The 138455-nt window shown below is 36.4% G+C and overlaps 3 protein-coding genes and 1 pseudogene across 6 annotated transcripts; 2 read left to right on the forward strand and 2 right to left on the reverse strand.

Annotated features, from left to right (window-relative positions):
* Positions 1–13902: 13902 nt before the first annotated feature.
* LOC149831589 (F-box protein At3g07870-like) lies at positions 13903–15081 on the forward strand. The gene has a single exon (XM_090013044.1). The coding sequence runs from the start codon at positions 13903–13905 to the stop codon at positions 15079–15081; it is 1179 nt and encodes a 392-aa protein (XP_089869170.1).
* Positions 15082–33271: 18190 nt separating this feature from the next.
* LOC149831590 (putative GTP-binding protein OBGC2) lies at positions 33272–86504 on the reverse strand. Of its 3 annotated transcripts, none has more exons than XM_090014002.1 (10): positions 86338–86504; positions 53339–53814; positions 50896–50990; positions 48624–48707; positions 48020–48097; positions 43310–43510; positions 43118–43225; positions 34610–34684; positions 34262–34464; positions 33272–33581 (listed from the first exon to the last, which is right to left on the reverse strand). In XM_090014002.1, the coding sequence occupies exons 1-10, from the start codon at positions 86487–86489 to the stop codon at positions 33488–33490; spliced, it is 1566 nt and encodes a 521-aa protein (XP_089870128.1). In that variant the 5' UTR covers positions 86490–86504; the 3' UTR covers positions 33272–33487. The 3 variants fall into 3 exon arrangements, with proteins under 3 accessions (XP_089870128.1, XP_089870130.1, XP_089870129.1); XM_090014004.1 differs by having other exon boundaries at positions 53339–53757; positions 86338–86476; XM_090014003.1 differs by lacking the exon at positions 48624–48707.
* Positions 86505–105799: 19295 nt separating this feature from the next.
* On the forward strand, positions 105800–107321 carry LOC149831591 (putative F-box protein At1g32420). Of its 2 annotated transcripts, XM_090014006.1 has the most exons (2): positions 105800–105970; positions 106082–107321. In XM_090014006.1, the coding sequence occupies exons 1-2, from the start codon at positions 105822–105824 to the stop codon at positions 107016–107018; spliced, it is 1086 nt and encodes a 361-aa protein (XP_089870132.1). In that variant the 5' UTR covers positions 105800–105821; the 3' UTR covers positions 107019–107321. The 2 variants fall into 2 exon arrangements, with proteins under 2 accessions (XP_089870132.1, XP_089870131.1); XM_090014005.1 differs by having other exon boundaries at positions 105827–107321.
* A 10190-nt stretch (positions 107322–117511) lies between these two features.
* On the reverse strand, positions 117512–122482 carry LOC149831592 (purple acid phosphatase 10-like; annotated as a pseudogene).
* Between the last annotated feature and the right edge of the window lie 15973 nt (positions 122483–138455).

Genomic DNA, 138455 nt, shown 5'->3' on the forward strand with positions numbered 1-138455 from the left:
TGAGTGATACCCTTACCAAATCACAGAATGCCTATATTATCTATTTACTCTTTTGTACAAAGCTGGTATATACTTAAAAACAAACAAACCACCCAATACAATTTCATATAACAAAACAGTCCAACCATTAGAGACAACGGTGTTCTTCCTTTTTCTTTGCAGCGAATAGCAGAAAAATATGCAAGGATTGGGCTATGATCAGATGAAAATTCTCATATACAAGAGTCATCAGTATAATACCCTTTGATGAATTTGATAAATCTTGTAGCAACCATCCACATTCGAAAGTACATCAGCTGCTTGGTGGCTTCAAGCATCTTTCACACCATGCATAAACGTTCTTATAGAACCTGCTACACTACATTTGAAAAAAATTATCTTAGGACATCAACACTAAATATTTTCAAAATGGTACAGAAACATCACATGCACACCCATACACATACGAACACACTTTTGAAGTCTGTATTAGCTCAAATGAGTTCTATAGTGAGAAGACCAATTTAACCAGTTTTTCTATATATAGTATTTGCCTATTTTTTTCAGCAGCTACAATATATCCTCACATAGCTTTGCAAATTTTATGCTCCATGCTACATGGTCCAATGCAAAAAAAAATATCAATTTTTTAACCATGAAAAGGTGCATGATCAAAATTAACAACAGATCTTTTTTTTTCATAATGGATTTTGCATGCCTTCAAATACCCTAATAGATATCAACCATTATCATCTTTTATTTGCCCGAACAAAGGAATGTTTAACTTGCTAATCTATTTCAGGAAATGTCTAAGTTTAAAGTATGATAAATGAGAAAAACAGTGAATCAAGCTATCTAAAGTCACCTTCATGTCAAGCTAGCATCTTCACATTCTCTGCACTGACCCAGTCACTTTTCTCTATTTCAAAAAAAATTGTGCACATAACATGTACCAACATATGCAAAAAGTAATTACATATTTTGAGCTCCTTAATTAGCTTGCTCTCTTTGAGAAGGGTATCATGTAATCAAATAACCCCTGAAAGCTTACATGATCTAGAGAGGGTCATTCCTATCCCTGAGGAGAACCATGAAAAGAAGATAATCGTGTGGCCCACAAGTACCGTTTAGTTAGCAAGTTCATATATAATTGCCTCAACATCCTCATGCTCAACACAAAGGCCAAGATGTTATGGGGCAAGGTGGGGAGAGGAGCCATTTTTTATGCCCATAGGCAGGGAAACAAGCTATTATATAATCAATAGAAAGAGTAAGGAGGAGATGAACATGGTTCTCAATGGAGGGCATTGGTTATTCAAAAAGTGTTGGAGTCTAGGTTAAGATGTTTGGACCATCATTTGAGCCCATATTGGATGATTTTGGAATCAACCTTGGCTGAAAAATAAGGTGCAATATCTGCTTAGAGCCTATTTTATGACCTAAAAGATCAAATTGAAAATCAAATCACAAAACAAAAAGTTAGCTTTTTATATATACAAAGTTTACGTCAAAAATAAAGCTACAATTGTCTTAAAAATTAACACATTACATAATAGGAACAGCTCTGGTAAGGAGGTTTTGTGATCCTCAAATTTTTAAAAGCTAAAAACAAAGGGTTTTCATGATTTTTTTTTTTAGAAAATTAGATTCAAAACTCAAATCCAAACTTGAGATGTGGGGGTCATTCTTCAAAATCTTGCATCTTTCCTCCTTCGTTGAGCAAGGATCAACCAGACCAGGGACCTTTGATCATCGTTTCTGGGGGCAACGGTGTTGCAGCATACCCTAACAACTGAAATGTTTTGCTTTTGTGAATATGTCACCCTTATTTGAAATGAAACTTGAACCCTTGTTCTTGCATCATCTACTCAAAATTTAGTTGGATGTAAATGAATCTATAAAATTAAGAGGCATATTGATGGGTCGATTGCTAGATATAAGGTCAAACTTGTTGCTAAGGAGTATAATCAACAAGAAGTAATTGATTACTTTGAAACTTTTAGTCCTATAATAAAGCTTACTACTGATAGAACTATTTTATCTATAGCCATGAGTTTTGGGTGGGCATATATCAATTAGATGTAATTAATGTTTTTCTGCATGAGTATTTATAAGAGAAAATTTGCATGGATCAACCATAGGGGTTTGAAAGTAGTCAGTATCCCAACTATGTTTGCAAATTGAATTGATCATTGTATGGATTAAAATAAGCTCCTAAAGCCTGATCTGAATAGTTGTATGACTATCTTTTTTGCTTGAGTTTTGTTAAGTCAAAGGTTGATATGTCCCTATTTATCAAAAGAAGTACAGATCTCTTCTCAACCACCAGATATCCCTTAAGTGCTACCATGATAAGTGAGTTATCTTAGGAGTCAGAACCAAAAACCTTCGCTCATGATACCATGAAAATGAACAGATTTAATGTTGGATCAGATCTTTCACAACCAAAAAACATGAAACAAGCAAGAACACAAGAGCACACACACAATTTTATGTAGTTCTACCGAGGTGTGCCTACATCCACAAAAATATCTCTCTCTATTCAACGTGTCTTTCTTTGAGAGAGGAGAGCTATTATTATATATCACCTTATTTGATTACAAGTGGAATTAGGTTTCTTGAACCTTCCCTAATTTTACTTTCAAGACTACATAACTTTAGGATCCTCTTTTGCATAGGATTCATATTCATAAGTGATGATTAAATTCCTTGGATTTTTTGAATTCTACCTTGAAGTCTTGTGGGTTATCTTCTTGATTATCTTTAACACATAGATATCATACAAATACCTTAGGTTACTACTTTGATCTTTCAGCAAATCATATGGCTAAGGTAGACCTTGGTTAGCTCCATGCATGCCATGACACTTTTTTAAAGCAACTCATCAACTACAATGTGTTTCCTGCAGAATGGCACAAAACTACTCATGTTAATATATAATCAATAAGACATTATCCGGTTGTCTCAAACAGTAACATAGAATCTAGAGTTTGAGAAATTTAGTTTTCAAGAAGATTATGCATACAATATCATGATATTGTGATGGTTTGAGCATGATATAACATCTGATCCACATGTTGGCATAGTTCCAATCAGAAGAGTGTAACAATCCATAGGTAGCAGCCCTCTATAATATTTTTCATAAAAAAACAATCTATTGTGAATCAACTATGTGTTGGTCTTATGTTTCCTACACAATGTGTATATGGTCATGAAATCTAATGTTAATCACTGTCATCTGCCTAAATTACTAGTCTCTGGTCTCTTTTTGTTTTCTATAAATCCTGCCAAAGGAAGAGATGATGAAGGGGTAGGAAGAACAAGCTCACAAAAGGCTCGAATTAAGGCTAAGCAACCAAAAGTCATATGCAATTTAAGACTCAGTGAATAAGCAATCTAAGCTCAAGTTAGGAGTTAAGTGTTGGTGTTCATCAAAATAGAACCAGAATATAAAAGCAACAATACATACCGGTAAACACCATGGATGAAACAATGCGCAGGTGCTCAACATTCTCCTCAGCCTATCGATGCCCATGATGAGCCCAGACCTTTATGTTGATGGTGAGAAGGTCCCTGGACCCAAATGAGAGAAAAAGGATACTCCTTGGTTGTTTTCATTAAGCAATCATACCCCTTCTTATAGACCTCTGAGAGAGGCATATAGTGGAAGGAGTGGGCGGTTACCACAATCAATGGTTATACTACATGGGCAGTTCCAATAACTGCATTGTAACTCCCATGAGTCATACTATCGTATTATGTACCCATGTCAAATCGGGTCGGATTAGGTTGGATCTAATTCATATTCCAACATTCTCTCACTTAACCTATTGACATAGAAAAACACTTCATCAAGGTTTTAATGTTATCTTAATTCATTTTTCATATAGGTTCATATGCTATCCTTTATAACAAGAATGAGTCATACAAATCATGGAGGTGAACACTTCTTTATGAAATGTCATATTTTCATGCACTATAATATAATTTATTTTCAGTGTTTTAGCATGTTAAGATTATCTTTATGAATAAGTTGGTCTCTAACACATTCTATTGGTCCTTTAATATTGTTATTTTGCTATTCTCTCTAACCAAATGAGAGATCTTTTACGCAAAATCAACAATACACAAAGTCATAGATAATCAATTTAGCTTCACAAATATGATCATATATAATCATAATGTATTGTCATACATCAAAAGGAATCAAACAGACTCGTCATCTTTATATGTTAAGAATATAATCCTAGTGCTAGCCATTTGGTAAGGGTAACCACAGTCATTTTCTTTTTACTGATTGTATCAATACATACTAGATGATTCTTAGACATTTTTTTAACAACAAAGTACTTTAACTCTATGTATTGACATAAGGTTGAACTATTGTTTATTCAAGAAAGATACGACAACTTCATTATCACATAAGATCTTTAGTGGTCTCCTAATAAAGTCCACTATACCAAAATCTATAATGAAGCTTTTAATTTATATGGCCTGAGATGAAATCTTGTATAGATCAATAATTTTTGCCCCAATGGCTTTAAGAAATCTCTTTACTATCCTACAGTGAGAGATGACACCTCGAATATTCTTAGTCACTCACGATTGCAAAAGCAAAATGCTAAGATTATTTTAGCACTCTCACTTCTCATAGACATCCTTTTAAGTGCTCACACTTCTCATAGGCAACCTTCAGAGTGGTTATTTTATTCTCCGTATGAATAAGAGATTAATTGTCTTATACAAAATTTATATTAAAAAGGTAAATGTGAGACCCCTTATTATTTATATTTTCTGAGATAAGCATAATTGGGTTATTATTGTTTCACTTTAGTGAAAACGATAATACTAATAGTTGCTTCGTCTCCTCAATTCATAAGGAATTGACTTCAATTGGTGAAATTAGCAGCTCATGTAACCAGAGATAATTCAATACCATACCTTTGGGTACAAAGATGCTTCATGTGCTAGTATACACATCTACTATTAACCATGTGTGAATTTGGAACACAATAACTTATATTTGGGTAGAATCATTGTTTCATAAAGTCACACACAATCATGATACCAAATCTTAACACGGTCCAAAGAATCCTCAATTAACACAACTCAGATCACTTTGACGATTGCATGAGTCAGTTAATCGAGATCTTTTACCACAAACATATCTGTATTATGGAGCATGCCCATGCACACATGATAATGCAAATATATTCATGACGAAATATGCATTATATCATAAAAAATACAGGTTCATGCTTTAAATTATATGCATAAATAATTTTTGATGAAAACACATCATAAATGTCATGAATTTAGTCATAATTCTTGCTTGAATGTTGTGCATAACTTTAAATAATCATCAAATGCATGTAAAAAGTCATGTTTTCATGACAATAAACACTTATAAAGCATGAAAAAATAACAAAACATACTCTTTTGGGTAAAACCCAGGGTCCTCCTGCTGGAACCGATCAACTAAGGGCCTGAACTGGTCCTGGAACTGACGAACCGGTCCAAAACATAAAAAAAAAGGGCCTATAAACCCTTAAAACCAAATGAAAAAATCCTTGTTCTTTCACTAATTCATGAAAACAAGGTCTCCACATTTCGGAACCAGTGAAAAACTAATAGAAACCGGTAAAAATGGCTCTAAACCGATCTTGAAACACCATGTATCGGTTACAAAACCAGTTCAGGTATAAATAGTGCATGGACCCATTTTGGACCTGATCTGATTCAATCTAGATCCATATCCATAATGGATCTGGGTCGGATCCTTCCGATCTAGATCTAGTCTTGTTCCAGACCCATAATGACTAGGTTCTAGGTTGGATCCCATGTTCTAACCCCGATTTGAATCTAGATTCGTAAATAATTTGGGTCAGATCTGGATCCTAGGTTCGATCTATCTGGATCAAACCCAGACCCAGAGCCACAAATGGGTTTGGGTCAGATCAGGATCCTCAAACCATCCAGATCCAGACCCGATCCAAATAGGACCGAGTCAAATCCTAAACCCGGCCCGAACCCAGTCCAACTCGACCCAGACCCAATCCAAACAAGACTAGGTCGGATACAGACCAATTTAATCTCGATCCAGATCCGGATTCGATCCATGAAGGATCCGGGTCAGATCTGGACCCATGTTCGATTTGCCCAGTCCGTACCAGACCCGAAAACCAATTGGGTCTAGGTCTAGTCGGACCGGATCAGACCCAGACTCGAAACCTCAAATGGGTCTGGGTCGGATCCTATCCTTCGGGTATGGGTCCAACCCATAAAGTGGGTCCAAACCCGAACCACTCGCTCCAATAACGGATCTGGTTCTAGATCTGGTCCACCCCAGGATGGGTGGAGACCCGATCTATAATGGATTCGGGTTTGAATCTGGATCGGGTATACCCCGAGAACATATCCAATACCCGCTCCACACGGACCAGGTTTGGATGGGGCCACTCGACGGGTTGGGTTCACGTCCGGACCCGACTCACTCGAAACAGAAAACCCGATAAAAACGAAAGCGTTCGCTTTCTGATTTCTCATAAACTAAAATGCTCAGATGCACAATGCCCCATGTCGACCTACAATCACTGACACCGACGGCCGGTCGAAATGCCACTGGCGACGGCGACCCCCACCCTGGCCAACGGAGACGAAAATGGCCCTCAGCATCTCCACTTGAAACTGCCAGCCCTCGTCCGCCACCGATGAAGACGAAGATGATTGTCGGTCAGCTGATGGCGGCGGTTCCATCGGCGACGGTGACCACCTCCCCCCCCGGCTACAATAACCCTCCGCTAGCAGACGCCGACAAAAGTAAGAAAAAAAAATGGGGTTTTTGTTTGCAGGCAGCCTCCGTCAGCCGTTGGCATCAACGTCGACCACCGCCGTCTGCCAGCTGCTACAGAAATGGGGGGTGCACAGGGAACATCGTTCCCTATTCCTACACCCACCCGAAACTAACCCCACCATCGGCGGTTAGCAGGGGTGGGTCATCGACCTCTCCGGTCAGGGGCCGCTGCCGAGCGGCCGCCTCCAAGAGCTCAGCCGAAGCGTCGGTTCCTGAAAAAACTCATTGTTTCGTCAACCTGCAGTCACAGGCACCGGCGGCCGGCCGAAATGCCGTCGGAGATAGTGACCCTGGCATCAGGACCCGTCTTAGATGAGGCACTGCCGCATCTCCTCGTTCTGGAGACCGCAAAAGTGGTGTGCCTCCACCTGCCTCCTCATGTCGTACGCATAGGAGTGGAACACACAGAGATGTTGGTGGATCTTCGTGGGAGCAAACGACTGGATAGCCTCTGTGGCCAACTCACCCAGAGCTGTGACAGTCGGAGTAGGCTTGCCCGGAACATCACCGGCAGTAACCATCTCGAGCCCAATGATGAAACGTAGACAAAGCCCCTTCTGCAGTGACCACCAGTTGTCGCCGATCCTGTATGCCGCTAGCGACAGCGGCTCAATGCCGGCGACGATCTGCCAAAATGGGAACGTCCCACTGCCGGTGATGTCATGGTCCCACTGTTCCTGCTGGACTGTTGTGTCGTCTGTGCCGGTGGCCGGCCAAACGCCAACAGAAAACAGTCAACAACACAAAGGGTCTCGGCGGGAAAATGAAATTTTGGCGAGTGCCGCAAGAACGCATAACCACACGTGCAACATGATGCATGGGTTATGTGCCCATAACCCATTGCATTGTTAAAAACTAACCCCAGACGTGAAAGCAACAATACATGCTCAACATTCTCCTCAGCTTATCGATGCCCACTATGAGCTTAGGCCTTCGTGTCAGGTGGGAGGAGTAGGAGGTCACCACAATCAGTGGTTACCTTGCCTCCCGTAACTCTCATGAGTCATGTTATCCTATGATGTACCTATGTCAAATTGAGTCACATTAGGTTGCATCGTAATGGCCAAGTATGGTGTAATGAAGCAAGATTCACCATTGGCACATTGCCCAGTATGGTGTAACGATAGCAAGATTTAATGGTGAATTGACATGAGATAGAGTGCTTACAATATGGGCCATAAAAAACACTCACTGGCCTTAATGGAGTTAACGTCCTCATGAGCTTCATATCCATTGCTCAAATGCCAACAGTGAAGGGTTTCTGTTCGGTGTAAGAAGGAAGGGAGAGAGAATTCAAAGGAGAAACTGGGTTATTTTGTTAAAGGTGGTCTTGTGAAATAGTCCCATATTGATAGTGTTTGAGTTTTTTGTGGGCTTTATAAGCCACGTGTGAACTCATACATTTGTTCTTGAGAACAAGAGAGTGGGATGACCACCACACACACGCTTGTCCGCTGTGCCGGGCCGGGTTCGGGTAATTGGCCCTTTAGAGCCATATTTAATTAAGACAAAGTATCTTTTTACCCAAAGTTTCTTTGGATATTTGGATTCTGTAACGGGTTATGGGATATGATAACGGGTCACGACTCCTCGTAGTTCATGCCCGTTATGGCTCTTCGAATTCCGTAACGGATCTCGATCTTTCGAAGTCCATTAACGGATCACGTCTCCTCGTAATCCGTAACGGGTCCTTCCACGCTTTGTAACCGTTCGTGGGTTATAAAAGCGTGGTGAGGGTGGGGTTACGGAGACTATCTGAGAGATCGAAGACGCTCTGGTTTTCTGAAGAGCTCTGCGATTTTTCATCTCTCTGTTGCTCTCTCTATCTCTCTTTCCTGAGTTGTCCCGAAAGGGGTGTTCTGCAACATTTGGTTCATGGAGGTTGTTTTCGAAGGGCGATCCGTCGGAGTGCACCGTTCGGTTCGTCATGACTATTGTATCCTGAGGGAAGGACGCTGGACCCTGATTTGCACTGTATGTGGGGGCGAATCTTCTCTAAGAGGAGTACTTTCGTACGCCTTAGCCTGTTACATAATCTAAACATGTTTTCGTTGTTTTCTTTATGTTCTTTGCATTTGTTTGCTCATATGCTGTCGTCTGGATTTTGGTTGTTTGCGGAAACCGACATGCCTGCTCCCTATTGTTGTTTCGATCGTCTGTTCATCATGCTATTTACACTGTTTTATTTTCTGTTTTCTATCGTGTTTTATTTCTTGTTTTCTATCGTGTTTTATATCATGATGACGATTGTGAAACTGTGTGATCCGAAAAATGATCCAACAGTTTCTACACAATTGAATTTTCCAACCAAACTGTGCAGTCCAAAACGAATGAACCATACCTTCCTTGTTCGTAGCCACCCATTAAAGTGTTGAGAATAGGTCTTTCATACATCTTCTTCAATCCACATGTCCTTCCAAAAGAAAGTGGATGACCCATCGCCTAAGGAGACCCACAGCTTTAACAGATTCTGTTACCAGAACCCACCATCCATTTTGAACCCCCATTCCAATGTGAAGGCCGTCCATGGATGTTGTATATGTGCTTAAGAACAACCACTCACAGTTCAACACCCCACCTCACGGATTCCAAGACCTCCCTCGGTAATGATTTCTCAAGAAACTAAGTGTGGCTTCTCTCTTTGCCATTTACCAGACCAAATGAATATTTGAAAGGCTTTATTTATATGCTTCCTCGTCTTGGATGAGATTTGAAATATTTGCATTAAGTGTCAAAGAAAAACTTGTGAGAACATGTTTCTCGAGATTGCATGACTGAAACCGGCTCATGAATTATTTTTTTATGAAACCTTGTCCTCTACATCCTTCCAACAATGGCCTCTAGTGACCCCATGATGAAGGGGAAGACCCAAATACTTGATGAAAAGTTATTCAATACTACAAGCAAACATGGTTATCGCAAAAATTGCACCACCCGACCTCTTCGTTAAACATGATAGGGCTACATTTGTGTTCATTGATTTGAAGCACCGATAGTTCCAAAAATAATCACAGCAATATCTACAAATTGACACTGTTTAACTCGTTGCCCGACAAAAAATGAAGATATCATCAGCAAAGAGGATATGGGAGAAGTCCGGAAAGCCGGAAAGATCCGTGACAAACAATAGGCCACCTGCAATCGCCAAATCAATCATGTGGGTAAGAGCCTCCATGATAATGACAAAGAGCAAGCGAGATAGAGGGTTGCCTTGGGGCAAAACTCTATACAAGTTAAAGTATGTACCTTGGCATCCATTGTAGCTGATTGAAGTTGACGTGATTTGTAAAAGAGAACGAATCAAACCACACCACTTGTCCTCAAAATTCATGTTCTTCAAGCAAGCAAGAAGAAAGTCTAACCGAACTAAGTCAAATTTATTCTATACAAGACATCCATATTGTACAAATAGACAATTTGTGGACAATGTAGAAATGTCTCTGACATCAAAAAATTAACATTCGAGTAGTTGTTAGTAGTTAGTGATATGACTAATATATATGAATATTGAAAAAATATAAATTATTGAATGAAGATTCATTGTAATTGTGTCTTACTAATAAATGAAAATCATCAATTTGACATGCAACATGCATAAACAGAGATAAAGTAGAAAATTACACAAGAATCACTGCAAGGGTTCTACATATCTTTACAGACACAACAAAAAGAAGAAACCCTTAAATAAAAAATGATTATATATATGATTCAAGAACTTTATAAATATTAAGAAAAATCATATATAATAAAATATTAATAAATATTTAAGTAGGACATTTGCGATTTTGTTGTTTCTCTTTAAGTGGAGTTTAACACATATATTTATGCAAATTTGTGTAGTATATATGAAAAAATAAGATATTGCATTTGAAGTTTCATAATTATATTTATGCAAAATACTAACGTATATGCAAAAATGTTGGATATTTGAGATTTTGGTAATTTCATTTTCACTGAAAATTCTCAAATAAATTTATGCGAGTTTGTGAGCTCTGCATAAAAAAACATGTGATTTTGGATTTAAGTGTGTGTTTGCACTAGCCGATGAGCGATACAATTCTATTGCAATAAAGCATTAATTCATAGTTGCGAAGGGTAAAAGGGTCCTAACGATGTTAGATATTTGTGAGTTTGGACATTGAGAGAATATCATAAATTATAAGCTTTTTAAGAAATAATGTCAAATTATCCATTACAATCATTTTCCATAGAATAATGCACCCAGATGAAAGTTAAAGTTCGCATAGTTTACTAATTAAAAAAAAACTCCATTTTTATCATTATAATGATAGTAGATCCAAATGAGTATTTGTAGATAACGATGGAATTGATAGAGAATTTATGCAAACTAGTGGGGATTGGCTGGACTAGATGGATGCCTAGGATGGATTGAATGGGTAGATCAATGGTTGAAATGAGGTTTATTCTACAAATTCCTAGAGGATTAGAGCTCAGATGACCTTAAATTGAGCTAGGGTTCCTCCGAACTCAATGAAAGAACTCTCCAAGAATGATCTTAATTAGCCAAATGATAGGAACTACAAGAGTCTTCACCTGCTATTTATAGCCTTGGCGAGGCTTATTGCATATGTATTGGATCCTCTCACTCTCACTTGGACCCAATCCATATAAGTTGACCCAAAGTACAAAGAGATCCAAAATACAAGATCCACCTCAAAATACAAGTACCAACCCATGGACCTGATGTAGGACTGGCTTGTAAAGCTGAAAACAGAAATTAAGAAGCTATTTGTGTCTATGTCGCCCAAGAGTGTCTGGATCGTCTGGTAGGGATATTTCGTGGATGCTACCAAGTTGACTGGACATCACGAATTTGAAACCCATGGGTGTATGCTGTGGGCTAAGGGGACTTAGGTTTTTATGCCAATGAACTCGTTGAGTGACGCGGTTTTTCCACAGTTTTTAACAAAATCATGCGTGTCTCGCAGGTGGGGAACGAGAGGGTGATGAATGTATTTTATGTATTATTTAAATAATAGTGATGCTGGCTGTTGGATCTAAATGAAATCCAATGGCCAAAAAAAAGATGTGTTTTCGTTAAACACCTACTGATCAATCATATCTCTCTCTCTCTCTCTCTCTCTCTCTCTCTATATATATATATATATATATATATATATATATATATATATATATATATATATATATATATATATATATATATATATATATATATATGCGAATGTCAAGAGGTTCGCATGCAAAAATTAGAGGAGGTTTACAATAGGTAAAAATGTTCTAAAAAAATAAGTAATCAGAATTTTGGACATGATGAGGATTTATGCAAATTATGAGGCATTTATGACAATGCACCATTTTACATAGTACGGTCATTTTCCAGCAATTTTGTGCCCACATCTGGCATACATGTTCGGGTTGGGTCAAGTACCAGGCAAAACTCGAACCAAAAAATTGCTAAAGAAATATATCAGAAAAATTTAAAAATAAATGTGAAAGTAAATAAAAACAAACATATGACAAAAACAATTGTTTTTTTCTATATAGAAATGCATAATACCATGGTAAGTAGGGGTGTCAACAGGTCGGGTTTACCTGGACCCAACCCGAACCAAACCCTATAAGGTCCAGGTATGGTGATAAATAATAAGACCAGATTAAGACCCGGGTCCGGACTCGAAGGCCCGATTAATACATGGGCCCATGTATAGTTTATGAAATTTTATACCAGACCTGAGTTCTGATTAAGACCCACAAATTTTCAATGTAAAATTTATAAAAAATATGGTTTTACTGGGTATATAGTCCGTTTCTGATTCTTGTAAGATTTTTCTTATAATGGACCTGATTAGATGCGGGTCTGGACCCGATACCATACCCAAAAACCAGGTCTAAGTCTGGTACAATAGTGGTCTGAACCAAACCCGAACCGCTGACACCCCTAATGGTAAGATCATAATTGAAAAGTATTATGTAAAATATCAGGCCATTTTGTCCATCTAAAACGGTTAGGGGTATCAATGGATTGAGTTTGACCCGGAGCCAACCCATAAAAGACCCCATAGGGTTTGGGTTTGGTGATAAAGAAAAAGGTCCAACTAAAATCTGGGTCAGACCAAAGAGTCCGATTAGTATATGACACCTGCAGGTATGGTTTGCAAAATTTCTTACCAGACCCAAGTCTGACTCGAGCTCCAATTAAAACCCGTGGTTTCTTCAATGCAAAAAAGATTAAAAATATTATTTTATCGAGTATGGACCGAGTCTGGTTCACATAATTCTTATAAGACAGGCATGGTTTTCCTTGTAACAAACCTGTTCGGACCCAGTATTAGTACCTCAAAGTCAGGTATGGGTTTGGACCCACCTGGATCAGAACCAGGTTCCAAATGGTTGACACTCCTAAAAACGGCAGAGAATTTTCACGACAGTTTCAACAATATCGTGATAATTTTCACACTGTCTAATAATAAACAATTTAAAATCCTGAAAATTGGGACATTACTCCAAAGTTCCAAACATGTATCGGTAGGAATCTTTTGACAAAATGTTCGATTCAAAACGGCCATATGGCGCGATTTTTTAAAATATCGTACTATATCATTATATCGCGATATTTACCTTTAATGAGAAGCGTTGCAAAAAATGCATGCAGCAAACCGTTTTTAGGAATCAGAATTAATTAATTAAGATCCATTAAATATCACGCATCTTTCTAGGAGAATTAATTGTTGCTTTAGGATGATTGGTTTGCTGCTTTGGGAAAAAGTGTTCCAAAAATGAAGCTTTGGAAAGTGGAACTTAATTAATTTTAATTAGAGTTTTGAACTAAAACCTTTAATGATATTTATTTATTTATTTATTTCAATTTCTCCTTTTATATTTTAAAAAATGACTTAATTAATGTTAGCCAAAATTTTCCCAAAAAAAAAGCAAGAATAATAAAACTCTATAAAATGTCACGAAAAAAAATATGGGCGATATTTTCCCGTTTTAAACATGTCAATGCGGTCGAAAACTGGAAATCTCTCTCTCTCTCTCTCTCTCTCTCTCTCTCTCTCTCTCTCCGTGTGTGTGTGTCGCCAAGAACAATGGGCTGCAGCGACGAATCGGAAGCAAGACCAACCAGAGAGCTTCCCCACGAGATCATCGTGGACATCTTGAGGAGGTTGCCCGCCAAATCACTGATGAGGTTGAGGTGCGTCTGCAAGCAATGGGACGCCCTCAGCCGCGACCCTTCCTTCATCGATTCCCACCTTCAGTTCGCCCTCCTCCGACGGCCCCCTGATCTCATGGTCACCCTTTCCAGCCCCGGGAAGATCGAACTCGACCACATTGACGTGGTTGCCAACGAACTGATCGGAGCCGCCACTGCCAAAACTGTTTGCCCCCCAAACCTCTTGGAAGTCCCGCACCCACTGCAATTGATCGCATCATGCAATGGCATTCTGTGTTTGATTGACGAGTTGAACAATGTGGATTGCGTGTTCTTGTGCAATCCCACAACCGGAGAAATCATGGCTCTGCCTCTGCCTGGGGGTGCCGGAAAGTCCGTGAGTTATGGATTTGGTTTCTGTTGGTCGACTAAAGAGTACAAGGTGTTCCGGATATTCAGACCTGATCCATTGGAATCTAACAACTGTTGTGAGGTTCTTACGGTGGGGATGAATTCATGGAGAGATATTGGGAAATTGCCAGTGGCGGTCCTTTATGGATCTGGAGCTTCGGTAGATGGTGTTATCTACTTTGATGCTATATCCTCTGGGAACGAGGATATCCATTGCATTCTCAAAATTGTTATCGCGAGCGAGGAGATTGGGGTCATACAGTATCCCATTATGAGCCACCTTAATAGCGCGGCATCAGTGGTTGAACTCGAAGGCAGAGTATGCCTGCAATGCCCCACGTATTTCGAGATTGATATCTGGGTTCTGTGTGATGGAAATGAGTGGAAGATCAATCACAGAATTGTTCTGAGGATGGGGGAAGTTATGTTTCTAGCATGTTATTCTGCTGTGAATTTGTTTGTTCTAGAGATCATTGATGGTGAAATTCTGGTTAAGGAACGTAACAGCGGATGGTTGTTCTTCTATAATGAGGTTGAAGAAACATGGCGGATAGTTCGAAGGTTGCGTCCTGGTTGGGGCGGGATTTGTACTCACGTGGGAACTCTTGTTTCTCTGAAATCTTTTGCAGCAATGGACCAAATTCAACATACTCATAAGCATGGTGAGCAGAACTTGGATGGAGGCACTGAAACAGGCCAGTGAGGAGGTTTGTTGCAACTGCCGAAGGAAATCGCAAGCTGAATGCAGAACCATTATATGCATTAGGGTGTAAGATACAGTTATCTGGTCTTTACCTACAGGGTGTTATGATATTGATCTGCACCATGCAGAGTTGTGGTTAATTACATTGGTAACTGACTTTTCGGTTTTTGGTTGTGATCAATTTTGCATGTAAATACGATGGCTATGATGGTTTCTGTTATGGAAATGTACACTGTATTCTCTTATGGAAAGATGGATGTGCGTAAATCTAATATTTTAGAATGAAAAAGATATATGCTTCACTTTGGGTTGTCCAAGCTATAAATTCCTTCTCTTTCTGTCTCTCTTTATTCACGCCATTTGTTTTCAATATGTTGTTCTTCATGGATTTTTGAAGGCCATTAATCTGGTATGTATACAATTACATAATGAATGCTACAAACTGGTAAATAGTATGGAATTTTGTTACCATGCATTTTATGCTCAGCAAGAAGCCAAGGAGCGGTTGAGAATATTTCCAAAGAAGAAGCAATTGCAGCAGATGCAAGGTGAATGTGCATGAATTCAGGCTTTATGATGTGTTTGTTGTTCTGGTGGTTGTTATCCTTACTATTTTCTTATTGATGCAACATAATGAAGTAAAAGGAAAAGTAAATGGTTAAATATACACTTGGAGAGCATATGCCAAAACCTATCAAAGATATGTCATGTGTCTCGATGACACGGCATGAGATGTTGACACGTGACAGATCGAAACTCATGGACGTATGAGAAATTTGAGAAAAGAAATCAAGTGAATAATTTTAGATTGTCTATGAGGTTGAAACGTGAATTTAGTGTTCCTTTTAAGAATTAGTAATTGGTAGAAGTTGTTTCCTGGGATAACTCAAGAGACTTGATCTGATCACTCAGAAAGAACACATCATTGAAAAGTTTTTTTTTTTTTGGTGACTGTCTTGCGTTGTGTACGATCCTATGCCAAAACATTTTGTGGGGCATAAATCATACTGCAGCCTGATTCTTCAGAAGTAAACAATAGAGGCCTCATTCTCAAACATTATTCAAGCAGGTTGACCATGCTAATTTTTATTTTGTTCACAAATCATTCTCGAAGTCTAAGAAATTAAATCCTGCTGTTCAGCATCGTTGAAGTTCCAGTTCGACAGTATTCCCTGGAGAGAACAGTCTGCATCACCATAATGTTAAAAATGTTAATATATATACAACGTATATGTACGTACATATGTATATATATACGAATATATATATATATATATATATATATATATATATATATATATATATATATATATATATATAGTAAAAGTTAGTTTTAGTTTACTTTTTCTTTTCTTTTTAGTTAGAAGTCAACAAGATTTAAGTCAAGAGATGTTCGAGAGAACTCAATGACTATTTGGATCTGGTGGGATCTCTTCCAATGTCTGCTTTTTGAGTCTCTATTCTATATAAATAGGGTTGAACCCCCTCTCATTTGTATGCTTCTTGCGTGTATTAAAATCAATAAAATATTATTTTACAACAGAGATAAGATCAGAGAGTATCGATTTACAGTAGAAATCAGATCAAAGAGTAGCGATTTATAATAGAAATTGAATCAGAGAGTAACGATTTACAGTATAAATCAGATCAGAAAGTAGCGATTTACAACAAAGATCAGATCAGAGAGTAACGAATTTATAATAGAAATCAGATCAGAAAGTATCAATTTACAACAGAGATCAAATCAGAGAGTAACAAATTTATAATAGAAATTAGATCAGAGAGTAACAAATTTATAATAGAAATTAGATCAGAGAGTAACGATTTACAGTGAAAATCAGATCAGAGAGTAGCGATTTACAGTAAAAATCAGATCATAGAGTTCGTTGTCAAAGGGTGATCCAGAATGTAGACACGCGGGAATGTGCAAAGCTATTTATGGAAAGACATTTCTGTCAAACACATACCTTTTAGAGACTTCCATTTTTACAAAAAAGATCACCAAAACATCCATATCCTTTATCGTCGAGTTCATTTCTTGCTGCAAAGCGATTCTATGTACAGCCTATGTCACATGGGTGCGGGTGCGACACGGGTGCAGCGCAATTTCAAAAATTTTGAACACGGAGACTCGGCTATATATATATATAACAATAATTCTAGTAAACAATTTAAATTAAGGTAAACACATATATGGGCCATGGTTAAAGGAAAAAAAACTTGAAACTATGACCTTTTGAAATGGTTCATAATCTGTACTGGTCCAATTTTTGAAATGACCCATTTACTATAGCATTCACATCTTTGTGATCTGTTCAGTTTTGACATTCAATAAACTTTATACGTTAACAGTTGCACAGACTGTGCAACTGCATTGCACAGTCTGGTTATATATATATTTTAAAAAAGATATATAAAAAATAATTTTTTTTTTTGTTTTTTGTCCTAAAAATGAACATTTTTGGACTCGGTCAAAGTTGACTGAGTCCAAAATATGGACGGACTCGGCCTCGACTCGTTGACCGAGTCCGACTCAGCGTTGACCGAGTCCGGGTCGAGTCCGAAGCTGCACCCGTGTCGAGGCGTGTCGACTCGGGTGCGACGCCTCCCTATCCGAGTCCGTGTGACATAGTGTGCAACTGATGTTACGTCCTCTCCAAGCAAACAAGATCATTAGTAATGACAGCCCACTGTACCATTTTTCTTAGACTGAAGCTGATTCTTAGAGACTCTAGCAATGGTGCACTCTTGAAAATACGCTTCACAAACTTCAGCTCAGGCACTATCCCCTTAAAGAAGCTGATGGACTCCAACTCAGGCAATTATAAGAGTCGCGGGAATGTGCAAAGCTATTTACGAGAGGATATTTCCGTCAAATGAATATCTATTTTATGGGAGGATATTTCCGTCAAACGCATATCTACCTTTTTTATATGTTATTTTATTATAAAATCGTCATGGGTAACATTGGCATATGAATTATCGCAGGTCCCAAGATATTCCTTCGTACACACCGGAACACATGAAATTGTCTTCGGTGGAGAACACACAACACCCTCTCCTTTAAATGGTATCAGAGCTTGGTAATCAAACTGAAATTGTTTTTGGTGCATTGGAAAGTGTGTCACTTCAAATTTGAAAGTGTTGAAGCTCTCTTGCAATCCATATTCAAGTGTGAGAAAGATCATGATTGTGTTTCAAGTGATAGATTGGTGGTGCTTGCTTTGTGAATGAGTGTTCGTGTTCTTGATCGGTAATGTTTGTTTAGTGGTGGAGTGCTCGTGATCTCCACCTTTGCTCTTGTTCTTTCTTCTCTTCTTTCTTTAATTTCCTCTATTCTTTTTCTTTTCTTTAAATTTATAAAAAATGGATAGATGAAAATGTCACCATAAAACCCATCAAGCTTCATGATTCAAACTATGTAACATAGGCTTCAATTATGAAACACCTCATTTGGAGAAAAGGTTTATGAGGATTAGTGGATGACACCGGTCTAAAACTCAAACTAATCTTTACTAAAGTGAAATGTGAAAAATAAGTGCCTCTTAGGGAGGATGAGAAAAATAAGATAATGACCACTTATGAGAAGAAATGAATAATGAGGCATGTCAAGATTATGTCTTGGCTCATTAGTAGTGTTGACATTAAGAAGTGTTCTAGTTTTGCTAAGTTCAAACACGCAAACAATGCATGAGACTATCTCAAGAAAATTTATTTTCTTAAAGACATTGCACATACATGCAATTTGCAAGACAATATACGAAATATGACTCAAGGCGACAAGAGTATTATATAATACTATAATGGATTGTTCAAACTATGAGAAAAGTTGACCCTTCTTCAACCAAAGTGGCATTGTCCCGAAGATATACAACTCTATCAAAATCAAATAAACGAAAAGCATTTTTATCAATTCATTAATGGTTTGAGATCGGATTTTGAATCCACCAAATTCGCTCTTCTTCATCAAAGGAAAGTTTTCTCAATAAAAGACACTATAGAATAATTAAGTATGAAAGAGAATAGGCTTAGAAGGCATTAAATGTTTTAGTGTTTTAAAATCTCTATTTTACCCTTATTTGCTAAAATGCATAATTTCCCTTCTTACATGTTAATTATGAACTAACATCCACGTGCCTTTAAATGTTACTTACTAATAACCAAAAAATGGATCAAGGCTTTAACCCAAGTGCATAATAAGATCTAACCCATATTTTCAACCTTGGAATATCCATATTTGGGTCAAATCCATATAAACACATCAAACTAAAATATTTAAAAATATAAAAAATAACCATATTGTACGACAAATTTGAAGTGTTTCCCAAAAAACTCTACAATTTGTCAAAATCCGCTTGATGACCAATTTCATAGGTTCTCAATTTTTTAGGATCTTTTTACTCTTAGCACTCTAGAAACTCCACGATTTTCATGCATTATTTTGCAACACTCTATCGATCTCATTAAATCACACTAAAAATGAAATTCACACGATATTTTTGTAGAAATCATGTATTTCGCACAAATAGTATGAAAAATCATGACACCTGCAAAACATTCTTGTGAATTTCATGAAGAGTTTCACGTTGGTGATTGCGAAAGTTTGTTTGTCGATACAAAATTCACAATCTTTCACATGTTAAGTTCTGTTTTAATATGCAAATTTAGAGTACAAATTTCATTAAGAGTTTCACATTGGTTGTTGCAAAAGTCTACTTTCGATGCAGAATTCATGAGAAGTTTGTAAACTTCACGGACTTTCGCATGCTATTAACTTTAAGTGATGCAAAATTCTATTTTAGCGTGTGAATTTATGCATAGGCATTTATGTTCATTTTTCCTTTTTTTCACGTTTGTATATGGAAAGAGCTCTAACCCTTTTCTCTCTAGAATTCTAACCCTTTCTCTGTACCCTTACGACGTTTTCAATGAAAGTTTTTCGCTACATTTTGATACCTACTGACTTTCTCAGATAGTTTTTTATCTTTATTCTGGTGATTATCGTTGTTTTCAAACTTTTTCCTTTTTTTATAGATATGAGCAGTTAATAGCCTTGTAATATTTTTGTTTGCTTGTTGTTGTGGATGTATTATGTATATTTCTCTATCGTGGATGTTTTATTTATGTAACCCTAAGTTTTATTTAATATTTGATACCAGATTTACCGTTTAGGGTTTACTATGTTTAGGTTTTTTTGCATAAATATATATTTATTATTATTTTTTATAGTTAAACCGAGGTTAAGCATACCCATACATGTTCATTGATCAAATACTTGTGATTTATATAAAAAAATCACACTTCTGTCAATGAGTATCAGTCTGGGGGTTGATCTTTCCAAATCTTGGTCATTCCCCTTCTAACCAGTTTCAGGCTAGGGTTGACCATGCACAAACATTCAATTAGTTAAATGTACACAAGCATTGAATAAAGGTTATAAGGGTTATTATGGGTTATTATGGGTTATTGGTTTTCTGAGTGGTTGTTGTTAACTGAATGATACGTTGTGTGGGTGTAGGCAGTTATGATAGATTCTGAAAAGGTAAGGATATTTTATTATAACACTGATCAACCTATTTGGAGATCTATATTGGTTTCTAAAAAAAACAACTATAAGGAATTTGTAGCATTGATGTCTCGTAAAACCAGATATGGAGAAGATTCAATGATCCTCCAGTATAAGTGTTCGCCAAAATTAGATGGCCAACATATATGGATACATGTCTTGGATGATGATGATGTAAAATCAATGTTATATAGTGATGATGTTTACTTGTTGTTAATAAAGCTTTAGGTGCTAGTAAAGGTAATCGAGAAGCCATTGTTTGCGAAGTTAAACAAAAAGTTATTGGTTGCAAAGTTACACAAGAAGTAATTAGAAGTGATATATAAGTGATTTTTAATGATTTTTTTCTTTATAATTTATATAGTGTTTTTCAATGAACTGTCTTATGTCTGCTGTGTATATCTTAGGTATCTCACGAAAGGTACTATGTAGTCACATCGTATAAGAAAGGTATGTAATCTCAAGTCAGAGGTCCCAATGCCACCCTCATCCATACCTCAAGCAAGGACACAATTGAGGTAGCTGAGGTATAACTATTAACGTCCTGAGTTATGTGTGTATACAACCAATGGTACTTATATGTACATGTTTAGGGGAAGAGCCTGAAATTTAAATTAGGGTGGGCATAAATGCACAATAAAAATAAAAAAATCATGCAAAAAAATACAAAAACCTATAAATTATAATAAAAATAAAAAAACTCATGATTAATGCTAATTGAAAAACATGCAAAAAACACTAAAACCTAAAAAAAATAAATATAGAATGATTATTGCTAATTGAAAATAAAAAAATAGAGAAAAGGATCAAAATCCTAATTAGACATTTATATCATTAGAAATAATACAAATAAAAAACCTAAAACCTAATAAAAATCATAGATCTTTCACCTATGTTAATTGATAAAAAAATATAAATATTTTAACCAAAATCAAACATTTGTTATTTATGGATTAATGCTTCATACTAATTACAAAAATAAAAACACTTAAAAACCCTAAAACTATAATTACATTCATGCTCCTTTTACTTCAAGTCCATTTTTTGAAGAATATATATATATATATATATATATATATATATATATATATAAAAGCAATGTTGCATACCTTTTAGCCATATCCATGTGACAGATAACATAGGCAAACCTCTCGTTCAAATAAGCATGACTTGGTAATCCCAAGGACAATCAACAAAAGACAAAATGTGTGAAATAAAAAAAAGCCATCCAAAGGTAGCCAACTTATGGGCAAATTTGCACCCCAAATCTTATTTTCCAAATGCAAAATTACATGTAGGCCACAAGGAAGCCTAAGTATGTAAAATGTAATGCAATGATTAAATCCTTCACTTTCTTTTAGTTTTGCATAAAATAACTTCTAAAGGACATTTTATATCTCTTAGAAAGTAATAACACATGTTCCATATGCCATCCATCTTCTTGATATTGAAGAAAAACCCTAGACCTAACACACACACATGCGCGCTTTTCAATGGACTAAATCTTTCAAGACAATAAACTATTCTCGAGGTCACTCAAGTAATCCAACAAAGAGCACAAGAAAAAAAAACTTCTTATCTTACTCGTGGATTTTTTGTTAGTATTGATTCTCCACGTATGCCATTTTGCATTCTCTAGAGTCTAGACCTTCAATTTCAAATAAATGACTTCTCATTTATGCATTTTTGATTGCCATATAACAATTTCATTTTGAGAATTTTGCATCTCTTAATTCTTTAGTAAATATTTCATCTTATTAAAGTTATTCTCTTTTCTATTTTCTTTTAAAAAATAAAGAAAGGATGGTATTTATAAGTTTGTTAAAAGCTTTTTTTAAAGTTCTTTATCTTCTACTTGCTGCTTCCACATAATCTTTTGCTTTCTAAAAAATTGATGGGTGCTTTATAAAGTGATTTCGTTCTATAACTCAAAGCAAAACAAATGAAGGATGATAGCTCAATACAGCCTTCAACAGACAACCAACACAATTTTTTCATTAAAGAAACTGATTTTTAGTCAAAATGTAGAATCTAGAACATATTAATCACTAAAACTTGCAATATTTAGAAGGAAATAAAAAATATCAATGAATGATCGAATTCTTTCAGCTTCTTATGAACCATCACAAAAATGTGCATGAGAAAGGATGGGAAGTAAGAAAAAATCAAGAATAAAAATAATATCTACCCATATAGTAGCCAAAAATGGGACCTTGCTCTCAAAACTAATAAAGATTAATATACACAATAATTTGAATGACAGTTCAAATGAATAAAATAAAAATAATTTTCAATGAAAGAGCAGAATTAGCAGTTATTCCCATTCAAAACAGTAAAAAAATGGAAAAGATTACATAATAGCCCCCCGCCCCAAAGCCAAGAACCAAAAGCGCAGCGCAAATGAACATAAAAAAAAACAAGAAGATTTTAATACAGAAAACAACATATCAATACACATAGTTCAATCAAGCAATAGCTAAGGCATGACATACTGAACGTAAGAGACAAAACAAAAACATGAAATCAATATGGATTCTTCATTGAGTAACCAAACAAAGAACACACCATTTATGGCATCAAAACCAAACAAATTCCTTCAATTCTCCCAAGATCTCTAAGATCATCGAATGGAGATGGATGTGCAAAGGAAAGGGCCAGGGTGAGCCATCACCCATCGATCACATTTGGGTTGGGCACCAATGCCCACACTGACTGGTCAAGGTAGAGCACTGCCCACGTTTTCAGCGGGTCAGGGTGGGCACTGCCCACCTTGATCTATACCCTTTTGGGGGGTTCCTGTGGGTCAGGGTGGGCACGTGCCCACCCTCCCCTTAATGTGGCTCCACCCCTTAAGTGTTGATATTCAATTTCAATTGGTGATAAAAATAAGGTGATAAAAATGAAGAAGGTATGCAACAACCAAAATATATCCAAAGATTAGGTTAACAACAACCTCAAAGTGAGCTAATGACTCAAACTTCTTCACCAATGGCCCCCCCTCACCCTCTTTCAATGCTTTCAAGATGGGAGATAATATTTTGACCGCAATCTCGTCAACCTTTTTTGAAGCTTCATTCACATCTTTGGGCCATTCTGAAACTATTAGTTGTTTTGTTGGAAGTATTAGCAACTACTAGGTTGGGCGGAGATTTCTACGGTCCAGTTTGGCGAGGGTGTCTTTTTTATGCATTACATTTGACGCCGAGATTTTTTGTCACGAAGCCGGCTCCCTCTCTACCTAGAGGGCAAGCTTATTACATATTTCTTGATAGAAGCTATAACCCATTGCGTAAGGATCATCAAGTATTTTATGTTGTGTTTGAAGTATTTTTACTCTTTGGCAATGCTATTAGAGGTTGTGTTTTTTCTCTTCTTTGGTGTCATACTGCAATACTCAAAATAAGAAAATTCCTACAATAACAGAAATGCGTAATAATCTACTAAAAATGCATGACAAACAATATTCAAACTTCTAATAATGTATCCAAAAAAATCGAAAATATTTTTTTAGCAACAAACGGATGGTGTTTTCAAGTATAACTAAATCAAGGTTAGAGGCATACCAATGATTAAGGAAACAAAGTAACAAACGAACAATTACATGCAAATGTGAGAAACAAATGCAAACAACAAATTACAATAAATAATATACATGCAAAGTAACTAACTCGTGCCAATGTTTAAAAAAAAATTGATTCACCTGTGGAAAATGACTTACCGAAAGTTAAAAAAGAAACTGATTCACTCGTGAAAAATGAACTTACCAGAAAAACTTCAATAATTGGTTGAAGTAATCGCCAATGATGTGCCACTGATGTGTGTTTTGCCAGAAATATTATTCAAAAATAGTCGTTGGAGATTTTGTCGGAGAGGAAGAGGTTTGGGGTCCACAAGAACCCTAGGTTATGTGAAAATTGCCCTGGGTTGCGCAAAAAAGGTTTTAAGAAATGAAACATTGCATTTAATGCTTACAAAATTCTCACGCTGAAATGGAATTTTGCATCACTTAATGCGAAGCTTCACGATATTCACAAACCTTTCAGGAATTCTGAAATCATTTTAGAAATTTTGCAACCACCAATGTGAACTCTTGATGAAATTCACATTCTAATCGCCTATATATACACACACGTAAATTTGCATGCTAAAATAGAATCTCACATTGCTCAAAGTCAACATTATGCAAAAGTTTGTGCATTTTGTAAAGTTCTCATGAATTATGTATCGAAAGTAGACTTTTACAACAACCAACAGAAATTCTTGATGAAATTCACATTCTAATCGCCTATATATACACACGTAAATTCGCACGCCAAAATGGAATCTCACATTGCTTAAAGTCGACATTATGCAAAAGTTTTGAAAATTTTGCAAACTTCTCATGAATTATGCATCAAAAGTAGACTTTCACAACAACCAACATAAACTCTTGATGAAATTCACATTCTAATTGCCTATATATTAGTAAATTAGTATGCTAAAATAAAACTTTCCAAGCAAAAGTCCGTGAATTCCGTAAAAAAAGAATTTCACATCAAGAGGTATACTTTGACAATCACCAACATGAAACTCTTAACAAAATTCACATGTAAGAGATTTTCGCAAGAAGTGTCACGATTTTTGTACTATTTGTGCAAAATACGTAATTTTTGCCGAAATATCATGCAAATTTCATTTTTAGTGAGATTTAGTAAGGTTGGGAGAACGTTGCAACGTAACACATAAAAATTGAAAAGTTTCGCTAGTGTTAAGGGTAAAAAGGTCTTAAAAAATTGAGAACCTACAAAATTGATCATTGAATAGATTTTGGCAAATTGTAGGGTGTTTTGAGAAACACATAAAATGTGTCATACACTACAATCATTTTTTCATTAAAAAATAACTCAAGTTAACTAGTTGAGAAATGTACAAGCATTTTTCACATTTTATAATATTTAACTCAAGTTAGCTAGATGAGGGTAGAGTTAGATTAAAGTTTTTATTTGACCATTGTCAGCAAAACATAAGACTATTAAAATTTTCAAAAAGGGTGGTACTTGACATGGAATTTTAGGTAAAAGGCGAGACCGTATTGGAAAATAAAACAAAAAGACACAACACAATTTTTTTATTTCTTTATTCAATAAAAAATATTTTTTAGTATTCTACTATGTAAAATATTTTTATTAAAATATTATTAAAAAGTTATGATAAACAACATTAATAAAATCCACCTTTTTCTCGTTCTATCTCAAAGTATCCATGCACTCTAAACTCCACTTTCCTTTTCACTTCTCATAATCAAGCCCATGTTTTTTTCAAGCTTCACAACAACTCCTTCAAATAATATGAAATTAGATTATATCCCCTCATTAGTTCCACAAATTCCATGATTTCTTCCCCTTCAAGTATTATAATAATTTTGAAAATATTAAATTAATGTTTGTATGTATCAGAAACCATGTCAGCATGCCCGATTGGTGTGTCACTATGACATGGCAATTGAGACTGAATCTTGCTCGTAGTTGAGCACATATAATCCAACAAGAATCGACATTCATGTTACTGGACTAGGGATGTCAACAGGTCGAATTAGGATAGAATCTAGGCATGACCGAATCTGACTTAATCGGATCTATCCTAATCAGATTTGGAGTTGGATGGAAAAAGATAGAACCAAATTCAGATCTGACTAGTCCAAAACCTGATATTTACACTTAATCAGATTCGAATCTTAGTTAGATTTAAATTCAAATTTCAATAAAAAAGTAATACTGAATGCAAATCCAAATTTTAATCAAATCCAGATTTGGCAACCGAATCCTACTAATTGGATTGAGATTTAAGTCAGATATCAGGTTACATCCAACCCGTTGACATCCCTATACTGAACCCACCCGGATTCTGAACACTTAATCTAGGTCAAACCAGGACAGAAATCCAATATGTTTAATCATAAGTCCAAAAAAAAAAGAATATACGAGTTACAACAGATAGTTCGAGGGCCTTGTTTTTCAAAGTCAAAAGGTTAGTCACAAGTTCCAAAACCTACACATGCACCTAATTGGCGTAAACAAATTCATTCCCATGATTTTGTTCCCTTCTTCTTGAAGCCTCCATTTAGTAGTTAAACTCAATGTTGTAAAACTAAAATCAGCTTTACCAGCGACCCCTGTGTGGCAAGCAGGTAGTTGTGAGAGTGTTGAGATGAAGGCACCAGATCAAATCCCGTTGGCGTATGAGTGTGTGTAATTTTCAAAACTGGATATGCAGAAGATTCAATGATCCTCCAATATAAGTGTTCACCAAAATTAGATGGCCAACATATATGGATACATGTCTTGGATGATGATGATGTAAAATCAATGTTATATAGTGATGATGTTTACTTGTTGTTAATAAAGCTATAGGTGTTAGTAAAAGTAATCGAGAAGCCATTGTTTGCGAAGTTAAACAAAAAGTTATTGGTTGCAAAGTTACATAAGAAGTGATGTATAAGTGATTTTTAATGAATTGTTTCTTTATAATTTATATAGTGTTTTTCAATGAACTATGTCTGTTGTGTATATCTTAGGTATCTCGCGAAAGGTACTATATAGTCACATAGTAGAAGAAAGGTCTATAATCTTAAGTCAAGGGCCCCAATGCCACCCTCATCCACACCTCAAGCAAGGATGCAATTGAGGTAGCTGAGGTATAATTATTAACGTCCTGAGTTATGTGTGTATACAACCAATAGTACTTACATGTCCGTGTTTAGGGGAAGAGCCTGAAATTTAAATTAGGGTGGGCATAAATGCACAATAAAAATAAAAAAATCATGCAAAAAAACATCAAACCCCTTAAATTATAATAAAAATAAAAAAACTCATGATTAATGCTAATTAAAAAATATGCAAAAAACACTAAAACCTAAACAAAACAAATATAGAATGATTATTATTGCTAATTAGAAATTTATATAATTTGAAATAATACAAATAAAAAACCTAAAACCTAAAACCTAAAACCTAATAAAATCATAGATCTTTCACCAATGTTAATTGATAAAAAATACAAATATTTTAACCAAAATCAAACATTTGTTATTTATGAATTAATGCTTAATACTATTACAAAAATAAAAACACTTAAAAATCCTAAAACTATAATTGCATTCATGCTCCTTTTACTCCAAGTCCAATTTTTGAAGAATATATATATAAGCAATGTTGCATACCCTTTAAGCCATATCCATGTGACCGACAACACGGGCAAACCTCTCATTCAAATAAGCATGACTTGGTGATCCAAGGACAATCAACAAAAGACAAAATGTGTGAAATAAAAAAAAGTCATCCAAAGGCAGCCAACTTATGGGCAAATTTGCACCCCAAATCTTATTTTCCAAAAGCAAAACTACATGTAGGCCACAAGGAAGCCTAAGTATGTAAAATGTAATTCAATGATTAAATCCTTCATTTTCTTTTCGGTTTGCATAAAATAACTTCTAAAGGACATTTTATATCTCTTAGAAAGTAATAACACATGTTCCATATGCCATCCATCTTCTTGATATTGAAGAAAAACCCTAGACTTAACACACACACTTTTCAATTGACTAAATCTTTCAAGACAATGAACTGTTCTCGATGTCACTCAAGTAATCCAACAAAGAGCACAAGAAAAAAAAACTTCTTATCTCACTCGTGCATTTTTGTTAGTCTTGATTCTCCGCGTATGCCATTTTGTATTCTCTAGAGTCTAGACCTTCAATTTCAAATAAATGACTTCTCATTTATGCATTATTGATTGCCATATAACAATTCCATTTTGAGGATTTTGCATCTCTAAATTCTTTAGTAAATATTTCATCTTATTAAAGTTATTCTCTTTTCTATTTTATTTTAAAAAATAAAGAAAATATGGTATTTATCAGTTTGTTAAAAGTTACTTTTTAAAGTTCTTTATCTTCTACTTGCTGCTTCCACATAATCTTTTGCTTTCTAAAAACTTGATGGTTGCTTTATAAAGTGATTTTGTTCTAATAACTCAAAGGAAAACAAATGAAGGATGATAGCTCAATGCAGCCTTCAACAGACAACCAACACAAATTTTTCATTAAAGAAACTGATTTTTAGTCAAAATGTAGAATCTAGAACATAATACTCACTAAAACTTGCAATATTTAGAAGGAAATAAAGGATATCAATGAATGACCGAATTAAAATAAAAATAATTTTCAATGAAAGAGCAGAATTAACAGTTATTTCTATTCAAAACAGTAAAAAAAATGGAAAAGATTACATAATAGCCCCCCGCCCCAAAGCCAAGAACCAAAAGCGCATCGCATATGAACATGAAAAAAAAACAAGGGACAAGATGATTTTAATACAGAAAACAACAAATCAATACACACAATTCAATCAAGCAATAGCCAATAAGGCATGATATACTAAACGTAAGAGACAAAACAAAAACATGAAATCAATATGGATTCTTCATTGAATAACCAAACAAAGAACACACCATTTCTGGCATCAAAACCAAACAAATTCCTTCAATTCTCTCAAGATCTCTAAGATCATCGAATGGAGATGGATTTGCAAAGGAAAGGGCCAAGGTGATCCATCACCCATCGATCACATTTGGGTCGAGCACCAGTGCCCACACTGACTGGTCAAGGTAGGGCACTACCGACATTTTCAACGAGTCAGGGTGGGCACTGCCTACCCTGATCTATACCCTTTTGAGAGGTTCTTGTGGGTCAGGGTGAGCACGTGTCCACCCTCTCCTTAATGTGGTTCCACCCCTTATGTGTTGATATTCAATTTCAATTGGTGATAAAAATAGAGTGACGAAAATGAAGAAGGTATGCAACAACCAAAATATAGCCAAAGATTAGGTTAACAACAACCTCGGGGTTAGCTAATGACTCAAACTTCTTCACCAATGGGTCTCCCTCACCCTCCTTCAATGCTTCAAGGATGGGAGACAATATTTTGACTGCAATTTCGTCAACCTTTTTTGGAGCTTCATTCGCATCTTTAAGCCATTCTGAAACTATTACTTATTTTGTTGAAAGTACTAGCAACTACTGGGTTGGGCGAAGATTTCTACGGTCCAGTTTGGCGAGGGTCTTTTTTATGCATTACATTTGATGCCCAGATTTTTTGTCACGAAGCCTGCTCCCTCTCTACCTAGAGGGCAAGGTTATTGTATATTTCTTGATTGAAACTATAACCTATTGTGTAAGGATCATCAAGTACTTTATGTTGTGTGTTCAAAGTATTTTTACTCTTTGACAATGCTATTAGAGGTTGTGTTTTTTCTCTTCTTTGGTGTCATACTGCAATACTAAAAATAAGAAAATTCCTACAATAACAAAAATGCGTAATAATCTACTAAAAATGCATGACAAACAATATTCAAACTTCTAATAATGTAACAAAAAAACTTGAAAATAAATTTTCAGTGACAAACGGATGGTGTTTTCAAGTATAACCAAATCAGGGTTAAAGGCATACTAATGCTTAAGGAAACAAAGTGACAAACGAACAATCACATGCAAATGTGAGAAACAAATGCAAACAACAAATTACAATGAATAATATACAAACAAAGTAACTTACTCGTGCCAATGTTTAAAAAAAAATTGATTCACCCATGGAAAACAACTTATTGAAAGTTAAAAAAAAATTGATTCACCCGTTGAAAATGAACTAAACAGAAAAACTTGAATAATTAGCTGAAATAATCACCAATGATGTGCCATCGATGTTTGTTTTACCACAAATGTTTTTCGAAAATAGTCGTTGGAGATTTTGCCAGGGAGGAAGAGGTTTGGGGTCCGCAAGAATCCTAGGTTATGTGAAAATTGCCCTAGGTTGCACAGAAAAGGTTTTAAAAAATGAAACATCGCATTTAATGCTTACAGAATTCTCACGCTGAAATGGAATTTTGCATAACTTAATGTGAAACTTCACGATATTCGCAAACCTTTCAAGAATTCTGCAAACATTTTAGAAATTTTGCAACCACCAATGCAAACTCTTGATGAAATTCACATTCTAATCGCCTATATATACAAACGTAAATTCTCACGCTAAAATGGAATCTCACATCGCTTAAAGTCGACATTATGCGAAAGTTTGTGAATTTTGCAAACTTTTCATGAATTATGCATCAAAAGTAGACTTTCACAACAACCAACATAAACTCTTGATGAAATTCACATTCTAGTCGCCTATATATTAGTAAATTACTATGCTAAAATGAAACTTCGCATGCAAAAGTTCATGAATTCCGTAAAAGATGAATTTCACATCAAGAGGTAGACTTTCGCAATCACCAACGTGAAACTCTTAACAAAATTCACATGTAAGAGATTTTCGCAAGAAGTATCACTATTTTTGTACTATTTGTGCAAAATACATGATTTTTGCCAAAATATCATGCAAATTTTGTTTTTAGTGAGATTTAGCGAGATTGGGAGAACGTAACACACAAAAACCGAGGAGTTTGGCAAGTGTTAAGGGTAAAAAGGTTTTAAAAAATCAAGAACCTACAAAATTGATCATTGAGCAAATTTTGGCAAATTGTAGGGTGTTTTGAGAAACACATCAAATTTGTCGTACCATCATTTTTCATTAAAAATACAACTCAAGTTAATTAGTTGAAAAATGTAAGGGCATTTTCACATTTTATAATATTTAACTCAAGTTTGCTAGATGAGGGTAAAGTTAGATTAAAGTTTTTATTTGACCATTGTCAGTAAAACATAAGACTATCAAAATTTTCAAAAAAGGTGGTACCTGACATGGAATTTCAGGTAAAAGGTGAGACCGTATTGGAAAATTAAACAAAAAGGCACAACAACACAGTTTTTTTATTGTTTTAGTCAATAAAAAATAAACTTCGTAAAATATTTTTATTGAAATATTATTAAAAAGTTATGATAAACAACATTAATCAAATTCACCTTTTTGTCGTTCTATCTCAAAGTATCCAAATTTTAATCAGATTTAAATTCAAATTTCAATAAAAAATTAATACTGAATGCAAATCCAAATTTTAATCGAAACCAGATTTGGCTACGGAATCCTACTAATTGGATTGAGATTTGAGTCGGATATCAGGTTACATCCAACCTGTTGACATCCATATACTGAACCCACCTGGATTCTGAACACTTAATCCAGGCAGGACCGGGACAGAAAACCAATCTGCTTAATCATAAGTCCGAAAAAAAAGGAATATACGAGTTGCAACAGATAGTTCGGGGGCCTTGTTTTTCAAAGTCAAAAGGTTGGTCACAAGTTCCAAAACCTACACATGCACCTAATTGGCGTGAACAAATTCATTCCCATGATTTTGTTCTCTTCATCTTGAAGCCTCCATTTAGTAGTTAAACTCAATGTTGTAAAACTAAAATCAGCTTTACCAGCGACCCCTGCGTGACAAGCAGGTAGTTGTGAGAGTGTTGAGATGAAGGCACCGGATCAAATCCCGTTGGCGTATGAGTGTGTAATTTTCAAAGGTGGGCCACGTATGACAAGGTGGTCGTGGGGCCCCACCCAGTGTTTTCCTTGCTTCGGCGAGGGTTCGTCGTCATAAAAAGATGATAAAATCAGCTTTGTAGAGACTCAAAGTTGGGTGGGATAGGAAAAAGACACTAACCATCCAATTGAATAAAGAAATCACACAAAGAGTAACCATTTTTCAGGGTTCAGCTTTTATAAGTCTCTTTATTCCCTGACCCTTGTTTTTATGATGGCCTAAAACGCCCCCATGTAAACTAGAAAGCTAGAATGAGCCAAGATGTGAATACGGTCCGCTCGGATTGGTGTTTTTCAACAATCGAGTAAATTATAAGTATATAAAAATTCAATTATTTTTTAGGTTTAGCTTATGTAAATTGCACTCCATTCACTGTTTTATGATGGTTTAGCTCACCTAATATGCTCCCTCATAAACTAAAAAGCCAGAATTAGCTAAAATTTAAAAAATAAATCCTTCCCCCACCCCCTTCTCCCCATCTTTACAATTGGTTCTATAATTTATGTGATAATTGATTAATTGTTATATTTTACAGCTATATGTGTGATGTCTTAGGGATTCGGTAAGTTTGATTTTTGTGCAAGCCAGTTTATGAATTCTTTTTATTGTTTCCCTCTCTTCTAAGAATCAGTAAAATCAGTCAACTAGCAAACGCTACTGATTTCAATGGCCCAATATTACTGACACAGATTGATTTACAATTTGCAAGCAATTTAACATGTAAAATGGATAGATCATTCTGCAAAAGCAGTTGACCTGACCCGACAAAGATTAAAACAAATACGCAGAATTAAGCTACATAATATGCCTCCAGTATCCACCCCCCAAGAGTTAGGATGGGCCAAGTTTGATGCTAAGGATTGAGCTTCTAGTACACATCCCGGTTTGCTTTTTTCCTCGGGTATGGCGGGCCCATCCAACTCTAGCCTGACTTGAAGTTAGTCAGCATGGCATAATGCTCATCCATGTTGCAAACTGTTGTGCATAAGGGTTAATGATAAGCCAAGATTCTAAATAGAAGCTCGCGCTTGGCTCATTAATTCTCAACTCAGCCAAAAGCTTGCTTTATCAACCAAACCATGATTGAGCTTCATGTTAAAAACTCAATAATATCATATATTATGTTGAGGATAATAAAAGAAGAAAATTTTGCAATGTTGTTTCACCTACCAATTATAAACAATGTGGGATTGGGGGAAGAACCATAAGCAAATTGGTGAAAGAAAAGAAAACGATTGCTGAGATATACAAAATTGCACAATACTCATAGATATGATACAAATACCTCAGGTTACACCTTCGATCTTTCAGCAAAACATATGGCTAAGGTAGACCTTGGTTAGCTCCATGTATGTCATGACACTTTCTTAAGGCGAGTCGTATTTCTTTCAACATCTCATCAACTGCAATGCGTTTACTGCAGATTGGCACAAAACTACTCATGTTAATATATAAGACATGATCCAGTTGTCGCAAGCAAAAGCATAGAATCTACGGTTTGAGAAATTCAGTTTCAAAGAAGATTATGCATACAATATCATGATACCATGATGGTTTGAGCATCACATAACATCTGATCCTCATGTTGGCATAGTTCCAATCAGAACAGTGTAACAATCGATGGGCAGCAGCCCTCTATAACGTTTTTCATAATAAACAATCTACTGTGAATCAACTATGTGTTGATCTTATGTTTCCTACTGGTCATGAAATCCGATGCTAATCACTCTCATCTGCCTAAATTACTAGTGTCTCTGGTCTCTTTCTGTCTTCTATAAATCGTGCCAAAGAAAGAGAGAAGGGAGGGGGTTGGAAGAACAAGCTCACAAAAAGGCTCAAATTCAGGCTAAGCAACCAAAAGTCATCTGCAATTTAAGACTCAGTGAAGCAAGATTCATTATTGGCACGACTTAGAATTTGAAATAAATATTGACAAATACCACAGTTACCACCACCATTCCACATTCCACAAAAGAGGAAAGCATATAAAGGTTGATTGATATTTTGCAGGAAAAAGTAGCTTGTAAAACATTTGTTCTTCTAAATCTAAGATCACAAGCATAACTAGCCTGAACAGAAAGGGATGAGAAAACATACAGAACACTAACACCCACAACAGAAAGAGGTTGTGGATAGTCTTCAAGAGCCTTTTCCTTTTTCTCATCAATAAGGAGTCCTTGTTCTCCTTTAATGGGTAGTGCTCCTGCTGCTTCTTTCACTTTCATGGATAAGTTGGAAGGAACCTCAGCACGACCAATAGTTGCTATCTCTTGAGCCAAAGACGACAACCTAACCTTAGCCTGTAACAGAATAATTGCTTGAAATTCACATTGCACGTATATAAGTGAACAGTAAAATTGCTTTATATCATATTACACAATTAATAGATGCAATAGAACTAGAATCTCTAAAGGCCATCAAAATAAATAAGCTACCCAGTTGTACCTCTGGTAGATCAATCTTATTTAAAATCACAATATGGGGTCTCTCAAGATAATCAGGATTATACATTCGTAATTCCTGCAAAAATAAATAAACAAAATCAATCAACCAAAAAGGAATGTAAGTTTCAAACTGTCCAATATGAATAAGAGGGAAAATCATTGAATCTTAGTCATTAATAAGCCTCAAAGACGTAGACACAAATGTTTTTACATATCATATCCATCACATGCTTCCATGTCATACAACAACAACAACTACGCCTTCATCCCAAAACAACTATGCTTCCATGTCATAAAAGAAGAAAATCTCCCATTAAACTTTACCCTTAAGTTTGATTTCCATGTGAAGGAAAAAATAGAGTGGCTTTCTAGATTAAAAAAAAGATGAATTTGTTTTTTATTATCAATGATAATAATAGATAAGTATTCAAGAAAAAAGTGTTTTATACCATAATTTTGAATACAGTGACTCATGACTCAACTCATTCAATCTCAACAAAAGACAATGGTCTAGCCAGATTAGCAACTCGGATGGGTTTTCTTAACTTTTAGCAAATGCACATTGTATAAATAGACTAAATTTGTAGACAATGTAGAAATGTCTCTGACATAAAAAAAATTAACATTTGAGTAGTAGTTAGTGATATGACTAAATATCTGAATATTGAAAAAATATAAATTATAGAATGAATATTCATTGTAATTGTGTCTGACTAAACTGGTATGTCAAGCTTCACAATCAACTAATAATTGAAAATCCTCAGATTGACCCGCAGCATGAATAAACACAGAGATATAAAGTAGAAAAAAGAGATCAAGGTGAGGAAGAAGAATAAAGAGAAGAAGAGGCTACAAGACGTGGGTTATCAAAATGAGGTACTAGAGGAGGTGGCACCTCTTATGTTCTATTTAAAATGATGTTCTACACAACCCTAACTAGGATTTCTATCATTAGGGCATTGTTTATCACAATATTTTCAAAATATAGGTGATATGAGTGACTTTAGAATTCCAGCAAAACAGAAGATCTAAGTTGCTATGCAAAAGCTAATCCAATTCCACAAACAATTATTGTGAAATGAGAACTTAATTATGAGACTACAATATGCATGAAGTAATCAAGAATTTTAATCAAACAGAAAAAATAGCCAAGAAAAGCTAGAATAATAATGCACCCTGATGAAAGTTAAAGTGAACACAGTTTACTAATTAAAAAAAACTCCATTTTTATCGTCATAATGATAGTAGATCCAAATAAGTTTTGTAGGTAATGATGGAATTGAGAGAGAATTTAGGCAAACTAGTGGGGACTGGCTAGACTAGATGGATGCCTAGGATAGATTGAATGGGTAGATCAATGGTCTAAATGAAGTTTATTCTCCAATTCCCTAGAGGATTCTAGAGGATTAGAGCTCAGATGACCTTAATTTGAGCTAAGGTTCCTCCCAAAAGAGAACTCAATGAAAGAACTCTCCAATAATGATCTTAATTAGCCAAATGATAGGAAATACAAGAGTCTTCACCATAGCCTTGGTGAGGCTTATTACATAGGAATTGGATCCTCTCACTCCCACTTGGACCCAAAGTACAAAGAGATCCAAAATATAAGATCCAACTCAAAATAGAAGTACCGACCCAAGGACCTGATGTAGGAATGGTGTGTATGTAACAACATAATTCCTATATAACCTGAAAACAGCAATTATGAAGCTATTTGTGTGTGTATGTCGCCCAAGAGAGTCCTGCTCATCTGGTAGGGCCACTTCATGAATGCCACCAAGTTGACTGGACATCATGAATTTGAAACCCATGGGTGTATGTCCTTTGCTACAAAGCCCAAGCTGGGTGGGTGTACTCCCTACTGGGCAAGGGGTACCTAGGTTTTTATGCCAATGAACTCAGTCAGTGAGGCGGTTTCCCACAGTTATTAACAAAATTGTGTGTGCATGTGCTCGCTTGCCTATCTATGAAACTTTATTTCCCATTAATACATCACAAAGCATTTTACTAGAAATGTTTGTTCATTTTTTATTATTGTTGACTACTTGAAGCATTCTCCATTTTGTTTCTAATGCATTTAATGCATAAATCATGGTTTAAAAACTGAATGGGCTGACTTGGTGACTTGTCCAATGTTAAATTATGTACTATATATATAGAGATCATAACACATATCCATATATATATATATATATATATATATATATTACATATACATATGTCTATGTGTCTATTTATATATTTATAAATATATATATTTCCTTTGTAATACCCATTAGGGGTAAATATGTCTTTTTACTCATTCACGCACATATGTACTTTTTTCCCTTCTTTTTATTTTTCCTTTTTCCTTCTTTTTATTTTTCCTTTTTCCTTCTTTTTCTTTTCTTCTTTTTCCTTTTCTTTCTTTTCTTTTTTCTTATTGAAAGGGCCCACCATATGGGATGTTGGAGCTTCCAACAGTCATATTTATGACCGTTGAAAGCGCTCCAACGTCCCATATGGAGCCCTTCAAAAGGCTCCTTTTGTCTATAAATAAAGGGAATTTTCCTCTTGTAATGTAAGCTTCTTTGAAGCCATTCTAAGAGTGAAATACATTTATTTCTTCTCACTTTGTGTGTTTACCACTTTTGTGGTTTATTGTATTTTCGCCCATTAGTGGCTACTTTGTATGTGTGTATACGTTTGCGTGGCTCGTGGAGATATCACGTCCCTTTCTTAGCACTTCATTACATGGTATCAGAGCTTTGGTTGTAAAAGCTTTATTGGACTCCTTTTGACAAGTAATATCTCTCCTCTCTTTTACTTTCAACTTTCCTATTTTAGGGATGGCCAACAAGGATTCAAAAATTGATCTCTCACTTAAATTAAATGGGACCAATTATCGTATGTGGGCGGCCGCCATGGAAAATAATCTCAAAGGTAAAAAACTTTGGGGTTATGTGTGTGGAACCATTCCGGAACCACAATTGAAACTCACTAAATTTGAAGGCAATGAGGAGAGAGCTTTGAATGAAGAAGAAAAAGAAAAAGCCATTCTTGAATTTTCCTCTAAAATGGAAGATTGGGAAAGTGAGCATGCTAAAATATTAGCATGGTTCATGAATAATGTCGAGCTAAAAAATTTGTGCCAATCTTGCCAAATTCAAGAAAGCCAATGAAGCTTGGTTTTTTATGAAAGGGATATACACGCAACGTAATCTTGCTAGACACTTCTTTTTGCAAGAAAAAGTTAGAGAGACAAAGCAAGGTGATATGAGTATTAGGGACTATTATAGTGCCCTATCCTCTTTATGGGATGAACTCATCCTTCTTGAACCTCAATGGGAATGAAGTGCTATTGCCATGAGGCAAGAGCAAATGAAAAAAGAAAGATTTTTCTAATTTATTCATGGGCTTCGTCCCGAATTTGAGCAACTAAGAGGATCCCTCCTTCATAGGGCTTCCACTCCCCTTAGTGATATCTTAGCCGACTTATGTCAAGATGAGACTCGTTTGGCCTTGAAAAAGGATGATAAAATTCATGCCGTGTCTAGACCCGATAATAATGTTAGACCATATAAACCACCTCACTTTTGGAAAAATAATGGAGGAAGAAAGATTGTTTGTCATCATTGTAATGAACCGGGCCATATTCGACCGGATTGCCCCAAGCTTAAGAAGAAAGTGGCTTCCGTTGGAGACACTTCTCCAATCTCAAATGAAGATTCAAAGAAAGATGGAGACATTAAGGATTCCATTGCACATCTTACCGAAACTCTCCAACAATTCATGAGAATGAACTCCTCTACACCTTCCACTTTCAGTGCCGTCATTTGCTCCATTCCAGGTATGACTTCCTGGATTCTTGACTCGGGTGCCTCTTTCCATATGACTCCAAATGCATTACTTTTGTCAAAATCAAGTCTTAATTCTTTTAAATCATATGTTTCCACGGCCGATGGAGTATCTTTAGATGTTGAAGGAATTGAAAACCTTGAAAAAGTTTATGGCCAAAATAAAGATTTTTTTGTTCCAAAAATATGAATTATTCCAAAACTTAATTTAAACCTTTTTTCCGTCTCCCAAATCACCAATTTTGAATGTAGTGTCTCTTTTTCACCAACCCATTGCTATGTGCAGGAACTCCGGTCCGGAAAGCGGATTGGGCAAGGCCATAGACGAGGAGACCTATACTATATGGTTTTTTTGTCATTGCCATCCAAAACTTTTTGTAACCATGTTCAATCTAAAGATATTAAGACTTGGCACAAGAGACTTGGACATCCTAATATCTCCACGTTGTATATTTTTCCCTTTTTGAAAAAAATTTGTAATACAAATACATTTACTTGCAATGATTATATACTTGGAAAAATTCATTCGCTTCCGTATTCGCATAGTAGTTTTGTGTCAAAAAGACCCTTCGAACTTGTGCATTCCGATGTATGGGGACCGGCACCCGTTATGTCCAAAGGAGGCTATTCTTACTATGTTGTCTTTATTGATGACTTTACTAGATATACATGGGTGTATATTATTAAAAATAAATCCGATGTCTTCTCTAATTTTAAAGAATTCTGTACTCTTATTCAAAACCAATTTCAAAATAACATAGTTATTTTTAGATCTGATTCCGGAGGTGAATGCATGTCAAAAGATTTTCAAAATTACCTCAAACTAAATGGAATTATACACCAAAGATCTTGCCCAAAAACTCCACAATAAAATGGTCTTGTAGAAAGAAAACATAGGCATTTAATTGAGACTACAAGAACTCTTGTCTTTAAAAAAGTTTACAAAAATTTTTGGGTCGAAGCCATTCTCACCGCAACATATCTTATAAACCGTATGCCCTCTTCTTCATTAAAAAATGTTTTCCTTCTTTGAAAAATTGTTTAAAATTACTCTGGATTTTAATAGACTAAGGATCTTTGGATGTAAATGCTTCGTTCTTATTCAAGGACAAGACAAATTATCACCAAAAGCTCTTGAATGTGTATTCATTGGATATGGTGAAAATAAAAAAGGTTATAGATGCTATGACATTCGAAATAATAAACTTTATGTTTCCCGAAATACAACCTTTATTGAGGAACAAAATGGTTTTGACATTCAAACATCTAAAGAAGACATTGATTACTCATTCTTATTTGACTTAGCACCTAGAAGTAAATCCCAAAGTGAAATTAGTTGTGATAATTCTTGTGATGGTACTTTACATCACAATAACAACATTCCTCAACATATTGATGATTCTCAAAATAAGAATCCTAATGAGATTAATGTGTATACCCAACGGTTAGGAAATAAACATCAACCTGCGTTTGAAAGATATTCCCAAGACTTCTCTTTAGAAGAACATGTTGAAGATAACCAACTTAGGAGATCCTCTTGTAATAGTAGACCACCACAAAAATTTGTGTCTTATGAATCCTTCTCTCCTAACTATAGAACATGTCTCATGATGATACACTCATATCATGAACCCTCCCAATTTAAAGAAGCTAATGACCATCCACATTGGATTGAAGCTATGAAAGTTGAATTAGAAGCACTTAACAAAGCCAAAACTTGGAGCATTATAAGACAACCCTTAGGAAAAAAGCCAAATGGGTGTAGATGGGTATATAAAGTTAAAACCAAATGTGATGGAACTCTCGAAAGATACAAAGCTCGGTTGGTTGCCAAGGGCTACGCCCAAGAATACAGGATTGATTATGAAGAAACTTTTGCCCCAGTAGCTAAGATGACTAGCGTACGAACCTTAATTGCCTTAGCATCCATTAAACAATGACCTATCTTTCAACTTGATGTTAAAAATGCATTCTTAAACGAAAATCTATGTGAAGAAGTCTTTATGGATCCTCCGCCAGGTCTTGAAATTGAAAAAAGAAATATTCTTAAATTAAACAAAGCTCTTTATGGCCTTAAACAAGCACCAAAAGCTTGGTATGATCTATTTAGCAAAGTAGTTCTTGATAATGGTTTTTCTTCTTGTTATACTAATATTGCTTTGTTTGTTAAGTCTTCAGAGGAAGATATAACTATCTTGTTAATATATGTGGATGATATGATCATCACCGGTAACAATAAAAAGGGTATTGAATTTATTAAAAATATTCTAAAAGAAAATTTTGATATGTCTGACCTTGGTTTTCTAAGGTACTTTTTAGGAATTGAAGTTGCATATTCTCCAAGGGGGTATGTTCTCTCTCAGATGAAGCTTGCATCCGACATCACTGGTCGATCTGGGCTAACAGATGACAAGAAAGTGGAGACTCCAGAAATGATCAATGCCAAGATGAGAGCCAATGATGGCACTCCTTTAGCAGATCTCACTCCTTATCGTCAGTTAATTGGATCACTAACATATTTATCTATCACCAGGCCCGATATCTCTCATGCTATTCATAGCGCAAGCCAATTTCAAACAGTTCCTATTACCATTCACATGGTCGCAGTCATAAGGATTATCAGATACTTAAAGAACACCATAAAAAAAGGCATATTCTTATCCTCCTCCTCCTCTCTTAATTTACTTGCTTATACTGACTCTGATTGGGGGGGCAACCCCGATGATCGTATTTCCACCACAGATTATTGTGTATTTCTTGAAGAGTCACTCATATCTTGGAGATGTAAGAAGTAACAGAAAGTATCTCTTTCTTCTACGGAGGCAGAATATCGGGCGATGGCTACAACCACCACTGAAATTATTTGGTTAAGAAGCTTTCATTCTCCACTCCTTCAAAGCTGTGTTGCGACAACAAGAGTGCTATCTACGTTGCCAGCAATCACACCTTCCACGAATGAACAAAGCACATAGAGATGGACTGTCATTATGTTCATGATGAGTTCTTACGGGGTACCATTCAACTTCCATATGTTCCCACTGAGTACCAGCTAGCGGACTTCTTCACCAAAGCTCTGTCATCGCCTCGATTTTACTTCCTCAGCAAACTCTCGGTGATCTCACCATGTGTTTGAGGGGGGGTGTTAAATTATGTACTATATATATATAGATCATGACACATATCCATATATATATGGTCTATCTATATATTTATAAATATATATATTTCCTTTGTAATACCCATTAGGGGTAAACCTATCTTTTTACTCATTCACGCACATATGTACTTTTTTCCCTTCTTTTATTTTTCCTTTTTCCTTCTTTTTCTTTTCTTCTTTTTCCTTTTCTTTCTTTTCTTTTTCTTTTCTTTTTTCTTATTGAAAGGGCCCACCATATGGGACGTTGGGGCTTCCAACGGTCATATTTATGACGGTTGAAAGGACTCCAACGTCCCATATGGAGCCCTTCCAAAGGCTCCTTTTGTCTATAAATAAAGGGGGTTTTCCCCTTGTAATGTAAGCTTCTTTGAAGCCATCTAAGAGTGAAATACATTTATTTCTTCTCACTTTGTGTGTTTACCACTTTTGTGGTTTATTGTATTTTCGCTCATTAGTGGCTACTTTGTATATGTATATACGTTTGCGTGGCTCGTGGAGATATCAAGTCCCTTTCTTAGCACTTCATTACAGTCCAAGTCAACTGGGTTGCTGCCCTACAAACTCAACCTAGTTGGACCAAGCAGCATAAGTCACTGAAGACGTTCAAATAATGCTTATATTATCTTCTACTTTTTCTTTATGATGAAAACTTGAGAGGGAGTCAATAGCTTAGATATGCAGAGACAAGGTTCAAGGGATAAAGCAAGTCTTTTCATGTTACACTGCTTGTCAAGTGATTATCAATGTCTAACACTAGAAATGATTAGTTGGTGAGATGTACAAATAAATATTACATATTAAGAATTTTTCTTCAGGCTAATTGTGTTTGCACATTTCATAATATGAAACAAGTATGACATGACAACACAAAAACAGTATGGATTAAGGAAACAGACAACTATTATCTTTTATGAAGAATGGTTGCATTACAACAAAATGATGCGATAAAAAGGAGAAAGTGATCACTTTTGTAGCTAAACCACTAATTCAGAAGAGCAGAACATCAAATAGTAAGAAAACTGTGACCACAACAGAAACATTAGCCCTTCACATTGTGGCAAATACCGCTCAAAGCTTTATTTACATATAACTTTCATCCTTCATCATCATGTCCACTATATTTTAAGTTGCATGGAAAAGACATACTAATAGAACAATTCTGAAATAAAATAAACCATGTTCATCATTAAAAAGAGAAACTATAACAATATTTTCTTTGTTGGCTTTTTTTCCTTTTTTTCTCTAACAACAATGAACTTCACCTAGGGGAAGTCAATACCGATATCAAAATATTGCTATTTCATATCTTAATTAGGAAACAAAGGATGCATAATTTTCATTTTTTTGCTTTTTTTTAATTTATAATGAAACTATAATTACAATTATAAGTTTATTATGCTTCAACTTTTAGCTAAGAATGCAAAGAGTAAGTAGATCATATGCAGAGAACCATAAACAGATGCAACAAGAACACAACTAACTGACAGAAGCAACTCATCTATGAAGTCGATCATACTTCTCTGACGGTTACATAGTCTTTCACAGGGTTCTCGACTGCCGCATCCACGACATGGACCAACAATCTTGTTCTACGGAGGTGCCTCAAAAAATTTCTACCAAGACCCTGCAAAAAGGAATCAACAGATTAACATCTGAAATCCAAATTAAGGTCAAATGGGGCAGGAAATGATGCCGAAAATCAAATTACTTTTCCCAGATGTGCGCCTTCAATGAGACCAGGCAAATCAGCTAACGTTGCTTGAGAAGTATATTCTTGTGCCCCCAGACTAGGATCGCCATCAAGGCGACCAAGGTTAGGCATCAATGTTGTGAAAGGATAATCAGCAATATCTGGTTTTGCAAGAGTAATGGCAGCCAAAAGTGTAGATTTTCCAGCATTTGGGAGTCCCTAAGAAAGAGAAAATTGCAAAAAACTAAATGTCAAACTTTTTCATCATGTATATACAAACATTCACATATATGGAGTTCATATGCTTGAGGATTCAGAAAGGATTACCCCATTTAATCTGAAGAGTTAATTAGACCTCTCAAGTCTCAACTACCGACCCAGCCAATAAGATGCTTATTCACACAGAGTTGTATAAGTAAAACAGGTACCAAGTCGATAGAGTTCCCAAAGCATCAAATGTGTCTATGTTATCAGGTAGTCAAGTGGCCTCTCATTAGTATTCAACTATGGTGTAAATCTTAAAGATTGATGTTGCTCTAGCACTTTCACCAAAATTTATCTGTATCCTTATGGCATCAGTAGTTGTAAATGGAATACCTCGGACAGAAATGTACAAGTTAGACACAGCTCCACAAGTCAATATATGCAAAAACAAGTGTTTCATCTAAAGTTGCTAAGAAATGAATTGTATTACAACAACTACGCCTTCATCCCAAAACAATTGGGGTCGGCGATATGAACCAAAAAAGAAAATCATTCTGGGTCTTCCACATGAATCCTTCTCCTCCAATCATTTCTATCCAATGCCATGTCCTCGGTGAGGTTCAAAGCATTCATATCCTTTCCTATCATCTTCATCCATGTCTTCTTAGGCCTACCCCGACCTCTTTTAACTAATATATTTTCCTATTTCTCCATCCTTCTAACTTGAGCATCATTAGGCCTTCGCCGAATATGTCCAAACCACCGTAAACGATTCTCTCTCATCTTATTTTCAATGGGTGCAACACCTACCTTCTTACGTATCTCTTCATTCCGAATTTTATCTTTTATTGTATTTCCACACATCCATCTAAGCATACACATCTCAGCTACACTCATTTTTTTAATATGATGTCTCTTGGCAGCCCAACATTCCGTACCATATAGTAAAGCGGGCCTAATAGTCGTCCTATAAAACTTTCCCTTCAACTGCAATGGCATTCTACGATCGCACAACACTCCAGTTGCACTTTTCCATTTCATCCACCCAACCTTTATCCTATGATTTACATCTCCATCAATTTCTCCATACTTTTTTTTTCTGTTTCTAATAAGCAAGCTGAGATTCGAACACAAGACCCCGGTTATGATAGTGTGACCCAACTGTCCAGCTATCTCTATCAACCTCTGAAAAGCTCAAATATTTCACATAACCAACTGGACGGTCCATACCTCCCAATCAGAGACTCAATGGCTGTTTAGACTATGACAAAAAAAGCTAGAAGATATCTGTGGCAGAATTCAAACCTCAGACCCCTCAGCTAAGATGATGTGATTGTTAGTAGTCCATGTATCAAATACAAAACTAGTATCAAATGTTGTCATCAATATTGAACAGAATTAGTGCCATGAATACTTGAAGATAAGAGACAAGTGTACAACAACAACAACAACTACGCCTTCATCCCAAAACAATTGGGGTCGGCGATATGAACCAAAAAAGAAAATCATTCTGGGTCTTCCACATGAATCCTTCTCCTCCAATCATTTCTATCCAATGCCATGTCCTCAGTGAGGTTCAAAGCATTCATATCCTTTCCTATCACCTCCATCCATGTCTTCCTAGGCCTACCCCGACCTCTTTTAACTAATATATTTTTCCATTTCTCCATCCTTCTAACTGGAGCATCATTAGGCCTTCGCCGAATATGTCCAAACCACCGTAAACGATTCTCTCTCATCTTATTTTCAATGGGTGCAACGCCTACCTTCTTACGTATCTCCTCGTTCCAAATCTTATCTTTTATTGTATTTCCACACATCCATCTCAGCATACGCATCTCAGCTACACTCATTTTTTGAATATGATGTCTCTTGGCAGCCCAACATTCCGTACCATATAGTAAAGCGGGCCTAATAGTCGTCCTATAAAACTTTCCCTTCAACCGCAATGGCATTCTACGATCGCACAATACTCCAGTTGCACTTTTCCATTTCATCCACCCAACCTTTATCCTATGATTTACATCTCCATCAATTTCTCCATACTTTTGAATGATAGATCCCAAATATTTGAAACAATCATCCACCCGTACTTCTTGCTCACCAAGCTTCACTACACTCCCATCACTACTTCGTTGCTTACTAAACCGACATTCCATGTATTCTGTCTTACTCTTACTCAACTTAAAACCTCTTGCTTCCAATGTCTGTCTCCATAATTCTAACTTAGCATTAACCCCAGCTCTAGACTCATCAATCAAAACAATATCATCAGCAAACAACATACACCACGGCACATTTTCTTGAATTGATCTCGTAAGCTCATCCATCACTATAGCAAATAGGAAAGGGCTTAAAGCAGATCCTTGATGTAACCCAACCGTTATAGGAAAATTGGTTGTCACCCCTCCACAAGTGCGGACATTGGTTACTACTCCTTCATACATATCCTTAATTATACTAATGTACTTGAGAGAAACACCTTTCTTCATCATTGTCCACCAGAGAACGTCTCTAGGTACTCTATCGTATGCCTTCTCCAAATCAATAAAAACCATATGCACATCTTTGTTCCTCTCTCTATTTCTCTCAATAAGTTGTCTAAGAAGATGTATAGCTTCCATAGTTGATCTTCCAGGCATAAAACTAAATTGATTCTCCGATATCATGACAATCTTCCTCAACCTAGACTCAATCACCCTCTCCCAAAGTTTCATAGTATGACTCATGAGTTTTATACCACGATAGTTTGTGCAATCTTGTATATCACCCTTATTCTTATATAGAGGCACCAAAGTACTCTTCCTCCACTCATTAGGCATCTTATTTGTCCGCCAAATCTTGTTAAAAAGATTTGTCAACCATTCTAAACCTTTCTCTCCCAAGCATTTCCAAGCCTCGATAGGTATACCATCTGGGCCAACTGCCCTTCTTGATTTCATTTTCTTCAAAGCCTCTGCAATTTCTTTCTTTTGAATCTTGCGCATGAAGTCACGATTCATCTCATGAAAAGGAATGGACAAGTCTCCAAGATCTTGAGCATGACTTTCATTAAATAGCTTATCAAAATAATCTTTCCACCTCTCCTTAATCTCCTCATCTTTGACTAAAACCCTTTGTGTTTCATCTTTGATACATCTAACCATACCCAGATCCCTCCATTTCCTATCTCTCATCTTTGCAAGCCTATAAATATCCTTCTCGCCCTCTTTGGTATCCAACTTGTCATAAACCTCCTTATATACCTTATCCCTCGCGTTCCGAACTACTTTTTTAGCTTCCTTCTTTGCTATCATATACTTATTCAAATTCTCATTATCCAGACTCTTACTTAGATTTCTATAGCACTCTCTTTTAACCTTAATAGCTACTTTGACATCCTCATTCCACCACGATGTATCCTTACCTAGCGGTGCACCGCCTTTAGACTCACCCAATACCTCCTTACCCACCTTTCTCATGCCACCCGCTATCTTATTCCACATTGATTCTGAATCCTCCTCGAGACACCAATCAGCTACCTTAACTACCTTCTGTACAAACATTCCTTGTTTAGCTCCTTTCAGTGCCCACCACTTAATTCTAGGATCTATCCTATGTCTATCCCTTTTGTGGCATTGTCTAATTCTAAGATCTAAAATTAAGACTCTATGTTGTGTAGCTACACTTTCTCCCGGTATAACCTTACAATCGATGCAACAACCCCTATCTCTCTTTCTAAGTAGGAAAAAATCTATCTGACTCGTATTAACCCCACTTTTAAATGTTACTAGTGTCCAAGACAATAATATGATAACTGTAACTGAAACTGAGGAATCAAATCACATAACAGTAATTGTGGGGGATAAAATAAAGAGATAAGGCTCACAGTAATCACTAATTTGTAAGTTTAGGACTAGTTAGAAGTTGCCTCTGCTAAATATCATCCTACAACTATGAACCATAAGAAGGAAAAACTAATACAATAGTAAAAAACAGTGGAACTTAAAACACATCATCGATCATGAAAAACTCAGACAGACCATTGTTATGAAAAACTCAGACAGACCATTGTTAATCCTTAGGTTCAATACCACAAATGGGCTATGTTCCACCAACAATAGTGAAGTAACGTAAAGAGATACCAGCACATTTACTAATTGAAGATTTTATAGAAAAAGGAGAACAGAAGTGCATGCCAAAAATCTATAGGGGCAAAAGTGGGTCAGTTAAACATGAAGTGACCAATTGGACACAATTCTGCATAGTTAGACCCACAGGATCGGTGCAATTTGAACACCATGCTCACAACCAACATGATATTAATGAAGATGATAATCTGCATGCATGCACACAGATGATCTGAATCCATAATAAATAATTTTGAATTATTATTTCATTAACATGCAATCAATAAACCAGCAGATGCTGAAGCTATCAGGCTCAAAATGATACATTGAGCAAGAGGATGCATTTCAAGCAAAATTACAGATAAGTTTGTAATTTTAATAGGAAAATGGATACACATCTCTTACTCGTACATACCACTACACCAACATCAGCAACCACTCTTAATATGAGCTCCAAACTGACCTCTTCTCCTGGCTGACCCAGAACCAACACCTGCAAATTTTTCAGCACCAAAATCAATTAGAAACATTAAGAATTCTATTAAAAATGAGAATTTTTTTTTAACAAAATCCATGACTAACAAAGACAAGTTAATATTTGAGTTGCAAGTCCTTATAAATCATCTCAATTACGTCCCAAACTCATTTCCTGGAAAAAACATCTTTATACATTGAAAGTGTTCGTGTAAAGCACAATTAAACCTTTCAGTGACAAGCTATGCATGCATGGGCCCCAAAGGTCCATTTTATCTGTATACCAGTGTACAGTGTCTTATGGTCAGAGTGTTAACATGATCAACTTATCCACACATTCATTTTCCCTTTCCTATGAAATGATATTTGATATAGCCACATCCAAACACGGAAACAAAAAACATTGTAATGATGCTTCTAAAGTGCAGATTCAATAAATTCACTGACTCTATGAAGTGCATTAATAGGAAATACTTAAAAATATAAAATGAAAGCCCAAGGAATCAATATGCACAATGACAAGGAATAATTTTGAGTAAACTAACCTTATCAGTTTCATCCCTCATAATATTCGTGGTCATAGCCATCAATCTTTTTTTTCTATGCTCAGGCATCTCCAGCAAGCTAATCTACTACAGTAAAAAATATATAAATAAGTATAACAAGACATGGAGCAGGTATCTATGCAAGAGCTTGTAAGGCTAGGAAAAGTGTAGAAATAGGAAAATAAGTGATGATGAAAACAAGAGATAGAGAGATACAAAAATATATCACCTATAGATAAGTTACATTTCAATTGATTGGTCACAAGGTTATGATGAAATTCTAATAACCTTAAGAATATCATATCATACTGCATATCATGTATGTAACCAACATTTATTTAAGACAATGACGATTATTAAGTAAACAATAAAAAGTACCTCAGAAAAAGAGTTGATATATATACATATATATATATATATATATCATAGTCACCTGTATTGTTAAAGGTAATTTCTCGGCGAGGGTATTTCTCGGAGCGATTTTCAAAAGTTGATAAATATCAGGAATATCTCAGCAGTTTAAAAAAATTTAAAATATAAATAATAACAAAGAAGCTAAGAAAATAATAAGTTTTGCATTATTTTTCTTTCAAAAATATAAAGAAACATGTTTTAAAGGTTTTAAAATATAAAAGAAACAAAAAAAAATTGTCTCAAAAAATATCGCGATATTATCACGATATTTTGTTTCTGGCGATATTTTGAAATATCACAATATATTCCCGATATTATCGGCTACCTTGAAAAAGCCGATAATATCGCGACATTTTCAAAATATTGGCGATATCGGTGACAGTTTTATATATATATATATATATATATATATATATATATATATATATTACATATCTATATATCTATATATAATATTATATCGTATTGTATTATATTATATATATACACATACAATATGGTCTATGTGTGTGCATGTGTGCATGAATGCATGCATTTGCAAGTTCACACATACATGTGGCTAAGGGTGGGCATCAGGCCGGCCCGGGCCCATTTAGAACTCGGCCCGCCGAGCTTTAAGTGCGGCCCAGCCCGGAGATAGCCCGACCTATTTACTAACGGGCTGGGTTTTAGCCCGGTTCTTAACGGGCTCGGGTTTGAAGAGCAGCCCATTGGCCCAACGAGCCAATGTGAAGCAGGCGGGGTCAAGCTCGGCCCAAACCAAATCCATTTGTAAATAGTAATAATTATCAAGTTTTCAACTTCTCATGCACTCAATTAATTATCTTTTTAGTTTTTATAAAATTAATGTAACTAATTAGGTAAATAGTAATAGTTACCAAATTACTATGCAAGTTAATTTTTTAATTTTAATATTATTAAAAAAATAATAAATAATTCAGGCCCATCGTGCCGGGCCGATAGTCCGCAGACCAGCCCAGGCCTGACCCACATATATAACGGGCCGGGTTTCAGCCCGGTACCTAACAGGCCCGGGCCTAAAACCTTGGCCCAAACCCAACCCATGACGGGCCGGGTCGGCTTGGCCCATCGGGCTGCCCAGCCCGTTGCCCATCCTTACATGTGGCTAATATGCACATATGCTAACGGTAATAACTTCAATTATTTTGTCACTCTAACATCCACACGACAAAAAACAGCCACATTTAGATGGTAAAGGCATGATCATTGTGATCATGACAGAAAATAGATATCACTTTGCTAAAAATACATTTTTTTTTTTAATTTATGACCCGAAGAAACCGCACCTGGCATGAAGACCTAGTCGCACTGGCTCAGCCTGCCATACCTACGGTCTCCGTGCCAGCAGCGTAAAACTTCGAGGCTAGGACCCCTGCCCCCAGGGCCTATGCTACACACTGGCTTGCGCAAAGGGGCAACACCCATGAGAATCGAACCTTGACTGCCCGTCTAGCAGCCAAGGACCCACCTCACTACGCCAACCCCCCTTGGGGCAAATACATTGTTTTGTTGAAAAAAGAAAATCCATTTTGACCTAACAGATCCATCCAAAATAAGAATGAGATTCCAAATAAAATACTATGCAAAATACTAATGCCCACGTCATGTCACTACTTTTTCAGCATTGGTTGCACAAGTAGTTTACCTGGTTTTAAAAATAATGAAGATAAAAAAAAACTCCATGTCCTATACAACATTATTGCTTCAGAGATTATGGAAACCCTTTAGGAATAGTGAACCTAAATTATAACTTACAAGCAATAAGAAATTTCAACAAGTCATCCTTTTCATTAAGCATTAATGCCATAAATAACAATGATATGTAGGAAACACTCACCCCTCCTTTTCCGCCCCTGGCAACAAGTACATCATCACCTGGATGCACAAGATCTGCAAGAAACTTTCCCCCTTGCTTGCGTTTCACCACAGTGCCTGTCATATAAGCATCATACCTAGAGGTTAATGTTCATGGAGCCAATCAGATAACACATTCAAGTTTATGAGTTACTGTAACAAGATATCTTGCCTAGAATATATCTTGCAGGTACAACAGCCACTGGAAACAAAAGGCCGAACACTGCACCCCCATTCCAATTTGATTTTCAGTATAATTCTAAAGATGTTTCAGATCTTTTCAACCAAAGTTTGAAAAGTATATGCTCACAACCACCAAAAGGCAGTATTTAGTAGCATTTTTTATTACTATGTGTGTTTGTGTGTGCAATGGATGCATATATAGAAGTCATAACATATGCTGCAAATATGAAAAAACAAACAGTATGCTAAAAACAAAATCCAAGTTTTATGCACAAAAAAATATCCCATGGCACCAACAATCAGCTCATCAGCTCAAAGACTTCATCCTCGTAAGCAGGATTTGTCAAAGGACACCGAATATAAAGAACAACAACAACAACAACTACGCCTTCATCCAAAAACAATTGGGGTCGGCAATATGAACCAACAAAGAAAATCATTCTGTGTCTTCCACATGAATCCTTCTCCTCCAATCATTTCTATCCAATGCCATGTCCTCGGTGAGGTTCAAAGCATTCATATCCTTTCCTATCACCTCCATCCAAGTCTTCCTAGGCCTACCCCGACCTCTTTTAACTAATATATTTTCCCATTTCTCCATCCTTCTAACTGGAGCATCATTAGGCCTTCGCCGAATATGTCCAAACCACCGTAAACGATTCTCTCTCATCTTATTTTCAATGGGTGCAACGCCTACCTTCTTACGTATCTCCTCTGAATCTTATCTTTTATTGTATTTCCACACATCCATCTAAGCATGCGCATCTCAGCTACACTCATTTTTTGAATATGATGTCTCTTGGCAGCCCAACATTCCGTACCATATAGTAAAGCGGGCCTAATAGTCGTCCTATAAAACTTTCTCTTCAACCGCAATGGCATTCTACGATTGCACATCACTCCACTTGCACTTTTCCATTTCACCCACCCAACCTTTATCCTATGATTTACATCTCAATCAATTTCTCCATACTTTTGAATGATAGATCCCAAATATTTGAAACAGTCATCCACCGGTATTTTTTGCTCACCAAGCTTCACAAATATCATTCTAAAGAATGTTCTCAGCATGAGAGTATCTCAGGCTCTCAGATATTTTTAATTGATTGATTAAGAAAATAAAAAAAATAAAAAAAATTGAAAACAAAGAAATTTCAAATTTTAAGGAAAACAGAGATAAATTGTTTCAAAGAAAATTTCTGAATGCACATTTAACTAATGATAAATTATTAATAAAAACAGTGATAAATTATCAAAAGTTTGACAAAAGAGATAAGTTGAATATGTAGCTTTATTTTTGTCGTCTATTTAGGTCTTGGATACTATATCATGAAAAGTACAATTTATGATATTTGTAACATAGTTTAAAATCATAGTCACACTTATAGACAATATTTTAAAACATTTCAATATTATTACAATATAATGGAAAATTGACTTAAAATGAAAACCACCATGATATTTTGTCAAAATATTCTAATATTACCACAATATTATTGCAGTAATATAATGATACTTTCATTTATCTTTCTATAATTTAATATTATTTGTTATTATCTGTTATTTTTTATATATTTCAAAAACTTTTCTTCCTTTCTTACACTTTTTGCAAAAAGTAAAAATTATTCACTTTTAATACTAGCATTATTTTTTATATTTTTCAAAGGTGCCAGTATTTTATTATTTTCACAACCTGTAATAACCCAGAAATTGCTTTGCCAAGATTGATATTGGTGGCAATGGTTAAATACACAAACTCAGAAATGGAAATAAGTAATGCTCTTTTAAAACGTTTGTGGAAAATCAACATTGCATCAAATATTATAAAATAAAGTCAAAGATACCGTGAATGCAACTCATGTAGCTAATACATACCACTCAAGATTACATACTTTATGATCTTATTATATTCTTACACAAAATCTGAGTTCATCTTAAGTTATATAAAAAAAAAAGCTTTATACATGAAAAAGTCACAGCTGAAACAGATAGAGCACACATAGATCTGTAAGGGGTCAAACAAGAATCCTTTGTTAAAATCCTTCAGATCATGGCCTCGGCAAGCTTGACTTTGAGTCCTTTATTAAAAAAGAAAAAACTATAAGCAGATAGAGCATGCTCAGCTTTGTAAGGGGTTGTCCCGGTCCTTGTTCAAAACTGCTGAGATCAAGGACTAGGTAAATATGACTTTAAATCATTTGATTTTATGAACAAGTTCAATTCATTGGGTGAAAATTACAAACCAATAGGCACTGGAATGCGCAATGTCGGGGCAGCAACTCCATCATGTAATAGAGAAGTCAAGACACCCATAGCATCCACATTGCCACCTCGTTTTGCATTGTAGTGGATCTTCTTGTGAAATTCAAGCAAGGAGTCTTTGCTTTCATCAGCATATATAACTACATCACCTCCATGACCTCCCATTGGAAGTATAAGTGACCCATCAGCATCTCTTTTATACAAACTTTTTTTCCTTGTCTTCTCTTTTTCATTTTTACCATGAGATTTTGAAGAGGCTTTCTGGCTAGGCATACTAAGAACAGCACCATGTCCACCATCTCCAGAACGGACAGTGATAATAACGTGATCAAAATACTTGTGTGGTTCTCTTGTTAATGTTTCATTCATCGAGGAGTGTGACTCTTCCACCTTTGCAACTCTGCAATGCACCACATGGTATACATGACATGAAGAATGTCTCAATTCCCACAATAACCTGTCAATAAAAGATGTTGCAGCTCAAATGAATTACAAAGAAGACCCAAAATCAAAATAAAATAAAAAATCTCCTCTCATAGATTCATACAGTACAAACTTATGGTAAAATGCCCACCCATAACCCTTAAAAACAAAGTGTATTGCATAGTAAACATTAGAAAAAGGCGAAAATCTTGAAAGAGTGAAGCTCAATGAAATTGAATCATATAACACTTGCTGAAAACAAGCATCTAAATCCCAAGAGAAAAATTCAGATATAGAATGAAATAGAAATTGTAAAGGACTTAAAGAAGCAAAGAAACAATGACAGATGGTCTCATCTCCAACCACACATTTAGTAGCAGCCACATTTAACATAAGCAAGACAAGAAGTGCACAAAAGACTTCACAATACTTGGATAGTAACATCAGGAAAAGGAGAAGAGCAAAAGGAAGTTTATACCACAATGATTTGTGTCTTCACAACTCAATTACCATGTCAGTAAGTTGAGTAAAATTAAGAAGGATAAGGTGCTATAGTTTAGGGGCAAACACAATCTTCCAAAAATAATTCTTTGTTGGACATCTCATTCATCATGTAAAAACACATAATATGTGCAATAATAGAATAAATCATCACATGCCTATAACACATGTTGGATGATATCAAATTTGTCTTCAGACACAGCGAGTTATGAGAATATGCAAATAAAGTTACATCAAATATAAAAAAAAGCTACATGATACTGAATGATGAATGAACTCAAAGAAGAGAAAATATTTGTATTGAATTTTAAATTCATAAAATGCTTAAGTTCACCATTGATTAAGTCTAAGACAAATCCTGCCTTAAATCCAAAGGTTATATAATGTTTCAAAACCAAGTACCATAAAAAAGAAAAAGAAAATAATGACCAGTTCAATCAGTCAAATATAACCCACCTCAGTCCTCCCTCCATTTGATAAAAGGCTATAGTTCTTCCCCTCACTATCCTCATATGCATACATTTGATTCTAATATACTCTTGAATTGGCTTCTTCTCTCACTCCAACATTAGAATGTTGTGCTTTATCACCTTTTATATGGGCCTACAGCTAATGAATGCCAAACAGCGTACCAACTTCTGACTATGCAAATTCAGTCAGTGGTACCAAATCAATCTTGTAAGGTACCCCGAATATTTATTTGTTATAATCATCATATCATTGAAAATAGTCACATAGTTTTGAAAGAAATAGTGCAGCCCAACCAGAGTTACCGGAAGCGCCAATAGGTTAGGGGAAGCACGCTTCCCCGAAACGCACTTCGGAAGCACAAAACGCGACGCTTCCGAAATGCGTGGGGAAGTGCATTGTTTAATTAGGAAACGTGTTTCCCTTTAAAGGGAAATGTGTTTCCCTTTAAATGAAAACACACTTCGAGCGAGTGAGTTGTTTAAAAAAAATTTAAAATCGATGGACAGTTTTGCCCTTTTCTTAAACTTTTTTTACCAAAAAATTTAAAAGAAAATTTTTTGTTAATGAGGGCAAAATGGGGATTTTTGAAAAACCGTGAACAAACAAAAAATGAGAAGGCGATTGCTAGGATTTCTTTCTCTTCGTGTTTCACTCAGAACTCTATCCTCCCTCTCTCTCTCTCTCTCAAGTTTTCGCTTTTCGCCTAGCGGCGACCTGCACGACTTCTGACGACCTCCACCGACCGGCGATAAGGATCTTTAGGTACATACCCTTTTTCCTTTCTCTTTAACTCTCCTCTCGCTCTCTCTATCTCTCCATCTCTTCTCTCACTCTCTCTCGCTCACTGTCTCGCATGATCCCTCTCTCTCACTCACTCTTACGCTCTCTGTCTCGCAGGATCCCTCTCTCTCACTCACTGTCTCACACAATCCCGCTGCTCTTGCTCTCTCTATCTCTTCTCTCACTCACTCTCACAGTCTCTGTCTCACATGATACCTCTCTCCCTTGGACCGTGTGAACTAACATAAGGTTCATCTTCCATTAGACAAGGATTAGGGTGAATGTTACAATTATCTTCCTTGAGCTCATCCCTGAACGCATTAGGCAGGGAATTTCCAGAAGAGTTATGTGACAAGGTTCTTGTTGTAGCCTTTATTTCTGCTACCTTCTCAGTGACGGTAGAATCAGTGCATGTGTTAGCACTAACTTTCCTGTTGTGGCTCATCACGGAAGGCAAGCAAGAATCAACCACAAATGCACACCCAGAAATAGCCTCAAGCTGTGGAACATGCATTTCATTTCTGGAATTTTCTTTGCTTTTGTGGTTCATCATTTGAAATGATACGTCCAACTGCTTTTGAGTGTCGTGCATTTTCTGGTATGCGGACTTGGATGTGACTGAAACATTCTCTGAAGTAGTGGATAAGATTCCATCTGAATTCTCCAAAGAAACAGTGGAAAGATTGGTAGGAACCTTCTTCAAAGACTTCCCTTCTCTATAAACTGTTAAAAATAAATTTTAGAATCTTTGTTGATATCTTCTTTAATATGACAAAGCTTACAAACAAGCCAAAATTATCCTGAGAATAAGATTTTGGTGGCTTACATTAGCTGCTTGATGAGAAAGACCAAGTAAATTTGTAATAGTCCAAACTGTGTAAGATCAACTTTTACGTTTAGGAACCCTTCGAGAACAAGAGAAAAAAAACATTGTGCACATAAATGTCAAAAGGCACTCTGCAGTTTCAGCAAAAACCATGATCATAGTTTGAGAAACTCATATGTTGGTTTATCTTTGAGCAAAGCTCCCATATGTTGGTTTATCTGTAATAATTTTCATAATAAAAATGTTTGATTTTAAAGTTGAAAGCATAAGGAGATATATGCTTTTGGGTGTTTTTTTAAGGATCTATGCTCTTGCAAGTTGTGATCTGTGTCCTGCCCTGCATCAAACTTTGATATGCCCTGCACCATTTAAGTGTTTGATTAAAATTTCTTATATAAAAATTCTTTGAGATAGTTTGCGTGTTTTCCTTTTATGCTGTTTGTTTTCCATTTATAGAAATTGCCAAAAATTCTTTGAGATAGTATACAGGGAAAGAATGACAATGGTAGAAGATTAGGAGCCAAATAAAAAACTATGGAATGCACATGCAATGCATATATGTGCAGGATTCCCTTTTACAACATGATTTATTGTATAAATTTCTCTAGCCAACAACATTTTGAAAGATTATTAACAATCATCTGCATAAATAATATCATTGATGGCACGTATTTCCAATTCTTTCCCACAAGTTTGTTGTTTTTGAATAATGGTCATTGCAGCATTCTCCAGAGTATTTCTTTTGTAGCTTGCATTAATGCAAAATATTTATTTTTTGTTTTAGTAATTGGTATATTATGAGAGTAATGATTTGTGTTCTTCACTCTCCATCCTTTGTTGTTAGTAATAGCGGCTTTAGACTGATGCATATACTTTTATGATGCAGGTATATTTGCATGTTTTTTGCTTCACTAAAGACCATCACAAACTACGATCTCGACAATTATGATGATGAGGATGATTCTTTTTGCAATTTGGAGCATAAATCATCTAATGTTGTTGGGAATGACAATGCCAGAAAGGGTAAGGGGTCTGATTGTCCATATCAGTTTGATGAAGGAAAAAAAAATTGTTTAGATGAGAAAGATGAAGAAGAATATGACTTAGATGAGTACAATGATGAAAATGACCCAGAAATAAAACCACCTAGCATGAATAAAATAATTGTGCTATGGCGCCATGTATTGAAACAAAAGAAGAGTGAACAAGAAAAGCAAGGTGAAACTCAGGTCTTTATGTGCAGGCACTACAAAAATATTTATCATGAATCATAAACTCGAGTTTTTGCATAGCTCAAGGGAGCTCCAAAGGGACAAAGTGTTGGGATTGCCTTTTGTCCCATAATCGCAAAAAATGCAGAGTTGGTAAGAAAAATTAAGAGGCAAGTTCGACGAATGAAAGTTTCATCAAGCGTATTTGAGTTAAAAAGATCAAGAACAGATAAATTAAAGCCTAGTAGCATGACTACATCTTTTTTTGCCTCTAGTAGAAGCCGAAATACAATTGATATTCGTGATACCTTTAAAAAGGTAGAAAGAGACGATATAAATCATAAAATTATTAGGTGTTTTGTGCAAATGACATACCTTTCAATGTGCTTCGATCACCGTATTGGGAAGAGATGATATCAGTAGTTAGTAAAGTGCCTAGATATAAACCCCCATCATATGAAAAAGCTCAAACAACGTTGCTTGACAGTGAGAAAGAGTGTGTTTACAGGGAGTTGAGTGAATTTTGAGAAAAGTTTGAGGAGTTTGGAGTTTCCATTGTCTCAAATGGTTGGACAAATATAAAGAACAAACACCTGATAAATATACTTGCATCAAATTGTTTTGGGCTGATGTTTTTATAATGCGAGCAACTTTTCTAATGTGCAACAGTCGGCTGCAAATATTGTTGAGTTTTTAAAGACTTGATTTAAAATTGTGGGGCTTTCTAATATAGTGCAAGTGATTACAGACAATGCAGCAAATTGCAAATTAGCTCATGAAGAATTGAAACAAACATATAAGTATATTTTTTAGTCACCTTGTGTTGTGCACACCCTTAATTTGATTTTCAAAGATTTAGCATATGAGTTTCATTGGTTGGGAGAGACATATTTACAAAGTAAAGAAATTATAAAATATATCACCAATCATTCGAAAGCATTATATTAGCAATCTTTAAAAGTAATGAAAAATTAGAGCTAATAAAGATTGTAAAAACAAAGTTTGCTTCACATTATACTAATTTGAAGCGCTTGCTTGATGTGAGGGAAAGCTTGAGGCTTACAGTCATATTAGATAAATGGAATGAGTGAAAACAATCATTCATTGATGAAACTATAAAAATGAGGGTTGTTACGACAGAAACAACTGTTCTTGATGAAGAATACTGGGATTATGTTCGTTTAGCATTAATGATCACAAAACCTATCTACAAGATGATCAAATTTTGTGATCAGAAAGGCCCTATAATTGGTGAAGTATATGAAGGCATGGACAACATGTTGGGAAAAATCAAAGACAATCTAAAAGGACAACCAGATTTATATAAAAAGATTCATAGGATTGTCTCAAATAGATGGGATAAAATAAATATGCTCCTCCATAGTCTAGCCCATATGCTTACTCCAAAATATTACGAGTCAAAATATATCAAGATCCCAGCACCAAGAGGGGTCAAACGAGTTTCTCCGGGTAAAAATTATATTCTATCTATTTAATAAAGTTTAAAGTTTAAACTCTAATGATTTAATTATTTTATTATTTCATTTGCATTTTCTTGTTATAGTTAAACACTTTTTTTTTGCAGAAAAAGACAATGATATCTTAGATGGTTCAATGCTCGCGCTTGAAGTCATATCTGCTGGAAATGAAGAACTTATTAAAGTTCGTGTGGGTTAGATCAGTTTGGATCTGATCCAGATCCAAACTACATATTAATTGTATATTGTATGCATGTGTTTATTGGGGCATACTTGTAATATTGTTTATGTTGTAGGTTTATCACGTCCATTAAAATTATTATCATCTATATAAAGGAAAGAGAAATAGGTCACGATTCTTAATGAAAAAGTTGTGACTGGTTCAACCCGAAATTCTGCGTTCTCTTCTTCTCCTCTGCTGATCTGTTTTGGTGATATCTCAAAATCTGATATGGTATCTAAGCTCTAGATCAGATCTAGGGTTTGGTATTGTCTCAAAAAACTGTGAACATTGAGATCGTTGTCTGATCCAAGTCAAGAGAACTTTTCCTCCCAGGTATCGATGATTCTCACTAAACTACATAAAAAATAAAAAATAAAAACGATAACTCATCATCTGATTGATGAGTTTTTCTTCTTCTTTTCTTCTAATTATTCCTTTATTTCTTTTGTCTTTCTCACATTCAGATTTATTGGATTTCTGTTTGCTTCTCTTAAATCTCGTTTTCTCTTTATTGGAAATATTCTTGATCGAAGTTTTCAAAACCCTAATATTCTAACGTCCCCAATAAATCTCACTTTTTGTTCTCATTTTCAGCATCAGTCTAAAATACCTATTCTATCTCAATCTAGTCGTGGATTAAGCCCTAATTCCTCTATTTCTCGAACTCTTAATCTGAAATCCTTTTTGTTAAAATCTTGTCGTTGATCAAACACTTGTTAATCTGTCATCAGTTTATTCAGTTCTCAAATATCTTTGCACATTTCCTTTCACTGCATATTGACGTGATCTGATTTCTGCAAAAAAAAGGCAGGCTGATTGCAGTGCAGATTTAAATTCAGTTGTGACGAGATAAACTTTATTTAAAATAATCTAAACAGTGATATCACGATAGTGTTTGATCGATCTCTCCATTCTTTCTTTCTTCATCTTTGTTGTTGCCATGGACAACTCTTCAATTCAACCTGGATTGTCATCAAACTTCCTTAGTCAGCTCATTTCTGAAAAACTAAATAATTCCAATTTCCTGACTTAGAAGAGACAAATCATTCCTTTAATTAGGAGTCAAGATCTCTTTGGTCACCTGTGTTAAAATGTAAAACTGTACATATATGTATATATAATAATATTATATTATTATATATATATATATAAATACATTTTAATTTCTTTCTTTTCTGTATTTTTTTTCCTTTATTTTTATTTTTTGTCTTTATGTCATCTAGTTCAGTTTGAACTAGAATGACTGTTGCTAGTCAAGTCCTGTCCAGACTTGACTAGCAATAGAGCTGTTGGACTGACACATTCCAACAGCTCTAAATAGAGCTGTTGGACTGTGCCCAACAGCTCTATTGAGTCCTCTTTCAGCTGTGTATATAAAGGGGTGCAGCCCCTCTTGTATTTTACTCCAATGCTTCTTAAGCAATTGGTTTTTCATATCAATAAAGAATACATTTTTATTTTTATTTTGTTTCCAGTTATACCCTTTTTAAGGGTTATGCTTTAGTGTCATTCTTGACACTTGCTCTTGTTAATCAAAGCTCGTGTTTCGAAGATCCCCATTTCATTTCATGGTATCAGAGCCGCGGAAGTACTAAATCTTGAGGAAAAGCTGCTTCGGTTTCCGTGCCCGTTTGCAAAAGTGTTCGCCACTTGAAGAGAAGTGTTTTATCACTTCATTGGAGAAGATTTCACATCTTGTTGTATTGTTTTTTTTTTCTTTCTTTCTCATTTTCCTTCTTGTTTCTCTTCTATCCCTATTCTTTCTCTCCTTGTAATCGATGGATGACAATGATAAAGTCACCATCATGCCTATGAAACTAAGCGATACGAACTATGTAACATGGGCTTCAATCATGAAGCACCATATATGGGGAAAAGGCTTATGGGGGATTGTGGATGGTTCCGATTCGGAACCTAAGCTATCTCTTACTAAAAAGGAGGGAGATAAAGACGTCCCTCTATCGGAAGAAGAGAAAATCAAGGCTATTGCCTCATACGAGAAGAAATGGAAAGAATGGAGAATATCTCATGCGAAGATAATGTCATGGCTTATCAATAGCGTTGACATTAAAAAATGCTCAAGTCTTGCCAAATTTGATCATGCCGATAAGGCATGGGAATACCTTAAGAATATGTATTCCCTTAAAGATATTGCACACGTGTGCAACCTCCAAGAAAAAGTTCGAATGATGACACAAGGAGACAAAACTATTCGTGAATATTACAATGGGTTGTCCGAACTTTGGGAAGAACTTTCCCTTTTAGAACCAAAGTGGCATTGTGCCGAAGACATCGAGCTTCGTCAGAAACAACTCGATGTTGAACATTTTTACCAGTTTATCACTGGATTAAGGCCGGAATTTGAAACCACTAAATCGGCCCTACTTCACCGGGGAAAAATTCCTTCTATTGTTGAAACTATTGAAGAGTTAACAATGGAAGAAAATCGTCTCCGGAAAGGTTCTTTAAAAATTGAAGATGATTCCGTTTTAGCCGTGTCTAGACCAGGGAATCATGTTCGATCATATAGGCCTCCTCACTTTAACCGACAAAATGGTGACTATGATAAGAAGAAAGTTATTTGTCATCACTGTCATGAACCGGGACACTACAGGCCACAATGTCCCAAACTTAAGGAGCTGAGAGAAAAAAGAGCTGCAATTGCTGGATCGGAGCCTAAAGATCAGGATGCACCAGTTTCCCTGGCCCAACTAATGGAGATCCTTCAGCCTCTCATCAAAGGTGCCTCTTCCTCATCTGAAGCTTCGACCGGCGCAGCAGCCTCATCTTTTTCTGATTTAGGTAAAATTTCTTGGCTTCTTGACTCTGGTGCATCTTTTCATATGACCCCAAATAATCAAAGTCTATCCAAATGTGTTAAAAATAAAACAAGTGTGTCAAAGGTCTTTACTGCTGATGGGACTTCTCTTGAAATAGAAGGAATAGGAGATTTTGAAAAAATTTATAAAACAAAAAAATTTTTTATTCCAGAAATTAGACATGTTCCCAAATTAAATTTAAATCTTTTATCTGTATCTCAAATTTCTGATTATGGGTGTAATATTTCTTTTTCTTCTCATGGTTGTTGGGTACAGGATCGCCAGTCAGGCAAGCTGATTGGGGAAGGCCATAGAGAAGGAGGACTCTATTACATGGATTTTTTGGAAATGCCGAAGAAAGCTTTTTGTTATAATATTCAAAAAATAGAGTTGGAACTGTGGCATAAGAGACTTGGTCACCCACATATAGCCAAAATCCAACATTTTCCAAATCTAGGGAAATTTTGTAACTCTGAATCATTTGATTGTAAAGATTGTATTCTCGGCAAAATGAAAAGATTACCATTTCAGAACAGAACCTTTTTCTCTTCAAGACCACTTGAATTAATACACTCGGATGTTTGGGGTCCTGCACCAGTAATTTCTAAAGGAGGATTTGTTTACTATGTTATTTTTGTCGATGATTTCTCCCGACATACGTGGATGTACTTTCTCAAACATAAGTCTGAAGTATTTTCATACTTTCAAACTTTTCATAATATGGTTAAAAACAAATTTCAAAATGATATTACTATTTTTCGCACAGATTCAGGGGGAGAGTTTTTATCCACAGATTTTCAAAATTATCTTAAATTGCATGGCATCACACATCAAAGATCTTGTCCTTATACACCTCAACAAAATGGACTGGCAGAACGAAAACATCGCCATATTATAGAAACCACTAGAACTTTATTAATAGCAAATCAAGTCCCTAAAGACTTTTGGGCAGAAGCTGCCTTAACTGCCACCTATCTCATTAATAGGATGTCATCTTCTTCGTTACAAAATATCACTCCCATTGAAAAACTTATGAACATTTCTCCAGACTACTCTAGATTAAGAATATTTGGGTGCAAATGTTTCATATTTACTGACAAAAATGATAAACTTTCCCCTCGTGCGATTCCCTGTGCCTTTTTAGGATATGCTGAAAACCAGAAAGGTTATAGATGTTTTGACTTCAAAAATAATAAACTATATGTGTCTAGAAATGTTTCCTTTCTTGAAAAGGAGAGCTTCTTTGATTTTAGAAAATTAAAAGACGTCACTGAGTACTCCTTTTTGCTAGATCTAACATCAACATCTGATGAATATGACCTTGATTGTAACTTTGATGATGATCCAAGAATTATTGATCTTAATGTTGAAAATGAAGAAGTTCATAGAGATACTAGTATTCAATATTCCAGGCGACAAGAGTCTAATACTCCATGTGCACTTGAGAAATATTCTAACATTCCAACTAGACAATCATCCCGAATCTCGAGGCCTCCAGAAAAGTTTGTATCATACGAGTCTTTCTCACCCACATATAGGGCAGTTATTGCATTAATTCACTCATATGAAGAACCATCCACATATTTTCAAGCAAAAAATGATATCAAATGGATAGAAGCCATGAAAGTTGAATTAGATGCACTTGAAAAGGCTTCTACATGGAATATTCAAGATCTTCCTCCAGGGAAGAAAACTATAGGATGTCGATGGGTTTATAAAATTAAAACCAAGAGTGATGGTACTCTTGAAAGATATAAAGCCCGTTTAGTAGCCAAAGGTTATGCCCAAGAATATGGGATTGATTATGAAGAAACCTTTGCTCCGGTGGCTCGTATGACTACTGTCCGAACCTTAATTGCCTTAGCTTCTATCAAAAAATGGTCTATTTTTCAAATGGATGTCAAAAATGCTTTTTTAAATGGAAAGCTAGTTGAAGAAGTATATATGGAACCCCCTCCTGGTCTAAGTATTCCTAAGGGTAAAGTCCTTCGCTTAGAAAAAGCTCTTTATGGACTTAAACAAGCACCAAAAGCTTGGTATGATAGGTTTAGTCGTGTTATGATTGATATTGGTTTTCAATTCTGTTTAACTGACACTGCTTTGTTTATTAAGAATTCTGATGCAGGGATCATTGTGCTTCTTCTCTATGTGGATGATATGATCATCACCGGAAGCGATAAACAGGGAGTTGAAACAATCAAAACACTTCTTAAATCTCATTTTGAAATGACTGATTTGGGCTTGTTAAGATATTTTTTAGGCATTGAAGTTGCTTATTCTCCTAGAGGATATTTATTATCTCAGACTAAATTTGCTTTTGATATTGTTTTCAGGTCTGGTATTACTGATGATAAGAAAGTTGACACTCCAGAAGTTGTTAATGTTAAAATGAAGATTGATGATGGAGAACTTCTTGCAGACCCTACTCCTTACAGACAGCTTGTCGGGGCACTTTCCTATCTATCCATTACCAGACCAGATATAGCACATGCTGTTCATACAGCAAGTCAATTTCAACATGCTCCTACTTCTGTTCATATGGGAGCAGTCATGCGTATTATCAGATACATCAAGTCCTCTCTTTCACGAGGACTTTTCTTATCTTCCTCCTCTTCTCTTGATTTAATTGCATATACTGATGCTGATTGGGGAGGTGATCCCAATAACAGACACTCAACCACTGGCTTTTGTGTCTTTTTAGGGGAATCATTAATCTCGTGGAGGTGTAAAAAGCAGCAGAAGGTATCTCTCTCATCCACCGAAGCTGAATACAGAGCCATGGCAACCACGACCATGGAAGTAGTTTGGCTCCGACGACTGCTTGCTGACATGGGAGTTGAAGCAACAAAGGCTTCACAAATGTGTTGTGACAACAAAAGTGCGATCTACATTGCCAGTAACAGAACATTCCACGAACGCACCAAACACATCGAAATGGATTGTCACTACGTCAGAGAGGAATATCTACACGGGATAATTGATCTGCCATATGTCACTTCAGAATATCAGTTAGCAGACCTCTTTACAAAGCCTCTCGCTGCTCCCCGATTTCACTTTCTCTTAGACAAACTTTCGCTCATTGTACCGTAAGTTTGAGGGGGAGTGTTAAAATGTAAAACTGTACATATATGTATATATAATAATATTATATTATTATATATATATATATAAATACATTTTAATTTCTTTCTTTTCTGTATTTTTTTTCCTTTATTTTTATTTTTTGTCTTTATGTCATCTAGTTCAATTTGAACTAGAATGATTGTTGCTAGTCAAGTCCTGTCCAGACTTGACTAGCAATAGAGCTGTTGGACTGACACATTCCAACAACTCTAAATAGAGCTGTTGGACTGTGCCCAACAGCTCTATTGAGTCCTCTTTCAGCTGTGTATATAAAGGGGTGCAACCCCTCTTGTATTTTACTCCAATGCTTCTTAAGCAATTGGTTTTTCATATCAATAAAGAATACATTTTTATTTTTATTTTGTTTCCAGTTATACCCTTTTTAAGGGTTATGCTTTAGTGTCATTCTTGACACTTGCTCTTGTTAATCAAAGCTCGTGTTTCGAAGATCCCCATTTCATTTCAACCTGGATGGATTAATTTTAGCTCCACCAGAATTCGTCACAAAGGAGAAAAATGATGCACAAGGGGCTATATCTTCCAATATTGTTCAAAATTCAGATTATATTTCTTGGATGAAGAGAGATCAAACATTTGATTGCTTACATCATTTCTACCTTATCACAAGAGGTGTTGATTGTCATTCTAGACGACTGCACAACTATAGAATTGTGGAACAGATTGACGCAGACTTATTCTCAGATATCGGAGGCCAGAGTCTTATTCCTCAAGCATGAATTCCAACTCCTCAGAAAAGGTAGCATGTCTATCATAGAATATTTGAATAAGGCGAAGTCCATTACAGATCAACTAGCCATTATTGGATGTGAGGTACAAGATAAGGATAAAGTACAAGAGACATTGAATGGTTTGGGCCAGATTATCATGTATTGGTGACATCTTTGTTATGTTTACCTATTCTCTCCACATTTGAAGACCTATGGGCAAAACTCTTATAGTATGAGATGTCATTAAAGGGCATTGTTGAAGATTCTGATATTCAGCCTGATTCTCATGATGTTTTAGCTATTGGCCTTTCTTTTGGTCATGGTCGTGGAGGAAACTACTTTTGAGGAGGAAGGGGTCGAGGAAGATATACAGGTCCAGGTTTGCTTCCCATGCCTAACATGCCACCCAACTCCAATGTGAAGAATCAAAATCAAAGGGTTGTTCCAACGCGTTATTTGTGTAATAAGAAGGGACACATTAAGGCCAATTGCTGGTTCAATCCCCAAAATAAAAGAAAGACTCCAAACAACGAGCACAAGAAAGAAGACAATGCTACTAAGGCTGATGGAGATGTGAAACAACTTTTATTGGCTGCATTGTCAGGGCTGCACTTGAAGCAAAATGTTCAAGGCTTATGGTATGTTGACTTTGGGGCAGCAACCCATGTTACAGGAGATGTTGGTAAGTTCTCAAGCTTAGTTCCTTACCTTGGTAAAAATAGTAATATTACTGGAGATGGATCTCACCATTATATCTCTCATGTTGGAAATGCAACCATTCCTCTGTTAAAATCATTTCTCAATCTGTCAAATGTCATTCATGCTCCTAATATAAAAAAGAACATTGTTTTTGTCTCTAGACTTGTCAATGATACAAATTCTTCTATTGAATTTGCTCCCTCTTTTGTGTGTGTCAAGGATCTTCAAACGGGGGAGACATTCGTTGAAGGGGAGTGACAAGAAAATATGTACATCTTCAAGGAAGATCCACATGCTCGTATAAGTCATGCCTTGAAGCCTTCATTGGAGTTTAAGTCATTTCAGTCTTCATCATCTTCGTCATGTCTTGAGTCTGGTTTTAGTCTTTATAAATGTAATAAGCCAAGTATTTGGCATGGTCGGCTTGGTCATTGTAGTCGTTCTTTTCTTGAGAAACTTGTGTCAAGTGAGTTAATTCCTAAGTTCAGTTTGCCTCTTGAGGAAAATGATAAAAAGTGAAGTTGTCAAATATGTAAGAGTCATGTACTTCCTTTTGATTCTATCAATAAAAGAGCTTCAAGGCCTTTTGAAATTCTTTATTCTGATGTTTGAGGACCTGCTCCCGTTTGCTCTACTTCTGGCAACCGATACTATGTTTTTTTCATTGATAGTTATTCTCGTTATACTTGGATATTCTTTATGAAACACAAGTCTGAAGTTTTTCGCCTATTATGCAATTTTCATGCTTTTGTTCAAAACCACTTTTCTACCAATATCTTGCATTTTCAATGTGATGGAGGTGGTGAGTACGTTTCAAAGGACTTTATTGATTTTCTCCAAAGTAATGGAATACAGTGTAGAGTGTCTTGTCTCCATACGCCTCAACAAAATGAGATTGCTGAGAGAAAACATAGACATATTGTTGAAACTGCCATGAGTATGATGCATGACAGCAATCTTCCTATCAGCTTGTGGACAGAAGCGTTTTATTTGGCGGTTTACATCAGTGTTGTGAGAGGCGTACGCCTCAGAGGTGAGGCGCACGCTCAAGGTACTGAGGCGCACGCTCAAGGTACTGAGGCGCACACTCAGTACCTAAAGTGTACTGAACTGGATCGCGCCTCCTTCGGCGACCAAAATCTGCGACGGAGTCTGACACAGGAACGGAACAAACCTCGCTGGAATCCAACAACCCATCGGCGTTTCCTCCGGAATCTGACAAACCAACATCAGAAAAGAGAAAAAAAAAAGAATTTCGTCCATGGAGACAAAGCGGATGACGCAAATCATCCCCTTTTTCTTCATCCTCGCGATCTCCCTCCTCCAGAAGACGGCATCATCCCGACCATCGATCACTCGCCACCAGGACTCCTGCCGTCCGATCGACCACCATGCCCTCCGGTCGGACCAGCTCACTGTCCTCATCAACGGCTTTTCGGAGTCGTATCTCCCTCTCCTCCAGGAACTCGCCACCGTCTATTCCTCATCTCCGGCGGTCCACTCCGTCTACGTCCTGTGGGGCAACCCCTCCACCCCGTCAGGAACCCTCAGGAACCTCTCCTTCCAGTCCCTCGACGCCCCCATCTACCTCCTCCGCGACCCCAACGCTAGCCTGAACAACCGATTCCTCCCCTGCCCCTTCATCCGTACGCGGGCGGTGGCCGTCTGCGACGACGACATCCGAATCGACGTCGACTCCCTCTGCTTCGCCTTCCAGGTGTGGCAGAGCCACCTGGAGAGGATCGTCGGATTCTTCGCCCGGTCGCACGAATTCGATCTCAGCCAGAGGTCATGGATATACACGATGAGCTCGAATCGGTTTTCGATCATCCTGACGAAATTCATGGTGGTTTCGGTCGATTATCTGAGAGAGTATTCGTGCCGGATTCCGGCGAGGGTTCGGGAATTGGTGGACGCGCGGAGGAAGTGCGAGGACATCGCCATGAAATCTGAAGCTTACGCTTCAACGCCTCGCTTCATAACATGCTCAACGCCTCGCTTCGCCTCATCGCATTTAACAACCTTGGTTTACATTATAAATCGTCTACCCATGACAATTTTATAAAATAATTCTCCATATTTCTTACTTTTTGAAATTCATCCTAATTACAATGCTCTGCGTGTTTTTGGATGCACTTGTTATGTCCATATTAATGAATCCTTCATAAATAAATTGCAGCCAAAAGCTTTTAAGTGCAGGTTTGTGGGATATGCAGATGATTATAAAGGGTATCGATGTTATGACCCTGTGGCTAGGCGTGTTAAAATTTCAAGAAACGTTTTTTTATGAGTGATTTTGGTGATGTATTTTTCAATCTCTGCCAACAAATTTCCAGAGCAGAAGTTTATCATCCATGGCTGAATGCAAATTTATTTGCAAGTATCAATGATGATTTCTCATCTCAGTGTATTCAGGAGGCATTGTTTGTTGATAAGGATGATATCAACCCAGGTCAAGTAGGCCTATCTTCGTCTGGCGTTCAAGAAGATAAAGCTTCACGTGTTAGAAGGTGCAGCCCCGCAACCTTCTCATATTGGTAAATTCAATGAGTATATCTATGTAAAAAGAGTAAAAGGTTTTCCTCTTGTTCAGAATGTAGAACAAGATAATCATGTGACTGAAAGCAACGTGAGAAGGTCAGCCAGAATCAGACATCCTATTGAGAGGTGGGTTAGCTATGAAAGTTTTTCTATGAATTTTCTGCTATTTTTATCTCAGATTGAGAAGCATGATGAACTCGTGGCATTTTATCAAGTTGTACAATCACATAAATGGATTGAAGCCATGAATGAAGAAATGGAAGCCCTACGTGAATGCCAAACATGAAAAATTGTTCCCAGACTCACTGATAAAAATGTTGTTGGTTCGAAATGGGTTGACAAAATCAAGTACAAACCTGATGGCACCATAGAGCGATATAAGGTCAGACTTGTTGCAAAGGAGTTCACTCAGGAATATGGTCAGGATTATGATGAAACCTCCAGTCCTTATGTTAAGATGAGGACAATAAGAATTATATGGACATTGAATCAATTGGATGTCAAGAATGCATTCCTTCATAGAGATTTGAAGGAAGAAGTCTACATGGAGCAGCCTAAGAAAAGCTATCTACGGTTTGAAACAGGCTTCACGCTCCTGGTTTGAAAGTTTCTCCTTGAAAATACAAAAGCACGGGTTTTCCCAATCTCCCTTGGATCATTCACTATTCATTTTCAAAGGTGAAGGTACAATCACCTTGTTGTTGATATATGCCAATGATATCATTGTTACAGGAAACTCAAAGAATCACATTGAAGAAATAAGGAGACTCTTGAGTCAGAGGTTTAAGATAAAAGATCTTGGGAATTTGCGATATTTCCTTGGAGTTGAAGTGGACAGAAAGGATGATTACTTGACCCTAACGCAGCACAAGTATACATTAGATTTGTTGAGAAAGTCTGGCATGAAAGATTGCAAGCCTTTACCTACTCCAAGTGTTTTACACCAAAAACTTAGTTCACAGGATGGAGAGTTCTATATGGATCCTACAAGATATCGAAGTATAGTCGGCATACTTCAATATCTTACTTTTACTCGTCCTGACATCGTTTATTCAGTCAACCAAGTGTCGTAGTTCATGCATGAACCACGAATAGGGCACATGGATGCAATCAAGAGAATATTGAGGTATTTGAAGGGTACAGTTGGAGATGGGCTTCTCTACAAGAACTTAAAAAATAGAAGTATGCATGACATTACTGTTTACAGTGATGCGGATTGGGGAGCAGACCCTAATGAAAAAAGATCTCTTTCGGGATATTGCATTTTTCTTGGGGAAAATTTGGTGTCTTGGAGTAACAGAAAGCAATGGCTAGATCAAGTACCGAGGATGAATATCGATCGATGGCTGCGGCAACTGCTGAAGTTACTTAGACAAGGCACTCGTTGAATGAGTTGGGAGAACCGATCTCAAAATCTACCTTACTATGTGACAATCAGAGTGCCATCAAAATATCGTTTAATCGTATTTATCACAGTAGGACAAAACATATCGAGATAGATCAACACTTTATCCAGCAAAAGGTTGAAGACAAAGAGATTGAGCCTCGCTTTATTTCTATAGAAAATCAAGTGGCAGATTTATTTACAAAAGAATTGACGAAGAACAGATTTTGGTTTTTAAAGGACAAGTTGTCCATGGTACAAAACCATGCACAACTTGAAAGAGGCTATTAAAGTAAGTGTGGGTTGGATTAGTTTGGATATGATCCAGATCCAAACTGCATATTAACTGTGTATTATATGCACATGTTTATTGGGGCATACTTGTAATATTGATTATGTTGTAGGTTTATCACGTCCATTAAAATTATTGTATCATCTATATAAAGGAAAGAGAAATAGGTCATGATTCTTAATGAAAAAAGTCGTGACTGGTTCAACCCCAAATTCTGTGTTCTCTTCTTCTCCTCTGCTGATTTGTTTTGGTGATATCTCAAAATCTGACAGAACTCTCTACACTTTATAGGTCACAACTTGTGGCTTTTGCATTAAGAAGTGAAAGATTTAGCCGGAATGCAGTAATAATAGATGCATTGAATGCTACAATGGCAGTCCTTAATTGGTGGCGTTTTTATAGTAGTGATACACCCAAGTTGAGAGCATTAGCCATTAAGGTTTTATCTCAATCTATTAGTACATCTTCTGCAGAAAGAGTGTGGAGCACCTATAGCTACATTCATAATGTTAAAAGAAATAGGCTTAATGAAGATCATGTTGATACCTTGATGTATATTCATTCGAATCTTCGATTGATTGACAGGTATAACTAAAGTGTTTTGTACTTTTGTTTTGATACATTGTAAAATATTTATCTATCATTGATTATTTGTTAGCATTCATATTTTGTATTCTTGTTATAAAAAGGTACAATAATCGCTATAAATGACCTAGTCGAAAATGGGATATCAATCTGGAACTTCCTATTGTACAAGAAAATACGTTGAGATTAGAAGACATGTGTTGAAGATATTTGGACAAGCACTACTTCAAAATCCAAAACCAAAGATGCACAGCCAAGAGCTTCATTGTCTCCGATAATCATCCATACAAATGAGATTGAAGAGGACGCAAATCAATCCAACAGAGCTAGTAGAACTAGTGCAGATATACAAGAGCGACCATCAGTTCCCCAAAGACGAATTGATCATTTCTTTAGCAGAAGACCTAGGCAAGGTATGCGTTATGCATCTTGTGTTTTTTATTTTTACTTTCTTCTATATATGAATTTTTTATATTTTAGATTAAGATTTTTAAACATTTTAATTTTTTAACATATTCATTATAGAAAATGAAGAAAGGAACAGAAGGCATGGTTGTGGAGGGCAAGGAGGACGTGATGATACAGGAAGTTCTTCTCGATCTATTGTTGACCTGAAGGGGAAGAGAAAGATGACAGATTATTGATTGATGAAAATGAAATGAACTCTAGAATTCTTAATTTTTTTTTTGATGATGTAGTTGGAGTAGTCCAACTTAGAAACTTTTATGTTGCTTTAGCCCCTTGGCGATGACTTTTTTTTGTCATGGTCTTATAATATTTTGTTGGTTTGATTTCGGTGACATGTACTTTTGTTTTGAAGCTTGCATGATAAAGTGAAGTAGTGGATTATGTTAATTTTAAAGTTTAAATATTAGAACTTTATAGTTTATACTTTAATTAAACTTTGAAATGCTTGAAATTAAATTATGATTTTACTTTTTTAGTGCTTAAATGTGTAATTTATTTTGTGCACTTAAAATTTAACCATATCTCCATGTAATCTTTGAGTTATTGATTTTTCATTTTCTATGTTGCAGAGATCACAACATCAAATAACAAGTCATTTGATTCTTTTGTTGAAAAAGGTGCGCTTCTTAATCAAATTTATTAGTTTTCTTAATGCATTGTTTATTAAATGTTTGTATGCATTTGTTAAATGGTTACAACAGGAATGCGAATTATGATTTTTTCTTGATGTATTATTTATTAAATATTTGAAAGTTTCGACATGATGCATTTGTTAAATAGTTGCAATCGGAATATGAAATTATGAATTATGGATCTTTTTGATGTATTATTTATTAAATGCTTGCAACATGATGCATTTTTTAAATGGTTTCAACATGAATATGAAATTATGAATTTTGAATTTTACTTCATTTATTATTTATTAAATGCTTGCAACAAATGTATTTGTTAAATGGTTGCACCTTGCATATATGATTCAATTTTTAGATACTCATGTTTTATTTTGTCAATGATAACATAAATCTTATTTTTTGATAAATTAAAAACATATAATTACATTTTCGCTTCTCTTTCGATTCCTATTTGATTCCCACTCGAATCCTAGGTCGCTTCTGGTTCGCTTTATAGGTTGCTTTCGAGACAATTCCTGGTTCACTTCTAAGTCGTCCCGCGATCCCCTCTTCCTAAAATTTTAGAAGTGCCTCACTTTCCGCTTACGCTTCCCAAATCGTTTCCAGCTCCCGCTTCCTCGACTGGCAACTCTGAGCCCAACAGTGTGACTCGCACAATAGTTAGTTATACAAAACAGATGCAAGATCAATTACTTTTCACCTACTTCACCTTTCCTGTGTGAATCGTAAGGAGAAGTATTTCAGATATTTGAATATGCCAATTGTTTTCACCCACTTGCTCTTCACCAACATCATCCTCAAGTGTTTTTATTGGGGTTATCAAAATTCAAATTGGTAAAGTAGCAAATACCACCCCAAAAACTAATGAACTCCATCTTGTTCATAAACTTCTAGTCACATTCAAATAACCCTTGTTGATACAAGAGTTTTGGAAACAAGCATTTTAATTGTTATCTTGCCCAATAGGTAAAGTAACATCCCTCCCCTAATGAATCTTGATGGCTTCCTCTAAAATCCATGTTATTTATCCCTCACTGAATATTCTCTTCCACTGCTTTCATTGCAACATCACCTAGTGTAATATCGTGTATTTTTATACTTAGTTAAATTTTGATATTTCTGAAATTTGTCTAAGTGTTGAGAACAAAATCGACAAACTTTCGATATTAGGATGTGGTAATTAAGTTTGGGCGTGGCCCAGGTCTCATTGACGACACCGAAACGAGCCAATTAAAAGGTGATAAAAAGTTTTATTTTCAGCCTTTAAAATCAAGCAAAATTTGAGCAAAAATCGAGTTAAATTCATGCAAATTTCAAAGGCGAAATTCAAATTATATATCGATAGACGCACCTTAAAATTCTAAGTTCATGGGTATATTACTTTTCCGAATTCGGGCTATGGTTGGCCCAAAAATCGCATTTTTTCAAAAAAGGCCCGACTCGATGAGACTGGATCCGGATTGGATCGAACTAGATCCGATCCATCTGATCTAATTTAATATGGATCTGGACTCAGTCCAAGACCCATATTAATTAGGATCCAATCTAACTCAAAATCCATATGGATTTTGTATATGGATTTGAATCTTGGATCTAGATCCAGATTCAACAAAAATACAACTTTAAATTCAATATATAGGTTTAAATTAAAGGATTTTAAAGTTAAAAAAGGCTCCCTGAGGGATAAGACACCCTTCGAAAGTTTTTGGATATTTAATTATTAATAAATAAAGAAATAATAATTAAATTAATAATATTTAATATTTAATTCCGAATGTCAAAAGTTGTTAAATGGTAGGGACTTTAGAAGAGTCCATAATAGTCATGAGAAAGGCATAAGAATAATGAACCTCTAATAGAGTTGGAAAAAAAAGAAAAGTAGAAAAGTGAACAAAGAGAGTTTTAAAAAAAATAGAAAGAAAAGTTGGAGATGAACTACCGTATAGGAAGTTCAATCTCCAGCCCTCTTTAGAAAGTGCTGGAAAAGGGGAGGGGGGGGGGTCACCCCTTAGATGCCTTTATAAATACTCAAAAAAAAAAGGGAAAGTGAAAGAAAGAAAAGAGAGAGAAGGAGAAGAAAAAGGAGGAGACCCATCTCCCTTTCCGATCATCCGACGCGTCCTCCATTCTTTTCAAACTTCAAAATAGGTACGGGTTCGTTCTCTTGATTCGAATAGGGAAAAAGAGCCTAAATATGATTTAGGTGATATTTTTTTAAATTAAAGGATTTGAAAGTTAAAAAAGGCTCCCTGAGGGATAAGACACCCTTCGAAAGTTTTTGGATATTTAATTATTAATAAATAGGTATATAGGTTTTTGCCAGATTTGACCCAATATATATATATATATATATAGGTAGGTAGGTGAGGCCTTTGGGTCAGTCCAGACGACTACAGAGCGGCTGGACAGATGGCTTAAAAAAAATCTGGCAGGCCCAGCCGACCCACGGTAGGCTGGCAGTTGTACTCATTTTTTTGGGGGCCTCAGCTGACTGGTACGGCGTATATATTTTGCTGAATGCATGGATTTGGGGCCATTGTACTTTACTCAGCTCTGTTCCATTACCTTTTTTGGATTGTCATACTCTTGGATATATTGTGCCTTCCATACATCCAGTGTTTTCAGTTTAAGAAGAGTTTACACAACCAATAAATTGATTAAAACAAATTTTAGTAAATGTACTGAATTATATATGTATATCGAGGTAAGTGGGGAGTGTATTTGAGTCCAGCCAATCTGCAGATTAGGCTGGACAGTTTTGAAAGATTTGTGTAAGGGTCCCAGCCGACTGGTTCGGCTGGGCAGGCAGAACAGTGCATTGTTCCGTCCCAGCCGACTGATTTGGCTGGGGCCAAGCCCCTGTCAAGAAAAAAAAACTGTCTTCAAAACAGTCTGCCTTCCCATGCACATAGCTGTAAGTTTTTTTTTTTTTACTCCAATGGCCTGCTTAATGTACATATACATATGTATGTATATGCAGCCACGGGCTGGGGGTCAGACTTGACCCCAAGCCATGTCTGCCTTAGGGTTTTAAATTCAAACTATAGTTCTAAGAAGATATCACATGATCTAATTGGTTAAGAAATGCTAATAAAGCATTGATTCTTGTACAAAATTAATGTATTGCATGAAGTTTCCTATGTGTATATTAGAGTCGGTGAGTTCATGTACTTGAGTTTCAAGTCATACCAATTGTCTTCTGCTGGGAAACTGTTAGCCAACATCGTTTGACGCTGCCATAAAAGCTGGCATCGAGACTACAACAACAATAACAACAATAACAACAACAACTACGCCTTCATCCCAAAACAATTGGGGTCGGCGATATGAACCAAAAAAGAAAATCATTCTGGGTCTTCCACATGAATCCTTCTCCTCCAATCATTTCTATCCAATGCCATGTCCTCGGTGAGGTTCAAATCATTCATATATTTTCCTATCATCTCCATCCAAGTCTTCCTAGGCCTACCCCGACATCTTTGAAATTTTAAATTTCTATCTATGTTAGCATTATGTCAGAAAATTTTCTGTACGCTGTCATGATTGGGCTGAATATCTAGTTGTTCTAATTACTGCCATTTGACCTGTTATAATGTTGTTACATGTGGTACATTTACGTGTTACGTGGGCTGCTGTGAGGCAGACCAGTGCCGCACATTTTTTGTGCAGCATTGTTTGCTGTCAACACTATTTGGCTGTATGCTTATGCATGAGAAACATGTTGTCAAAAGTATAATAATATTGGCTTGCGTGTGAGCAGCTTAGCTTTGACTCGGTAATTAGGTTTTGTAACCCAAGTATGCCCGAATTGGTAAAGATGTTTATTGGTTATGCATGATCATGAAATTGAATATCATGTTGGCATTGTTAAAATGTCTCTCTCTTTATGTAAATATTTACATATATATAAAGAGAGATACATATACATATATACATCATGTATATATGTATATGTATCTAGCTTTATATATATATGTAAATATATTTGTTTCCTTTTTCTTGTAAAACCCGCAAGGGTATTTTAGTCATTTCTCTTTTGCGCATATTCATAATTATGAATATGCTGTAATTCTTTTTGTATTTTTTACTTTTCTTCTTTTTCTTTTTTCTTTTTTCTTTTCATTTTTGTCTTTTTTGTTTGTTGACTCAAAGTCAACTTGGAGGGCTCAACACTAGCTATTGAGCCTCTCCAACGGTTAGAATTCTAACAGTTGAAGGGGCTCCAACAGCTAGTGGAGCCCCTCCAAGGCTCCTTTTCCTATTATAAATAGGGGAGTTCCCCCTTTGTAAAATACACTTGTTGGAGCTTTTGTTCTCCATTCTTCTCAATAAAATCCTTTATATTTTGTATGCCTTTGTGCATTTGAGTTTCTTTATTGTACCTTTGTGTACATTTGTTCTAAGTGTTCTTGTGCATTTGTGCACATTGATGGTGTTGTGCTTATCGCACACTTTATCTCATTTTTGAAATATTTTCACATGGTATCAAAGCTAGGCTTAAAAGAAAAGAAGATCGTGCCCTTTTCTATCTTCGTTGGAGTACCTCGTAAAGCGTGCCATTAAGTTGTGGTGGTTGGAGTGAAGACTCGGATCTTCATTTTATATTTTAGAAGCTTCCTACATCAAGAAGGGACTCATTTCGCATTGTGGTACGCATTTATTTCTCTTTGTATCCTCTCTAATGGGCGAAAAGGATTCTCACTTCTCTCTTGGCTTCAAATTGAATGGAACGAATTATCATGTATGGGCCGGGAACATGGAGGCCCATATAAAAGGAAAGGGACTTTGGGGATATGTTCAAGGAACTATTCCCGAACCCGAACCAAAAATTACTACCCTTGAGAGAGGGGAGATCAAGGTTCTTGAAGGAGAAGAAAGAGAAAAGGCTTTTGAAGATTACAATAAGAAGCATGGAGAGTGGGAAATGAAAAATTACAAAATACTCTCATGGTTCTTCTCTTCGGTTGAGACCAAAATTAATGCCAACATCCTAAAGTTCAAAAAGGCATATCAAGTATGGGAATATCTTGAAAAAATGTATACTTCAAGAGATTTGTCCCATAAATACTATCTCCAAAAGAAGGCTTTAACCCTTCAACAAGGAGAAATGTCCGTTAGAGAGTATTTCGCCGAGTTATCCACTATTTGGGATGAGCTTGCCCTCCAAGAACCTAAATGGAGTGGTGAGGCTATTGAATTGAGGGCCAAACAATTAGAAGAGGATCATTTCTTTAACTTTTTAAATGGGCTTAGACCCGAGTTTGAACAAACTAGATCCTCTCTCTTATCTTCTTTCTCTTCCCCTCCTTTGGAAGATGTGCTTACCAAATTAAGTGGAGAAAAAACTAGATTGGGAATGAATAAAACCAATTTAAGTGTGTTGGTCGTTCCCTCTAAAGATGAGGATGAGGGTGCTTATGTCGTCTCAAGACCGGGGAACAATGTTAAAACCTATAAACCCCCTCATTTTAACAAAAATCAAGGAGGAAGAGAAAATGGTGGGCATTATGGAAGAAGAGATTATAGTAAGATCATATGTCATTTTTGCAAAGAATCGGGCCACATTAAACCGGTATGCCCTAAATGGAAGAAGATGGTGGCTATGTCTACTACTTTTCAATCAACCAAGGAGGAAGGTCCTTCTACTTCCAATCATGCTACTTTGTCTCTCAATCAAATCATGGAAGCTCTTCAACCACTCCTCAAGGGATCCATTTCCGGAGCCGCCATGACCACCTTCTCTCCCCCCGGTAAGACTCTTTGGCTCTTAGACTCGGGTGCATCCTTTCATATGACTCCAAATGTTTTTTCACTTTCTAAATACTCAAAAAATTTGTCACCCTCTTTTGTCTCCACCGCGGATGGGGCTTCTCTTGAAATAAAAGGAATTGGTGATTTTGAAAGACAAGGTTTTTCTATTCCAAAAGTTAGATTTATACCAAAACTAAATTTAAATTTGTTTTCCGTCTCTCAACTATCGGATCATGGGTGTGATATCAAATTCTCATCAAATAAATGTTGGATACATGATCGTCGGTCCGGGAAGTTGATTGGGGAAGGCTCTAGGAAGGGAGATCTTTATCTCATGGAATTTCTTCAAATTTCAAAAACCTCTTTTTGTAATGTTGCCCAACATAAAGATATAAATGTTTGGCATAAACGCCTTGGGCATCCAAATATTGTCAAGCTTTCGTATTTACATTTTGCTAAAACCTTATGTAAAGACAATTTCAATTGTAATGATTGTATTCTTGGTAAAATGAGAAGCTTATCTTTTGGACAAAGAACTATGTTTTCAACTAAGCCTTTCAAAATTGTGCATTCGGATGTTTGGGGACCGACACCCGTTGTGTCTAAGGGAGGTTTTTCGTATTATGTTATTTATGTGGATGATTTCTCAAGGTATAGTTGGATATACTTCCTCAAACATAAACATGAGGTTTTCTCTACTTTTAAGGTTTTTCACATGTTAATACAAAATCAATTCAATAGTAAATTACAAATTCTTAGAACCGATTCCGGGGGAGAATATCTCTCAAATGATTTCAAAAGTTATATTGAAAATAATGGGATTGTTCATCAAAGGTCTTGTCCCAAAACTCCTCAACAAAATGGGTTGGCCTAACGAAAACATAGACACATAATTGAAACTACAAGAACTTTGCTAATTTCTCAAAAAATTCCAAAAAGATTTTGGGCCGAAGCGGCTCTTGCATCGGTTTATCTCATCAACCGACTTTCATCCAAAAACTTGAATCAAATATCTCCATATGAAATCTTGTATAAAAAAGAACCCGATTACAATAGGTTAAGAATTTTTTGTTGTAAATGTTTTGTTCTCACCGATAAGAATGATAAATTATCTCCCAAAGCTATTCCTTGTGCGTTTTTGGGATATTCGGAAACCCAAAAAGGTTTTAGGTGTTATGATATTAAAAATGATAAACTATATGTTTCAAGAAATGTAACCTTTTTAGAAAACATAAGTGGTTTTGAAGAACACAAAACTCATGAAGATAATGCCGATTATTCTTTTTTGTTTGAACTATTATCTAGAAATGAAGATTTTTTTAGCGATGATGAATTAAATGAGAATGAGGATATAAGTGAAAGTATTCCTCAAACCATTCATGATGAAGAAAAAATGATAAATGAACCAATTACCTATACTCATAGAGATAAAAGCACTTTTAGAAGTGCAATAGAGAAATATAGTGACTTTAGTGAATCTTCCAACAACTCTCGAAGAACTGAAAGATCTAGGAAAAATCCTTCTAGATTTATATCCTATGAGTCTTTTTCTCCAAAGCATAGGGCATGTCTTAGTGCCATTCACTCATATCAAGAACCTAGAAATTTTAAAGAAGCTAAGGAAATGATAGAATGGAGGGATGCCATGGACAACGAACTTAGAGCCCTCAATAAAGCCAAAACGTGGGTTTTTCAATATCTTCCAGAAGGAAAGAAAACAATAGGATGTAGATGGGTGTTTAAAGTCAAAACCAAGAGTGATGGCACTCTCGAAAGATATAAAGCCCGTCTTGTCGCAAAAGGGTATAGTCAAGAATACGGCATCGATTACGAAGAAACCTTTGCTCCTGTTGCACGAATGGTTACTGTAAGGTGTTTGATCACCATTGCATCTATTAAAAAATAAAATATTTATCAAATGGATGTTAAAAATGCATTTCTAAATGGGGACCTTAATGAAGAAGTCTACATGGATGCTCCTCCTGGTATGAACGTACCAAAGGGGAAAGTCCGTTTGCAAAAAGCGCTTTATGGTTTAAAACAAGCCCCTAATGCTTGGTATGATCGATTTAATAATGTGATGGTTCAAAATGGTTTTTCCTCATGCTACACTGACACTGCTCTGTTCGTCAAAAAGTCTGATGCAGGAATTATGATTTTACTGTTATATGTTGATAACAGGTAGTGACATAAAGGGCATCAGAAACATTAAAACCACTTTAAAAGAAAGGTTTGAAATGTCAGACCTGGGGTATCTGACTTACTTTCTTGGTATCGAGGTAGCCTACTCTCATAGAGGCTACTTTTTGTCTCAAACTAAACTTGCATGTGAGATTCTTGACAGATCAGGTATTACTGATGATAAAATCTGTGAGACCCCTGAAATTGTGGGATCAAAAATGAAGATCGATGATGGGAAACCTTTGGAGGATCCTACCCCCTACCGGCAACTTGTGGGATCTCTAATGTATCTTAGCATCACAAGGCCGGACATCTCTCATGCCGTGCATACCGCAAGCCAATTTCAGCATGCTCCTACATTCGTTCATATGAGTGTCGTTCTCCGAGTTATCAGATACTTAAAGGGAACTTTAAACAAGGGAGTTTTCATTTCCTCATCTTCTGAGTTGAATTTAATTGCATATACTGACTCTGATTGGGGAGGTGATCCAAATAATCGTCACTCCACTACAGGCTTTTGCATTTTTTTAGGTGAATCCCTGATCTCATGGAGATGTAAGAAACAACAGAAGGTGTCTCTATCATCCACTGAAGCAGAATATCGAGCCATGGCGTCTACAACTATGGAGATTGTCTGGATTCATCAGTTGCTGCAAGACATGGGGATTCCAATTCAAGAACCCACAAAGTTGTGCTGTGATAATAAGAGTGCAATCTATATTGCTAAGAATCACACGTTTCATGAGCGGACAAAGCATATTGAGATGGACTGCCATTATGTCCGAGAGGCATATCTACAAAAAGTCATTGATCTTCCTTATGTAACTTCAGAATATCAGTTGGCAGATTTCTTCACCAAGGCGCTTTGCTCTCCAAGATTCAACTTTCTCCTTAGCAAACTCTCGGTCATTGTGCCCTAAGTTTGAGGGAGGGTGTTAAAATGTATCTCTCTTTATGTAAATATTTACATATATATATATAAAGAGAGATACATATACATATATACATCATGTATATATGTATATATATCTAGCTTTATATATATATGTAAATATATTTGTTTCCTTTTTCTTGTAAAACCCGCAAGGGTATTTTAGTCATTTCTCTTTTGCGCATATTCATAATTATGAATATGCTGTAATTCTTTTTGTATTTTTTACTTTTCTTCTTTTTCTTTTTTCTTTCCATTTTTGTCTTTTTTGTTTGTTGACTCAAAGTCAACTTGGAGGGCTCAACACTAGCTGTTGAGCCTCTCCAACGGTTAGAATTCTAACCGTTGGAGGGGCTCCAACAGCTAGTGGAGCCCCTCCAAGGCTCCTTTTCCTATTATAAATAGGGGAGTTCCCCCTTTGTAAAATACACTTCTTGGAGCTTTTGTTCTCCATTCTTCTCAATAAAATCCTTTATATTTTGTATGCCTTTGTGCATTTGAGTTTCTTTATTGTACCTTTGTGTACATTTGTTCTAAGTGTTCTTGTGCATTTATGCACATTGGTGGTGTTGTGCTTATCGCACACTTTATCTCATTTTTGAGATATTTTCACAGGCATATATGTGCATATCATGAACGCATGAATTCTGAAGTTTACTTGAATGTTGCATAGACTTAGTCACGTGCATACTTGAATGACATGCATAAGATAAAACACGATGCGTTCATATGCATATGAAATTTATTCATGTACGCCCTTAATTTGTGTGTATGAATGTGCATGTGAGAGCATGTTGAATGATTACATAAGTGGCATGCTCATTGTGGTTTTTACATAAAATGCATCTGTGGTCTAATGTGAACCACTGTAGGCCATGTGGGCCACGAGCAGGTGTTGCTCTAAGTTTTATTTTATGCATTGCAAAATCTATTTGAAACTGTTGATTTCTAAAATAATTGCACTGTTAAATTTTGTAACGGGCAAAGGTCTCGTATTGTGTTTTGCATGTTGATTTGCAAAACGAAACTCCTATAAAGAACCTATCTTTTGATAAAAAGATAAAAGAGATAAAACAGTATAATTAATATTTCTTCCTGGATGTCCCTTCCACAGTGTGGGAATCCTAGATTTGCGGTTTTGGAAAACCGTAAGGATACTAAAACTCCGTGTGGAATCGTGCCCCTAAACTCAACTAGGTGGTTCACGTCCCGACTATGGTTTTAGGTAGTTTCCGTCACTTTGCCTGGGGGTGGTGTGTAAACACAACTGTTGTTATTGGTATACCAAGAAAGTGGCATCAGTGAATATTGATTTTCTTGGTATCCCGACATTAGATATTGATTTCTAATGTTCCGATGAATGGTGTTGATTCCTAATATCGATCGAATGTCAAGTGTGAAACCCACTAATAAAATACAAATTATATGTTAAGCTACAACTGAGAACCTAACTTGAACTCGAGAATTGTTATGCCCGTTTTGAGTATCCGCGGGTTTTAATGAAAAGTGGAACTAAAATTGTGTGCATTTAATAGGGACATGCATACAAAAGAAAACTCTGATAAAAGATAATAAGTCACTCATGCATCTGCATTGATATCATGCATATTCCTGTTCTACATTAAATCATGCATATTTACCTGTTCTCTTAATTATGATGTAATGTTATTGCATGATAAGTGTTGCTAATGCAAGAATGGTTATTTTAATCTTGGAATTATTGTTGTTGTATTTTCTGTAAAACATTGCATAAATTTGATTTATGTTCTTCTTGCTTATTTGTTTCATTAGAGAAATTTGTACGCAGGATCTATGATTCTGACACCGTATATTTTATATTTTTCGCAGCCTTTGATGCCCAATGATGAGACGGACTGTTAGTGAGAGCAATGAGGACCACATGACTACTTGACATTCTACTTTGGGACAGAGTGGCTCTATATTTTGTCTTACTTGTTTTGTTGTCCTTAAACTTTATTTATTGATGAATAAAGTTATTTTGGTTTGGATAATGATGGTGTAAGATCCCTTGCGGTTGTGGATGTGTTATGACTGCTCCAGGGTCTCTGGATTTGTTTATGCAATTGTTTAAAAAAAAATCACTTTTCCATAGATATAAGTTGGGGTCGTTACACCTAGAAATTTGAACATTTTCCAGATAGGCCAAGTAAACAATTTGTTTCTAAAAGAATGGTTCCAAAAGGATGATTACCTAAAACTTTATATATATATATATATATATATATATATCCAATCATCAAACATTATGGCATACCATGGTTGATGCACCTCATCCTAACCTAAAACTGAAATTCTTTTCACTACTTTCTTAATCTCTTCATAGCACAATAACTTGTACCCTTCATATCTAAACCAAATTGCCTATAGTAGGTTCAAATTCAACCATAAAAACTAACAAAGCAAGTGATACTGTAACTTCTACTTAATAAAACCAACTAATCATTTTATATGCTTTTTCCTTTTATTCTTATTGTAGCAAACATAGGTTATACGTTTGACTACCTACAGCCGCTTAACAATGTCTTGTTATTTCAAGTGTTGATGGAACAAGTACATCAATTAGCCCTACACTTGCAGATTTCTTAAAGCATTCTTCACTTAACACCCGCTAGTTCGTTATATTAAAAAAAGTTTTTTTTCTTGTTTATTGTATTTCCATTCTCAATTTTCAGCTGTTATTGGATTAGCAGAATTATTCATTTTCCATTGGGAAACAAGATTAACATTAAAAAACAAAAATAATATTCTGAACTTTAATAAATGATGCAAGTTTAAGAGGGAAAAAAATTGTTATCTACAGGTACATGAAGTAAATGATCTTCCTCATGCCCCATAATGACCTATGGAAGCTCTAACAGATGATAAGAATCATAAGATAACTAGCCACCTTTCTCACCCTTCTTGTTTAAGATTTCACCTTTCTCTGTTAATCTGACTATATATAGCACCAATTATAAGCTATTTCTTTTCTCATTTGTGGTGGCAATTGTGATCCTTGAGATTCAATCAATCATAAGGAACCTGAAGTCTCTCTAATTTGCTAGTATAATGTGTCAATCACTGTGAAATGAGATTTATACCATTTTCTTTTTATAAGTTGCAACTTACAACATGTCTCAGATAAATATTTATTTTTGTTAAGACACAAGAACACTCGCCTGCTCGCATGGATATACATACATACATACATACATATATATATATATATATATATATATATAATATATATATATATGCACGTGGTGCACATGTATGTATGTATGTACTTACCTATATGTATGTGTGCATATGCATGCACATGTGTAGTTTATGTTCAATAAATCTTTAAAAAAAATGCAAAAAGGGGTCGAATAGTATAGCTGGATGGTTACATCCAACTATCAAAGCTGAAGGGTCTTGGGTTCAAATCCCACAATGGTTACCCCTCAGCTTGACTATCCCCCAGAAAAAAGCAAAAACACACATTTAGAACACAAAAGTATATTTATAAAAAAATACTTCTCATAAAATCAAACATAGATCCAATTTTACTGGATCTTGGGTTTGAATCATTGAGTCTTGAATTTGAATTCCATAGTTCCTATACCCTAACTTGGTTTTCAACCAAAATTCTCATATATTTTTTCATTTGACCTCATTTTATAAAGTGAAACCCAAAACTAAACCAATATTATTTACTAACTTTTTTATAACTCATTTTCTTATGCCGTTATTCTCATCCATGTTTTCAAACATATAACCTTTTCAATCATGTATTCATCCTTTAATGAATTTTTGCCATTTCACTTATTTCTAACTATGCTTGTTACTATCAAAAGAAAAGAGAGATTTCACTTACTCATGTTTCTAGCATGCAAAGCCATCATTCACCACTTGGGCTGATTCAAATTATTAATGATTAACAGACATAATCTAATGCATACTTAAAATGTATTAGGTTGGTTCGGCCTCGAAATGAGAAACTACTTGGAATGCTCAACCCTCAATGACCGCAATTCAATGTCAGATTTGTCTTTAGAACTGAAGAGACATGGATTAAGTCAGCATGCCCTTTGTGTTGGTATAAATCAGTGTTTAGTGAATGTTTTTAACTAGTTCTAAGAGTTCCATGAATCAGCCCTGCACCACAAACAGGTTATACCTAAGACCCATACCCTCTATCAAAAAAAGACACAAGTTAACATGGTACCGTTCAACCCCACCTATACAGTGTATAGGGAGCACCCACCTAATAAGCCTTCCCCCAACCATCGACTAACTAGAACCCAAACCCCAAAGGCAGAAGAGCTTACTTTGATGATACTGTATAAATAGAACAGAGAAGACATCTAAAATCATTCCAGTCTTACTCCATTTCATGTTGGTGAGTAAGAATTTTAGAAACCCCAAACTCCCAAAAAACACCATCTCACCAACTTTCTCACTTGGGTATCACAGACCTCGCCTCCAGTTTCTGTTGCCAAGGAAAGTTGGAATTTTCAAACAAGTTTAATCGTTTGAATTGGTGGTATCATTTAAAATATTTCAACTCAGGGTGCTGTGAGAATGCATATAGGACCCAAACACAGCAGAGTATAACAACCAAGGAATACCCACATCCCAATGAAACATTACTCAAGCTCCAACCAAAAAACAACAGACACCCACATCGCCATATTCACTAAAAACACGACCACCATCTTCAAATCGATGCAATCATCAACAAAATTGTTAAAAAAACGGTACTCTTATGACTTTAAGCACTTTAAAGCCCAATTCTAACTCCGAATGGCTCTAACCCATTTCGCTGAAACAATAAAGAGAAGAGAAAAAGATGGTGTGTAGAGTTCAGAGACGAGAAAAAGAGAAAGAGAGTGCATCGATGCCATAGTCACAAACGCACGCACAGTGAGAGAGAATGAGAGGGGCGTACCTTGTAGAGGTGGGGAGGAGACGGTTGGTGGGAGATAAAAAGAGCGTCTTTGGATGAGAGAGGAGGAGAGGGCGATGATGGAAGGTTGGAGAAGGAGATACGAGGCGAGCCATGCTCCCCAGAAGAGTGAGGTGTATCACCAAGTAGAGCATCACTTACCATATCTTGCTAATATCTGTTCTGACTGCGTTATCATTTCATGAGCACGATTGCTTGATGACCGTAGATGAGCTTCGATGTAGACCGTCCGATTAACAGATCGAACGCCTTTGGTGCCCTTCATCCTTTTTGTCCCATGTTTCTGTGTGTGAGCGCAGGCGTTCGGTAATCAAGGGTGCAACGGACCAGATTCGAATCCAAATCCGAAATGTGAACAGTAAATCCTAATCAGATCTGGTGAGTATGGTTGGGTCCGGGTCTGAATCATATGTGGCAATACTGTATCCAGTAAAAAAAGGTAAAAAGATTAAGTACATGCAGAAAATGCAAATAAATTGGATTTTGATTTGAACTCAAATTAGATCTGACTTACAATATTGTTCCGAACCTGATCATAATTCAATTTAGCAAATCTGAATCTGATCCAATGCACATTCATATTCAGTCTTTATTTGTAAAACCCGAAATTTTTATTATAAAATAATTCAAATTATGCAAATTGGGCCTAGATCCATATTTCGGATCTAGGACCCATAAAGGGGGTAATTAGGATTAATCGATTTAAATCCCGATTTAATAATAATAATAACAATAAATAAATAAAATTTTAAGTTTTTAAAATTTATCCAAGGATCCACAGTTGGATCCATTTGGATCCAACATGTGGATCCATATTGGTTGGGGCCAGGTTACGGGTCTCGGGTTCGGACCCGAGCCGCGTCCCATGAAACAGCCCGTTTAAAGAAAAGGGTGACCCGATAAGGGTTGCCCGATAGGTTTGTAACAAAAAAAGAAAGCGGGCAGGAGGGGGGTTACGCAAGGCGTAACCAACCCCCCATCTCGGCATGGAGGGGGCCGATAAAAGGGGAGTGGAGAGAGGGTTTTGCCCTCTTCACTCGGGCTCTCTCTCTTCCCCCATCTCTCCCCGTCTCTCTCGCTCGATGCGCACACGCCGGAGGAAAGGAGGTCGCCGGAAAGCTGCGACAGCCAGCAGCCATCAAAGGCCACATCGAGTACTCCCTTCTTCACGGCAGTAGGGGGGAAACACCATTAGTTTGCATCTCTCCACGACGGCAGCCTCCAGCCACCGGAAAACCACCGTAAAAAGGTACGGGGCACCTATCGAATCTAGGTGAGGGATCGAACATGGGTTCGATCCCGTGTAGTCTTTTGAGGTGAGGGTCCCTGGGGACCTTTTGCATGGCTGATTGTTGTTTCCTTTGTTGCTTCGTGGATTAAATTTTGTTTTGGGGGTTTTCATCGACCCTAATCTGAAAACCCTAACCTATGATTTGGAGGTTTGGGGTTTCCATGGTGAAAGGGGGGTCGGCTAAGGTAGGGGATGGCCCGAGCCGTGTAGGTCCCGAGTATTTCTTTTTGGGATTACCTCAGATTTGGGGGTTTCGGATTTTCCCTTATGAAGGGGATGTACAATTTCGATTTTTCTTATATAAAGGGGGTTTTGTTGTTTATGCAACTCTTTAGATTTCTATTGGTAATAATGGCCCGTTCGATTTATAAATTTGTTATGAATGCTGTTTTTGTTAACTATAGATATGGTGGATGTATAGGGAGTCTGGCGGATTGAGTCGTTATAACTAAAGTATGTGCATTAATTCTCTTCCTTGACTCATTAGGTTGATTCTGTTTAGCAAACTCCAACGTGTTGAGACACGAGCTGCACAACCCATTTGTATGGGTTTTCATTTTGTGAATACCGAATAATGGATTTTCTCCTGTATTGATTTTCATAAATTCCACCTTGAACCCCTATTTACTGTGGATAGGTATGCAGGGCTCCTTATGCCTTCAGAGTACTTTATGCCAGAATGGTTATGGTGGGGGTTTCGGTAATGGTAATGCGAAATTATATGTGAAATCAGTCTGTGCAAGGAAACATATGTGCCATGTGTATTTTGCTTTTCATCTTGAATATCCAGTTTAGGGCCTGTTTATCTGTAGCATATTGGACTGGGCAATTCCTGCAGAACATAGGTGGTTTTGTGTAGTGTTTCCTTGAATACAATATGTGGTTCAATTCGTGTTTCCTGAAATGTGCTAACTAAAATTTTGTGGTAGAAGTTAGACGTACTGCCTCATAATATTCTGTATTAAAAACATGCATACTGTGTATCATAAAAGTATTTTGAGTTGTAAGTGTTGGTAAGGTTTGTTATAATGAGACGTTTAATTTGCAGAAATTGTATTAGGCATTGCATGCATTTAATGGGTGTCCTTTGAACAGACAACCTAGGCCTTCTTTTGAGATTTTTGAGACAGAGGTTGGAGACTTTATATAAATAATCTAGTAGTTACATGAAGAGAGTATGCAGTGGGTATCTGCCTACACACAGATGCATCATTAATTTAAGTCTTCATGAAGTCCTAAAATACATGGATTGGCTATGCATCATTAATTTAAGTCTTCATAAAGTCCTAAAATACATGGATTGGCTGGATATGGAGTGGGATGGAGCAATATATATATATATATATATATATATATATAAGTATATTTCCTTTCCACTTGTACAAGATATGTACATATGCTGTTTTAAAATTTTTGTCACATGTTCTCTTAACTTATATACGTAACACTTCCTTCTGGGTAGGCATGTATTGGCACTCATAATGGTTGATTCTTTGTTAATCATACTCATCACGATAGGTTGATAGAAATGCTCATGCATGAAAATTATTGTATGATATTGAAATTTGGGTGGAACCCTGCTAAGCCCAGCCGAATGGTGCTGGACTATATTTTTACAAAGGAAAATATGATAAATGTCATTTCCTTAACTGTTCATGCTTGTGGACAAATGACAGGTCGATTGAATCCTTGTTCATGTATAGTATGGCTTATATGGAAGTTTAGCTTAGCACTTTAATTTTTCAGAATACTAGCTAATTGTGTTAGACCTGGCTCTTTGCATACAGGTGAATGAAAATGCTAATATGCTTAGACTGGATTTGTTATGCTTGATTTGGATATCGTTGTCTAGTTGTTTTCATGGGCATGAGCAATCTAAACTAATGCTTTATTGCTTGAATCCACATGCATGGGTATTCACATGATATAATAAAATTTAATCAAAAAAATGACAACATACACTTTGGTATAAATATGTGAATCCTTGCACATGAATCTTTGAAACCATGCTTGTGAGTGTTGTTGTTTCATGTCCATGGTTATATTGGTATATATAGTTGTGCATTTGGAAACACTTGTCATGGAGGTTTATGCTTTCACTTGAAGGTTATGATTATGGTACGCATGAGTGTGAGCATGATTCAATCATTAGTAATTCTTCTTGAACATGTACGCTTGATTTATATGTGAAATGGTACATGTACACTCACACACTTAAAGAAACCATGGATTTGGTTAATACCCATATGTGATGTAGGTAACACACATATTGAAAATGCATATGACTGCATTATGACATGCATATGTTTGGGTTTATGATTTTAATAAGTGCACATGCTTTTGGCACTTTGGCTTAGTGTTATAAATAAAACACTACTTTTGTTTTGAGATGTGATGCCTGATGGCCTAAATGGACCATCATCGACCTGGAGAGCCGTGGGTTTGGTTTTCTTTTAATTATGTTTTTAAATGCATCACTTAAACCACATAAGATGGTTTGACACATTACTACACTGTTCTAGTGGTTTATACGGGCTGGAGTCCCGAATGGGTCCCCACAAGGGAGGATGCGGGTTTTCACTTTACTTTTGCATATGGAGTTGCAAACTTAAAGAATGAACTTTAAATAAAAATATAGTGAATAAGAACAGTGTAATATACTTTTTGGGATATCTCGTCTCGAGTATAAGAATCTTAGATATCCGGTCTTGGAGAGACTGTGAGGATACAAAAACTTCGTGTGCGTCAATTTGGTCCCCAGAACCCGATATTGAGGTTCTTTCTCCTGGTCACAGTTTTAGGGAGAGTCTGTCACTTTACCCGGGAGTGGTGTGTTAGTCACAGCTGTGAGTTTATGGTACCAAGGAAGTGACACTTGTGGGCGTGGGGTGTCTCTGGTGTCCCCGACATTAGATGTGGAGGTCTAATGTTCCGAAGGTGATTCGGTCGAGGGATAAGTTGGAACCCAGTAATAAAATACAAATTGTATGTTAAGCTACCCTGGGAACCAACTTGACCTCGGGGTTTGTACCCGTTTGGTGTATCCGCGGGCAACTGTAATTAAAAAGAGGAACTTAAGAATGTGTGCATCTAATAGGGCATGCATATGAAAATATGGAACTTAAATGAAAGATAAGAAAAAAAGAATCATGCATTGCACATAATCATGCATTTTTCTGTTATGCATTAGATTATGCATGTTTGAATGATTCTTGATATCATGACATAATTTGGTGGTAGCATATGATTTACTTTGTGAAATCATGCTGCAAGGTTTGATTATTTAATCCTGATATATGATACTGTTTTTACTATTCTTGACTGGTGAGTATATGCAATTGTTGGTAGTCATGGATATTTGGATGTTGCAAACCTTATATCTGTACTCACTCAAATCACTGCATGAAATCTTATCCATGTTCTTTCTCTCACCTGGTTTCTTTAGAAGTAGCTGTGCTTAGAATTTCGGTTCTGACACCCTACTTTGTTGGTTTTTCACAGGACATGGTGAACAATGAGGTTGGACTGACTACTGGGGATAGATGAGAGTCATACTTGGGCTTGTCAGCTTCAGCAGAGGACATAGTGGCTTTTTCTTTTGTCTTAGTTCTTCTTGCTTCTTTTCAGTTGTCACTTTATTTTCAGTTGAATAAAACCTTGTCTTTGAAATTTTCTCTTACTCATAAATAAATGAATTGGTTTGGTTCTTATGGATGATGATTGCAACTTCGTTTGTGGTGGTTGGGCTATCCAATGGAAAGTGGAACTGTGAGGACCCTGGATCTCTGTGAGGGTTTCCGCAACTCTTAGAAAAAAAAAGAAAAAAAAATTATTCCGCATTTTAAAAGGGTATGGATTGGGGTCGTTACAGGTTTGGTATGAGAACCCACCACAAAGACTTACAATTTTATCATCTTGTGAGTATTAAATTTTTATTTTTGGTATATGAGCCCGGTTCTAAAACTTTGACAAGTGTGACTCATCTTCGAGAGCAGTATTCTTCACTGGTATGACTATTTAATACTTTTACTTAAAGTATGTGAATTCTGTGTGATTGATTGCAATTATAGTTTAATATTCTTTGGTGTGATTACATGAACGATTATTGTTCACGATTAACCCTAAGGGGGTAGGATTAGTAGGAGTCTAATTTGTAGAAAGGATGTGTGTTGTAGATGTCGCATTATACCCGCAGAGGTGCTTCGTCATCTACTGTTGCTCCCGAACACTGGCAGGAGCAAAGAGATTTCATGATAGAGGCCATTCACACCCTGACCGAGACCATGACTGCTTAGGCAACTCAAACGGCACAGGCGATGCAAGCTATACAGGCGGCACAGACGGCGCAAGCGGCACAGGCTGCGGAAGAGGCACAGGCTGCGCAGGCAGCCGCACAAGCAGCACCGCGTGACCCTTCTGTCGTTATTGCTCCACACGCGGGTGGCATTTCCTTCGAAAGGTTTCTGAAGTTGGATCCGCCAACTTTTTCAGGAAAAGCAGACCCAGAGGCAGCGAAAAACTGGGTTGAGGAGCTGGAGCGGGCGTTCGACGTCCTGTCTGTTCCTGAGGACAGAAAGACATCTTTTGGCACGTATCGTCTGAAGGGCGATGCCAATAAGTGGTGGGACACCCTGCGAAGGGTAAAGTTCGCCGATTGGAACGAGATCCCCTGGGAGACGTTCAGGGAGGAGTTTTTGGACACGTATTTCCCCACGTATGCTGAGGAACAGATGCAACGAGAGTTCCTTGATTTGACTCAGAGAACTATGAGTCTGGTAGATTACACTACCAAGTTTCGTAATCTCGAGAGGTACTGCCCGAACCTCTTCAAGAATGAGAAAGCGAGGGCGGCGAAGTTTGTGCACGGACTAAAAGATGGGTTGTGAACTTGTGTCCTTTACGAGTCAGCCTACCACTTTAGCTGATGCGATTGAGTCAGCTACTGTTCTAACCAAGGACTGGGAGAGATCTAGGAATGTATCGCAAAAGGGAGGCATCAATGGAGGGGATGCTTCGGGCGGAAAGAGGAAGGACCCACCTACAGGCGGAAAGACTCAGGGTGGCAAGAAGCAGCGGACCTATAATAGGCAACAATAAGGAAAGGCCCCGCCAACATGTCGTAAGTGCGGCAAGAACCATCCACTAGGTTTTTGCCCGTTGTTCAAGGGAAATTGCTATCAGTGCCAACAGCCAGGGCACATTGCTCCTTTTTGTCCGAACAAGCCAACGGCTCAGGAATGACAACAACCACTGCAGCAGCCGCGACAGATACTTCAGCCACAACAAGGTCAACGGAGGACTAACGGGAGGGTTTATGCCGTTACGACTTCTACTCAGGACGATCAGACTAATCTGGTCTAAGGTATCTCTTAGTTGTTAATCATTAGGCTCATGCGATATTTAATTTTGGTACTACTCACATTTAGTACATTATAATTTCGCGGACAAAATTCTTTTAAGGGGGTAGGAATTAAAACCCGAAATTTTTATTATAAAATAATTCAAATTATGCAAATTGGGCCTAGATCCATATTTCGGATCTAGGACCCATAAAGGGGGTAATTAGGATTAATTGATTTAAATCCCGATTTAATAATAATAATAACAATAAATAAATAAAATTTTAAGTTTTTAAAATTTATCCGAGCATCCACAGTTGGATCCATTTGGATCCAACATGTGGATCCATATTGGTTGGGGCCGGGTTACGGATCTCGGGTTCGGACCCGAGCCGCGTCCCATGAAACAACCCTTTTAAAGAAAAGGGCAACCCGATAAGGGTTGCCCGATAGGTTTGTAACAGAAAAAGAAAGGGGGCAGGAGGGGGGTTACGCAAGGCGTAACCAACCCCCCATCTCGGCATGGAGGGGGTCGATAAAAGGGGAGTGGAGAGAGGGTTTGCCCTCTTCACTCGGGCTCTCTCTCTTCCCCCATCTCTCCCCGTCTCTCTCGCTCGGTGCGCACACACCGGAGGAAAGGAGGTCGCCGGAAAGCTGCGACAACCAGCAGCCATCAAAGGCCACATCGAGTACTCCCTTCTTCACGGCAGTAGGGGGGAAACACCATTAGTTTGCATCTCTCCACGACAGCAGCCTCCAGCCACCGGAAAACCACCGTAAAAAGGTACGGGGCTCCTATCGAATCTAGGTGAGGGATCGAACATGGGTTCGATCTCGTGTAGTCTTTTGAGGTGAGGGTCCCTGGGGACCTTTTGCATGGTTGATTGTTGTTTCCTTTGTTGCTTCGTGGATTAAATTTTGTTTTGGGGGTTTTCATCGACCCTAATCCGAAAACCCTAACCTATGATTTGGAGGTTTGGGGTTTCCATTGTGAAAGGGGGGTCGGTTGAGGTAGGGGATGGCCCCAGCCATGTAGGTCCTGAGTATTTCTTTTTGGGATTACCTCAAATTTGGGGGTTTCGGATTTTCCCTTATGAAGGGGATGTACAATTTCGATTTTTCTTATATAAAGGGGGTTTTGTTGTTTATGCAACTCTTTAGATTTCTATTGGTAATAATGGCCCGTTCGATTTATAAATTTGTTATGAATGTTGTTTTTGTGAACTATAGATATGATGGATGTGTAGGGAGTCTGGCGGATTGAGTCGTTATAACTAAAGTATGTGCATTAATTCTCTTCCTTGACTCATTAGGTTGATTCTGTTTAGCAAACTCCAACGTGTTGAGACACGAGCTGCACAACCCATTTGTATGGGTTTTCATTTTGTGAATACTGAATAATGGATTTTCTCCTGTATTGATTTTCATAAATTCCACCTTGAACCCCTATTTACCGTGGATAGGTATGCAGGGCTCATTATGCCTTCAGAGTACTTTATGCCAGAATGGTTATGGTGGGGGTTTCGGCAATGGTAATGCGAAATTATATGTGAAATCAGTCTGTGCAAGGAAACATATGTGCCATGTGTATTTTGCTTTTCATCTTGAATATCCAGTTTAGAGCCTGTTTATCTGTAGCATATTGGACTGGGCAATTCCTGCAGAACATAGGTGGTTTTGTGTAGTGTTTCCTTGAATACAATATGTGGTTCAATTCGTGTTTCCTGAAATGTGCTAACTAAAATTTTGTGGTAGAAGTTAGACGTACTGCCTCATAATATTCTGTATTAAAAACATGCATATTGTGTATCATAAAAGTATTTTGAGTTGTAAGTGTTGGTAAGTTATGTTATAATGAGACGTTTAATTTGCAGAAATTGTATTAGGCATTGCATGCATTTAATGGGTGTCTTTTGAACAGACAACCTAGGCCTTCTTTTGAGATTTTTGAGACAGAGGTTGGAGACTTTATATAAATAATCTAGTAGTTACATGAAGAGAGTATGCAGTGGGTATCTGCCTACACACAGATGCATCATTAATTTAAGTCTTCATGAAGTCCTAAAATACATGGATCGGCTGGGTATGGAGTGGGATGGAGCAATATATATATATATATATATATATATATATATATATATATATATATATATATATATATATATATAAGTATATTTCCTTTCCACTTGTACAAGATATGTACATATGCTGTTTTAAAATTTTTGTCACATGTTCTCTTAACTTATATATGTAACACTTCCTTCTGGGTAGGCATGTATTGGCACTCATAATGGTTGATTCTTTGTTAATCATACTCATCACGATAGGTTGATAGAAATGCTCATGCATGAAAATTATTGTATGATATTGAAATTTGGGTGGAACCCTGCCAAGCCCAGCCGAATGGTGCTGGACTATATTTTTACAAAGGAAAATATGATAAATGCCATTTCCTTAACTGTCCATGCTTGTGGACAAATGACAGGTCGATTGAATCCTTGTTCATGCATAGTATGGCTCATATGGAAGCTTAGCTTAACACTTTAATTTTTCAGAATACTAGCTAATTGTGTTAGACCTGACTCTTTGCATACAGGTGAATGAAAATGCTAATATGCTTAGACTGGATTTGTTATGCTTGATTTGGATATCGTTGTCTAGTTGTTTTCATGGGCATGAGCAATCATGAAACTAATGCTTTATTGCTTGAATCCACATGCATGGGTATTCACATGATATAATAAAATTTAATAAAAAAAAATGACAACATACACTTTGGTATAAATATGTGAATCCTTGCACATGAATCTTTGAAACCATGCTTGTGAGTGTTGTTGTTTCATGTCCATGGTTATATTGGTATATATAGTTGTACATTTGGAAACACTTGTCGTGGAGGTTTATTCTTTCACTTGAAGGTTATGATTATGGTACGCATGAGTGTGAGCATGATTCAATCATTAGTAATTCTTCTTGAACATGTACGCTTGATTTATATGTGAAATGGTACATGTACACTCACACACTTAAAGAAACCATGGATTTGGTTAATACCCATATGTGATGTAGGTATAACACATATTGAAAATGCATATGAATGCATTATGACACGCATATGTTTGGGTTTATGATTTTCATAAGTGCACATGCTTTTGGCACTTTGGCTTAGTGTTATAAATAAAACACTACTTTTGTTTTGAGATGTGATGCCTGATGGCCTAAATGGACCATCATCGGCCTGGAGAGCCGTGGGTTTGATTTTCTTTTAATTATGTTTTTAAATGCTTCACTTAAACCACATAAGATGGTTTGACACATTACTACACTGTTCTAGTGGTTTATACGGGCTGGAGTCCCGAATGGGTCCCCACAAGGGAGGATGCGGGTTTTCACTTTACTTTTGCATATGGAGTTGCAAACTTAAAGAATGAACTTTAAATAAAAATATAGTGAATAAGAACAGTGTAATATACTTTTTGGGATATCTCGTCTCGAGTATAAGAATCTTAGATATCCGGTCTTGGAGAGACTGTGAGGATACAAAAACTCCGTGTGCGTCAATTTGGTCCCCAGAACCCGATATTGAGGTTCTTTCTCCTGGTCACAGTTTTAGGGAGAGTCTGTCACTTTACCCGGGAGTGGTGTGTTAGTCACAGCTGTGAGTTTATGGTACCAAGGAAGTGACACTTGTGGGCGTGGGGTGTCTCTGGTGTCCCCGACATTAGATGTGGAGGTCTAATGTTCCGAAGGTGATTCGGTCGAGGGATAAGTTGGAACCCAGTAATAAAATACAAATTGTATGTTAAGCTACCCTGGGAACCAACTTGACCTCGGGGTTTGTACCCGTTTGGTGTATCCGCGGGCAACTGTAATTAAAAAGAGGAACTTAAGAATGTGTGCATCTAATAGGGCATGCATATGAAAATATGGAACTTAAATGAAAGATAAGAAAAAAAGAATCATGCATTGCACATAATCATGCATTTTTCTGTTATGCATTAGATTATGCATGTTTGAATGATTCTTGATATCATGACATAATTTGGTGGTAGCATATGATTTACTTTGTGAAATCATGCTGCAAGGTTTGATTATTTAATCCTGATATATGATACTGTTTTTACTATTCTTGACTGGTGAGTATATGCAATTGTTGGTAGTCATGGATATTTGGATGTTGCAAACCTTATATCTGTACTCACTCAAATCACTGCATGAAATCTTATCCATGTTCTTTCTCTCACCTGGTTTCTTTAGAAGTAGCTGTGCTTAGAATTTCGGTTCTGACACCCTACTTTGTTGGTTTTTCACAGGACATGGTGAACAATGAGGTTGGACTGACTACTGGGGATAGATGAGAGTCATACTTGGGCTTGTCAGCTTCAGCAGAGGACATAGTGGCTTTTTCTTTTGTCTTAGTTCTTCTTGCTTCTTTTCAGTTGTCACTTTATTTTCAGTTGAATAAAACCTTGTCTTTGAAATTTTCTCTTACTCATAAATAAATGAATTGGTTTGGTTCTTATGGATGATGATTGCAACTTCGTTTGTGGTGATTGGGCTATCCAATGGTAAGTGGAACTTTGAGGACCCCGGATCTATGGGAGGGTTTCTGCAACTCTTAGAAAAAAAAGGAAAAAAAAATTATTCCGCATTTTAAAAGGGTATGGATTGGGGTCGTTACATTATTTCAAGTATCCTAATCCAAAAATAACATGTTCAGACTCAGATCAAGTATCTAACCATATTCAATCTGTTTGCATCCGTACTTGAGATAGGCTTTTTACAATTTTTAGTGGTTGGTGATGAGTGATGACATAAAAACATAAACTTCAAACCAGTTAAGCATTGGTGCCATTAAACAAATTGAGATGTTATATAAGCTTGTGGTGACAAAGGTGTGGGGATCTGTGATATGCTACTAAAGCAATTAATTATACATTATTAAGGAACATATATAAATATACTGAATTCATTTATTAAGGTATGAATCTCAAGATAATAGAGACTAAATTGTATGTATATAAGTAACTATGCTTGCAGTTGAGATTATTAAAGTACATCAATTGTTCACTTTAACCTAATGCTTATTTTCATTTAAAAAAAAACTTTATATAAAATGAAGTCCCTAGTGAATGTTATTTTTGTATATCATGTGTTTTGTATTTAGACATAAATTGTTCCCAGGAACAGAGTCCCTAGTGGCGCTGGCGCTGCCTATCGTACCTAAAACTGTGTGGGCTTACCCCATGGGATTTGAATCTTGACAGCCTGCTTAGTGGCCTAGGCCTCATCCGTACTTTTTTTTTTTACTTTTAAACTATGAGGGCTCAAAAAAACAAGCTCCCCCCTCTCAAATATGCCCTGATAACGTAAACGCTTAAAGCATGATCTTTTTTTATATTTATATAGCTTCATGATTGTTTGTGTGTTGAATAACTTTATGCAAATCTGCTTGATAGGCTGTGACATCTGATTTGCAAAACTAGACATCCAGTGGCGTAGCTAGGATTCATGTGAGGGGGGGGGGCAAACAGGGGTGTAGCAAAAAAAAAAATGTGTGATAGTCGTGGGTTCGGGGGCAGTGCCCCCCAATTTTTTTTTTTGAGATAAAATAAAAAATGGCTACAATTATTAATAAAAAACTATTTCATACGGACGAATCAAACTATTTGCTGCAGTCAGGGCTGGGTTGGGCTACAAAAATGGATAAAAATCTATTTCATATGGAATCAGGGCTGGGCTAGGACTGGGCTTTTAAAAAAAAAAAAATTCAATTGTTTCGGGAAGCAGGACCTTTGTAGGACCTTTGTAGACATCTGATTTGCAAAACTATGTTTAAACTGTGGCACCTAAGTTGCTAAAATATGTTTTAATGTTTTAATGTTTTAAATTACCTGGAATTGATATATACCTACCAAGTTGTCACAAGTCTGACTCTTTAAAAGGATTTTCAGGTGTATAACACGATGCCTAGTAGATAACGCGAGGCAGGGGCAGCATCAAAGACTAGAACTTCTTTGGATTCAGGGCCAAACTTAGGATTTTTATTTATAATATTGTTTTGATTTTTAGTGTTTATTAAATAGTATGTTTTGTGAAGAATTTTGTCAATAATATGCATGGTTTTGGTTTTCTTATACGAATGCTCTAATTTGTACGACGTTGATGCACACCTGTAACCTGTTGAGAATTGTTTAACCCTAAAAGCAAAAACAAAAATATTGTTTTCTGCTCCCTATAGTTAAATTTTTTTTTTTAAACTTTTGATAAATTTTTAGGTTAGAAATTCTGGAGCGTTACAATTGCACTGCACCACCTATGGTCTTTGTTTGCTTTAGCAAACGAGGTGGGTTAGAGTTCAGTTAGAAGGGCTTGCGAGAGTGGATATTGATAGAGAAATAACATTTTGGTTTAAAGGTGTCATCCTAAAAACAAGTGATCATGGGATGAGTGCAAGTGAGAGTTGTTGGAGTCGGTGGACTGTCCGAAGTAGGATCAATGGGTGTAATAGTAGGTACCAGCAAGTGTGTTTTTGCCAAAAATCAGGTTTTGCTCTTCTCATCCAAACACAGCCTTAATGTTCCTCTTGCGCCGAATCTACAAAACATGACTTGGTTGTGAAGGTGTAGCATTTTGAAATTAATAAGTTCTTTTTTTAGCATAAAATGAGTTTTTCTTTATTGGCCATCCAATTTCGTTTTTCTCATATGGTAAGTTGGTAACTAAAATAAAACCCAAGTGGTTTGGCATAGTGGGATGGTCCTAGGCTGTTTGATGGGGGCAGCCTAGGTTCAAATTCCATTGGTGTCACCGGCCTGCGTAAGAAGAAGCTTGGTGACTACCTGAGGTCGAGGGTTAATCCCTTACGTTGGCAGAACAGTTAAAATGCAGCAGGCTGAGCCAGTGCGGCTAGGTCCCTACGTCCGGGGCGATTTCTCCAAGTAAAAATAAAAAAAAGTTCATAAATAAAATAGCATTCCTTGGCATGCAAGAAATTACCAATTGAAGGCCTGCCAATGTGTAGTTGGCGATATTGTTTTTTTTTTGGCCTAGCTGGAAAAGTTAAAAAGGGAAATTTTATTTTTTATTAAATACCTGGCACGGCTTACTCTTTTTCCTTTTCCAGTTCAGGAAGAGGGAATATATGAATATATGACGAAACCCACTTCTTAAATGCAAGAAAATGAGAGATGACATACACCATTATGAGAATGTAATTGCAAATGGCCCATTTCCCCTCCCAACATCATTCTCTTCTCTTTAGAGTAGCTAGGATCAGATGCCATCACATGGCACACTTTGAATGTGCCTCTGCATTGGGCTGCCCATCTACTTTTGGGCCGACAAATGATAGATTGTCAGCCAAAGATTGAGGTCTGTTAGGTGCAAAGATACACACTCTAAGTGTGCAATGTAATTTTTAAATACTATCTTCTCGTTTTTCTCTTGTAACACCTTAATTTTTGAAACTGAAAATTTTAGATTTTTTTTTAAACTCTTTACACGATTTTTAAGAACACAGTTGTAACTCTTTTTAGATTTGGTTCAAAACTTAGGCAGGTTATAGTTACCAACACACACTTGAAAGACTATAATAATATAATCTAACTATCAATTAAATTATAATAAATTAAATACTAGTCTTTCAAATATCAGAGTTTACAAGACTAAAGAAAGAATAATAAAGTAAATAAAATAATTTAGTACATCCAACAACCTAAAGAACTATGACCTTCTTGACATTACCTCGAGCCTCTTGTCATCGCTTTCTAACTTATTTGTTACTTGAAATATTAAAATATAGGGGCATTAGCCACAACCACAGTAGAAAAATACCTTACACATAGGCATGAAAATAATACAAGTACATAAAACATATATATTTCTCAATGCAAATAAATCATAGCATGTCTTAGCATATAAACTCAACATAGTTAATGGTCACAACAATAATAATTTAATCATGCAGGATTATACAACAATCTGCATCATATCATTAGTAATCAAAACAATAATCAAAAGAATTTATATATGCCAATATATGCAGAAACTATAAATTATACATGACATGCATAAAAAAATTATGTCAATATTCAATGAATTATTTAACCATTGGTGAACCTAATCTAATGCATTATTTTTCTTTCTTAAGGCTACACACTCAAGACCTAATCCTAACTTAACAATCAGATGGAGGTTTATTATGCCATGTATTTTAATTAATCTATCAATTCGAAGAGACAGGCTAAACATTCACTAAAGCGGTCTTTAACCGAGAGAGAAACTTAACAGTAGTCTAGAGAATCGATTTCTACTCTGTAGAGCTTGATTGTCTACCTCAGATAAATTAATAGCATCAACCTCCTATACTGACGATTGAGAGCCCAAGAGGTGTCAATGCCCTCAAATCGTGTCAGCCGACGAGTGTACCTCCTATCCTCTCCAAAGTGGGCCAATGGAACAAATGAGTTATTATGTGTTATTTGCATTAGGTTCAACTACAACTAGGTGCACTCGGTACCAGACTCAACAGCCCCAAGCTCCACTATGGGCAATTCAAACTAAGGCCTCACAAGGCAAGAATCCACACCCCTACAGTCACTGAGGTGTCCTAACATAGCTTATTTAAACTCAACTCAAGGCATATGCTCTCTAGTATGAAGCACCAAGAGTCCCGTTAAAGTGTACATGTATATGAACATGTTTAACAAAGTTAAACCAAGTACTCACAAGCACCTCATTGGTTTCATTGAACTTAACTCACATTCGAGCCCTATATATACATGCCTCACGTGACTTACAACATAACACATGCCACATATCACACCCCATGATGCATGAGACTTATTTTAATTTAGCATGAACCATAAACTTCATAGAATAACACATGCATAATTATGCATACCACTTGACTTAATTATCATGCTTAATTCTCATGTTTAACATGCAATCTCCTATGCCGCCATGCATAAATAATTCACATGCATATATACAACATATTTATGATAAATCTCACGTCAACATACATATGATTAACATCTCATATCATAATCAAACACATGATTTTAGAAAAATAGATTTACAAGTCATGATATTATTTAAAATCAAGAACTGTATAACATCAGAATTTGCATGTTGTTCACGGGTTTGACAGACCATCAAAACGAATAGATATAATTTCATAAAAATTCACAGTAATATCAAAGGCTATTAAATTTTAAATCAAAGTGGTAGATCTCAAAAAAATAATTTATTTTTCCCGTAGAAATTCATAAACCTAAGACTATTTTTCTATTCTAACAAAACCTGCCAGAATCTTGCTTCCCAAAGAAGTAGTCACCAGACCTAATCTGAAAGAGATTTCATTCTCCTAGATTTTTTGGTGAAAGGTATGCTCGTTAGCTTTTAGAATCATCTAAGTTTGCCAAAAAACTCCATTATATGATTTTTTTAGTTTTTTTGGACCGAACCTTGTTTGAGATAGTCTCACATCTAGGTTTTCTATAGAATCTTGATTTTTTTACAATTTGTGTGAGCCTTCAAGAATTATAGAAAATGAAACGGTATTTTTCTTTTATTTTTATCATATCTATTCATATGATGTCCATAACATATCAAAAAATCAGTCATGAACTCGAAACCACTAATTTATGAGATTTTTTGCAAAATCGATTATCAAGAATCGCTCTGCACATAGGACAAAATTTTTGTATTGAGTTATAACAGCCAAAACCTTCACTTTCGTACCACCAATAAGGCCCAATTATTTTTTAAGACACCTCCCAAATTTCTGGAAGGTTTCCATAAATGGGTTTGATTATTGGTAATCCGATTTGAAAGGTATATTTATTTTACCATGATAGATCGGTCAAGAAAATCAAGACAACATAAAAAAATATAATATAAATCATGAGAAAAATAAGAAAACTCAAGCATAAGCGTGGAATATCAATTTTTAATCATGCATCAACCTATGGATAGTATCTAAACATCATCTATAGTCATAAAGAGACGCTATATGATCATGATACATACTTTGGAGTCTAAACTATCAAAATAAATCATGATTTTTGCATAAAATAACTAATTTAAGATGCTAGCATGTGAAAACACCATAAAAAAACATAAAATAAATTTGCAGGAACATGATTCATATTATAAACACATGCAAAAAAGCAAATATACGTTCAATCATGCTAGAAATAAAAATTTAACCATATAAAATTATGTAGGAACACAAAACTATGTGTTTTGGGTTATCCAATTTTTCAATTTAGTCGTCCGAACATAGATTTACCAAAAATAATTTTGTAAATCCGTTTTAAAGCATGATATTTAATTAAAAACACTTTTAAATTTTTTATTTCAAACTTATTCTAGATCTGATCCACCATGGATTAGCCTGTAGAATCAGCAAGACACACAGTTTATGCATTTGCATCTGATCTATACTACGCATAGGACAAATCCTACCTGAAACATGTTTTCGAAACCACCAATACTTTCGTCTCTCGTCCTAGCACCTTGGAGCAGCTTCACTGGGTACTAAAAAAGTTATAAGAAAGAAGAAGAATTATAATGAGAATGAGAGAGAGAATGAGAACTAACCTTATTAATCCTCTTCATGAGAGCATCTATTTATAGATGGGCTTAGACAAGAGTCTCATCTCTAATATAAGAAGTTAATATTTATTAATCTCTTTTATTAATAAAATAAAAAAAACAAATTATGGATCCTAATTTATTAAGTTTCGAAATTAATTAAGCTAGATAAGCAAAACGAGAACTTCTTACCCTGACTTGGGCTTCAATGACAGGATAACCTTCTTGGAGGCCTATAGACCTAAAGACTCAATAGAATTTGAAGTTTAAATAGTCGATTTGATAGCTCTTGAAATATAGATCGTCTTAATGGTCCTAGATTTAATCATATACACACGAACTGACAACAAAATTTGGTCGATGATAAAATGCTCAAATCAACATCAATTTGGGCAGGTAGATAGATGATTTAGATGCCCTCGAAATGATGAACGACAACAACGACTCTAATCTAATAGGTGAGCCACCAGTTGGCCGAAATTTATGTCAAAACAATAATGACATTATTCGGAGCGTCCGACCCTATGGGTCCAATCCAATAAAATTAGATAAAAAAAACCTGAGTTATATTTAACCCAATTAATCCTTAATTAGATCCAAATATCATAGATTATATCCAACCTAATTGGGTTGGATCCAAATATCATGAGTTAAATTCACTATCTCATACTTTTTCAAGTGTTAAATGTGAGAAAAAATGCCAAAAACCATGATTTTTGTGGGGGTAGAAAGAGTGCATTACTCTATATAAATATATAAAGTAGATCGTACGTGCTGATACATGCTAAATGGGTTTTTTCTGCTAGTGTTTTTTTTTTTCAGTTCCGACCCCCATAAATGTGTTGGGCATGGTTGATTTAAGAGGAATCCACACTTGAATCATGTGTTTTAGGTGAAATAAATGATATTTAGAGCCTCAAAAAGTTTACAAAATTTTGGACCGTTGATCTTTTGAACCTTATAAAAACCCACCTATTTGTTAGAATCAAACACTTCAAGAGCTGATCCCTATAGAATCAAGTACATAGATCACATCTCTATGGTCAGAATTTAAAAATAAAATAAAAATAAACTGAAAAACCCATTAAACATGTATTATTAAGCATATATCATTAAACACTTACACTCTTCTCTCTCTCTCTCTCTCTCTCTCTCTCTCTCTCTCTATATATATATATATATATATATATATATATATATATATATATATACACACAAGCTAGCTCTTGTATGGCTCGTATCATTTAGGGACGAGATCTAAACACGAGCCAAGCCACAAGCTCAATCAATTGGTGAAAGGAACAAAACCCGAACATGCCCTGTTTGGTTTGTTCGGCTGGTTTACCAGCCTTACCCTTGATGACATGGAAGATATGAAAAATGCAAGGAACTTTAGCGTTCCCACAAGCTTAATGACAGAGGCTTAAATTGATCATCAAATAGCCTTTTTTTTAGAAACAAAAGATTTTCATATTTCTTGATTTTTTATTGGAAAAAGTAATGGTAAGCAAATATTTTAGAAACATTAGAAAATGAATTAAAAAAATAATAAAAATATAAGGGATTTTTTAAAAAAATACACCTAATTTTGGCTGATAATAAAAAACACATATAAGTATTTGATATTGTTGAAAACACATCAAAACTTTGTCGTAGTTCCATTATCCAAAAGTTTAGATGTGTTTTTGAAAAAAAATTATATAAAAAAAAGATTTTGTCTTGAGGTAAACCGATAACTTCATCCTATTAACTCAACTTCCGTTAAAGATAAGCCTTTTTCATTTTTTTGAGAGGGGAAATATATCTCAATTAAATTGATGAAAATGTATTTTTGATTAATGGAGCATACATTTAGGAGTGTTTTTAAAAGGTCAAAAACTTAGATATGTCTTTGATTATCGCCAATTTTATTTTTTATTTTTTTTCAAATAAATATGTCAAAAAAGATATGCAATTTTATCTCGAGATATTGTGGATAAATCTGTAAAACACCATGATAAAATCATAAAGTATAAAAAAACTATTATAATGTTTAAAAACGTGACAAATTTCACGATAATTTCAAAAACCTCTTTGATATTTGTCACACAGTCTACAACTTTAAAATCAGGAAAATTGTGAACTTTTCGTGGCACCCAAAATATTCCGATATGCGGAACCATGGAATTGGTGGGAATATCGGGCGTTTGGGAACCATGGAATTGGTGGGAATATTGGGCGTTCTCTCTCTCTCAATGGCGTCCTCAGCTAGTAGTAGGAGCAGCAGAAAGAGAGGGATGTGGCGAAGCGAGGAATCGGAAGCGACTCCATGGAGAGAGCTCCCCCACGAGATCATCACCCACATATTGAGCAGATTGCCAGCCAAATCACTGATGAGGTTCAGGTGCGTCTGTAAGAAATGGGACGCCCTCACCCGCGACCCTTCCTTCATCGATTCCCACCTTCGATTCGCCCTCCTCCGCCGGCCCCCTGATATCATTGTCACCCTTTTCAGCTCCGAGAAGATCGAACTGGAGCACATCGACGTGGTTGCGAACCAACGGATCCATACCCTCTCCGCCGAAGCTCTGTTTCCCACAGCACCCTTGAAAGCTCGACCCCATTTGAAGTTGATCGCTTCCTGCCATGGAATTCTGTGTTTGGTTGATCACGAGCTCGACGTCGAATGCGTGTACTTGTGCAATCCCACCACCGGGGAATTCATCGCTCTCCCTCTGCCCTGCGGAGGAGGAATGTGGGTGAGGTACGGATTCGGGTTCTGTTCGTTGGCCGGACGGTACAAGGTGTTCAGGATATTCGTACCACCATTGCAATTCAGGCACCGGTGCGAGATTCTTACAGTGGGGATGAATTTGTGGAGGGATATCGGTGAATTGCCGGCTCACGGGATTTACGAGCTCGAATCTTTGGCTGTTGTTGATGGTGCCGTTCACTTTCAAGCTATACACTTGGAGAAAGAGAGGTGTATTTGCATTCTCAGGATTGTCATCGCGAGTGAGGAGTTTGGGCTCATTCAGTATCCTTTCGTGAGCTACGTTACTAGCCCGAGATCGGTGGTCGAACTTGAAGGTAGACTATGCGTGGTGGATTTCCACAACGAATGGAAGATCGATATCTGGGCTCTGTGTGATGGAAATGAGTGGAAGATCAAGCACAAAATTGATCCGAGGGGCGATGAAATGTCGTTTCTGGCGCATAGTTCTCTTGTGAATTTCTTTATTCTAGGAATCATCGACGGTGAAATTCTTGTCAAGGATCGCCGCAGCGGATGGTTGTTCTTCTACAATGAGGATGAACGAACATGCAGGAGAGTTCAAAAGCCGCAGGTCGATTGGCGCAGCGTTTGTACTCATGTGGGAACTCTTGTTTCTCTGAAATCTTTTGCTGCAGAGGAGCAAATTCAACAAACTCTTAACCAAGAACAGCGATGATAGATGAACAGAACTTGGACACAGGCCAGCAAGGTGGTTTGTTGCAACAGGTGAGCTAAATCCAGAAATATTATATGCATCAGTGTGTAGATCTCTACCTAAAGGGTGTTTAAGATTTACACCATATACTGTTGTGGCTAATTACTTTGATAACTGGCTTTTGGGTTTTTGGTTGTGATCAATTTTCATATTAACATGATAGTTTTTATTATGGATAGATAGATGGTATATAAATCTGATATTTTGGGATAAAAAATAAATATGCTTCACTTTGGGTTGTGCAAGTAGGAAGCAAGTTCCTTGTCCTTCTGTCTCTCTTTATTTACACTATCAGTTGGTTACTTTGTTCATTATGTTTATATGGTATATTTTGAAGGCCAATAACATGGTGTATATACTATATACACTATATACAATGAATATTGCAAGCTAAATAATATTTACTATGCATTTAGGCTCTCTTTGGGCATCTTGCATTGAGACGGAAACACCATTTCCATCCCCTAGGAGGTTTATCTAAGATCAACCTGCTACTGGGGCTCGTGTTTCTCGGTGTAATAAATAAAAAAATGTCCATATTAAGTTAGCGTATGTGTCTGTGTGACAGACCAAAACACCTGTACACATGGGAAAACTTAGAAAAGAAAATAAAGTGACTGTTTAATTTTGAATTGTTTAGCAGGTTCAAATTATGATTTTAATGTTCATTTGGAAAGTTGGCAACTTCTAGAGGCTGTTAACCTGGGATAACTCGAGACTTGATCTGATCATTCAGAAATAACACATTATTAAAAAAAGATATTTTTGGTGGCTGTCTTGTTCTGTGTTGGATTCTATGCCAAAACAATTTGCAGGCTATGAAATGGATATTACGCCAGTGCAGCCTAATTCCTCAGAAGTAACAAAAAGATACAGTCAAGCAATTAAATTGTGCTGATTTTCACTTTGTTCACAATCCATTCTCAAAAAATAGACTGGATATCAAAACCTGCGGTGCTCTATCCTTGGAATTCCAACTCAAAAGCATTTTTTGAAGAAAGCAGTCTGCATCAGCATGCTGCATGTTGGCCAACCTCCACCCAAAACTCCTCATACCTACTGCCAGCAGTGATGCAACCTTAAGAGACCTTATCTCTGTAAATGAGTTAAAGCAAATATAGTCAATTGATTCAACCGTTTCACTTTATGTACTGGCTTTTACATGATTAAAGGAGAAAGAAAAATGCAAAATGCCTCTCCCAGTTATTGGGAGGAGATCACAAGCTCTACAGTCCATACGGATGTATCCAAATTCTTCCTCAACAGAGCCTTGATCAACTAACATCGTCCATCATCTTCAAGTAGAAACTATTCCTGCATTCTTCTATTATTTTTGTTATTTCTTTGCGGATTGGAATTTCTAAATTAGATTATAACCCCCTAAAGACATGTCTACAATGACAAAAACATCTGCAGCCGATTCAGGATGAAATACAGTTACCATATCATGTTTCTATATCTAGCTCAAAATTTTAATCTGAATTCACTTTCCTTCTCTTCAAAAAAATAAAAAAGGATGAAATATAGTTCTTGGCGAACTCCCTTGTGTTACAGCAGCTATTACTTTTTCTCTGCTCCCACCATGTTCCTGCACATCAGAAGAGAAGCAGAAGACTTGTCTGGGATGCAGAATAATTCATTTGGGATGAACTACTCAATGGAACTTGAGAAGACCTGATAAAACTTTGTGCCTGATCAGATCAGACCAAGATCAGGACGTCTGATCAAAGACCAATACCAAAATCACTGTTAAGCGCCTCAACCAATAGTAACCCAAAACGAAAAGGACTTAATAAAAGAGCTGATCCCATGCAACTGAATATATCTATATATATATATATATATATATATATATATATATATATATATATATATATATATATATATATAGAGAGAGAGAGAGAGAGAGAGAGAGAGAGAGAGAGAGAGAGAGAGAGAGAGAGAGAGATGCTACTAGAAATCATGGTTGTAGGTTGTATCTTCTCAATTAAACCTTATGGATGTACTCAACATAGTTTATTTGATAGGAATCATGCTTTGGATCATGTTTTTTGGACATACAAGTAGAATTTTTTAAGTCATGAAATTTTGATACATTGTGAGCCGTTGATTTTTAAAGGTCTTAAAAAGCATATATAATCACATGATCCAAAATTTGTTTTCTACTAAATAATGCTTATAGATCATATCTGTAGGGTCTGATCAACTAAAAAAGTTTAAGAAATTTGACAATCTAAACCTTCTATTAGGTGGGAGTATATATATATATAGCAAGTGGGAATGACCCCTGTGGGATTTGTGATTTTTCGTGAACTATTCATGTGAAAGCATCATCATAAGCTCCATAAACCCAAAAGCTGCGAGAACTCCAAACATGACCTCACTTGCATGAAGTATGTGCCATGACCTGCCACATTTGTGTTTGATCATGCAAGCATGTTAATCCATCTGGACCAATTTGAGTCCAAATTTGTTTGGTTTGGTTTGTCATTCAGAGACACAACCATGTCTAGGGCTGGTAAACGATCTGAATGAGCCAAGTTTTAGGCATTCAAGCTTAGCTCATGCTTGCCAAGCTCAAGCTCTTGACAAGCCCAAACTAAACAAGCCAACAGAGAAAATGCATTATTTAAAGTTGAAAGTATAGACCTCTTGAGCAGAGCTCTCGATATCTCATTTACAAAAATGTGCATCCTTTGAAAGTTGTAAACACTTACTGTAAGAACACGAGCTCCTTCAAGGATGTTCACTAGATCACCAACAATGGACACTCAAAGAGTTCCACTAAAAATACCGAAATGAACTCTCAAAAGAACCACAAGAAGGGTTCATACACAAATACCCACTAAATGGGTTTCAAGAACAAGAGGAAAAATAATATTTTTATTGATTGTAATAAATACAAAAAACATACAATGAGAGGGGGCAATGCCCCATATTTATACACAAAAAGGAAGATGAGAAGAGAGAGTCGTTGGGCTCCCAACGACTCTCTTTTGTATTGACGGTTATCATCGTTCAGATCCCCGAACGCCGGATGGCGAGTTGCCACCATTCAGATCCCCAAACGTCGAACGAGGGAAGGGGGGGGGGTTATCACCTTTCAAACCTCCGAACGTTGGACGGGGGGTTATCGCTGTCCAGATCGCAGGAGGTCGGACGAAGAGGGTCATGGCATACCAGATGGAAACCGACGGTGGTCTGGGCATACGGTTTGCCCCAGTCACCGTCGGTAACCATACGGGGCCGGCCGTGACCGATGACAGTGCGAGGGGCATCCGGCTCACCCCAGTCACCGTCGTCGGGTGTCTCAAGACCGACGATAGCCGGATACCTCTTCTATTCAACCTCTGTCTTTCGGGGCCGGTTCGGCCTACAACCGAACCAGTGACCCGAGATGTTTTGTTTCTATCACCACAGTGATCCGTAGTGTCGATTCGACTCTATTTTTCCAACTCGGGTCGGTCGGGCTGATTCGGCCATTAAGCCTGGGATGGTTAGGCTTTTAGCCGACCGAGTCTGGGATCGGTTCGACCCTGCATCATGCTAGGTATAGCCTTCACCAGCGACCCGAGTCGGGTTCGGCCTCCAACCGGGGTCGGGCAAGCTTAGGTTTCATTCGAGGAGGGGGCCAACTGACCTGGTTCAATCCCCATTTATTTACAGGGACTGAACTGAGTCAGGCGGTGCCACTATGTGGGTCGAGCCTGGTCAGACCTGACCCGATGGCGCAACCCCGTACCCGACTATGGTGCATTCAGATCTCACCCATGATGGGTTAGGCCTGTTTTGACCCTCGCATGTGCCTTGAAACTCATGATAAAAAAAGGCTTTTATTATTGAATTCAGGGCCATTAAGTATGCATTATGGGTTTCTTTAGAGGGTCAACTTCGGTTACTTTTCAACCCTATATGGATTATGATCATGTTTTCTTTTTGTTCATATACATGTATTGACATATTAGAATCATGATACTCTTTTCAGAATAAGGGTCTGATATTCTAATTGAGTTAATTGAAACAATATGTTACCAAAGTAACTTCTCTTGTATAGATTGACTCGTTTGAAATATTGAGATGTTTATATATTTGGGGTTCATGCGAATAGTGATCGGCTCAAAGAAAGATTACTATTTGGTTGAGCTCAAATATATATATTCAGTAATAAATAAGAGATAATTGTACAGTTTTTCATTTGAACAACGAGTCGGTACAAAGAAAGACTCGTTATTTGACAAGACTAATTATCCATGTTTGATTACTGTAAAGAAAGTACCACTTATAAGTGGATATTTTTATTCAAAGACTAAATGTTAATGTTGTGCTGTGTATCTTGTGATGGGGTTCATCACAGTTTAAATATGTTATGTTAAAATGCATATGAAAATGTATGTTAATTGTGAGCTTGTTTTGTTCTTGATTTAATTAATACTTTTGCTTCTATGATATTTGTAAATATAAATTCGATCCCTGTTTTGAGTGATTCTAACTTCAAAAACTAGAAAGAGAATGTTGTGATTGTTCTCGGATGTATGAATTTGAATTTTGCACTTCGAGAGGATCAATCACCTGCTCTTATGGATAGGAGTTCTGCTGAGGATAAATGAAACTCTGAGCGGTGGGATTGATCCAATTGCATGAGTCTTATGATCATGAAACATGCAATTTCAGAATCTTTCAAGGACACTATGTCTGAAGAGGTTAATGCCTAGAGGTTCTTTAAGAAAATAAAAAAGCGTTTTGTTAAAAACGAAAAGGCTGAGACAAACACTCTCCTTTTATATCTTGTTTTAATGGGGTATACAGGTAAAGGGAACATCAAGGAGTACATTATGAAAATGTCCCATCTTGTTTCGAAACTAAAGTCACTAAAGTTAGAGTTATCTGAGGACTTACTCGTGCACTTAGTTTTGATATCTTTCTGCATAATATAGTCAATTTAAGGTTAGTTATAATTGCCAAAAGTACAAATGAACTCTTAACAAGCTCATTTTCTACTGTGTGCAATAAGTGCAAAGAATGAAGCAAAAAAAGACAGAAAGTGCTCACTTGACAGTAGCCTCTAAAGACAAATTTAAGAAAAAGAAAATGAATAAGGAAGCTGCAGTGGACCCTCAATCACAAAAAAAATAGAAAAGACATCAGGATCCAAAGTCCAGTTGTTTCTTTTATAAAAGAGAGGGTCACATGAAGAATGACTGTACCAAATATCATGTTTGGCGTAAAAAAAATACGCTCCTTGCTTTGGTTTGTTTTGAGGTTAATTTAACTTTTGTACCCAAACACAATTGGTGCATGAATTCTGGTGCTACCAATCACATAAGTGTGTCTATGCAGGGTTGCCTAAGTTGTCGAATACCAATTGATGTTGAAAGATTCATCTATGTGGGCGATGACAAACCAGTTAAAGTTGAGGCAATAGGGATATTTAGGTTACTATTAAAGACTGGTCGTTATTTAGATTTGAAAGAAACATACATTATACCGTCATTTAGACAAAATTTGGTTTCTATTTTTGCATTAGACAAATTTGGTTACTCTTGTTTATTTGAAAATAGTCAGTTTAAATTGTTTCTTGATTCAAAACCTATTGTGACCGGTTCTTTATCTGTGGTTGATAACCTATATTTACTTAATATTGTTGCTTCATATCATGAAACCTTGCATTCAAGTTCACGTAGTATAAAATGAAAATTAGCCAATGAGAATTCTACTTTATTATGGTACAAGCGCTTAGGTCACATTTTTAAACAAATAATTGAAAGGCTTGTGACAAATAAAATTCTTGATTCCCTTGATTTCACTGACTTTCAAGTTAGTGTTGAGTGCATAAAAAGAAAACAAACAAATATAAGAAAAATAGATGCCGACAGAAGAACTAATTCATACAGATATTTGTGGGGCCATTCTCTATGACTCATTGGCATGATCAATAATATTTTATTACGTTCATAGATGACTATTTTCATTATGGGTACCTATATTTAATTCATGAAAAGTCTCAGTCCTTAGATATGCTCAAATCATTTAAGGCTGAAGTTGAAAACCAACTTGGCAAAAGGATTAAGGCCGTCAGATCTGACTGTGGTAGTGAATACTATGGTAGATATGATACCCTTTGCTAAATTTATAGAGGAACGTGATATTGTCCCTCAGTACACCATGCCAAGCACTTCTAGCATGAATGATGTTCTTGAGAGATGAAACAGGACCTTAAAGGATATGGTAATGAGTATGATTTTTCATTCTACCTTACCAGAGTCTCTCTATAGAGAGGCATTAAAGACTACAACTTATGTATTGAACATGATATCATCTAAAGCAGTAATCAAGACTCCATATAAAATGTGAACATGTAAAAAGTCTAGTATGAAGCATTTCCATATTTGGGGATGTCCAGTCGAGGCTAGGCTATACAGACCATATGAAAAGAAACTGGACTCTAGAACGGTTAGCTGCTATTTTATTGGGTATTCTGAAAGATATATGAGTTATAAATTTTATGACCTTTTGAATAAGTCATTTTTTGAAGCAGGAAACACTTGTTTCTTTGAGGATGCTGAGTTTGGAGGGAGTGATGAGGTAAAAAATATTGCTTTTAAAGAATAATTTATTTTTTTTCCTACAGTTGTGGATGACAATGATCAAATTTATATTTCTAACATTGTTTCTACAAATCTAAAACAAGGCAATGCTTTAGATCTTTCTATCCAAAATCAAGCTTTTACTCCTAGAGAACAAACTCAACAACCTCAAGAAACACCTCAAGTAACTCAAGAACAAGTGTCATTAAGGAAATTCACTAGAGAGAGGAGAAGGGCAATTACAGATGATTGTATTATTTTTCTCCAAGAACATGAGAGTAATACCGACTTAAGGGAGGATGATCCAATCAACTTTCATCAAGCTATACATAGTTCTAACTCTCAAAAGTGGATAGATGTCATGCATGAGGAGATTAAATTCATGAAGGACAATGACGTGTGAGATCTTGTCCTATTACCTAAATGTGTGAAATCTATTGGTTGCAAATGGATATTTAAAATCAAGAGATATTCAATGGGTAATGTAAAAAGATATATTGCAAAAGGGTTTACTCAAAGGGTAGGTATTGACTATACAAAGACTTTCTTTCCAATTTCTATGAAAGTCTCTTTTAGAATTATGATGACACTTGTAGCTCATTATGATTTGGAGCTGCATCAGATGGATGTAAAGACTGCATTCTTTAATGGTGACATCAATGAGACAATATATATAGTGCAACCAAAATATTTTATCTCAGGCGATGCAAAGAAAATTGTTTGCAAATTAAAGAAATCCATCTATAGACTTAAGCAAGCTTCCTGTCAATAATATCATAAATTTCATCAAGTTGTCATCTCATTCGGTTTTGAGATGAATGCGGTTGATGAATGCATATATGATAAGTTCAGGGGGGTAAATATGTTTTTCTGGTTTTATATGTCGATAACATATTACTTACCAGTAATGATATAGGCATATTGCACGAAACTGAGAGATTTCTAACAAAGAAATTTGAAATGAAAGATCTTGGTGATGCCGCTTTTATATTAGGGATCCAGATACATCGAGATCGTTCTCGAGATATTCTTGGGTTATCGTAAAAGCGCTATATAGAAAGAATTCTGAATAGATTTAGCATGAAGGATTATAAACCAGATGACACCCATGTTGCTAAGGGAGACAAGTTTAGTCTTGCTCAGTGCTCCAAACACTAGTTTGAAGTTAAAGATATATAAAAGATTATCTATGCATCTGCTATGGAGAGTCTTATGTATGCTCAAGTGTGTATATGTCCAAATATAAAATACATTGTTGGGATGTTAAGCAAATATCTTAGTAACCCAGGTATGGATCATTGGAAAGCAACCAAACGGGTTTTGCGGTACTTATAAAGAATAAAAGGTTATATGCTCACATACAAAAAGTCAGATCAGTTGGAAATCATTAGGTATTCTAATTCTGACTTTATTGGATGTCATGACAGTCGCATATCCACGTTAGGTTACGTTTTTCTGTTGGTCGGGGGCGCTATTTTCTGGAGGAGTGCCAAGTAGACCCTCATTGCTTTTTTCACTATAGCAGCAAAGTTCGTAGCCTGTTACGAGACATCCAATCATGTAATATGGTTATGCAACTTTGTCACAGGGCTGCTAATTTTGGATAATGTTGAAAGAATGCTAAAATTATTTGTGACAATAATTCAGCAGTGCTATATTCCAACAACAACAAGTGCTCATCGAAGTCAAAGCATATTGATATCAAGTTCCTTGTTGTTAAAAAAAAGAATGCAGAATGGTCAGATATTTATAGAGCATATTGGCACAAACTCCATGATTGCAAATCCGCTTACCAAAGGTTTGCTACCCAAGGTCTTTCACGAACATACTGCTCAAATGGGTGTTTTATCATTTAATGATATGCTGGTTTAGTGAGAGTTTGTATTTGGACATTCTATGATATAATAAAGTTTTTTTTACCACTTCAGTATAAAGTTCAGGTTTCAGTTTCATTTTGTACTCATTTGTTGTGATCTCACTAAAGATTAAGGCAAGACTAGTTGAAAATAGGCATATTTGGATCATATTAGATGCAATTTTCATGCTTCACATTCATACTTGATTTATGTCGTTTGGTTATGTCAATATACGTGATCATTGATGGATCCAATTACGATATTTGTAATAAAAACCGTTTTGGTTCTGTGATGACATGATCAATGAACCAAGTTGTTAGAGATATCGTTTGATAATACAACGTTTTTGAGCTCATAAGGTTATAATGCGTGATTATAAAGTGACATATATAGCCCAAGTGGGAGATTGTTAGAAAAATTGTGAGCCCACATATGCTTAATTACAAATTATAGGTGGTTTAAGGTTCAGGCCCGTATAATGTAATCTTATATGGTTGGGTCATATGACATCTCATGGTCTTATTATCGGTCGAGACCTCATGTGCCCTTATTTTATGATGGGCTAAATTGAAAATAAATGATAATATGATTACAATTAGGTTATGGTCCCCAAACCATATATAGTGGTTGTTTTTTTTTGCCTTCCCATCATCAAGAAAGAAAACTATCCCTCTCATTAGGTTTAGAGAAAAAAGAAAGGCTACATATATAGGTTTTGAAAGATTATCCCTCTCATTAGGTTTAGAGAAAAAAGAAAGGCCACATATATAGGTTTTGAAAGATCGTACCCGTAAAGATCTATCTGAGCATCAATGGATTTAGGTACACTCCAACATCAAGATTTTGTTTATGTTATTTTCAATGATTCAGCACGAACAAGTTAACAATCTATAAAGTTTTTTTCGGTGGATTTATAATCCAACATACTCGACATCAACGGCTTTGCTGGTAGCTTGTATTGGTTGCTGCAAAACAAAGAAGTCGACAGAATCCCCGTTGGCTTGAACCTCGCCAGTGGAAATTGGATGAGAGGGAAAGTAGGAGGGAGAGGTGGAAGAAAGGGGGAACCGGGCTGGGCTTCGGCCAATGACTGGTCTTATCACCAACAAGGCTTGTGCAGGGGAGGCCGAGAGGAAGATGGTGACGGTAAGGGAGAAGAAAGCCACGAGGAGGTGGAAAGAGAGGAAGAGGGGTGGCAGGGATAGAGTCAAACAAGGATGACAAACAAGGGACTGCAGCTGATATCCAAGGATGCTGACAGCTTCTCTGGTCATATGTTGCAACATGAGAGAGAGGGATGACAGTTGCAGGGTGTCGAGGTACATGGATAACCATCAAAGTGGTGGCCAATGTTGCCTTTAATGCATGATGTTAGGTGGAGGTTCTCCGTTCTGCAGGGTGCAATCCAATGGCTGATAGGTTTGGGTTGTTCCCGTAGTCAATGAAGATTGAACATAAGCAACGGTGGAAGCACTATTGGCCGACAACTAGAACCATTCCTTGTTTGTGGTGACCATTGTGAATATCGAATCTGACGGGATTGTTTTCTCAAATCGTCCGTTTAAACAAATTGAGGCAAATAGTTTCCATTATTTTGCTGGAATCTTACCTAAAACTTTGCAATAAGATGATGATTGAGAAGAACAAGGAAAGCTCTAATACCAAATTGAGCAGTAATTAAGATCGCTCCCGAACCCCATAAGAATAGGCACCCCTGCACAACTACAAGCAAAAAAATAATGCAAAACTAGATGAAAAATAACTAAAATCATGTCTCTATAATGAATATTTATAATGAAGAGAGAAAAACACCATAAACCCTAATCTTAATATAGATCTAAAAGAGATCCGAAACCCTACTACAATCTGAATAAGATCCTCTGACTAGAATAATTAAAGAAACATATAAACAATCAAGATGAATCCAAATGGACCCAGTAGCGTCTCACTCCCGCTCCTGCATCACCATAACAGACAAATCCATTTATTGCAGCAGGAGAAAGAAGCACCATGTTCATGCCATCGCCGAAGTAGGCTCACGCAAGGGGTAGTTGATTCTGTTGTAGAACCACTGAGAATCACCCACTATGGCTTCTCCATCATGATTCCTATGCCAGCTGAAGTAAGCATGGGTCCTGTTCTTTATCTCCAACAGTCCATGTCCAAAGCTAGCTTCCCTAAAGGCTGAATACTTTGGCTGCGGCTCTGTCATACTGCAAAAATTGGATCATATATGATCATGTGACCGTCTAGTTACAACTCAACCTTAAATTTTTAAAAAATAAATCAATTAACAAGAGAAACTCAAGAAAATAATAATCTATCATAGGAAATGTCAATAATCAATCCCCGGTAAAAGTTTGATCTAATCCTCTGTTTATATATGACAATCCCAATTTTAATTATGGATCTGACAGATCTGTTATCTAAATACAATTCAAATTACTAGAACAAAAATAGAAATACAAATACAAATACAAAAAAATCTGACACTGATCTCATATCCTAATTGTGTAAATGCTTGATCGCAGAACCTTTGGTCCCCACACTACTTTGATTGCATGGGATGGACCAAAGTAGACCATTCAATAGTTTTGACATCTTGATTTAAAAAGATTCAAAAGAGGTAGGAGGCATGTGGTATGGAAGTAGGGTGAGTGATCTTACTTGGCGGCCAAGCCTTCAACATTTCCTCCATCTCCAATGGTGAGGTACACAGGCGCAGACTGATCATCCACCGGGCTACACTCCCCGTTTGTTATGTTGTATGCGATGTTTGATATTCGTTTCTATAATACACGAAAAATTTGCTGTTAGACAACAATGACATGTTAACTATGCCGCTAATATTGTGGGTTGTTGCGGCACTGCTGTTCTGTTCCCACTGCTGCTGCTACTGGACATTCCACATCACTAATCATTGCCTACGAGTCTTTCCTTGAGTTCATTGAGGCCAATCATCAAATTATGTAGCCACATATGAAGCTCTGACTTGGAGCTGAAGTCAGTTTTCTCAAATTGCATCATACAAAGTCATGAAACAAGTCATGCATTCAATGGTGCTATCTGAATTGACCCAATCCGCCAGTTTTCAATAACTGGACCCATGTTGACTAAAGTGATTGAAGTTTTCAGTATTGTCTTCTCAATGCAGGACATGCTGAATAGCCTGAGTCCCTAAGTCTGTTGGCATCCTGTACTGTACCAATTAGGTGCATTCAATTGACTATATGGTGACTGAAGTTTCAAGTAGGAAAAGTTTTTCTAGAAATGCCAGATTACCAAGTAAATTCATGGCCAACACCAACAAGGCCTATTCTATTAGCATTCAGACAATTACTGGAGGAAGCAGGAGAAGAAGTGCGGCATACCGTTCGTTCGTACGCATGAACATGACCGGAAAGCACGATGTCGACCTTGTATTTGACAAGCCAAGCTTCAAACATTACTCTCATGGTTTCTCCTTCCATGTAGTGGGTGTTATAACTATTGTACCATGGTGTATGCACAAGAACGATCAACCACGGTGTCTCCTTTCTGTCTACCTTTGGTAGCTCGTTTTGCAGCCACTTGTATTGGGGAGTGTATGTCCCTGTAGTAAAACCAAAACCATACTTTAAAACATATACAAAAGAAACTTAGGGAAAATTTTAAAAATGCATCTAAAAATATCGGCAGTGCTGTTAAATGTGATGTGAAATTATCATTTTGCCCTCAACATCATATTAATTGACCTAAAAAAAAGGAGGGAAGGAGTCTTTGATAGTACATCAACTCTCTTAACTCATCTTGAGTTAGTGATAACTTAGGTTAAATCAATAGAAATTTGTTTTTTATTGACAGTGCAAAAATTTAAGTGTCTTTTTAAAAAATTTCAAAACCTAAGTGTGTTTTATATAAATGCCCAAACTTTAGGTGCCTTTTTGAAAATTTCTAAAAAGCTCAAAAAGCCTACTTAGCCATAGAGTTGTACTGTGCTCGGATTTGGTATGAAATTTCATAAATTATACCCAACTCCACATATTAACCAGACCTCACAGGTCTAACCAGATAGTTAACCGAGCCCCTTCTTTTGCTAGTAAATCCAGACCACACTGCATCGGGTCGACACCCGCCAACTCCTTGATTAGGGTAGTTAAGTGTAGTTCAATCAACCGTGATAAATACAAATAGGAACATTAGCAATGCAGAAAAGTACATGGATCATACAAGAAACTAAATGGAACATCACTGTTTAATACATACCATATGCAGAATATGAGGACAAGACAATGATGTGTGCGGGTCCACGCTTGATAGAGTACCATAGTGGTGATGTACTTTTGGATTATTTGTAAGGGAGATGATACCTGTGTTTGTATGGCTTGAATGGTTCAGTCTCCCCCTGTATCGCATCCATCAGTCACTCAACCCAGCAGCAAGTTGAGTCCCAAGGTAGAGGTGGGAGTTATTAGATATATGATAATATAGAGACCTCATGAAAAGGCATTAATTAACATTACACCAAGAACTGGGTCAGGTTCCAGTATCATCAGACATTGGAGAGAGAGAGAGTAGTCAACCTAGTGACTCAGTTGATTCGATTATTTTCTAACTCAATCCAGTGAATTACCCAAAAATGAATAGGCCGAGTCAGCGAGTTTCAGCATAACTCTGCCAAGTTCACTAACGACTCGATCGAGTCATATATATATATATAGTTATATATATATATAGTTATACGTATATTAATAAAATTATACATTAAACATATTATAAAAAATATCATATAATGCATGTTATATATAATATATTGACAATATAGTAAAATATATATATATATATATATATATATATATATATATATATATAGAGAGAGAGAGAGAGAGAGAGAGAGAGATTTTATATAAAAATATAAAGTCAACATGATCCGGCCAGAGTCAATCAAGGACCAGCAGAATGATGATTCACTGAATTTTAAAACTATGAGAGCGAGAGTCGAAATATACATACAAATTCAGGTAGAAAGTCCATCTCATGATTGCCAGGGGTCCATATCCAAGGTTGGTATGCGGCACTTATCTCAACAAATCTTCCCCAACTATCCCATCTCACATTGTCATGGAATTGGTAATGATCAGCATAGCAAAGGTCCCCAAGAAAAAGCACAGCCTGCCCTTTCTTGTTTCCCGCATAATGGGTGAGTGTAATATTGGAATCAAATGTTTGCCCAAGGCCCCCTACATAAGATGAACAGGTATTCAACAAAAATATATAGAACTCATAACCATATTATTCACCCAAAAAAACTACTGTTATCTCTGAAGATAATGCCAACATTATGCATAATCATGTGCCCAACAGTAAATGAAAAAAAAAGGATGATATATTTACAGCAATTTGTGCTATAAATAAAAGAACATTTGACAGTCTTCAAGTTCATGAAATTCTACTGCTTTTTGCTAGAAATCATTAAGCATGACCAGACTAAAACCATTAAAGGGGTGTAATTGGATCAGGTAAACCCAATCAGACTTTGAATGAACCCATGGGTCAGTTCAAGTCCAAAAGGTACACCGACCCGTTTAAAAAATAGGTCGTTCTTGGGTATGAAAATTGTGACCAGGACCCACACATTTTTGTTACCCAAACAATTCGCTAGAATATGCATATGCACTAGAATATGCAGGGTGGTTGTGAAGGTGTTGAGTTGAAGACACCAGATCAAACCTCACTGGTGCCCGTAGCTTAATTCAGATGGTAAAGCAGTAGAATTCTGTTGTTAAAGCATCTAATACTTCCAACCTAATTCTGTTGTTAAAGCATCTAATTTTGTGCTCAGCATGGATGTGTGTGTGTGTGTGTGTGTGTGTGTGTGAGAGAGAGAGAGAGAGAGAGAGAGAGAGAGAGAGAGAGAGAGAGAGAGAGAGAGAGAGTACCCATGATGCCAAAAGTGTATGGAACATCTGGTCCAACTTCTGGAGGAGAATTGAATGAGAACTGGCGTGGTGAATGCTCAAGTCCAACTTCATAAAAGTACTCAGTCTCATACTGCCAACAATGAAGAAATTGCATCGCCTTTCTTTAGTAAAAACAAAATTTATTTATTTTTAATAACAAAAATTATGTAAAACAACATTTCTTAACAGCCAATACCAAAGTGTCAGGCGTTTTGTTCCAAAAGTTTGTAAAAAAAAAAGAAGATTCTTGAACTAAAGCATTTAACTCTAGTAACCCATAAATTTGATCAGCAAAATGAAGCCATAGATACCTCCAAGTTCTTTATTGTACAGTGGTGGATATACCCTGAAGTGTAGTTGTAAAACTTGTATCTAGTAACCCTACCATGTGCAGAATATCTCCTCTTGTCCTATGCAGTCCCATACAGCACCTTGTTGGATCCTGGTTCCGATGGTGTTACCCATGAAACTATCACAGCTCTCCCCAGATGATCTCCTTGTGTAATGTGCACCTGTTTATTTGATAAATATGCAGAAGTAAAACATTTAGGCTGTACAGTATTGCGAAGATACGGATGTGATCCCAGCATGATCAGCTCACAATTTTTTTTTGAAAAATACGAAATGAGGCCAGAAATATTTTAAAATTATTTAATCAATAAAAACTAATTTCTGATCCTTTAACATACAGTAAAATGATCTTGAACCACATCACATCAAAGATGGAGCAACACCACACGTCATTGGAAGTCCACAAAAGTAATCCCAATCTTGGGATATTTGGTTGCTTCATATGGCTTTCATGGGTAATAAAAGTTTTCAGTCATACAATAACTGCGTCTATACTACAAACCAATCTTATATAACTGCATGCAATGGTTATATCTCACCTGTTGGGGGGCATTATATCCATGAGGCACTCTAAAAACATCACTGCTGAGAGGCATATCCACAGAGGGTGCAAATTTCCTGACAAACTTACTTGTGATCCCTCCATTAGATAACCTGGCATAGCTCAAAACCAAGCAAAGCAACAGAACCCATATCATCGTTTTCTCCATCCTCCCTCAAGAACTCTCTTTGAACTTTTAATTCAACCTCAAGGAAACAAGTCCTATTTATATAGGATTACCCTCCTTTTGACTCTGAGAATATTCATATCAGAATCCCATATAACCACACAAGGTGTTGGAGAGTTTTTTGGGATTGACTCGTTGTATAGGATAAAGATAAGTTTAATATGGTTAATTGACATATCCAACTCTTGGTTTTGAAGACAGTTTTTTTTTTTGAGAAAGGTTTTGATGAGAGTCAAGACTAATAATGTCTGAGCCCACTACGACTCCCCACATCTGATAGGGGTGACGTGATTGTGACCAAGTGATCGGATGTACTCCCAAGGAGGGATTAGGTCTGTCCCACCGAAGAACAAATTCCTGGCATTTGATTCGCAAGAAATCCCACCCAAGAACAATTTCCTCTTGAAATCTTGCATACGGAGCAAGCCAACGAGCAGGAGAATAGGAGCGTCAGTTTTGTTTGATGAGCGAGCCTTGGTGTAGGGGTGTCAATGGGTCGGGTTTGACATGGACCTGACCGTACCAAACCCTATAGGTTGGTGATAAATAAGAAGGCCTGATTAGAATTCGGGTTAGACCCTTGGGTCTGATTAATATATGGAACCGGGTATGGTTTGTGAAATTTCATATCAGACCCAGGCCATATATAATGGAGAGAGGATGACCAAACATATAAACATAAGATATGTACAAAATAAGTAAATTTAAAAATTTTCAAAATCATTTAAAGTAAGAATTTTGAACCGTCATTAACTACAAACATGATAGTCATTGAAAAACTCAATCATAATAAAATAATATTAAGAGAGATACAAATAATAAAAATCATGGACATATATATTTATCACAAAAGACATTAATATATAACATTCATAGATTTTTAGCATTATTAATACAATGAAGGAATAACTCAATAACAAATAATCTTTACACAACGGAATATATAAATAGTCAATGTTCAATTAGAAGCAATATTTAAACTAACTAATGCATATATGAATGAACCATGCAATAATTTAAAACCAATGAAGAAGTCACATATGAACCAATAATCAATAAATATTCTTTCAAGAACACATGCTTGAAAATCAACAAAAATAAAAGAATCTCAATGAGAATTCACACAAATACAATAGAAGTGTCCAAGCAATCACATGTATATAATAACCATTATGGGCATACATATATGAGATTTTACTAATGAAATGCTTAGAAAGGCATATAATAAAATATGCAAAATTATAAAAACAAAGTACAAAAGCATATACAAGTCCAAGAGTGGACAATACAAAGGCACACACATCACAAAAGTGCAAAAGCACAAGTTCACTATAGGACAACACAAAGGGCCAACAAAGGGCAACACAAACAAGTAAAACAAATTTTTTTTTTAATGAATATATGCTTGAAAAAGCATAAACTTATACAAATTATGAAAGACAATCAATCATGGAATAACTCATGCAACTAAAGCATAATGCTAAATGCCTGAAGATATTTCAACAACAATTTCTCATACAAGAGTAAATGAGTTTAAAAAAAATTATGAAGAGATTTTAAAAATTTCATTCATTATAATGAATGAATCTTGCAAATTAAAACACTAGTTTGACCATAATTAGCAATCACCTTGTAGGCTTCTAAATCTCAAATATCAAGTGTATGAGTGACTAAAACAAGAGCATAATCATTATGCCACAAAAGGGCTAAAGGCACACACGAAGGTGTGTATAAACATCTCTTGTCTACATATAATGACACTTAAAAAACAAATGTATCAGCGACTAGAACAAAAGCATAATGCTAACAAAGGGCTAAAATCACACATGGAGGTGTGAATAAACATCTCTTATCTACATATAATGACACTAAAAAACCAAGTATATTAGCAACTAGATCAAGAGTATAATGCCAACAATGGGCTAAAAATACACACGAAAGTGTGAATAAACATCTCTTGTCTACATATAATGAAACTAAAAAATTAATTGTATCAGCGAATAGATCAAGATTATAATCTCAATGCCAATAAAGGGCTAAAAACACACATAAATGTGTGAACAAACATCTCTTGTCTACATATAATGACACTTAGATAAGAGGCATAAAAATGAGAAGACACCTGAGGTAAGAAGGCTTGTAATAGAAACATACTAATGTCATCAATAAGAATATTAATTTTAGCAATCTTTAAAAACACCATGGTTTCAAAAATAGATCATCATTACAAATAAACAGTGTTATAAGCATCCATAATAATAATAGCCATACAAAAAATGAGTGAAACGCCACACTTAGATCTAGTGATCAAACAATTGTCAGTTAGAGCCAAACCATAAGTTCACAATCTAAACTAACATAAAACAAGGTGCACACAACTCACTCCAATAAATATCTCAGAATCAATAAAAGCATACATGAATTTAAAGGCCAATCAACTATCAATCAGATCCAAGACGAGTGTCAACATGATACACATAAACTTTGATAGTTGCATATTGATAAGATGATTTGAGGTGCACACGTAACTCACTTCAATGGCTAGCTCAGAATACCAACAATAATGAGTTCAGAGGCCAATCAACCACAAATCAAACTAAGGACAAGTGACACTCATAACCTTTAAAAATCTAGATTGATAAGATGACATGTGATGCACACATAACTCACCTCAACGACTAACCCTAGCCTAACAACAAGGCCAAGAGAGATGATGCATCCTATAAAATTTTGTAATGGACAAATCAAAATACCATAAAAAGGCAATACATACTCACATAATTTAATTTCTAAATAGGTGAGTTCATATCAAATATTTGATTTGAAAAGACAAGTTTCAAATCAAATCCAAAAAAACATTAGGTAAAAACCTTAGTATAAAAATTAGTGCAATCATATGCACAACAATATGTCAATGGATACAATTATATGCAATACAAGGTGTCTCATGACAATTTTCACAATTTCGAATAAGCAAATAACAAGTCATAACCAATATAAACACTCTTCATAGAGGTGGTGAAATTATGAAGTTTGAGAATCCTTCAAAAGATTATAAATCTACTAATGAAAACCAAGTGCACTTAAAGCACATCACATACAAAACATCAATAGATCTCATTAAAGAGACAAAAACCCATATGTCTAAGAAGTTACAACTATATCATAAGTCTATTATGAAGCAATTAAAGACAATCAAATGGAGATTCTCAAAGAGCTATATAGATCCACATATATCCATATATATATGATCACACTAAAAACAAGTTTTTTCTCATAATGTAACATTTTTCAATAAGCATGATGTAGAATATCAATACGCAAGAGAGAAATCACAAAAGATAAACACATTTTTTATATGATAACAAGTCATGCTTATGCCTTTCAATAATTAAGGCATATACCAAAAAGAAAATCTTAATCCAACATGTGTTATTTGAAAATAATTTTTACTTAATAGAGCAATATTGTTCAAATATATATGAAATAACATATTAAAAAATGCCGCATTAGAAATAGATAATAATAAAAGATTATGCGTGATTACATCATAATATATTAAAAAATTTCAAAGATAGCCCGTACATATGTTAAGAAATATAGACTTTAATATTTTGCAAAACACATAATATTATAAGAAGCCACATATTCAACTTGAGTGGATAACTACAAAGGTGTTCTAAAATAACACAATCATAAATCCTACAAGAGGATACACAATAAGGCACAATATATATAGGAAAATATTTTTTTTTCAAAAGAAATGAGTGAATAAAAGCATATGCAAAATATAGTTTTTCACTTCACATATCCATAATCTAAAACATATCAAAACACCACAATTTTATTATACTTCACAAAAATATTTATTTTTAACATAACTCATTTTTTAAAACTTACCCTACATATAAAAAACAAGAAGCCAAAGATACATACCAGAATGCAAAATCTTTGAATCCATTTTATTTATTAATACGAATCATTTCCAAGACCCCGATGCCTCGCTCTGATACCATGTCACAAAATGGTGCAGATTTCAATGCACTCCATGATGATCTCCAAGACTCAAAACATTATACATTTAAATAATAAACTTAAGAATTAAAGACGCATATCAAAATATAAATAAATAATTTTATTCACAATAAACATTAAAAAAAATACAAAATAAAATTACATTCAAGCCTCACTAAAATGAACTCAAAGAAAATAATACACAACCCTAATACTACTCATCACTCTTTCAACTTACACATTCACACACACTCTTTATTTATAAAGAAAGGGAGGAAAAAGTAGAGGAGAAAAGGAGAGAGCTTTCTCAAAAACCAAAGAAAGAGAAGCCTCCCAACGACTAGAATTTTAGTCATTGAGACTAAGTCAACTTGTTTGACTTAATCCCCCCTATATATATACATAACATGTATATATATATAAATAATAATATACTATATACATACATATATACGTATATATACAAAAATGATACATTTAATCTTAACAACAATCACATCTAAGTTGTCTTCCAATGGATATGTACTCCTATATCTAAACCTACATGGATTAATATAGATTAATACACAATATAGTATATCAACAATGTTAAATCATGTTTGAGTATAAATCAAAAGTTAAAGTATAATGAATGGACAAATACCTCCATCACCACCATGTCAGTGATGTTTTTTTTTTCCATCTTACTTTACTCAAACTTGTATATAGGTGTGCATGTAAGGCTGCTCCCCATGCGTATTCATTGACACGATCCAAGTCTAGCAATAGTTGCATGTACGATCCATGGACCAACTTCCCACCAGTGTCGATAAAAACACATATGCCAAAAAAATATAGTAAGAATGCTCTCACCTCCTTGTCCACCCTAGCACCACCCTTCTCTTCAACACAATATCTTTATCTTCATTCTTCTCACCCTATTGTGGTCATAGTGGATCCTCAACCATGATAACTTTATTATTTTACCTTCGAAAGCATTATCCTTTGCTCTGAAATAAACATCACACATGTGCGTGAAATCTTTTCACCGATGTGTACTCATTGGCTCTCCATGACACTTAAATTCAATGATTCGTGTCACATCTTCTAATGTGATGGTCATTTAAATATCTACGAACCAGAATGTGTTAGTTGTTGGATTCTAGAGTTGCATAATAGACTCTAAGAGATTGTGACCAATGTTTCATGGTATGAGCTCTAATAATTTTTGAAAATGCATCTGATCCAATGAGGCGTTCACTTCCTCTATTAGTGTTAGGAACCACTCATGTGCTTGAAACCAATAGAATCAATGCATGCAGGATGTTTGATATTCTGAATCTTTTGGCTGCAAATCATGCAATCATAACTAATTAATATATATGTTATTCTAAAAATAATCAAACTAGTTATTCTAAAATCATGTTTCATATACACACATATATATGACAATTTAATGAATATATTTATAAAACTAGTTATCCTAAAAATATGCTTCAAATATATGACAATTTAATCAATGAATTTGCAATACTCACCATAGTTATCTTACAAACATGCTTCAAACACACATATATATAATATTTTAAACATTAAATTACAACGATCAAAGTAGTTATCCTAAAAACATGAATCACACACACACACACCCACACCCACACACATATATAATAATATGCTTCAAACATATATATATATAATAATAATAATAATAATTTAATCAATGATTTACAATATTCAAAATAGTTATCTTACAAACATGCTTCACACACACACACACACACATATATATATATATAGCATTTTAAACATTAAACTGTAATAATCAAATTAATTATCCTAAAAACATGCTTCACACACACACACACATATATATGACAATTTTAATGAATGTATATATTCAAACTAGTTATCCTAAAAAATGTTTCAAACATATATATATAAATATATATATATATATATATATATATATATATATATATATATATATATATTTGTAAGATGTTTGCAATAACAAATAATGAAAGTACTTATCCACCAACACCAAACCTTCTTTTCTGCCGCAACCTCTTCCTCGGAGCATGCAGTTGCTCATCCAAAGATTGATCTACTACCTTATTATCCAGGACCTCCACTTCAGACTCCTAAGGATTCTTCTCAAATCATTCTAAATGATCCCCCTCAAGATCCTTCTGTGCACTGTGCAACCCAGGCTCAACCTTTGGCTTAGCATCCGATCCAACCAAATTACCCTTATTCTCTACATTTTGAGGACTCTTGACGTTAATCTTCACTTCAACATCTCTAACTTTTCTAATCTCTATCATCACCTCAACCTGCGGCTTCGCATCCTTTCCTTGTTGAGGTACCTCATCTGCCCTTATACGGGTTTCCTTCTATTCTCCACACTCTCCCTCTCCATCTTGCCATTGTAGGTGACCATATCTTCAACTTTCTCTAGCCAGGCATTAAGGTTAGCAACAACCTCAAACTGAGCCAGTGACTCAAACTTCTTCACCACCAACTGTACACATAAGTTTTCCTCCCCCTCCCCCTCCCCCTCAGATGCTTCCATGATGGGAGACATGAATGTAGCCACAAAATCTTCAACTTTTTTTCTCATCTTCAAGCCTAGATTTGGGCCACATTGAAGGTGTTAGTTGTTGTTTGTTTGAGCGTAGATTTATGGGTCTTAGCTGATTAAAACTATATTTTTTGTAGAAAATGTTGCACCCAGACCTTCTTTCCCGCTGCAACCTCTTCTTCGAAGCATGCACTTGCTCCTCCAATGACTGATATACTATCTTATTATCGAGGACCTCCACTTAAGACTCCTAAGGATCATTCTTCTATCATTCTAAATGATCCTTCTGTGCAGTCTCCAGCCCATCCTCAACCTTTGGCTTAGCATCCGATCCAGCCAAAGGACCCTTACTCTGCACATCTTGAGGACCCTCAACATCAATCTTCACCTCAACATCTCAAACTTTTCTATTCTGTACCATCACCTCAAACCTGAGGCTTGACATCCTCCCCTTGTTTAGGTATCACCTCCGCCCTTGTACATGTTTCTCTCTATTCTCCACACTCTCCCTCTCCATCTCGTCGCTGCCATTGCAGGTGACCGCATCTCCAACTTTCTCTAGCCAGGCATTAAAGTTAGCAACAAACTCAAACAGAGCCAATGACTCAAACTTCTTCACTACCGACTGTACATATGAGTTTCCCTCCTCCTCCCTCTCCCTTCTTAGATGCTTTCACGATAGAAGACATGAATGTAGCAATAAACTCCTCAACCTTTTTTTCATCTTTAAGCCTAGATTTGGGCCACATTGAAGGTGTTAGTTGTTGCTTGTTTGCACATAGATTTCTGGGTCTTAGCTGATTGAAATTGTATTTTTTGTGAAAAATGTCACACCCAAACTTTTGGCCATGGAGCAGGGTCCCTCTCTACCAATTTGTCAAGCTTATTATGTATTTTATAGTAAGAAGTATCACCCAATTTGTTATTTTTTTTCTTTGGCTTTTCCTGTTGTGTTTCAATAGTAGTACATGCTTTGGGTGAGGGTGTGGGCCCCTCTGAGATAGTCTCTTTAATTGTCATTTTGTAATAAACAAGTTCATAATTTTTTACAATAACAAAACAAAGAATAAAGGTAAACAAGAGGGCAACAAAGACATGGAATAAGCTATTAAAAAAATATTACAAAAAATATATATAATAAGCTATTGAAAATGCAAAAAAAACTCAAAAATAATGTAAGACTCATGTTTATTAGATACACAATAAATAAACAATCAAATTCGAGGATAGAAGCATACTAATCGTTAAGGAAACAAAGAGAGAAACAAACACTCACTGACAAATGATTTAAACAAAGAAAAAATAGAATACATTATTGGACATACAATTCTTCCACAAAATAACTAACTCATGCCAATGTTTCAGTTATCTAGCAATTCATATTGCTGTTTTAAAAAATAACTGATTCAACCGTTAAAATGTGCTTACTGAAAAACTACGTCCAAGGCTGAAGAGGAAGCTTCAAAATTGGTTTGGACTGGTTAGAAACATGAAATAAGGACCATTGATTGAGAGTCTTGACTAGGTTTGCAAGGCCAATATGATTAAACCCGGATGAGTGAAGAGGGGAGATACCCCACAAATCCTGAGAAGCAGGGGTCTCTTTGAGATCATGAAAGAAAGGTGTGGGAGGAAAGAAAGAAGGAGAAGGCGAGTAACTATTAAATGGATAACAATGGAGAGAATGATAGGGAGAACGATGGGGAGGACGGGGGAGGGGCAAACCGGATTTTCTACCACCAAGGGGGGCCTCATTGCAGACAAGGATTGGATAGATAAACCACATTGAGAGCACATCAATTACTAAAAATCACTTAAAAATACCAAAAATCAAATGAAATAATAAATATACATAATGATAAATAAATAAATAAATAAATAAATTCAAAGACCACGAAATCCCACATCTTTATCAAGCTCTTAAGGCAAGAAAAATCAGAAAAATCAAAAGTTACGATTTGACATTCCTCTTACAAGAAGGGAAAAATCTAAGAAAGAAAGAAGATGCAATTATGCAACACAAACAAAAGGAAACCAAAAAGAGAGAAAACCGGAAGGTCTCAAAATTGAACCCAAATTAAACTGGAGAGAGAGAAAGATGATGATGACGATGAAGAGGACCTTTGCAAATTTTGGCTGTTTCGAATCGGACTCTCCAATATATTTAGCTGTTCCGAATCGGACTCTCCAATATATTTAGCTGTTCCGAATGGGAACCGATTTCATCCCTAGATAATATTGGGTGAAATATAAGAAGAGGAAACTTTGGTGTTCTTATTCTTTAAGATGTGTTTGAAAACCATCGAGCAATAGACATTGACATCTTAAGGTATGTAAAATTCCGAAATAAATAGTTGGCCCCTGAGGTCGGACTATTTATCCTCATTTTTCAGGGATAAGTACTCCCCGCCTTGAAAAAATAACACGAACTACCTTTTTTCGGTGGTCTGTTCTGTCCCACAAAAGGGGGATAAATAGTCCGGCGGGATTATATTTCCACGTCTTCGAACGCCCCCTAAAAAGGGGGAGTTTTCCAAGTCGCCGGCTGAACAGGCCTAGACGCGCATCGACACCCCCTCTCAAAACCCTTTTTCGCTGCCTCTCGGCCGCAACTGCAGTGCCGCTTGGAGAAGCCGGCCTTTTGAATTTCTTTACCGCCCTGGGGAGGAGCCTGCAGAATAACCAACAGAAGACGATAAGAATAGCGCAACTCTTTGCACCCCTCCTCTCTCTCTCTCTCCGCCGTTTGTTCTCTTCATGATGATGACGATGATTCGTCGATTGGCGAATGCACGCGGAGCTTCTTTCCAATCTGTTTCGAGGTCTATCCATGAAATCACAGCCTCTTCGCCGCTCCTCCGCCGTCGCGCTGACCTCCTCGAGGAGAAAGAGGGTTACCGACTCATCAGGAGGGCATCGTTTGTGGACGTGAAGATGAAGTGGGTGAGGGACAGGGGCCTCGATCACGCCGTGGAGAAGGAGAAGCATCTCAAGGCGATGGTTGCTCTCAAGAACCTGATAAAGAGTGAACCGGGGAGGTCTCTCCCCGTTTCTGTGGCTTCGGAGAAGAAGGAGGAGCTGGGGTTGCCCACCAGGGCGATCAAGTTCATCAGGAGCTACCCATCCATCTTCGAGGAGTACTCGAGTTCCTCCTCCAAACGCCCCTTCGTCCGATTGACACAGGAGGTGCTGAAACTGGACGAGGAGGAGCAGAGGCTGTTCGAGGGCAATCAGCCCGATTCGGCGGATCGGTTGCTGAAGCTGCTGATGATGACAAGGGAGAAGAGGCTCCCCCTGTGCGTGATCGATGAGTTGAGGTGGGATCTGGGACTGCCGGACGACTACGCCCGCAGCTTGGTGCCCTGTTACCCCGATTACTTCGAGATCGTCGACATGGGGCCGCCGGGTCACCACCCGGGGCTCGACTTGGTGTGCTGGAGCAAGGAGCTGGCCGTCTCCGTGATGGAGAAGAACGCCAAGAAGGCTAATGGGGAAGGGTACAGGAAAGGGATGGCGCTGGCGTTCCCTATGCACTTGTCGAAGGGTTACGACCTGGAGAAGAAGGTCAAAAGGTGGGTGGACGAATGGCAGAAACTGCCCTATATTTCCCCCTATGAGGACGCTTCCCATTTGCATCCCAAGAGCGATTTGGGGGAGAAATGGATGCTCGGGGTGCTGCACGAGCTCTTCCATCTCTTCATCTCCAAGAAGACCGAGAGGAAGAACGTTCTCGCGCTGGGAGAGCATCTGGGGTTCCGGCCGAGGTTCGCCAGAGCCTTCGCTCACCACCCGGGGATCTTCTATGTGTCGAACAAGATCAAGACGTCCACCGTCATACTCAGGGAGGCCTACAAGAGAGACTTGTTGGTCGAGAAGCATCCGCTGGTGGGCATGCGGTTTCAGTACATCCGCCTCTTGAAGCAGGGGGGCGAGAAACAGAGTACTGCAGCTAAGGCTGTTGCTTCTTCTCCATCAGAACCGTCTTCTGATGATGATGGTTCCGATCTGGAAGACAGCCAGGATGAAGGTGAACCGGATGGATTCTCTTCCACGGGTGATGAGGATTCCTCTGAGTGGGAGGAGGACGATGAAAATGTGGGTACTGCGCGTGGGAGCGTGGGAAGAAGAATGAGAGGAAGAATGCCTGTTGAGATGAAGAAAACCTCTCATCTTCCTTCTCGGGCAGGCTTGTCTCTGCTCCCTAGCAAAGCAAGGAACATGGTCTCCAGTAGCGTTCCAGGAACCGCTAGAAAGAGGACCACTATCAAATGAGAGAGGGATATCATTCACCAGGACAACCGAATAGCAACGAGAACAAGCGGAAGAATGTCTGGTGACAAGCTTAACCACGTTGGCACCATGGAATAGTTGCAGTCAGCTGGACGAGTATTTCTTCAAGCTGTCGAGGCCGTATGATTGTCAAGAGAGACTGGTCTATCTATTTCTTATCATTTAAGAACCAGATGATGTGAAGCCGCAGAACGTACGTTGATTGGCATCATAAAGTTCTTTGAAATCACCATTACCTTGTAGCATACACAATCACTAAGAGATGTTTAAATTATTTAAGTGTGATTCCTCTAGTTTTGTATGAACTGTGAAATGCTTATTTTTCATGTGAAAACTGTGTTTTTACTTCGACTGTTCTGCTTGGCCGTCGGTTTGTGTGATTGTAAGAGCATTTCTTGTCTGTTCAAATCATCAGAAGGTCATCTTTCATGATTTTTTTTTCTACTTTTTCACTTGTTTAATGCATGTATAGGACGGACTGGAAAAACATGATATGCCCTTATGCCCCGTGATTGAATTTCCTTCTGCTAAGGAAGTTTTGCTCAACATATCATGCATGTACTTTGCTCCTATAAAATGCACAACATCCGATAAATGAGATAATGGAAAAATAAAAACTCAGATTATTTATGTTCACGTGTTTGGCTAGTAAAACTTGTTAAGTAAAAATCGAATTATCAAGAAAAGCTAGAATTTTTTTAATCCAATGCATACTATGAAAACCCAAAACCTCCACCCCCTGTTAGGCTTACGCCCATCTCTCTCTCTCTCTCTCTCTCTCTCTCAGAGTAACGAAGCAACATCCGCTCCTCGTCGTCTCCTTACTGAAGCATCTGATAAATCTGGGCCGTCGATGGCTTGTCTCCGGTGAATCTGATGCAGAAAGACCGTTTCGATGAGCCCTCGCGTCGATTGGAGTTTTTCGCTTCACCTTTCCTTGATGAATTCATCGATTGTCTGCCCTAGGCTTTCTCTTCTCTAGCTCCCCTACTCAGAACGTCTTCCTCTACCACACCATCTTACGAGCTCATACCAGCTCTTCTGATCACGCCCTTGACTTCGAATTATCTGCATATCAAATGTTTGATGAAATGCTTGATATAAATATAGTTTGTGGAATGCTATTATTTCAAGCTCCTCTAAAGATGCTGTTTGTAATTGAGATTAGAGATGTTTGGAAGGATGTTGAATGGAGGTGTGGAGCCCAATTCATTCACCACAGCAAGTCTTCTTCCATCACCGGTGCAATTGATCACCTTAGGCAAGGACGTAGCATAATGTAATGGAATACTATGACACTGTTATGGCATGCAGCATGAACTATTAATTTGTTCAATAGTCTGAAAAATGAAGGCAGAACACTCGGTGGAGGGTGAAGGTATTCTGTAAGTTCAAATAAATGGCCAAATAGGGTGAAATTTTAAGTTGGTATTTACATGTTTACAGATTTTTAAGAAACTAGAGTTTTAAAAACTCAGATCAGAAAACTTAAAAATCAAATTTCTGGATTTATATCCAAACAGGTCCTTGGGAAAACTGGGAAATTGAAAAAAAGTATGGCCTTTTCCTTCATGGTGCTGATGCAACTCGATTGATCCACCTACGGGAGGACACGGCTGCGACTACTAGAGATTATTTTCAGCAGCTATTTACCAGGACTGATGTTGGCACTGACGATTTCGAAGGGATGGCACAACCTAGGGTGAGTGATTTGGAGAACCAGTTATCAGATGCACTTATCACTGATCAGGAAATTCAAACAGCCGTATTTCAAATGAAGCGTGATGGCGCCGTGGGTCCTGATGGTTTCCCAGTCTTACAAAAATATTGTCGATTGTAACGAGGAATTTTTGCTGTGCAATTAAAAAAAAAATGTGAGTGGGAGGATGCTTAGGCGTATAAACGCTACGCACATTTCACTGATTCCCAAAACCCAGGGGTGTTAGTAATGAATGTATTGTAAATATATTTTTTATCAGATAGTGTGTAAAATAACTGTTCAAAGGGTTTAGCTTGCAATAATCAGCTTTCAGAGCCTATGCCCGCTATCCAAAACCACAAATAGAAAACTTTTCAAGACCTTTTTACTCTTAGTACTAATGAACCTCAAGAAGTTTGCATGATATATCGTTCCGCTGGTCGGCTAAGGCAAAACTTCACTTAAATATCATATTGGCACATTTTTTTGAGGTCTTCAAGAAAGAACACAAAAAATTATGTTATTTATGTGGTCTTGTCTGTTAATCATAAAATCATAAATATCTTAGCAAAATCGTATATTTTAATTGTTGTCTCATAACGGCTTGAGCTGCACTCCACTAAAGTGCTCTGAGTGGTGAACCAAATTTCTTATAAAAGTTTTTTGTCAAATACTTCATGCAATATCCAATGTGAGATATAGGCCATGTGTGGGGGACAATATACTTTAGACCTTCATGCCTATCAAAGATAAATATAAATTCTAAACTCTTTTTATATTGGTCGTAGCGTATGAGTTCTTTCTTTATATACTTCAAAAACTACTATCATAAATCCTTCGACTCTTTATTAATAACTGCAAATGCTATCAAAAATATCTCACTATAAGGATTAATACCTTAGGCCGACAATAATATACTGATGTATCTTTCTTTTAGGAAAGTGTCATCTACCATAAAAATTGGAGGGCATCCTTTTAAAAACCCATCGATGCTTGGACGAAAGGATAAGAACATGTACTAAAATCGATATTTGTAATCGGTCTGAATGTACCTTAATGATCTTAGGTTAGCCTTTGTCAAATGATCCAAATAGACGAGAATCATCTTGAAGGACTCTTTGAATGAACCATAAAATACCCCCTTAGTCTATTCCCATCTACGCTATGCTTGTTTGTAAGTGACCTCTACTCTTTCCTCGTGACTGATGTCATTCATGATTTCTCTTGGAGTTTGTAACGCCCCAATTTTTGAAACAATTTTTTTTTTTTTTAAATCTCTTTACATGATTTTAAGAGCACAATAGATTTTTTTTTTATTTGGTTCAAACCTTGGGCGGGTTACATTTACCAACACACACTTAAAAGACTAAAATAATTGAATCAAATCATTAATTAAATTATAATAAATCAAATACTAGTCTTTCAATATCAGAATTTACAAGATTAAAGAAAAATAATAAAGTAGATAAAATCATTCAGTCTCTCCAACAAGCCTAAAGGAATGTGACCCTCTTAACGCCATCCCAAGCCTCCTGCCATCTCTCTCTATCTTATTCGTTACCTGAAATATTAAAATATAGGGGCATTAACCACAACTCTAGTAGGAAAATACCTTACACATAGGCATAAAAAAAACACAAATTCATAAAAATATACATCTTTCTTAATGCAATTAGATCATAGCAAGTCATAGCATATAAACTCAGCACTGTTAAAGATCACAACAATAATAATTTAATCATGTAAGGTTTCATAATAATTCAATTTTACCATCAAGTAACATATCTGCACTATATCATTAGCAATCAAAACAATAATCAAAAGGATTCATGTATGCAACATATGTAGAAACTAAAAATTATACATGACATGCATAAAAATGTATGCCAATATTCAATGAATTATTTAACCACTGGTGAATTTAATCTAATGTATTATTTTTTTCTTTTCTTTTCTGAAGGGTACACACTCAGGACCTAATCATGACTTTGCAATCGAATGAGGGTTTATTATGTTATATATTTTAATTAACCCATTAATTCGAAGAGCCAGGCCAAACATCCACTGAAGCGGTCTTTAACCAAGAGAGAAACTTATAGTGATCTAGGGAATTGATTCCTATTCTGCAGAGCCTGACTGTTTACCTAGGATAAATTGACAGCCACTGACGACTGGGGGCCCAAGAGGTGTCAATGCTCTCAAAATGTGTCAGTCGGTGAGTGTACCTCCTACCCTCTCTAAGGCAGGCTACTGAAACAAATGATCTATTAAGTCTTATTTACAATAGGTTGAACTACACATTAGGTGTACTTTGCATAAGGCTCAACAACCTCAAGCTCCACTATGGGCAGCTCAAACCACGACCTCACAAGGCAAGAACCAACACCCTCTACAGTCACTGAGGTGTCCTAACATAGCTTATTTGAACTCAACTCAAGTTATGTGCTCTCTAATAAGGAGCAACCAAGAGTTCAGTTAAAGTATGTGTGTACATGAACATGTTTAACATAGCCAAACCAGATACTCACAAGCACCCCATTGGTTCTACCGAACCTAACTAACATTTGAGCCTCATGTATTCATGCCTCACATGACGTACAACATATCACATGCTACATACCACATTCTATAATGCATGAGACTCATTTCAATTTAGCACGAACCACAAATTTTATAGAATAACATATGCATAATCATGCATACTATTTAGTCTAATTATCATACTTAATTCTCATCTTTAATATGTAGTCTCATATGCCATCATGCTCAAATAATCTACATGCATACATACAACATATTCATGGCAAATTCTACATTAACATATACATGATTAACATCTCATATCATAATCAAGTACATTATTTAAAAAAAAAAATTAATTTCAAAAGTCAAGATATTATCTAAAATAAAAAATTATATAATATCAGAATTTGTATGCTATTCATAGGTCTAACAGACCATCAAAACAAACAAATATAACTTTATAAAAATTCACAGTTATATCAGAGGATATTAACTTCTAATTCCAGGTGGTAGATCTAAGAAAAATGATTTCATTTGCCCATGAAAATTCACATACCCAAAACTATTTTTCTGTTCTTGACAGAGCCTGCCAGAATCTTGCTTCCTAAAGAAGCAATCACTAGGCCCAATCTGAGAGGGATTTCGTCTTTTCATTTTTTTTTGGTAAAAGGTATGCTTGTTAGATTTCAGAATCATTTGAGTTGTCAAAAAACTCCATCATATGAAGTTTCTAGATTTTTTGGAATGAACCTTGCATGAGACAGTTCCATATCCAGGTTTTCTATAAAATCTTGATTTTTTCATGACTTGTGTGTGCCTTCAAGATTTATAAAAATGAAACATATTTTTAT

Source organism: Nuphar pumila, chromosome 7 (genome assembly GCF_984573655.1).
Source record: "Nuphar pumila chromosome 7, dmNupPumi1.hap1.1, whole genome shotgun sequence".
Taxonomy (NCBI): Eukaryota; Viridiplantae; Streptophyta; class Magnoliopsida; order Nymphaeales; family Nymphaeaceae; genus Nuphar; species Nuphar pumila.

What these genes read in the sequence shown, in the direction of transcription:
- LOC149831589 (XM_090013044.1), top strand. Translation starts at nt 13,903, where the DNA reads ATGGGCTGCAGCGACGAATCGGAAGCAAGACCAACCAGAGAGCTTCCC.
- LOC149831590 (XM_090014002.1), bottom strand. Translation starts at nt 86,489, where the DNA reads ATGCTCTACTTGGTGATACACCTCACTCTTCTGGGGAGCATGGCTCGC. An exon ending in GCGCATTCCAGTGCCTATTG is followed by an intron (nt 50,991 to 53,338) that starts GTTTGTAATTTT and finishes CTTATATGACAG; the next exon opens with GCACTGTGGTGAAACGCAAG. An exon ending in TGAGGGATGAAACTGATAAG is followed by an intron (nt 48,098 to 48,623) that starts GTTAGTTTACTC and finishes AAAAATTTGCAG; the next exon opens with GTGTTGGTTCTGGGTCAGCC.
- LOC149831591 (XM_090014005.1), top strand. Translation starts at nt 105,864, where the DNA reads ATGTGGCGAAGCGAGGAATCGGAAGCGACTCCATGGAGAGAGCTCCCC.